We start from the raw sequence: 122,301 nt of genomic DNA, 5'->3' as shown, positions 1-122,301 counted from the left end.
TGAGCTGAAGATTGGTTTCTTTGTCAATCGATGGGACCAAATTCTGGGACTTAAGTTCTCTTTAAACTTAAAATTAGGCACAGACTGTGTGTCTGTTTTTAAAGGATGGAGGAAAATGTTCTCCCTAAGTTGGAAAGCGTCACTGTGCAGTTCCTCGTTTGGCCTCTTGATGGTGCTGCTGTGTGTTTTAGTTTAGCCATGGAGTCTGATGTATGTCAGTAAACTACACCTAGTCTGGTCTGTTAGGGGAAGAATTGTGTAAATTAATCTACAAGCATGTTATTTGGCACACTTTTTGATCTGCCGAATTCAAATCTGCCGGGAGTCATAGAAAATTCTCAATGGGGTCGCCATATTGGACGTCCACCCAAAAACAGGTTTTCCTGTTACTAGCCAACCAAAAGTCACATGATTAAAATTAAAACCACTTTTCTAAGGTTGTGGACCTCAGGAATTCTAAATATGATGCCTGTTTAACAGTGACTGGCATGGCCATATTTAAAAATCCAAAATGGCCACTTGTGAATATTTAACAATGAACATATATAACCAAAAATGTCTATTTTACAACGTCGAACCTGTGTTATTTATTTTTTATTGACTATTTCTACATTTTTTTTCTCATTTTCATCATTTTGGTTTGTATTTTGTGTGTTTTTGGAGTTATGTTGTTTATTTTTGTTGTCATTTTGTGTGTGATGAATCCTTTTTTGCATTTTTGTTGTTTTGTATAATTTTCTGTTAATTTTTTGTTAATATTTGTGTGTCATTTTGTGTATTTTTGATTGCGGCATGTGTGCACTAGTAGCTACAATAGGCCAATTAGTATGCTCTCAGCCCGTAGAAGCCTGACATCACAGATCAAGGTAAAATAGACCTTTTTGGTTGTAAATGTGCATTGTTTAATATTCACAAGAAGCTATTTTGGATTTTCCAATATGGCGCTACCAGTCAAGGTTACTGTCAAATAGGTATCAATTTTAGAATCTCTGAGGTTCAGAACCTTAATTATGTGACTTTTGGTTGGTGAGCAATGGAAAACCCTGTTTGTGGGTGGCCGTCATTTTGAATTGTCTAATATGGTGACCCCATTGAGAATTGGCTTCGGCTTCAAGCAGATTTGAATTCAGCAGAACAAAAACTGTGTGCGCCAAATTCCATGCTTGTCGATACATTTGCACAATTTCTCCTTAAATCAAACAGACCACACTAACCTGAGTTTATTTTTGACCAAATGTCTAATTGGATTAACCTCATTGAAATGACTTAAATTAGCTTGAGTTGCTAAAATGCTAATACAAACTTGTCGCCTGGCCTAATTCATAAGGGTTTATTTTTTATTTTTATTGACAAACATTTGATGCTAAGAATTAGTTTTGAAGCTTTTATTTTCTAATCTATCAGCCCTTTGCCTAGAACACAGATTAAGATATCTCTCATTTCTTTTTTTAAAGGCTAAACAATAAATAAATGTGCTTCCCTTGTAACTTGAAAACACAAATAAATAATAGAAAACTGAATGGATGTCATTGTGATATTTGTAACTAACCAGTTTATTTGTATATATCAATGGTGCGCGCACACACACACACACACACACACGCACACACACAGCATTTCTACAAAAGACCTAAATGAGTTTATCTCATTTAGGTCTTTTTAACATTTGTTGTTTTGTGTTGCACATCTCTACAATGCATTTATCTGTTTTGTTTCTGCAACACGTAAACTTTCATAAAGGATTAGATGATTATCATTTCATGTGTAAATTATTTGAAAAATATTGAAATTTCACCTAAAGCTTTGATTTGTTGAGCTTTCATTCAAAAAACAAATAGGTTTTTACAGACTTCTGTTGGTTTAATGTAAGAAACAGTTCTTTGACATTATTATGAGACAATGGTATTAAATTAATAATGTCCTCAAAAATTGCTAATCATGTTCACTTACAATGTGGAAGATAAAATACCATCATTTAAGAACCAGACGGTGGCAACTTTTTCTGTTCTTCACTTTCATGCTAAAAATCATGGGAAACCCTTCGTTGTTTATAGGAGGATGAATTTCTATCCATTGGTTTCTATACTTACAACAAAAATACGCAAAATGACTTCACAAACACGCAAAACAACAACAGAAATACACAAGACAACAAGAATCCACAAAATAAGAGAAAAATACACAACACAAGACCACAATATAACACCAAAAACAATAAAAGAAACACAATTATCACAAAACTATTTGTTCTTTCCTGTATTAATGCTCAGATTGGTCATTATAGTAATTAATAATGAAGTCTAATTTTGTGCGGCCCCCGAAATAAATGCACAAAATAACTGTAAATACCACACAAAATGACAGAAAAATACATAAGGACAACAAAAATACACAAAATGCACATAAATTACATCAAAAAACAAAACAAAATAGGACATAAAAATACACACAAATACCTCCAAAAAACACAAAATGACAAAAACAGTAAATGAGAGAAAAAATATTTACAAATCAACAAAAAAATGACTCCAAAAACACACACAAACCTTTCTTAGTTCTTTCAGAAACACACAAATCAAAAACACTAAAATTGAGAGACAAATACACTAAGTTAATTTTTTTTAAAACACACAAAAGGACAACACAAATGCAAAAAATGAGAGAAGAAATTACTAAATTATACTAGAAACACACAAAACGACAACTATAATACACAAATTAATATAAAAACACAATATACAAAATAACACACAAAATGGCAACAAAAACACTCAAAGTGAGAGAAGACAATGGATAATTGACACCAAGAACACACATAAAAACAATAAAAACACACATAAATACAAAAAACTATCCAAAAAATTGTAATAATAATGCACAGGTTTTCATTCTAAATGATATGAATGCTGATAATGTGGCCCTGGGAGCAGATAAGTTTTGTGGCCCCTGCTGTTCCAGTATGGAGGTAGATTTGTGTCTTTGATATTCAATCAAACAAACAAACAAAGAAAAACCAAAACCTTTTCAATAAAAAAATAGTTTACTTCAATCAAAAATAAATATTTTCAATCAAAGAAATACGTGTTTGAATGCAAAACATTTTTGAAAATCAAATAATTGCTCTTGAACACTTTTTTCTTCAATTCATTTTTTTTTTATTGAACTAATTTCTTGATAGACACACATGTACCACCCATAATATGGCCCAAATACAAAAAAAGATGACTTCAATTTTTTTATTTTTTTTTTTTTTAAAAAAAAGCCATTTTAATCAAAAAAAAGTTTACTTCAATAAGAAATTTAAAAAAAAAAAAAAAAAAAAAGTGTTCCAATGCAATTATTTGGGTTTAAAATATTTTGCATTTGCATTGAAATAATAAAGACACAAATGTCCATATTCCAGAAGGTCCAAAGTAAGAACTTTGGATGCACCAGGCCAGGCGTCACATCCGGAGCACACACACTGTTTATTCTTATTCTCTGAGAAACGGATGTGACGAAGTGGGAGAAAATTAAATTTATCATCCAAACTTCACAGAATAACTCATACTAAACGTTTTCTTTATGAAACTCTCAGAGTGAGATGTCAGATAAGATCAGCTGTAAATCACCAGCAGGGTGTCTCTCTCCGTCTCCACCGCAGTGCGCCCTGGCCGTGCGTAAAAAGGCGCAGGAGAAGCGTGCCATAGGTCGGCAGAAGGTCTGGGAGGAGGATGGCGTGGATTACTTTCCTGTCACTACGGGTTAAGATGCTTAGCAGCTAATTACGTGATGTGCACCTTGAAAGCCCTCGTGCACAGACTAAACAGGCTGCGTGGGAATAAGGACAACGTGAATCTGTCAGGATGTTTGGATGCGCAGAGGAACTCCTGTATTCATTCACTCTTTCTCCTTTATCTACAGATTGTGTGCAACGATAATTATAATAAGGTAAGATGAGCGCGCTCTGATGCACACGCACAATGAAGAGTCCAAGTCAAGTTTTTATTAACAGAACAACTCAGAATATTGTCGATAAAAAATGATGAGTAAGGATATTTTAGAGCTCAGACTAAAAAAATAAAATAAACGAGAAATATTGTTTTTCTGTTGAATGATAATAATAAACAAAACCATCAGTGATGAAAATGATGAAGTGTTAGCTTTCTTCATTTGCAACATAATGACTGTTGATAGCTGTGACTGATTTATGTCTGCGATATTTCTGAAGCGCACTTGTCAAACTCAAGGCCCGGGGGCCAAATCCGGCCCTTTATTGCGTCTTAATTCGGCAGCAGAAAGCAAAAAAGTCAGAGAAACCACGAATTTTTGCGCAAAGTAAACTAACTCAGTTGTAAATATTTCAGCTATAGATATCTCCAAATTAATACACAAATTTTAAGAAACTCCACAATATGACTCACATTCTCCCCATTCTTACTATATCACATGATGGCAGCCATGTTTTCCATCTGAAATTGTTAAAAGAATTTTCAATTTTTCCAAAATCCTGCATCTTTCTTCAAATTATTGAACACAATTTCTCCAAATTGCGTAGAAATTGGCCGAAATATCAAAAAATAAATCAAATGTTTAGATCCTGCAGGGACTGATACCTTCACTTATTGCTTTGATATTATCGGTGCCATACATATTTTATCATTTATTTGTACGTTAAAGTGCAAACTAGAGCACAATAATCTTTAAATTACTCGGTTTCCCACCTAATACGTTCAAGTTGTGAAAGGACAAACGCTAGACCACACGTGTCAAACTCAAGGTCTGGGGGCCAAATCCGGTCAAATTTTTTCCAAAATCTGGCAAATTGTCCTCAAATTATTCCACAAAATTTCCCTTAATTTCCATGGAAGTGTAAACCAGGGCACGTTAATGTTGAATTTGCTCTTTTTTTCTACCTAAAATATGTGGCCCACTTATGATCGAACTGTATTTGGCCCCTGAACTAAAATGACAGAGTAGGGTGTGTGTGTGTGTGTGTGTGTGAGAGTGTGTGTGTGTGTGTGTGTGTGTGTGTGTGTGTGTGTGTGTGTGTGTGTGTGTGTGTGCGTGCGTGTGCGTGTGCGTGTGCGCGTGTGCGTGTGTGTGTGTGTGTGAGTGCCTCCATGCTTTTTACTGTATCGATCCCTCCCGGAAACAGGAAGACGAGCCCTGCCTGTGTCCTATTTGAAGCATCTCAAAAATCACTGCATCATTCCCTTCAGCCTGAATCAATGTGAGAAGCAAGACCTGCATCTTCCTTGTGTTCATCAGCCTGAAAACACTTGAATGCACTGACAGTGTGGCCTTAATGTGCTGATGATGATTTATAGACATATAGTACATACAGTCATGGACAGATTCCCGGAAAGCATATGATAACTGGATTTATTTTAGTCAGCGTTCATTTGGGTTGGGGGCAATCATAAATGTATGTGCATGCTTGGTAATTAATTACCATTATGACATCATTATAATTGTAGTCGTAATTGAAAAATCTGTTGCTGTTATAATTGAATTGTAATTGAGTTCAGATAATTGACTTTGTAATTGTAATTGACACAGACATTATATAAAAACCATACACGTGTTTGCGGAGGGCAGGGGGAGCATTGCCTTCCTAGTGGTTAAAAGTTTTCATTACAATTTTCACAAATGAATTCTAAAAAATCAAATAATTAATATAATGTACATAATATCCAAATATTTTAAGTGCCATAAAACACAGTGAGATACTTTAGGTTGGTTCTTCTTCTGTTGCGCAATTCTTCTTCACTGCGCCCAGCAGTCCATGTATGGTATTGCAGCAAAAATTAAGCCGAAAGCAGCCGCTGGCCTGATTTTATCATGAATTTACAACATTAAACAATGCTTCAACCAATTTTTGTAGTCAACGTTATCAATTATGTAACTAATCATTCTTGCATTATTGTATTTGTTGTCTCGAGATGGTCTTTATATTTAATTCTATTTTTTCTTTTGCTCTCCCTGGCAAGAATCTCAAACTACGCCCATGATAAAAACATTTTATTTACAATGTAATTAAATGCAAAACTGCAGAACTGAGTTCTATGGCTTACACATACGTAGATAACAATCAATAAAATATGTTTCATATCAAGTTTACCTTTTAGTTCTCATGGGGATCATTTTACTATTTAAATATTTAAATCGAGGGGTATACTGACACAAAAAAGGCTCAGACGTCAACACCAAAAATAAAAAAAACCAATAATTTCATACATAAGAAAGCCTAACAAGGTGACCAAGAGATAAGAAACCAATTGGAGGATAGATATTTTTTTTGTGTATTTTACAGATGATTTAAGACATGGGTCAAAACTGATCTGTTATCATAAGTGATGCTAACAGAAAACTAATACAAGAGGAACGTTAACTTTAATGGGCTTAGTTACTATTGGCTAACTAATTTGGATTAATTGTAATTGAACTGTATTAAAGGGGCCGTGTTGAAAAACTTTATAATGGTTTTGCTACAGTGATATACAACCCTTTAGCCTCATTGAGATGGTCAAAGTTGAAAATGTTCTGTTTATTCCCTCCCTTGTTATTCCACATTTTGTAAAATGGGCAAGTTGGATTTTTCTCACGTTGTGACGTCACAACGCAGAAACTCCTCCTCCTGACAATCCTGGCTCCTCCTACCCTATAAGAATGTGAGCTCCTTCCTCTCAAACTAGTTTACTGCTAAAACAAACACTGCAGTTTAATATAGATTATACATTATACTTTTTTGTCATATATGTAAAGCTACATACACAAAATGTGTTCTCTACATTTAACCCCTCCCCGAGGAGCAGTGGAGCAGTTAGGGTTAAGGGACTGATCAACATCCAACAGTGATGGACGAGGGAGATTCGAACCAGTGACCCTACGATTACAAGCCCGCTCCCTTAACCACAAGTCCCTTTATTCACAGATAATATATTTACGCTCAGTATATAGATAATCTGGAGTGCAGTGTGATCGTACACAATTCGTTCCATTTTTAGTAGCCATTATACCGCCTCGTTTCACCTTTGACATGATTTGACGTGTTTGTGACCCAATGCGACGCAGCGGTTGGACAAAACAGTGGACTATCACCTTAAATGGACGTAGCAGCTCTGGTGAGTGTTTGAAACAGAAAATAAACCTCAAATACTATGTTGTTGGGGTTCTTAGAACAAATGGAGATCAGCAAAAAATAGCATAATACTAGACCTTTAATTGAGAACTTAATTGTAATGGATTTCCGGGGGAAAATAATAATTGTAATGTTTAATTAAATGCTGGTCATTGTAATTGAAATTGTGTTTTCATCGAGCATGGATAATTAAAGATGTAATTGTAATTTCAAAATGTAATTTGACCCCAACGCTAGCATTCAGCTTGGTAGAAAAAAATAAAACATTGGTGCATATACATCATAGCGACATCATAAAAGGATAATTAAAAATCCAGTTAAATTAAAGCTTTTCTGAAAAGCCATGTCTTCAACAGTTTCTTAAAAGTGTCCAGAGACTGGACTGGAGAGACTGGTGCAGGTTACTCCAGAGTCTGGGAGCCACAGCCTGGAACGCCAGGTCTCCACGGGTTTTAAATTTATTTTTTGGGATTTTTAGGAGACCCTGAAATGAAGACCGAAGACCGCGCCCTGAAGTTAAGGGTTACAACAAGTCCGAGATATGGTGAGGGGCCTGACCATGTAATGCTCGGAAAGTAAGAACTAAGATATTATACTCGATGCAAAATTTGACAAGAAGCCAGTGCAGTGTAGAAAGAATGGGGGTAATGTGGGATGTTCTGGGAGCACCTGTTAAAAGTCTGGCCGCAGCGTTTTGTTCTTCAGACAGATTAATCTCTGTCCTCCATCTCCTGTTCTGCGTATGGCACTGGTAGAATTCACTGTCTCAGCTCACACTCAGTGAATTACCGAAGGGCCATAAACAGAGTTGAGACACATCCACATTCCACACGTGCAGCTATAATAAAAGTGAAGCTCTTCTGGTTCTCTTTGCCCGTTTTGGCACTAGCACATTTTTGCTTTTTTTCTTAATATTTGAGCAATCATGTGTGGTGCCAATGTGGGACAGGAGAGACTCCTAGTGAAGCAAACTCAGCTTAAAAGGTCAGTCGGCCTATTGGGTTTAATCATCTGCTCAGGGTCACAGGCGGGTCACGGGAGCCTGTCCCAGTCCACTCCTCCTTTGGAACCAAACACAGAGAGAAGAGAGGCTCATCAACTCATGGTTAGGTTTAATTACATTTTTCAATTACAATTACCATGTTCAATTATCCATGTTCAATTACAACTCAATTATATTATATTATTATACTCAATATTATTATGGTGACTGACATTTTTTCCATTTAAAATAAAAATTAAATAAATTTTCCTTAAAGTAAATTACAATTACATTCTCAATTACTGAAGTTCAATTACAGTTAATCACAATTACCGAGCCTGAAATAATCAACCTAATAAATCTTAATCTTCCAATCTTCCAGCTTTCTGTTAGCATCTCTTATGATAAGAGGTCGGTTTTGACCCATGTTTTCAAATCAGCTGTATAATACACCAAAAAATATTATCTATCATAAAATTTGTTTTTCATCTTTTAATGACCTTTACCCCTTTAATCCCACCTCTAGACCAAGTACTGATTATCTAAGGGATTGTACTATCTAGTCCTATAAGCTAAACTGATTAGGTGGATAACTCCAGTGACTGTTCCGGGCTCCGTTGCTTGATAAGTGCACATAGGCTACCCCTTATTGCTACAAAAAATCCAAGTGCCTTGTCAAAGAGAGAAGGGAGCTGAGGAAGCAATGGCAGAGAGCCTCAGCGCAGGAAAGAGTGGGCATCAACCTCCTGCAAACAGACCTGAAGGGATGCCTAGGAAGACTGCGGAGAGCTGAAAATCTCAGGACTCGACGCAAAAGAAAGGAAAGGGCGACAACATCATTTTACAAGGATCCCTTCAGATTTGTGAAAGGACTCTTCACAAAGGAGAAGAGTGGGTCACTGAAGGTGCCAAAGAGGGAGTTAGAGGACCACCTGAAAACAACCCACACAGATAGCCAAAGATATGAACAGAGGGAGATACCACCAGACATGCCACCCATTCCTCAACCAGGTTACCAACTGGACGACAGTCCCCCAAAGTGGAGTGAGGTCACGGAAGTATTAAGGTGTGGCAAAGAGCAGGAGGAGTGGTAATCCCCAAGGAGAAGGATGCCTCAAACATTGATCAGTTCCGTTAGATCAACCTGTTGAATGTGGAAGGAAAGGTCTTCTTTAGCATTGTGGCTAAAAGGATGACAACATACTTGAAGCAAAACAACTTGATTGACACATCTGTGCAGAAAGCCGGCATACCTGGTTTCTCAGGATGCTTGGAGCATATCAGCATGATATGACACCAAATCCAATCTGCCAAAAGGGAAGGAAGAGACCTGCACGTCTTATTCTTGGACCTCGCCAATGCTTTGGAATCGGTCCCTCATTTTCTCATCTGGACAGCCTTCAACTTCTTCCATATCGCAGATACAATCACAAACCTGGTAAGAAACTACTTCCAAGATCTGCAATTCTGTATCCAAACAACAGAATACACAACATCATGGCAATCTTTGGAGGTGGGAATAATGGCTGGATGTACCATCTCACCTCTGGCCTTCACCATGACAATGGAATTGATTATTCAAGCTTCCAAATGGGTTGTGAGAGGAGAACGTCTGCAATCTGGACATCGTCTGCCTCCAATTTGTGCCTACATGGATGACATGACCACCTTGACCTCAACCGTTGCATGCACCAAACAGCTACTGGGAAAGCTTCAGGCCAACATTGCATGGGCAAGGATGAAGTTTAAACCGAGTAAATCCAGGAGTTTATCCATCGTGAAAGGAAGTCTGGTGGACCAGAGGTTCCACATCAAGAATACAACTGCCAGTTAAGTCCCTAGGGCACTGGCACAATGCAAGCCTCAAAGACGCAGACCAGTGTGATCAGCTGAGGGAAGAAACCATCAAAGGTCATATCAGCATAGACAAGACCTTTAACCCCACCTCTAGACCAAGTACTGATGATCTAAGGGATTGTCCTATCTATTCCTATAAGCTAAACTAAACTTAGGCTTCCTTATCCATGAAAATATAGGTTTTAATATTTTTGATGTGGGCGTCTGAGCCTTTTTTCTGTCAGTATATCCCTAGATTAATTATTTTTTTAAATGGTAAAATGATCCTTAAGAGAACTGACAGAAAAGTTGATCCAAAACATATTTTAATAATTGTTAACCACATACAGTATATGTATGCCATAGAACTGTAACATGGTTCCCCAGTTTTGCATTTAATTAAATTGTAAATGACAGGTCTTCTATAATTTTATTTTATTTTTATGGCAATTACAATTACAAAGTAAATTATTTGACTCAATAACAATTAAATTATGATTTCAACAGCAACAGATTTTTAAAATTACAATTACAATTCTAATGTCATAACTGTAATTCACTATCAATGAAGCTATTACAATTTTTTGACCCTGACCCTGTTCTCCATTCTGCTTCTCTACTTGATGCTTGAGGTTTAATTCTTTCTTTGCAGGTTTTAAACACAGACGGGCTGTTCTCCTGCAGTGTTTGGCAATGGTAGAACTCACTCTGGTGGTTCTAAAGGATCCGGTGGTTCTAGACTTGCCAACAACTGCCTGAGAGCTTTGACTCATTCTTCTTCTGCTGAACCAAACATCTAGTCTAGGAGTTCTCAACCTTGGGGTTTGCGAGACACTGGGAGGAGTTCGCCAGATGCCTTCAACAAACTAAGAAAGGTTTTTCCAACAATTTCAGCCCATTTTCGCTCATTTTTACTATTTTTCTGCAACTACAACAAACTTGCCATATTTTAACCTATTCACATAACTTTTTCTTCCCATATTTTTGCTCCTTTTAATGCATTTTTACTACATTACTCCCATATCTGATAAGGCTGAATGATTAATTGCATTTGCGATATTATCGCGATATTATAAAACGCAATTTTCTAACCACAGAGGCTGCAATTTTATTTTATTTTTAGTAATAATTCATTTTAAGTTCATTTGGAGTTTGATTTACCTAAAAAAACATCCAATTGGTTAAAGCAGATAAGAGTTCTCCTTTCTTTTCTTGCACGTTAGTATGTGTGATGTTACTGATTTTTTTAAAATATCTGTTTATTTTATTTATTCATAGACTGTCCTGTTCAGTTCAGAGAGTGTTTAAGTGCACTCCACATGTTTACATGTTTCTTGAAACATGAAGTTAGTTAGATATGTTGAAGAGGTAAAGTCACAGATTTGTTTGCTTTATTGTTGTAATCTGTGCTTTAAAATGTACAATTTATATCTATTTACAGTTTAAATAAATCTGAAATAGTTTCTTGTGGAGCAGATTGATTTATTGCTTTTCTTCATTGAAAAACACATGACAGGAGGCCCTTGAAAAAAATTGCAATCGTTCAGCCCTAATTCCTGCCACTTCTCCATCAAACTCCAATGCCTTTACTGCACATTTTATCCACTTTCAAGATATTTTCAGTACTTGTAAACCCTTTCCACCACTTTTCCCACATATTGTCACATATGTTGACCCATTATTGTCACTTTTAACCTCTTTTCACCACATTTCATGCTTATTTTTTCTCCATTTAACCACATTCACAATTTGTCAGGCTGGATATTATTCAGATGAATAAATAAATGTGCTTATCACAGATTCCTAGACCATCATTTTACTGACTTTATGGGTGAGCCCCAAAAATCTCTCCCCTTTATTCCCCTTATAGATGGTCCTGTCTCCACATGACTGTTCTTCAATGTTCATGTCTGTGTTCAACCACCTTCAGGTACAGTGGGGGTCCCCAGTCTCTGGCTCCTTTGTTTTGGAGAAAAGGCTGAGAACCACTGGTCTAGAGGAGTATGAAGATGTGTTTAAATCTCATACAGCTGTGGTTTGTACCCTGAGTGCCCTGTAGAACACATTGGAAATGTCCAAACAAACACAGCAGACAGGAAATACACCTTAGAGGCCACATGTCTGAGTTTCAGGTTGTAACTCCTCAGAGTCTTCCTCCTCATCCTCCTCTTCATCCTCAGATTTACAACTCAGTGTTTTCTTGACCACAGTTTGAACGTCAGAACATCAAACTGGTGTGTAATCTTATACTCCGTAAAAACAAAACATTCCAGTAGTAATTAAAGTTCATGCTTTGATTATTACACCAAGAAGCCATAACTCTACACATGCACCATTAAGCAGTGATAAATCAATGTTCCATGAACTCAGTGTTCATGTGTTCACAGCAGCCGCAGCAAATGCATTGTAGCTGGAAAACAACTTTCTATAACAACAGGGTCGATAAAAATGTCTAATCTGAGGGTGACATTATTAATAATAACATTATTAATAATAATGTCAGCATTTAGAATAATGATCAATCTGAGCATTCACACAGGCACATTGTATATTTGTTTTTCTCATTTTGTTTGTTTTTCTTGTAACTATGTATATTGTTTTTCTCATTTTCTGTATTTTTGGAGTTTTTCTCTGTATTTCTGTTCTTATTTTGTGTATTTTTGTAATCGTCTTCTGTGTTTTGAAAGTAATTTTGTTAATTCTGTCATTCAATAATTTTGTGTCATTTTGTATATTTTTCACTTATTTGTTTGTCGTCATCTTGCATTATTGTTTAGTAATTTTGTGTAAATAAGATGTCATTTTGTTAACTTGTAGTTATTCTTTTGTTTATTATTATTTACTGTTTTCCTCTAATTTTGTAAATTTCTATACTTTTTTTGTCAGTTTGTGTATTTTTACAGGGTGTTTTATTATTTTTTTTTCATTTATTTCATGTGTTTTTGGCATCATTTTGTACATTTACTTTAGGGGCCACACAAATTTAGACTAAGGGGTCTAATCGTTTCAAGGGGTTTCTAAACCAGGACATTTCATGAAGCTTGCAAAGAAAAACCCTGTCATTGTCATACTGATGCAAAAAGAGCAAGATTTCTTTAACAACTCTCCAGCAAGTTTGTGTGTTTTCAGTGTTTTTGGGGCCAAAATCTTTAATCAAAATTCTCTATGTTGTTAAACAGAAAATCATATTTTAATCAGCACATTTCTAGTGATTGACGTACTGGGACTTTGACATTTCATTCAAAGCTTTGTTCTTGCATGCCGCTTCTCTTCATGCATCATTCAGTTTAGGACAAAAAAAAAAAAAAATACACTAAATGATAGAAAAATACACTAAACGACAACAAAAATATACAAAAATGACTCTTAAAATACAATATAAAAAGTAAAATACACAAAATTACCCCAAAAACACTCATTGCGACAACAAAAATGCACAAAATGACAGAACAATTAACAAAACAACAACCAAAATGACTCCAAAAATATAATATAGATACTAAAATGCACAAAATCACCCCAAAAACACACATTTCAACAACAAAAATAGACAAAATGACTGAAAAATATACAAAATAAAACAAAAAAATGACTCCAAAAATACGATATGAAAACTAAAATGCACAAAATTAGTTGCAAGACACACACAAGACAAGCACAGAAATACAACATTACTGAATTAAAAAAAGAAAATTCAAAACTGACTCTAAAAACACACAAAATGACCACAAAAATCCACTGCATTACTCAAAAAATATACACAAACTACAAAAAAATAAATTAAGAAAATAGACATAACGCATTTGTTCTTTTCCATGTTAATGCTCAGATAGGTCAGTATTCTAAATGCTGACATAGATGTTGATAATGTGGCTCTCAGATCAGATCACTTTTTTGTGGCCCCGCTGTGATAAAACCTGCTCATCTCTGTTTTGTAGTTAATTTTGCATTGAAAAATATTGAGAAACACCAGAAGGAAGTCCTTCTTTTTTGTTGCTGTTACTCTTAAATGTGTAAAAATTGAGGTTGAATGTGTAGTTTTCTCTGTGTCTGAGACACAGGAAGTGAAAACAAATATAAATTGGTGCTGCTCTGACCACATCTGTTTGCAGAGCAGACAGAAACATCATTGATGCAGTAACGCTGCGAGAGTCCATCACGAGCGACGATGGAGGATGGACGTGAGGTTAAGAGATGCATCAGAGAGAGGAAGAGGAGGGAGGAGGAAGAGACGCTGACAGCTGGTTACAGTGATTAGACCATGTGGAGGGATGCAGGAGAAGCATCAAAGCTCTTTATGGAGAATCCCTGACGGACAAGAAACACACACACACACACACAAATCCTGGTATGCAACTTTTCTGGCACTAAAACGGCAGATGAACTAAAGGCAGCATGTGCCATCTGTCTGGTTTCAATGCATCACTCACCACAGATTATCAGCAGCTCTGACACACACACACACACACACACACACACACACACACACACACACACACACACACACACACACACACACACACACACTCACTCCAACATGAGAGACATTAAGTATTTATTTATTTTAGACCAGCTGCCCGTGACCCACTTTTAGGTCCCGACCCACCAGTTGAGAATCGCTGCTTTAGAGCATTCATTTTGGCCCAAAGGAGAGAGTAAAATTGACATAGAAAACATGAGATATTGTGTAAATGACCAAATTCACTTCAAATTCCCCCATTTAGGCAAGGCAAGGCAAATTTATTTGTATAGTGCATTTCATACATAAGGCAACTCAGTGTGCTTCACATGATCAAAAAGTGCAACAGATTAACAGCTTAAAAATCAATAAGAACATTAAAATCAGCAGCAAAGGAAATTAAATCAGCAGTAAAAACATTTAAAATCATCAACAAACACATTACATCAACAACATGACCAAAAATCTCTCTCTCAATCATAGAGAAAAAAAAGTGCCTTTAACTTTGATTTAAAAATGTTCACATTGGATGCTGACTTCAGCTCTGCTGCAGTTTGTTCCACTTCTTTGCAGCATAACAACTAAAAGCAGCATCACCATGTTTACTGTGAGCTCTGGGCTCCACTATCTGTTCAACCTTATGTCATTGATCACTTTGATAAGAGCTGTTTCTGTGCTGTGATGAGAACAAAATCCTGACTCAGGTTAAGAATCGACTCAGTTGCTTGAAGACCACCTTCTCAATGTTCTTGGCCATGAATGAAAGGTTGCTGATTGGTCAATAGTTAGCCAGCCAATTTAATGAAACTCTATACAATATTTTTGGGGGGCTTGAAGTTTTCTTTTGCTTATACCACATTAATACAGTCGTTTTTTCTAAATGCAAATTGTGAAAAGAGCTTTAAATGTTTTTGCAAATGTTGCAATTTCTCACAAACAATTCCACATAATTCCTAAAATGTGTCACAAAATAAAAAGAAATTGAAGTCAACATTCAACAGGGACTGATATTAAAAACTATTGCACAATTAATGACAAAATTGTTCTCACTTGAGATCAAACTGATCCATATTTGGCCCCTGAACTAAAATGAGTTTGACATCCTTGCTCTATAAATTCACATACACACTCAGCAGGTGAAACTTGGTGTGATTAGTGGGTTTATTATAGGCCTAACTTGTTGTTTGTTGTTTTTTTTTTAGCTTTACACTTTACATGTATGAAAGAAGGTGAAGGACATAAATAAACTGAGAGACTAAAGGAGGAAGAGACGAGGGCGTGCACCTTCGTCTGCTGTCCTAAAGAGACACTGTGTATAGTTTAATAAGGATTCTTAGCTTCTGTACCACGAACACACACACACACACACACACACACACACAGGAAGACTCTGGATTACAGTAATCCAAGGGACTGGGTGATATTTTTAGGACTTCATCACTAGACACAAACAATCGAGGAAAACAGACTGTGACCGTTCTGTGACGAGCAGCTTTAAATATCTACCATCAAGCAACAAGAGCTAAACACACATCATGTGGGTTATCTTCACTGGTTTTCACACATGTAATTCTTTGTAAAAATGTCTTAAAGTTAAAGGGTGACCGTGGCTCAGGTGGTAGTGGGTCGTCTTCTTATCGAGAGGTTGGGGGTTCAATCCCAGTACCTGACTATGTGTCAAAGTGTCCTTGGGCGAGACACTGAACCCAAAATTGCTCCCAGTGGTCGACTAGCACCTTGCATGGCAGTCCTGTCCCATTGGTGTGTGAATGTGAGAGTGATTGGGTGAATGAGCTGATATGTAAAGCGCTTTGAGACTGCTTCAGTGTGGGGATAAAGCGCTATATAAAATCAAGTCCATTTACCAAAGTTATAAATGAGTATTTTTTTCTCTTTCAGAAAATGACATTATGCGTCCACTAGAAAGCATTAGTTATTTGCACAAGACATGGCCCCTTGGTCTAAGGTTGTGTGGCCCCCAAAGTAAATGCACAAAATAACTCTAAAAGCACACAAAATGACAAAAATGTACACAAAATGACAACAAAAATACACAAGACGACTACAAATATACACAAAAATAACAATAACAATAAAACACATTACAGAGAGAAAAATACACAAAATGACTCCAAACACACACAAAAAATACACAAATCCTTTTTTCTTTCCTGCAATATTGATCAGAGCAATCATTATTCTAAATGCTGACATAAATGTTGATAATGTGTCACTCAGATCAAATACAATCACATGTTTGTGGCCCCGCTGTGTTCAAAGTTGCCCATCTCTGATTTTTTACACCATAATCTTACGGGTGGAGGTAAGTTACATCAGAGGGGTATTCCATAAAGCGGGTTATGTTCAAACTCTGAGTATGTTTGGGCTCAAATGAGGGAAACTCTGAGTATCACATTCCTAAACGCGAAGTATGTTCTTCTCTGAGTATGTTACCATGGCAACATTGTCCGTGAACTAAACCTGGTCTCTGGCAGGTTTTATCAAAGAAACCCTGGGTTTCTACCTGACTCCGCCCACCTAAACACCGTTTCTGAACACTTTAATGAACCTTAACACTGTTCTCTGAAACACATTAGTAACATCACACACCACAGACGTGTTCACATCATTACTAATGTGTTGCTTTATGTTTTTTTTGTTTGTTTTTGTGAAAACGGTAATTTTCTTTATAACATTGTGGATACAGATCATTAAGTTAAAGACACTGAGAGGTTGATCTGCATTAAAACATCTACTGACGTCTGTAGCAAAGTTCTCTGAATACAAACCTGTAGATAATATAAAGGAGGAGATGATCATTTATATAAATCCACTTTTAAGGCTTGATTGTTGTTTTATATTGTTATACAGTTAAATCTGTCGTTCATGTTTCTTTGAAGATATGATGGCGCAGTAAATTGTGACGCTGCGCTTGGATGTGATGGGGCGCGGGTTCGGGTCCTGCTTCAGTGGTTTTTTAGGACGTTGTGATGACTCTGGCAACAATATTACATTAAAAATCAATATAAATGATGCAATATCAAGCGGCACTCACTGTCTTTATATCCAGTGTAACAGGAGGGCTCTCTATGCTGCTGACACGTCTCCTCAGACACATTTTATTCATATTATTCACCGCTCGTCACGTCACTGAAGCAATAAAGTGATGAAGTGACCAAAAAGTGTGACTAATTACGGGTGATTTAAGCCACTATAATCACGTAAGACTGAACGCACCTTTAGAACAGGCTCATATTCCTCAAACACCGGCTTATTTCACCCATTAGGGTGAATATATCACTATTTTCCGTTTGGTTGTCATGGCAGTGTGAGTAATCTCTGATCCATTGATGATGGCTTTTTATCGCGCATGTGCACGTCAGTAACCCAAGGTTTACATACTCAGGGTTGATTAACCCACTTCATATCAGCTGTAATGGAATCAGATACCCAGAGTTTCCCATCGCGGGGTGTGTTGACCCAGAGTTTATGGATAGACTCAGAGTTTGTTAACACTCCTTTATGGAACACCCCTCTGTAGCCTTAGCTGCACTGCTTGAGTATAACAGAAGCTGGTTTGCTCAACATGGCTACATGGACAATGTGTGAAATGTACAGGTTGTTACTTTATAAGTATAGTATTTGTTGGTCCTTCCCACAATTGCTCACTTCAAATATTTGTTGGTATTAAAAGTGTATTTCCATCATTGTGTGCGTGCGATTGTGTGTTTCTGTGTGTCAGTCCTGTGATAAACCTGAGTTTGAAATTGTGGCCGTGACCAATAACAAACACTTAGATTAGACTGTTTAATAAGTCGGTAGCTACATAAAATATCTTTATTTATTTATTTATTCAGTTCATTTCCGACATGGTTGCAATCACAGAAATTCACTTTGACATTCAGAGCAAAATCACATCATTGTTTTTTTTTTTTTTTTTGGTCCTTATGCATGCCGGAAAGGGCGACGGAAAAAAGCATTTTGCTTATCCAGATCCGTCCCCTGATTTGAACACAGATAATTTTACATCAAACCTCATTTCTTCCCTAGTCAAACATTCTTATCCTCTTCATACCATAATTTCATCTTTTCATTAACGTCTCTCTTTTTTTTTCTTTTTTTTCCCTTTTTTATGTGATGCATTCTCGTCTGCAGTCATTGTTCCTGTTGTTACTCCTCCTCACTGTCTTTTTTCTCCGTATCTCCTCAAGCGTTCTTTTCCAGTCGTTGTTTACGTTCCTCCAACTCTCCAAACAAAAAAGTTCTTCTTCTTTCGGAGAACCTTCATATCCTCTGAAAGTCGCCTCGGCATACGATGCATCAGAAAGGCACATGCACATACACATACCCCCATCATTAGCAGGCCAAAGATCATGACCCCTAGCAGATAGATGTCATCCACATCTTCCACTGTCAGCAGGGAGCGACAGAGCATCTGGCTTCTCCCTCGTGCATCCATGACATATCCACCTGGGTATGTGTCCTTTGGACACGCTGGTTCGTGCTGAAGCAATTGCCTCGTCGTGAAGATTTTATCGATGGCGCTCAATGACCAGTTGATGAGTTCCATGTTGTCGCTGTAGAGTTCGATGAAGAGTTGACTTGAGACCTGTATGCGTGTAGAAATATCCTCCGTGTTTTCTCAGTAAAACATTTCAGGTTTACGGATTGTTGTGTCTCTGCGTCAAGGCTGTTCCAGAGGTTCATGGCTCTATACACAGTACTATGTTTGCCAACGTTCGATTTGACCCTGTCTGGTCTAAACACATTATTATATCTGAAGTCATAGGAATTTTGATTGTATGTGAAAATTTTTTGTATTTGATGTGGTAGTTTTTTAGATGAAGCCTTAAATGCGTGTATTTGTGTATTGTAGTGTATTATTTCTTGCAGTTTTAGGTATTTTGCCTTCTGAAATAATTCGTTTGTGTGTGCGTTGTGTGGTGCTTTATGTAAAATTCTTATAGCTTTTTTTTGTAGTTTAAATAGTGGTTCAAGATACGTTTTGTAGTTATTACCCCATATTTCGGAGCATATCTTGGTTTTAATTATTGTTAAATGGGACAGAATTAATGAAATTTTTATTGAAAAATCTCTTTTTTAAACACCTATGGATGAGAAGATTCAGTAACACACATCTAGAACTCAACATTTACATTTAAATCATACAAAATGACAAAAACAAAATACACAAAAGAACAACAAGAACATACAAAAAGAGCAGTACAATATACAAAATCAACACAAAAATGATTTATAACACAAAACAACAACGAAATTTCACAAAATGACGCCAAAAACACACAAAAACGATTCATAAGACACACAACATAACACACACACAAAAAACAGTAAATAAAATATGCAAAACGAACGCAAAATTACAATTATGACTCCAAAACCACACAAAATGATTCATATAACACACTAAATAACAACAAAAATGCACAACGTGTTTCATAACAGACAAAATAACAGTAAAATATACAAAAACAGATAAAAATGATTTGCAACACACAAAAACAACAAAATGAAACATGACTCCAACACATAAATAATACACAAAATAACAAAAATACAGCAGAATAACAATAAAATATACAAAACAAACGCAAAAACGATTTGTAACACACACAACAACAACAAATTTAAACATTATGACTCAAAAAACACACAAAATGATTCATGGATGGAGCAACGTTCTCGCGCTATAATTATTGTAATATTGCGCCCTCCAGTGGTTGAATATTGTCACTAACTGTTCTATACTGGTTGAAATGGTCCTCCATCCACCCTTTTTAAGAATACAAGTATTTATGCCTTATTCACCACTCCCAGCTGCCTGTGTGACACACAGCCATAACAAAGAAGCAAAGAAGAATTTAATAATAATAATAATTAATGAGCTATTAAATAGATTTGGTTCGTTAATGAATGACACAATCCTCCATAACTGTCTTATATCAAATTTGATGCTCTTAACATTTAGCAATACAGAACAAATATTAATTATATAAATGTATTTATTATATATTTATTATTATTGTTATTATTATTATTGTATGATAATAATATGTTTTATATATAAACAAAAGATAAAGATTGTTAATTGCACTTTTTATTCGAAAGAAGAAATATGAAAGATCACAAAACGTTTTTTCTTTGTGTTTCTTTGATTCTTATTTAATAAACTTTGATAAGAATTAAATGACAAATGACTGTATATTGTTAATAAAGGTAACAGAGTTTATTTATTTTTTATTTTATTTTTATTAAACATTTTAGGTTGTGCCATGGCATTTTATTCAATGAAAAGACGTACTTTGGCTCAAAACAGGTTGAAAAACACTGATCTAATACAATCAAGTATGCAAATTAGATGATGACGTCATTTGGTGACTTTAGGACAGCCAATAGGAGCTGGTGGAGAGGCCGTTAATTAGGAAAAAAAGTGTGTTCTAGAATTTGTAACAGTTTATAACAGTTATGAATGTGTTAGAACGAAGTTATTAACTGAAGATGGCTTCCAGTGGTCCTCGGAGACGTCCTGGTTTTCTCAGCGGTGAGTTAGCATAATAATAATAATAATAATAATAATAATAATAATAATAATAATAATAATAATCACTGTTTCTGTTTCCCAGCCGTGAAGAGGTTTGTACGGAGCTGCCTTCCCCCGGCCCTTCACCGGTTCCTCTGCGGTCATTCCTCAGACTTTGCGGTGGCTCATCATGTCATGTGTGCGTTGTTTGGAGCTGTTAGTGGTGCAGGTCTGTAGCACGTCTAATAATATATTCACCTGAACCACAAGTATTAAACTCAAGTCCCGGGGGCCAAATCCAGCCCTTCAGAGCATCCAATTTGGTCCACAGCAAAAAGCAAAAAAGTCAATTTTTTTGTGCAAATTAAAACTAACTCAGTTGTAAATATATCTCCAAAATAATACACAAATTTAATGAAACTCCTTAATATGAGCAGGGCTCACATTTCCCCCCATGCTTATGTTATCACGTGATAGCAGCCATGTTTTCCATCTGAAATTGTTAAAAGAACTCTCAATTCTTTCCAGAATCCTGGATCTTTCTTCAAATGATTCAGCAAAAATGCCCATAGGAGTGAATACACATTAGGTTTACCATTTGAGAGTGGGAGTTGTGTCTCAGCTATAGAATGATGTACATTTGGGACGCGTCAGTAGTAGTGTTCCTTTGAATCGGGTGTTTCAGCCTTTTAAACACTAGACATTATTTATAAAAATTGATTTTCTTCCACAGTGTTATTAATGTTTTCTTAAAATGTAATAACTTATTTAAAAACATTGAAAAAAGGATTTCGTTTTTTTTTATAAACCTATAACAAAGTTTGAAATATTTGACCATTATAATTTAATTATTACATGTCAACTGGGCAGTAAAAGCATCTCTTATTGTTTAGTACCAAAATATTTTATCAATTATCCCTTAGATCTATTTGCTGTAATGACGATGATGTTCTTTTTTTTTTTTTGACCAGTTAAGAGTGTGAGTTTATTGACAAAGTGATTAAACTGAAATAATGACAAAAAGTCATTAAGTTGAAATCACTTTAATCTGATTTCTGTCTCTATCTTCCTTGTTTTTCTCAGTCGTGTTCTGGGGCATCGCCCACAACCTCCCACTGACCTTTGACCTGAAAGTGAAAGTAGGCGTTGTGTTTGTAGGTGAGGAAGAGGCAGCCCTATTGTTTACATCTGATGTTGAAAAACTAAACATGCCTTCACTATAAATGTGTGTGTGTGTGTGTGTGTGTTTCAGTCTTGTGCGCAGTGGGTGGAGCTCTGTCCTCCTTCATCAGGTGCTCCATCTTGCTCATGTTACCCAGCATGCTTGGCTCTCGGGGGCGGGACTACCTGATGCTGCTGGTCCTGACTGTGCTGTACACAGGTTGTTGTTTTTTTCATTTCATGTGAAAAGACGGTTTAATTTGTGATGTTGGGTAACACGAACCCACGCAACATCACAGAAAGCATTAAATGTAATAATATTAGCTCCATTTAATTGTTTATTTATCTTGTAAGATATTTTAAATATCATATTCAGTCATGTGACGGATGTGTAACCTGCTTCTAAACCATTTCCATCATTCCTGGTTTTTGATAACAGTTTTCATGCACAGATTTATCACATTTAAATTTACATGATTTATTGCAAAGTAAGTCCAATATCCAGCAAAGATTGAAACTTTAAAACCTTTTTTTTTTAGTAACCATAAAACAAATCTAAACTCTCTTTAAACATTGACAAGACAATTTCCAGCTCAGTAATGGAGATTTAAATGTATTTCTTTTACAAAAAGGAAATCACATCCATTAAAGTAAAATAACAACAGATTTTCAAACTGTTCCGTGTTCAGCCTCAGCTGTGATTAAACATTACACATTTTCTGAAGGTGCTTTTATTTATTTGGATTCAAACAAAGGGAGAATGTGTGAATGGTCATTATTTATTTATTTATTATTTGATGATTTTGCTGATCAAACCGAGGTGTATTGAGGTTCCTGAACTAAAATTTATTTGACTTTACAATATAATAGAAAAAGGTAATTCTTCCTATAGTTTCCTTTGACGAACACAATCGCTGTGCCGCCTCTGATTTGTGTGACTGTCCTGAGCTGATTTGTGTTTTCAGGTCCGCTGTCCAACATCCAGCGTAACGCTGAAGGAGCCGCTCTGTCTCTGAGCTGCAACCTGGACCTGCAGGTGCATAACAGCAAGCTACTGTGGAGGGACGCCATCAGACCCTTCATACGCATCACACAGCAGCTCATGGTGAGGACGAGGAAAATTCTAACCCTGCTCCTGCTCAGGGTCTTCAATCATACAAACTTTCCCCTAAAGTTAGCAGCATTCAGGTGCAACCATTAACTGGATGGATGGATAGGTGGGGCTACACCCTAACAGGGCACCAGTCCAAGTTACATTCATATTCACTAGATCTATCACTTTAAAACTGACAATTCACTCCGACAATCATGAAGCCACATCTCATACAATTATATAGACCAATACCTAGATTAGACATGGGCAACTAGTCCTCCAATATAAACACACTATACAGTATATATATATATATATATATATATATATATATATGGTGTGTATTTCATCTCCCCTTAGGTCAGTGGTTCCAAACCTCTTTTGAAATGTGACCCCATTTTTTTTTATATCACAAAGATATTTTTTTGTTCTTGAATTAATTTTTCATCCAGTTTGTTATACACTGTTACAAATACAATTTATACAGAGTAGCCAGATTATATTTCCTTTTATTTTAACTAGGTTTATATTTGAGAACGTGAAAGTATAGAATACAGTTGATTAGGATTGTGTGTTGTGATTTAGTTTCAAACAATACATTTTTTGTAATTTGTAATTGTAATTGCCATAAAAATTCTATAAAAATTGTCAATGGTAATTTAATGCACTGTTACAGTTCTACACATATGTAGTTAACGGTTGTTAAAATATTTTTTTTGTTTAAGCTTTCCCACATTTTACCATTTAAAAAAATTAAACAATACACAAAAAAGGCTCATATACCCACACCAAAAATCTATAATAGGAGATGCTAACAGAAGCTAACACAAGAGGAAGGTCTGTTGACATGTATGAGTTAACTACTGGTGTTATTTTGGTTGTCCCCTCTCAGAACGACCAGACTGAGTTTCAGTCCAAGGCTCAGGACGTGAACAGGAACTTTCAGAGAATCAGAGACGAGATGGTTCGTCGGTTCGGATACGATGGATTCCACACCAGCAAGAACGAAGGAAACAACACTCAGGAACAGTTTGTCACCAAAACACTGACCCAGTGCAGCGGTGAGTCGACACACAGCGACTGACAGTGAGCGGACATTTCTTCATCTCTCATTGTCTCATCTCTCCTTAAAGGCGTGGTGGAACACGGCATGCAGCGCTGTGCTGATTGGTTCGATCGGAAGTGGGCGGAGTGTCTGAAGGCCATTCCTGTTCCCATCATCAGCCACATCTTCTGTGTGCCCATGAAGTTCATCTTTCTGTGTGAAGTCCTGAGAGGTCAGGCTTGCACGCGCACGCACACACACACACACACACACACACACGAATGCACTTCTGGTCCTTCCTCCTCATACTTCTTTTCCTGTTCTGATCTTCACTTGGTCCTTCACCTGTCCGGCTCCTGGTTCTTCTCCTGTTCTGACCTTCACCTGGACATTGTCCTGGTCCATCTCCTGCTCTTACCTTCTCTTCTGGTACTTGTCTTCAGTAATGACTCCATGGTGTAAGGAGAACGTTCCCGTGGAGGGAAACTTTGGTCTGCTCTTCGATCAGCTCAACTCTTCAGTAGACCAGCTGACCAAAGAGTTCACCACCGAAGTCCACGTAGAGGTCAGAGCTCATGGAACTCCGGCTATCCTGTACTTAAACCTGTACCTAAACTTAAACCTGTACCTAAACTTAAACTTAAACCTGTACCTCAACTTAAACTTAAACCTGTACCTAAACTTAAACTTAAACCTGTACCTAAACTTAAACTTAAACTTAAACCTGTACCTAAACTTAAACTTAAACTTAAACCTAAACCTAAACTTAAACTTAAACCTAAACCTAAACCTAAACCTAAACTAAACTTAAACCTAAACTTAAACTTAAACTTAAACCTGAACCTGTACTTGTACCTAAACCTAAACCTAAACTAACCCTCCTAAACGTTTGTGAACCTCTTTGGTGTCCTTCAGGAGGAGCAAAAACTTAAACCAAAACTTAAACTTAAACCTGTACCTAAACTTAAACTTAAACCTGTATCTAAACTTAAACTTAAACCTGTACCTAAATTTAAATGTAAACCTGTACCTAAACTTAAACTTAAACTTAAACCTAGACCTAAAATTAAACTTAAACTTAAACTTAAACTTAAACTTAAACTTAAACCTAAACATAAACATAAACTTAAACCTAAACTTAAACCTAACCCTAAACCTAAACTTTAACTTAAACTTAAACCTGTACCTAAACTTAAACTTAAACCTGTACCTAAATTTAAACTTAAACCTGTACCTAAACTTAAACTTAAACTTAAACTTAAACCTAAACCTAAACTTAAACTTAAACTTAAACTTAAACTTAAACCTAAACTTAAACTTAAACTTAAACCTAAACCTAAACTTAAACCTAAACTTAAACCTAAACCTAAACCTAAACTTTAACTTAAACTTAAACCTGTACCTAAACTTAAACTTAAACCTGTACCTAAACTTAAACTTAAACCTGTACCTAAATTTAAACTTAAACCTGTACCTAAACTTAAACTTAAACTTAAACCTAAACTTAAACCTAAACTTCAACTTCAACTTAAACTTAAACTTAAACTTAAACTTAAACTTAAACGTAAACTTAAACTTAAACTTAAAACTTAAACCTAAACCTAAACCTAAACTTAAACTTAAACTTAAACCTAAACTTCAACTTAAACTTAAACTTAAACGTAAACTTAAACCTAAACCTAAACTTAAACTTAAACCTAAACTTAAACCTAACCCTAAACCTAAACTTTAACTTAAACTTAAACCTAAGCCTAAACCTAAACTTAAACTTAAACCTAAACCTAAACTTAAACTTAAACCTAAACCTAAACCTAAACTTAAACTTAAACCTAAACTTTTAAACCTAAACTTAAACTTAAACCTAAACTTAAACTTAAACTTACACTTAAACCTAAACTTAAACTTAAACTTAAACTTACACTTAAACCTAAACTTAAACCTAAACTTAAACTTAAAACCTAAACCTAAACTTAAACTTAAACTTAAACTTAAACCTAAACTTTTAAACTTAAACTTAAACCTGTACCTAAGCTTAAAGTTAAACCTGTACCTAAACTTAAAGCTGTACCTAAACTTAAACTTAAACCTGTACCTAAACTTAAACCTGTACCTAAACTTAAACTTAAACTTAAACCTAAACCTAAACCTAAACCTAAACTTAAGCTTAAACTTAAACCTAAACTTAAACTTAAACTTAAACTTAAACTTAAACCTAAACCTAAACTTAAACTTAAACCTAAACTTAAACCTAACCCTAAACCTAAACTTAAACCTAAGCCTAAACCTAAACTTAAACTTAAACCTAAACCTAAACCTAAACTTAAACTTAAACTTAAACTTAAACTTAAACCTAAACTTTTAAACCTAAACTTAAACCTGTACCTAAACTTAAACTTAAACCTCTACCTAAACTTAAACTTAAACTTAAACCTGTACCTAAACTTATACTTAAACCTGTACCTAAACTTAAACTTAAACCTGTACCTAAACTTAAACTTAAACCTGTACCTAAATTTAAACTCAAACCTGTACCTAAACTTAAACTTAAACTTAAACCTGTACCTAAATTTAAACTCAAACCTGTACCTAAACCTAAACTTAAACTTAAACCTAAACCTAAACTTAAACTTAAACTTAAACCTAAACCTAAACCTAAACCTAAACTTAAACTTAAACCTAAACTTTTAAACCTAAACTTAAACTTAAACCTAAACTTAAACTTAAACTTAAACTTACACTTAAACCTAAACTTAAACTTAAACTTAAACCTAAACTTAAACCTAAACTTAAACCTAAACTTAAACTTAAACCTAAACCTAAACTTAAACTTAAACTTAAACTTAAACTTAAACCTAAACTTTTAAACTTAAACTTAAACCTGTACCTAAGCTTAAAGTTAAACCTGTACCTAAACTTAAACTTAAAGCTGTACCTAAACTTAAACTTAAACCTGTACCTAAACTTAAACCTGTACCTAAACTTAAACTTAAAATTAAACCTAAACCTAAACCTAAACCTAAACTTAAGCTTAAACTTAAACCTAAACTTAAACTTAAACTTAAACTTAAACTTAAACTTAAACTTAAACCTAAACCTAAACTTAAACTTAAACCTAAACTTAAACCTAACCCTAAACCTAAACTTAAACCTAAGCCTAAACCTAAACTTAAACTTAAACCTAAACCTTACTAACTTAAACCTTAAACTTAAACTTAAACTTAAACCTAAACTTTTAAACCTAAACTTAAACCTGTACCTAAACTTAAACTTAAACCTCTACCTAAACTTAAACTTAAACCTGTACCTAAACTTATACTTAAACCTGTACCTAAACTTAAACTTAAACCTGTACCTAAACTTAAACTTAAACCTGTACCTAAATTTAAACTCAAACCTGTACCTAAACTTAAACTTAAACTTAAACCTGTACCTAAATTTAAACTCAAACCTGTACCTAAACTTAAACTTAAACTTAAACCTGTACCTAAATTTAAACTTAAACCTGTACCTAAACTTAAACTTAAACTTAAACCTGAACCTAAACTTAAACTTAAACTTAAACCTAAACTTAAACTTAAACCTAAACCTAAACTTAAACCTAAACTTAAACCTAACCCTAAACCTAAACTTAAACTTAAACTTAAACCTGTACCTAAACTTATACTTAAACCTGTACCTAAACTTAAACTTAAACCTGTACCTAAACTTAAACTTAAACCTGTACCTAAACTTAAACTTAAACCTGTACCTAAATTTAAACTTAAACCTGTACCTAAACTTAAACTTAAACTTAAACATAAACCTAAACTTAAACCTAAACTTAAACTTAAACTTAAACTTAAACTTAAACCTAAACCTACACTTAAACTTAAACCTAAACTTAAACCTAACCCTAAACCTAAACCTAAACCTAAACTTTAACTTAAACTTAAACCTAAGCCTAAACCTAAACTTAAACTTAAACCTAAACCTAAACCTAAACTTAAACTTAAACCTAAACTTTTAAACCTAAACTTAAACTTAAACCTAAACTTAAACTTAAACTTAAACTTACACTTAAACCTAAACTTAAACTTAAACCTAAACTTAAACTTAAACCTAAACTTAAACTTAAAACCTAAACCTAAACCTAAACCTAAACTTAAACTTAAACTTAAACTTAAACTTAAACCTAAACTTTTAAACTTAAACTTAAACCTGTATCTAAGCTTAAAGTTAAACCTGTACCTAAACTTAAACTTAAAGCTGTACCTAAACTTAAACTTACACTTAAACCTAAACTTAAACTTAAACCTAAACTTAAACTTAAACCTAAACCTAAACTTAAACTTAAACCTAAACTTTTAAACCTAAACTTAAACTTAAACCTAAACTTAAACTTAAACTTAAACTTACACTTAAACCTAAACTTAAACTTAAACCTAAACTTAAACTTAAACCTAAACTTTTAAAATTAAACTTAAACCTATATCTAAGCTTAAAGTTAAACCTGTACCTAAACTTAAACTTAAAGCTGTACCTAAACTTAAACTTAAACCTGTACCTAAACTTAAACTTAAACTTAAACCTAAACCTACACTTAAACTTAAACCTAAACTTAAACCTAACCCTAAACCTAAACCTAAACTTTAACTTAAACTTAAACCTAAGCCTAAACCTAAACTTAAACTTAAACCTAAACCTAAACCTAAACTTAAACTTAAACCTAAACCTAAACCTAAACCTAAACTTAAACTTAAACCTAAACTTTTAAACCTAAACTTAAACTTAAACCTAAACTTAAACTTAAACTTAAACTTACACTTAAACCTAAACTTAAACTTAAACCTAAACTTAAACTTAAACCTAAACTTAAACTTAAAACCTAAACCTAAACCTAAACTTAAACTTAAACTTAAACCTAAACTTTTAAACTTAAACTTAAACCTGTATCTAAGCTTAAAGTTAAACCTGTACCTAAACTTAAACTTAAACTTAAACCTAAACTTAAACTTAAACCTAAACTTAAACTTAAAATTAAACTTAAACCTAAACTTAAACTTAAATCTAAACTTTTAAACCTAAACTTAAACCTGTACCTAAACTTAAACTTAAACCTCTACCTAAATTTAAACTTAAACTTAAACCTAAACTTAAACTTAAACCTAAACTTAAACTTAAACCTAAACGTAAACTTAAAACTTAAACCTAAACCTAAACTTAAAACTAAACTTAAACTTAAACTTAAACTAAAACCTAAACCTAAACTTAAACCTAAACCTAAACTTAAACCTAACCCTAAACCTAAACTTTAACTTAAACTTAAACCTAAACCTCAACCTAAACTTAAACTTAAACCTAAACCTAAACCTTAACTTAAACTTAAACTTAAACTTAAACCTAAACCTAAACCTAAACTTAAACCTAAACTTAAACCTAACCCTAAACCTAAACTTAAACTTAAACTAAACCTAAACCTAAACCTAAACTTAAACCTAAACCTAAACCTAAACTTAAACCTAAACTTAAACTTAGACTTAAACTTAAACTTAAACTTAAACTTAAACTGAAACCTGAACCTGTACTTGTACCTAAACCTATACTTAAACTAACCCTCCTAAACGTTTGTGAACCTCTGTGGTGTCCTTCAGGAGGAGCAAAAACTTAACCCTAAACTTAAACTTGAACCTACACTTAAACTTAAACCTAAACTTAAACCTAAACTTTTAAACCTAAACTTAAACCTGTACCTAAACTTAAACTTAAACCTAAACTTAAACTTAAACTTAAACTTAAACTTAAACTTAAACCTAAACCTAAACCTAAACTTAAACTTAAACCTAAACTTAAACCTAACCCTAAACCTAAACTTTAACTTTAACTTAAACTTAAACCTAAACCTAAACTTAAACTTAAACTTAAACTTAAACCTAAACCTAAACCTAAACTTAAGCCTAAACCTAAACCTAAACTTAAACTTAAACTTAAACCTAAACTTAAACTTAAACCTAAACTTAAACTTAAACCTAAACTTAAACTTAAACTTAAACTTAAACCTAAACCTAAACTTAAACTTAAACTTAAACTTAAACTTAAACTTAAACCTGAACCTGTTCTTGAACCTAAACCTAAACCTAAACTAACCCTCCTAAACGTTTGTGAACCTCTTTGGTGTCCTTCAGGAGGAGCAAAAACTTAAACCTAAACTTAAACTTAAACTTAAACCTAAACCTAAACTTAAACTTAAACTTAAACTTAAACTTAAACTTAAACTTAAACCTGAACCTGTTCTTGAACCTAAACCTAAACCTAAACTAACCCTCCTAAACGTTTGTGAACCTCTTTGGTGTCCTTCAGGAGGAGCAAAAACTTAAACCTAAACTTAAACTTAAACCTAAACCTAAACTTAAACTTAAACTTAAACTTAAACTTAAACCTAAACTTTTAAACCTAAACTTAAACCTGTACCTAAACTTAAACTTAAACTTAAACCTGTACCTAAACTTAAACTTAAACCTGTACCTAAACTTAAACTTAAAGCTGTACCTAAACTTAAACTTAAACCTGTACCTAAACATAAACTTAAACCTGTACCTAAACTTAAACTTAAACCTAAACCTAAACTTAAACTTAAACTTAAACTTAAACTTAAACCTAAACCTAAACCGAAACTTAAACTTAAACTTACACCTAAACTTAAACCTAACCCTAAACCTAAACTTAAACTTAAACTTAAACCTGTACCTAAACTTAAACTTAAACCTTTACCTAAACTTAAACTTAAACCTGTACCTAAACTTAAACTTAAACCTGTACCTAAACTTAAACTTAAACCTAAACCTAAACTTAAACTTAAACTTAAACTTAAACCTAAACCTAAACCGAAACTTAAACTTAAACTTAAACCTTGACCTAAACTTAAACTTAAACCTGTACCTAAACTTAAACTTAAACCTGTACCTAAACTTAAACTTAAACCTAAACTTAAACTTTAACTTTAACTTTAACTTTAACTTTAACTTAAACCTAAACCTAAACTTAAACATAAACTTTAACTTAAACCTAACCCTAAACTTAAACTTAAACCTAAACTTAAACCTAAACCTAAACTTAAACATAAACTTAAACCTAAACTTAAACTTAAACCTAACCCTAAACCTAAATTTTAACTTAAACTTAAACCTAAACCTAAACCTAAACCTAAACCTAAACCTAAACCTAAACCTAAACTTGAACCTAAAACTAAACCTAAACTTAAACTTAAACCTAAACCTAAACTTAAACTTAAACCTAAACCTAAACCTAAACTTAAACTTAAACCCAAACTTAAACTTAAACTTAAACCTAAACCTAAACTTAAATTTAAACCTAAACTTAAACTTAAACCTAAACTTAAACTTAAACTTAAACTTAAACTTAAACTTAAACTTAAACCTAAACTTAAACTAAATCTAAACCTAAATCTAAACCTAAACCTAAACTTAAACTTAAACTTAAACCTAAACTTAAACTAAATCTAAACCTAAATCTAAACCTAAACCTAAACTTAAACCTAAACTTAAACTAAATCTAAACCTAAATCTAAACCTAAACCTAAACTTAAACCTAAACTTAAACTAAATCTAAACCTAAATCTAAACCTAAACCTAAACTTAAACCTAAACTTAAACTTAAACTTAAACTTAAACCTGAACCTGCACTTGTACCTAAACTTAAACCTAAACTAACCCTCCTAAACGTTTGTGAACCTCTTTGGTGTCCTTCAGGAGGAGCAAAAACTTAAACCTAAACTTAAACCTAAACCTAAACCTAAACTTAAACTTAAACTTAAACTTAAACTTAAACCTAAACTTTTAAACCTAAACTTAAACCTGTACCTAAACTTAAACTTAAACCTGTACCTAAACTTAAACTTAAACTTAAACTTAACTTAAACTTAAACTTAAACATAAACTTAAACTTAAACTTAAACTTAAACTTAAACTTAAACTTAAACCTAACCCTAAACCTAAACTTTAACTTTAACTTTAACTTTAACTTTAACTTAAACTTAAACCTAAACCTAAACTTAAACTTACACCTAAACCTAAACCTAAACTTAAACTTAAACTTAAACTTAAACTTAAACTTAAACCTGAACGTGTACTTGTACCTAAACCTAAACCTAAACTAACCCTCCTAAACGTTTGTGAACCTTTTTGGTGTGCTTCAGGAGGAGCAAAAGCAGGAGGTGCTCAGTGATTCTCCTTTTGACAAGGAGTATACTAAAGCTGTGAAGATGTCCTTCATTAATTTGGTGAAGACAATGGGACAAGTGTTGGACATCTTGCAGTTTGTGCTGTCCTTCACCTTCATCTTCACCTTCATTCAGTAAGACTCTTCTTCCTCAGTGCAGAAGAGGTTCTTAAGGAGAAAATAGAATCTGTCACTGAACACAATGTCGAAATTGTTTTGTTTTGGTTGTGTTGGTTTTGTGTGTTTGTTGTTGTTTCACGTCACTTCCTCACGTGTTTTGTAGTTCTTTCTCTCTCCTAGTTTTTTGGGTTATTTTGTGATTGTCATCAGTGGATGACATTACTTGATGTGGGGAAATTGTATATCTAGTGACTGGAGAGCATCTCCTCTTCATCCTCTTCCTCTTCCTCTGCAGAGCCTTTAATTACGTCAGGAACTACAGAGTAGACATCTGCTTTGACAACGTCTACCTCACCTCCTACTTCAGACGGCTGGACGCCGTGAGGAGAAGAGCGGTAAGCCCCACGCCTTCCTCTTCTCCACCGTTCCCCTCATCCTCCTCTTCATCCTCGGCTCTCCTGCTTTGCTTTCAGGGGAAGTTCTTCGTGCTGCCTCTGAGGAAGTCAGAGAAAAATAAATTTATCGACCCTCTGAGTCTGAAGGTCCACTCCAAGGAGCTTAAACAAGTGGTGCGTTCAAGGACTTCAGAAAACAGCAGTCATTCCACTGATGAGGCAGCCAATCACCTACCGCTGTGTGTGTGTGTGTGTGTGTCTGTGTGCGTGCGTGCGTGCGTGTGCAGACATCGGGTCTCTTCCAGGTTTTCACCATCGCTATCCTCTCGGCCGTCATGCTGCTCATCGACTTCTCTTTTTTCCACATCCTCGACATCATCAGCAGACACACTGTCACCCAGTTCAACCTGACCAGTAAGTGCACACACACACACACACACACACACACACACACACACACGCACACACACACACACACACACACACACACACACACACACACACACACACACGCACACACACACACACACACACACACACACACACACAGTGTTCGTAGATGAAAGTGTAATCTGTATCCAGTATCCAGTACATATTAGTATGTAAATGTCATACTAACGTACTACTCATACTACGTCTGTCGTCAAACTTATTATGTAGTGCGTTCACATTAGACAGTATGGAAAGATTGAGTATGCGAGAACAGTGGGCACACTAGTCATACTCAACTGCCCCATGATGCATTGCGAATGGAATGTAAAATCGTCCTGGGACCAGCTTCAAGCTAAAAGTAAAGCATCTCTTCTTGTCTTTCATTAGTTTTTTAAAGGGGACAAATCATGGTTTTAAATCCTTCCTTTTTACATATAAATCATACAGTTGTGGTCTATATAAAGCAGAACTGCACTGCTTGGGTCTGAATTCCTCATTATTATAGCTCCACAGGCCCCTTTTCTACCCCTTTTCTGATGTTCTTCTGAGAGCAACTCGTTTTGGTGCGGTCTCTTTAAATGCAAGTGAGACACTCCATACCCCGCCCCCTCTTCAGGTGACACTCGGTTCAACTCTACCCTGCTCGGCCATTTTTGTAGTTTGATAGAAGAGATACGGCTATGTAGCGGCTCATAAACTTTTTATTCACACGTTATTTACAAAATGTCAACAAAAGAAGACTTATCCATCCAGCCTGACATGTTCGAGCCAGAGTCGGACCCAGCGGAGCGAGATGAAAATGAGGATGAACCTGCAGAACCCTAACAAGTGAGCTAACACAAGCACCGAGCTAACGCGAGCGCCAAGCTAACGTCACAAAATGCATTTTAATACAGTCTTTTCAAAGACAAAAACGGCAAAATAAAATGACTAATGAAAACTTTAGACGTAAATTAAATCACGTAGGCCATATCATCAAGGATCTAAAACGAGCACACAGCGCTAACATATAAAGTCTGAAGATGGTGCAATTGCTAATGCTAACAAAACAATGACAGGGACGTCTTATCATCACACTTTTTAGCGTTATTTACAGCTTACCGAAGTGCTCTGTTCGTTGTCTCCAAAGATAGAAGGAATTGAACCCTCAATCAGACAAAGTCTTTGGCAAATCCTTCTTTATACTGGTGGAGGTTGCTGAAGCAGTCATCCTTGAAGTGCTTCGCGCACACAAAAATGACCTTACCCACAGATGTGGGTACATTTCCATAAAAAATAAAACTCAACCAGGCACTTTGAAAAGGTTCTGATGCTGGGAGACGGTGTAATGAAGCGTGTGGGTTACTACATCCAACAACCAAACATTTTGACTTATCCTCTCGCAACTTCGGCATCCTTGAGCTTGGACTACAAAATAAAAGCGAGAAATAAAAATGGCGGATTGCTCGAAGTGTTGGGCCTGGAGTTGATGTCCTAATTTGGCAGTTCCGCTGCAAATACTGCGATGTAATAGTTCAAAAAACGTAATAGAGAATAGAAAAATCGAAACAGATTGAAAAATATGAGCAAAACAGAATATAAAGATATCTACGGAGCACCTGAAGAGACTAATTTGATTTTTTCTGTACTTCTAAGCACTCTAAATATACAACAAAATGCATTTAAGGGCTAAAAAAGTGGATTTAGCATGATATGTCCCCTTTAGCACTTTTGTAAATAGGGCTCTTGTAAGTAAGTTAACCAGAGGTTTTGTCAGTAGCACAATGGAGGGTCTCCGAAAATTTCCGAAATGTCGGCATGAAATCTGTTTTCCTGAGCTTTATGGATCAAATGAGCACATGTTGATATTCTACTTGGTCACTTTCTCACTTAAAATGTTTTCAGAACTTTCAAAGATGGAGAATCAACAGAGATGTTTAGCCTCAGTGTGATTCAGGTTTTTGTCGTTGTAGGTTCCAAATGCATCTTGGGAAACTTGGAAGTATACTTCAGTGGGAATGCTCATCATATTTATAGTTTATATTAATGTAATGTATACTCATTGAGTTTGTAGTGCATAGTACTCAATGTGACATTTCCACCACAAGCCTCTGAGTTTGTTTCAGTCACAGCGTCTTTAAACACTGTAATTCTGCCTGCTCTGCACAGGCAGCCATCAGGTGGATATCAATGTGGGCGGAGATTCCATGATGGCGCGCCTCCTGCGATCGTCCATTTCGGCCTTCAACAGCTCGTCCAAATTCAGCATCTACACCAACAACCAGGGTGGGTCAAAGGTCATGCTGCAGCCAATGGTTAATTCAGTGTTACTGTGATTAAGTGTGTGGTGAATGAAGCCTGTGTACATCTGTAACCCCCCCTCAATCAGAGTGCATGGTCCATCCCACCCCGCTCTCTGCCACCGTCTACATCAGCTGTGTATGTTGTGTCCTCTTGGCGGCGCTGATGAGCTGGATTCAGGTTTACGTCAATCGACTCCGACGGTTCATCGCCGCCTTCTTCAACCCCGAGGTACACACACTTACAGTCACATATACACAATAGATCAGGGATGTCAGTAATGCCTCAGGGCGTCCAATCCCATCTAATTATTACACATATAAATATTCAATAAAAGAAAGTAACTGCTATTCCTAATATGTCTACTCAGACATCACTGATTTGTAATGTGGTGTGATAAGCCGGTTCAGGACTTGTTTGTAAATGTCAAATCATTTGATATTCATACATTTCATAGTGCTTTGACTCCCTGATGCTGCGTGAAAAAAATACTAAAACGGCCAAAATATCACAAATACATGGAGAAATAATAACTAAAGTGCCTATGTAATTTTTTGGCCATTTTTGGATTTTCTGCCTAATTTGGTTATTTTTAAAATGTTACTTGGTTAAAGATGATTAAGATTTGTATAATCTAAAATAATTGATATCAGATTAAAAATAATTGTGATTAAAGAAAAGCTTGTTACATATAATTCAACTTCAGTTTGGCTATAATACTGTTGGGTCTTACTTTTCTCAGCACTTAACCAAAACCAATAAAGTGACACTGGTTTCTGGAAGCGATGCGTCTTCCAGTCGTTGTAACTGTAACTGTCTGTGTCACTCTTTCACTTCAGAGCTGAGAAAGATGTGTTTTCACTCGTGCACATGTACAACTGCCACAGAATTGAACGTTGCGTTGAATGTCTGTTTTTATTTTGGTGAAAATGTCTTAAACGCTGGTTTAAAGTGTTTGTTGACATGTAGCAGAGCTGAGCCACATGTGGTCTGTGAACAATCGTTTGAACATCCCATCGATCAGCAGTTTCAACTAGAAGTAGTAGTACCTCTGCTCCCCTGCAGGGCAGTGCTGAGGGCACTGGGTTATAGCTGCTGCTGCTCTGTTTGTTTGTCAGATAGAGAAGAAGCGAGTGTTGTACCTGTACAAACTGCAGAAGAGCAGACGGCTTCACTGCAAGGACAAACGGCGCTCACGCAAAACCAGGACGGTGAGAAACTGTGTTCAGTTTTATTATTTTCACTAACATTCCTGTATTATAATAAATCTCTCCATTTGTCTTTTGAATTTGGTGTCAATGATAATTACCATCTCTTGTTAGACGGAAGTGCTCTAAAGCCTCGTTGCATTTATAAAATTATTTCAGTTTAAATAAACACGTTTTAATAAACCTCCAGGCCAGTAGGTGGCAGCACTGCACATCCAGTTAGTTCTGTTGATAAAATCTACTAAAACAGAGTGTAAAAAAAAGAAAGGGTTGCGTCAGAACAGTCTCTTCTATCTCCTTTCCTATCCACTTTTCCTTAACCCTGCGGATGACGTCACAGGGTTAAAGAGTAACTAAACCCCTGCTTTCTGCTGATCTGCCACTAGGAGGGAAATTCAAAAAATGCCTTGATTATGGGCGTTACTATTGTAGCAGTAAGACACGCCCACTCTGTCAGCCCACATGGCTGTGCGCAGAGACAGATGGTAAAACAAACAATCATGTGTCTGTACACACACAGCAGGTTCATAGCTAAAATGTGTCACTGCAACTACAGGCACACACAATCACAACGTGAAGCTAACACACAGCCTTACAGACACCACTCAGGGGCAAACAGCCCTGGTCTTGCACACGCAGTGATAAAACGGACACACGTCCGCACACGCAAGACAGACGGGAATACACTGTCTTGCATGATGTGTCTGTAAATACACACATAGTATTGATGAATCCTCAGATTAGTGCAGAATCTGCTCTTTATAGAAGCACAGAGTCACAAACATTACCGCACACGGAACACAATGGACTTCCTCATTGGCTGTCAATCAATGCTCACTGAGGGCTGTGATTGGAGGAAACCCTCTCCCTCCTCTCAGCTTTTATGGGATGGCCTCATCTCCCGTCTTGCATTTAAATCCAGCTTCAGGTAGTCCAGTTTGTTCTCCAGGGAGCTGACATTAGAACACAGGATGGAGGATTAGCGTTTAGCTTGGTTGTTAATGCAAGATGGGAGATGAGGGCGGTGGTGTTTGCATAAACACCAATAACAACTGGTGCATCAATGGTGAGTTAGTCTCATGTCACTGCTCTCCTGATTTAAAACTACTGACTATAAAATGCAGACATTGTTCTTCCCTGATCTGTTATAACTTTTGCCAGTCTATAAAACTCCACGTTTTTCATGTTCTGATCGATTAGTACAGCCAAAAACACGGCAATAGTTCACCATTTCCTCTCAAAATTCAGGATTTGCTCGTTTGTGTGCTGTTTGTAAACCAGCTGCTTATCTCCAAAATGGCGACTTCCGGGTTGATGACGCGGTTGTTGACGCTCCAGGAACACCCTCTATAAACAGCACTACTTAATACACAAATACATATGTATTCTCCAAAAAAAAAGTTGGTTTAGGGTTTAGTTACTCTTTAAGGAAAGTTTTTAGGAGACTTCCTAAAGGAGTTAGGGAAAGGCCATCACATTTTTTTTTAACAATCAGACGCACTTCCCCTAGGTGACATAATAATCCGACGGCGGCGAAGGTTAGTGACTTTTGCCGTGGTGAAAAAGCTACACATTTCTGAAAATGGACTACTAAAAGGGCCATTATAGCACCTTCCCCTGTACCTCTAATCGCTGATATAATCTCAAATATCAAAAGGTTTGAATGTAAAACAAAGGAAAAGAGGCTACCAGGCTACGAGGAACAAAAGTGAAACTAAAAGAATGTCACATTGAGAATGGTTGCTCACACTCACCTTCCACTCACAAATCAACATTAATCCAAAATAAGTATGATTTTATGAAAATGTTACATTTATGCGAGATATAGGCCTAAAAATGTACTTATAGTTGTTCCAGGCATGTTATTGCATTGGTAACTTACATGATCAGTATCACCTTTTCAGTCTTTGTGAGTTTCTGTGAATGCTCGGATGAGCGGGTCCCTTTAAATGTTGTCGCTGAAAGGAATTGTGGGGCAGCATTATCGGGTCTCCTTTGGGTAAAGAATGCATCAGTGTTTCTAGGCTAAAGGAGGTTATAAAGGAAGCATTGAGCCTCCTTTCCTTAGCTTAAAGAGAATTGGAATGCTCCTTATCTTACCCACCACTTAACTAATTTCGGGGGTTAAGGGACAGTGGATATAGGAAATAATTTTGTGCTAATAACGATACTAGTATCGGGAGGACTCCCGATACGGCACTGGATCCGTATCGGCAAGTATTAACTATCAACATGCCAATACTGCCGATTTACAGCATTAAACTCTTCTTCAAACTACTTTCAATACCCAGTCCGCCAAACAAATGTAGAAGCCGCCGAACAACAATGAAGAAGAATCTTCATAACTTGGCGGTCCCCCCTCCACACTGAGGGGTCTTTGGCCACCCCGCACCCTCCGGAGGAGTACGGGTCTCACCCTCTCCCCCCTACAGACGGCTACGGTTCCTGCTGTGGGGCCGCTCCGCTCCCCTCGGGCAGCCTGCCTCTCACATCTTGCAACGCGGCCGACTCCAAGGGCACGCTTGTTAGGGATGCACCGGCGTCCGTGGGCACCGCCTCCTGTCTGGGTACAGCCCAGTTTGCCGTTCGTCGCACGAAACATAAACCCCACTCTGCGCCATCGGATGCAGTGGTCTCACCCTGGCCGTCGCCCCGGGTACCTCTCTCCTCCACCCCTCATTGCTTCCCGGAGTGCTCGCAATGCTGTGTCAGACTACTGCTACAAATAGTTGAAATGCAGAGGAAATAATGTCACTGTGATGTGATCAATAAATTATATTATTATTATGAATATTATAAATATTAATAACCTAGAACTGTTTCTGATTTAATACTGCCGCTTTCTCTACTGGGTTGTATACGTTGTTTCTTTTTGTTTGTTTGATATTGTGCACCAGGTGAGCACAGTAACATGTTTAAGTAACTGCAGCATCACACACTCAGGTTATGAAACGAAAATGTATAATATTTTTATTCAAATTCATACACTTGCTGAAAACAGCCCTGTGAGAAATTCCTAGTGAAGTTCATGAAAAAAGTAAAAAGATCATTGGATTAAAATTCATGGAGATGTTCATGGTTAGCTCAGCTTAGTTGACCATGTCTCTTAAAAGAATCAGAATGGTTCAAATTTAAACTATGTCCAACCTTCCTCCAACTCTCACTGTTGCCCTGACTCCTGATCACAGAAACACGTATGGTTACAGGTTGGCATTTGAGAGACAAAATTCAGGTTTCAGAAAAGTTTATTAATTTCTCACCTATACCAAGTGGACAATAAAAAAAGTTCTCCTGCATTTACTCTGTGTTGGTATTCTTTTGCTGTTTTACAAAGGTTTAACCAGAGCCAGACCAAGCCATGATATCAATTATTTTTTACATCTAAGTGAGTATGCAGCTCTTAAGAATTGGAAGAAAAACTGGTCATATTTTTTTTTAAACATTGCGGTATCGGCATGTATTGGTATCGGCCGATTCTGCGCAACTGGGTATTGGTATCTTGGCCAAAAAAGGGCATGGGAACAACACTAATAGGAAAGGAGATAGGAGGGACTATTCAGACGCAGCCTAGGACTGATGTCATTGCACTTCCAGATAAACCTGATGGATGATGATGATGTCACTGTCTTCATTAAAAAGACTTTAAAGTTTGTATTTCCTTTGTGTTTGGCATTGTTAACATCTCTAATGTGTTTATCTGAAGGTGTTCCAGAGATTCAACAGATGGTGTTGCCGTCTTTGCCAGAAGGAATCCGACCAAGAGACGTACTACGCTCCCGGTTAGAGGAACAAAGTATAATTTGACGTCATTATTTTAGTTTCATTTTTGGTCTAATTTAAGTTCTAATGTCTTAGTCTTTTTAAAGAGAGTTTAAGTGTAACATAGATTCAGTTGTCTGAACTTTGACTGCTTTTAGCCTCAGCTTATGGTAGTTTTTGACAGCCGAAGAACTATTGCTGACAAAAACGACGGGGAAAAATGATCAGTTAACTAAGTTCAACCAAGGTTGTTGTCAGTTTTTATTTTGACCCCAAATTTTTTTTTTTTTTAGTTTATAGTCTTTTGGTGAAAAAGTTTTTGAACTTAAGAGAGTGCTTTTTAGTTTTAGTCTAATGTCGTAGAACTGAACTGAATGTTGTTGGCTTTTTTTTTTTTAAAATCTAAGATATTTTTAACTTTTTTTAATTAGCTGCTGTTGGATGAGATTAGCTCAGTTTAGTGTCTGTTTTTAAGGCTTTTCTGTCTTGTTTTAATGTAAGGAAAAGCACACATTCATCTGCAGCTGCTTTTCAGAGAAGCAATGTAATTACCACATTTATTGTATTCATTCACTTTGAACCAACATCCACAAAATACAAAGAGTAGCCATGTTTGTATGGATTTATACAGATACTGTACTTTGTTTATTAAATCAGAAATAAAAGGAGGAAATATAGAAGTTGAACAACCATAGAGTGGTTTTTTTTACTCCTTAAACTGACTACATGAGACTACATATTTACTGTTTTGACTGAGACTTTACAGCTGCAGACTGTTATAGAGTAAAAGTTTGACGTCAGCCTTTGTTCGCCACTGCTGGGTTTCAGGCTGTAGGGGGCGCTACAGCTCTATCTGCAGGACACAGTGTGGCAAGAGTTCAGTACCTGTAAAACAAGTGTTTCATGTTAGTGCGTCTCAAATTCAAAGCCTGGGGGCCAAATCCAGTCCTTTAAAGCATCCAAAATGGCCTGCAGGTGAAAGTTAAAATGACAGAGAAAACATTGATTGAATGTGAACTAATACACAAATTTAAATAATATTTGCCAGCTTGCTTATATCACATGACTGCAGTCATTTTTTTAAATCTCAGATTGCTAAAAGCAATATTTTTTAAAATTCCTGCAATTTTCAGGAAATTTACTTTGATATTTATTTTGATCTACTGACATGTTTCGACTGCCAACTGTCAGTCTTCCTCAGAGGCATGTGCAATTTTCCTAAAATTATATAACTATTTACCCCAAAATTCAATAAAAAATTGAGACACATAATTATGTAAATTTAAGTGAAGGTCCTGCAGGGACTGATATGTATCATTTAATGGTTGGATATTGTTGGTGCCTCTATATATGTTTAACATATTATTACGTGGAAGTGCAAACTCGGGTACATTAATGTTGAAATTTTCATTTTCTCGCCTAAAATTTCAAGGCCACTTGAGATCAAACTGCTCCTGAACTAAAAACAGTTTGACAACCCTGCGTTAGTGTGTGTGTGTGTGTGTGTGTGTGTGTGTGTGTGTGTGTTTGCTGACCTGTAATAGCTAGGCTTGAAGGGTCCATTTTTGCTGATGCCCAAATACTTGGCCTGATCATCCGACAGCTCAGAGAGGTGAGCGTCAAACGTTGCCAGATGAAGACTCGCTACGTATTCATCTGTGAAGAGGAACACGTGTGTGAATTTTCTGAAGGTTTATGTGTTTCTAAAGGTTCCGTGAGGACTTGCCCATCTTCTTTGGCAGCAGGTAGACGTCCTGTTTATAGCGGCCCTCAGGTGCGTTGAACAGCTCGATGAGAGCCAGAGCCTGAATGACACGGGGGAGAAACGACAACAGGACAGGACTCTGACATCAATGAGAAAAGACAGGCGTGTGAGCATCTGCAGCGGCCGCTCTCCTACCTGTGTGGTAGCTGTGATGGAGAGGACAAATGAGGGAACAGTGGAACAGCTCAGGTTCAGCAGGCGGCCCTGGAAGGTCAAGTAATATTCATGTTTTCATCACATTTTGGATGTTTTTAGACTTTTAAAGTGTCCTCAGGGAGTGCAGAACAGAGATGGGCAACTTTTATCACAGCGGGGCCTCAAAAATGTGATTGTATCTGATCTAGGGTCACATGATCAACTTTATAACCAATCAGAGAATTAATAGAGTAAAGAACAAAGGGATTATTGTCATTTTGTGTAAGTTTGTGGATTTTTGTTGTCAATGTTGGAGTTTTTATTGTAATTTTATGTATTTTTTTCTTATTTATGTGTTTTTGTTGTTGTTTTATCTGTTTTTGTTCTTGTTTTATCTGTTTTTGTTTTCATTTTATTTATTTTTGTTGTCATTTCCTGTTTTTTATTGTCTCTGCGTGTTTTTGAAGTTATTTTGTGTATTTCTCTATCATTTTATGTATTTTTGTTTTCATTTGATTATTTTTTTTTTTTTTTTTTTTTCATTTGATTATTTTTATTGTTGTCTCATTTTTATTGTTTTGTGTATTTTATTGTCATTTTGCCTGTGTTTGGGGTCATTTTGTGTATTCTTTAATTTCATGAGTTCTTTTTATTGTTTTGTGTGTGTTTGTGTTTCGAGTCATTTTGGGGGTATACTATGAAGCTAGATAATTATATCCTGGATTTATCCCCATTAGCGGGCTTCACCTAACCAAACATTCCCTGTCAGAGAGAAGCTGTCCTACGAAGGTTAATAAAAACACGCAAGGGATTTCCGCCTGCCTATGTGCGCGCTCCTATAAAAGGTGTGGAGATTGCAGCATCTGACCAAACATTACAATGGAGAAACCTGGCAGAGCGACCTTTTTTACAATGGAGGAACAGCTTTTGATCTTGAACAAATATAATGGAGTCAAAACCATGATGACAGCAAAGAGCAACAGTGTTAGTGCAGCACAGGTCCTGACCTGGGGGGTATTTCATCAAAGTGTTCTTAATAGAGCCAGGTCTGCGGTTTAAACCTGGTTTAGCCAAGCCGTCCATGACCATGCTGGCTTTTACCATTCCATCTGGTCCCGACCAGTTTAGTCGTTCAGCCTAAGTTACCATGGTGATTTAGCTCCGTAAGAAGTTAGAGAGCGGCGAAGGACAGCAGACACTGATTAAATCCCTGAAGTTAGCAAGATAAGAGGTAATCTAGCTTTGTAGTATCGGCCCTTAGAGTTATTTTGTGTATTTTTCTCATGTTATCAGTCTATATATTTTTTTTGTTATTTTTGTCACTATTTGTAGTAATCTTGGTCATGTTTTCAGCATTACAATAAGAATATTTTCAGAAATCAAAAGAGGAACATGTCAGTCCTTGATAATGTCTGTATTGGTGTGGACTGGACAAAGCCTGCAAAGGTTTAACAAAAGACTGACGAATGCTTGAAACTGTTGTCACCAGTTTATTTACAGGGTGAATTACTCAAATCCATCTAATTCATATGAATGATGGGAAAGCTTCTCTATCCTCTGCGGAGTGAGCTGTGGTTTACAAGCAGCCGTATAATCAACAGTGAGGAAGGATCTCCTGACGGCTGATTGAAGCTCTCTGAGATGTTCTTCCAGCTCCACCATGTGTGGTTGTAATTTTTGTGTCAGAAACATCCATCATATGGTCATTAGATCAGAAACGCTGAAAGGCTTTCCTGAATACTTTGTCTTATCCTCCATGTGTTCAGAGTCAGTGCAACAAACAGGGCTTTGTTCTCCCTCTAAAGCAGAGATGGACAACTTTGATCTCAGAAAGGGACACAAAAATGTGATTATCTGATCTGAGGGTCACATATTATCAACATCCATAACAACATTTAGAATAATTACCAATCTAAGCATTATTATTGGCAGTTTTGTTTAGTTTTGTTGCATTTGTGTGTTCTTGGTGTCATTTAGTATATTTTTCTCTCACTTTGTGTGGATTTGGTTTCATTTATTATATATTTCTCAAATGTCGTCTTTTGTTCCTGTTTTGTGTGTTTCATGTGTGATTTTGTGTGCTCTTGTTGTCATTTTGTGTGTTTTTTAGGGCCTGTACTACAAAGCTAGATAATTATATCCTGGATTTATCTCCCGTGACAGGGAAGGAGATTGCAGCATCAGACCAGTTACAATCACAGAGAAACTGTGGAGAGCATCACAATTGAGCAATAATTTGAAGAATTGAAATCTATAATTCAGACCAAAAACAACACTGTTGCTGCAGTAAAATGATGAGTGTTAATGCTTAAAATAGTGCGATTATAAACAGACACTGATCAGTTTCACTTTCACTTTGATGCTGCATTCATACAGCTCAGCCTACATTTTATATTATCTAACAAGACTGAGGCTCTCTGCGTCACCACAGAATACATTAATGAATTAATTAATTTATTGGTTTGAAAACGTCCGACACATGCAGGATTTATCAGCTGACTAATGTAGGTCAGTTCTTCACATATAAATTTCTATATTTCCTATGGGATGTAATTGGTAAATGTATGGATAAATATTCTCTCTCCTGTCAGCTGTCAGATCACATCCACACAGAGACGTATTCACAGAATGACCCTCTTTTCATTGGATAGGTCGTTTTCAAAGAGATCTGATTGGTCAGTAGGCTCAAATCCTAGCCAGAACAAAACCTGGTCCCAACCAGGTTAGGTGTTCAGCCTAAGCTTTGTAGGGCGGCACACACTGAATAAATCCCGGAAGTTTGCGCGATAAGAGGAAATCACTTTGTTCTTCTTCTTGTTGTTATTGCTGTGTACACTAATTAATATCGCCACTCCTCTGTTATTCGTGAATGGATCGGTATTTTCCGGTAATCTCTAAATTTATCAGAACATAGTCGTGTGATATATCATTTCAAAGGCAATTCAACGTAGATTATGATTTTACGTTGCACAATTTGATTTGTTTTACTCAGTGGAACCGAGTCATTTGACTGAATTCTTGGGAACGTGGTACGTGCTATTTGGCGCGTAGACTTTCCGCGGGCCCGGCCATAGTTCATCCAAACTTGTCATTTAAGAAAGGACTTCCTCATCTAATGAGGCACAACAAGTTTGTGACACAAAAGATTTGTAGGGTCTTCACCTCGGCCAGTAGGACGATTCTCTTGCCATCAGGCCAGATAATGTGATCCACCTGAGGTCTCACACGCTCCCATTTCAGCTCTGAAGTGTGCAGGCTTACCTGAGGGAGCATGATGAGGGGAAATTAAGAAATAAATTATAGGAACGCATGGTTTCAACAATTTGAAACAGCCTGAGCTTGGCTATTGACAGCAATGGCTCATTTAACAAATCATTTAACACAACAAAATGTTTAATTGTCTTTGAGAACAAATTGAATGTTTCTAGAAAAGGAAACCAAGCCACAACAAATAACATCTACCAATATAGCAGGAGAACATAAATATTGAAGCAAAAGAATTGTCTTCTTGGAAGACTTTATCTAGTGCAACAAGAGAATATGGCCAAAATTCTGTTTGAAGTCAGTTAGTCCCTTCTTTTCTCTGCATTTTACACAGTAAATGCAGAGAAAAGGGCCGATTTGGACACGGGGCCTTGAGTTTCACACATGCTGTAAGGCTTTTGTTAAAAGACAACCAACTCTACTTCCCAAGCCATTACTCCACACATTTTAATATACACTACTGCTGTTTACACTTGCAAAATTTAGCATTTTCTGTAATCTCTAATGATGTTTGTGCTTTTGTAATCCCAGTTTATCAGTGTACATGCCACACACACACACACACACACACACACACACACACACACACACACACACAATCTGGTCTTACCAAGTCAATCTCTGTGTTGGAGTGTCCCATATTGCAGACAATGCAGCCATTTTTCATTCGGTCCAGATGTTCTCTCACCACTACATTCTTATTGCCTGCACGGACACAAAGAATAACTAGGCAACACCTGTTTTCGCAAGGTGAGTACTTTTTTTTGCAATTTGAAAAAATTGGCAAAAATGGCAACCTGTATCTGGATTTGTTGACTAGTTTGTTCTTTTTACTAATTACATCAAAAGTAATAATGCAGGAAAAACAGAAGACTGACCTTTACCTTAAATGTGACCTTGAGCGAAGGTCAAGGTCACACACTGAAAGGAAATGTTGTTCAATGGTACCAGTCTGATCACTGTATCTCAATTTGTGGCCAAGTTATAGAAAAAAAAGTTTTTCTTGTGATGTCATGAACTTTGACCCCTACCAATCTTTTTTACTGGTAGGTCGTACAGCTTCGGTCCAATTAAATAAAATACTGCACTTGAGATGAGCACCAAACTTGTACAATACAAATTCGTAGAGTTATGGAAAATTTTGTTTTTTGACACTTGACGTGACCTTGACCTTGACATTTTGGCTGCAAAAAAGGTCGACTTCTCATCCTTGACATTGCCCCTATGAGATGACATGTGTAATTAGTGCTGCATTAACAGCCTAGGAGCAGTTCCAGGACAAAGGAGTTGCAGAAGAAAAATAATTATTAGAACTTCAACTAGTACAATGTATTTAGCAATTTTCAATTGCGAAATACAATAAACATGAAAAGTTCCGCACATTTGATCATACATCTCTGTGTTACCACAGATACCTGTGCAGGTGATGACCATGTCTGCCTGTCTGATCACTTCACTGAGTTTAAGGACCCTGAAGCCGTCCATGCTGAGAGGAGGAAGTGGCAGGTTACAAGTCAGATGTTACAGGGTTAAGAATAGGAGTGGGACAGTGGAAACACACATCACTGCTGATAAAAGCGTATTATTATTATTATTCATACCAGGCCTGAAGAGCACAAATGGGATCCACTTCTGTTACGTACACAACAGCCCCCAACGCTTTCAGGGCAGAGCAGCAACCTTTACCAACCTGAAGAAGAAAGAAAAAAGAGCCAGTGGAGCTGCTGAAATGTGTGTTTTGTTATTTTTGTGATTCTTTTTGTTGAAACTGACCTCACCGTACCCACACACTAACACCTGTTTTCCTCCAAACATCACGTCAGTCGTCCGCTTCAACCTGGAAGAAGAGTTCAGCAGAGACACAGTTGACGTGCTTTTTTCTTCTTTTTCTGCTCATGTTCATGTTGACTCTTTACCCATCCAGTATGGACTCCCTGCAGCAGTAAAGGTTGTCGAACTTCTGCTTAGTCACGGAGTCGTTGACGTTCATAGCAGGAACGCACAATTTGCCGGCCTTGGAGAGCTGATACAACCTAAAACGCAGACAGGCATTAAGGGTCTTTGCTGCTGAGAGAAAGCCTCAGCATTATTCAATCTTTGTGTGACGGTCACCGGAAAACGCCTGTAACGCTTTCCTCCACAATCCCTCGGATCCTTTTCAACAAGCTTGGATACTTCTTATAGATCCAATGTGTGAGGTCACCACCATCATCGAGAATCTGATCAGAGAGACAGAAAGGATAAGTTTGGAATGGGGACAGGTCAACAGCAATCTCACACACACACACACACGCACACACACACACACACACACACACACACACACACACACACACACACACACACACACACACACACACACACATACTTTCAAAAACAATCAGAGAACACGGTTACTTCAGAGAACATGCAAACTCCTGCTGTGAGAATGTTCTCGTTTTCTATTCCTCTTTCCTGTTTGCTCATGTAGATTTTCGAAACATTATTCCTATTACGAATCACATTCATGAGAGTTTTTGAGAAGAAATATCGATATATGAGTTTGGTTCATATCTCCCAGCCCTATTGAAGTATACATTTGTGACGTCAGACACTGAGGTCAGTTTTGTGTTTATTTTTCATTGCTAGGTGTAATTGATTTGTGGTGCAGTGGTGTAGATTTGGTGATTTTCATTCATCTGTAAGTTCCTGGTTTAATTTAAATCATTTTGACAAATATGTAGACATCAAAGGTGCAGTCTGCAACTCTTATAAAAGTGACTTTTTGTCATATTTGCTAAAGCTGTCACTATGAACAGCTTTACATGAAACTAGTACTTTGTGTGAAACAGACTCATTGACTCCCCCCGTTGCTCCTGCAGCCTTTGGCAGATTGCCAGAATGCACCGCGACCGAGCAAAAAGAACCAATCAGAGCCAGGATTGTGTATGATCGGCTGTCTGACAGCTGTTGCTCACAGGCCTCGCCCCTTTCCCGGGGCTATAGCGCCATCTTTTTTACAGTGTATGATCTGGAGGAGTAGAAGATGGAATTAGCAACATTTTCTGCTTGAAAGGTAATTACTGCTGCTTGATTGACATTATGTTTGATTTGTAATTGTTACACTAGAACTCTGTGGTGTATGTGTTGTTCATGTGAGCGCAGCAGCCTTCGTGTGGGCTGCTGTAAATGACACTGTGTTGTTGCTGCTGCTGCTGAGGTGTGTGCACATTGAGAGAGAGAAGCGCTGCAGTATTATGCTTTTAACAGAGCATGTTGCTCTCGGACTGACGTTCGCTTGTTAGCTCCTCTGAGGGAGGGACTTTGGAAAGTTTGGAGGCAGGGCAAGAGAGCAGCGGGAAGGGAGGGGGAGAGAGGGATCTGAGAATTGCGGATTGCACCTTTAAGTAAAATTAAAAGACAGACTTTGATATAATTAACAAACACAGAGGCATACAGTAGAGCTATGGCTCTTGTTTGTTTTTTTCATACCATGTTGGGCTGCCAGGCATCAGCACAGACACTTCGATCAATGCACCACCAGAAGTCGTCCTCAGACTCGCCTTTCCAAGCAAACACAGGGACGCCTGATGGAGATATACCGAAAGGGTTCTAACATCAAAATGCCAGCTTTAAAAAAGAAAAAAAACCTTGATGTGCAGATGTGTGCAGATGTGCCTCCTTCAACCACAGCAGCAGCCACGGCATTCTGAGTAGAGAAGATGTTACAGGCCACCCAACGACACTGAGCGCCTAAAGCAACGAGAGTCTCGATCAGCACCTGCAGCAGGTCACACACACACACACACACACACACACACACACACACACACACACACACACACACACACACACACACACACACACACACACACACACACACACACGAGTTAGCTTTCTATTAATCCAACACACACAAAGCATATCCACAAAGTAAGAGTGAATGTGTCAGTGCATGTGTGTAACTGACCGCTGTCTGTGCAGTGATGTGTGTGCATCCCACCACTTTAGCTCCACTCAGAGGTTTCTCTTCTTCAGCTCTTTTCCTCAGGTTCATCAGGGCAGGCATTTCTACAAACAAGATAAAAGAGTAGGGCTTTTCATCTATTGCACATTCTTTTTTTCTCTCAGTTTAAGCTCTAAACGACACCTTGCTGCGCAACTTCAATCTCCCTCCTTCCAAAATCAGCCTGGTCGATGTTTTTAATGCAGAAATCCGCCAGGCCTTTAGAGTTCCTCTGCAGCTTGTCTCTGGGAGAAGATTCTTCTTCAGAGCTTTCTCCACATCCTGAAACGCCACACAGTGGTTTTACATTGAGGAGACGTAAACACTGGACTTTTTAAAAGCTATAAAATTATATGGTTGAGGTAGACAGACAGTGGGTCTTCTATCTAATATTGCTCAGCCCTCTAAGTGAATGTACAAAATTAATCCAAAAACACAAAATGACAGCAAAATTAAAAAAGAAATAACAGAAAAATATAAAAAAGCGACAAGAAAAAACCCCACACAAAATCAGAGAAAAACTACCAGCAATTGATACCAAGAACGCACAAACAACAGCAAAAAATACAAAATTACAACAGATTGAGAGAAAAATATGCTAATCAACAAACGAAACACACAAAACGACAACAAAAACATACAAATTGACAACAAAAATGCAAAAAATAGACAGAATTACTTGAAAAATGCACAAAATGGAAACAAAAATGCACAAATGACTCAAACACCATAAAATGACTCCAAAAACAAACAAATTGCTAACAGAAATACACAGAATGAAACCAAAAATGCATTAAACAAGAACAACTGATATGAAAAATGAAAGGATAAAATACAACATGAAAGGAGACACAAAACACACAAATCTTTTGTTCTTCCTGTTTTAATGCCCAGATTGGTCAATATTCTAAATGCTGATATTAATGTTGATAATGTGGCCCTCGAAGTATGTCCGTCTCTGGTTTAGGGAACTAATCATTGTAACAAAGAGTGAGGGTTTAGATTTAACTTTGTGGGTCAGTAAAAACTCTTGGTTAACACTTTTTAGAGAAAGGTTTACAGGGCAAATTAAGACAAAATCAAAGAGGCCCAATTTGTCAGAAGACTTTGGGTTAAGCTTGAGGCAAGCTGACTAAATAATCCTCAGGCATTGTGCATTAGCTGCTACTGCCATTAGAACACACTGCTCTGTTTGTGCATCAAAGTCATGTGATTAGACTTAACAGTGGCTATTGTGTGTGAGTACCTGAACTCAAGCTGTCTGTAGATGATTGTGAGATGGACCGGGTTAGAGAACGATGACCGGTCTTGGTGGGTAGTTTGTTGAATTCTGGTTTCTCTTCGTTGAACTGTATTTGCTGCAAACACAACACATGATTACAAAGATTTGGATACAAGAGTTGCATCTGCCCAGATTTCATGTCAGAACTGTACATAAAGCTGTAAATATATTTAATTTAATTATTTAATTTGTATATAAGGCTGTGTAAACATAAATTTAACATCACTGATATCAACCATAGTTTAGCTCTAGTAATACTCAAATATGGAGTACATGTACTCAGTGTTGCTTTCAGAGCATGAGTATACTTTACTAATGAAGCAAAGAGTCACTTGTACCAATAGTGATCCTTAGATTTTAATAAGGGGGCGTGGTAATGCTAATTCAGGCTTGCCATTGGCTTTGGGAAATATTAAAACCTGTCAGGGAGCTGGATGTGGTTATAATCCCTCCTACTTCATTTGATTTAGGTCTACTAGAACTCCTAGTGAGACATTTGACTTTACTAGTAAACTAAAAACAGTTACTAGTACTATAAGTGGGATTTTGAGTTTACTACTAGTACTAGTAAACAACACTAGTGTGCGAGTAGACCTTACTTGTATAGCAAAATCATCTACTACTTGACAAATTTGTTTCTACTATTTGTAGACTTAAAATATGTCACTAGTAAAAACTCAAAGTGTAGGATATTTAAGGTCTAAGGTGACCCATCACCCTGCAGGCACGTACGGTGTTTACAGAAGTAAATATGGAAGCGTCCAGTGTAGCACTGTGTCGTGCTGAGAAGTTTTCTTTTCAACAGAAGTCGGCACTACATAACATTAAGGAGAGTGAAAAATAAGAGAGCTAGGTTTATCACTCTTCGTTTCAGTGTGATGGCTGCTACATCTTTACAGCGGAGTGTTAGCATGGTGATGACGTAGGAGTTGAATAGAAAGAGCTTTGGCCGTCCAGACTGTAGTCGCATTGCAAAAAATCAGATACGTATCAGATTTAGGACCATATATGAAAGTGACCTGGGTTGGAAATGGAAAAATCGGAATTGTGCTTTTCCGACAGTCGTTAACAGTTAGGATACAGGTCACATATGGGCAACAAGATTGGATTTGGGTTGCATTTGCCTGCGGTGTGAACGTAACCCTAGTGACCAGGTGTTTACATGCTATGCATATGTTAGCGCAATTAAATGCTTTTTTTCCTTAAAAAAGCACGATTGAAAAAATCGATTTGGACATTTTTTTGGATCGATACGATAATCGCGCTGTGAAATATCACGATATATCACCGAATCAATTTTTTCTTACACCCTTGATAAACACTAACACGCTGTACTACACACTGACACATATAAAATCAGCTGTGTCATGTCTCACCATCCACTGAGGCTGGTTGAAGGCTGCGCCGCTTCCACAGGAACCCCACGTGGCCATGACTGACTGACTGACTGTTAACTGACTGACTCCTTTCTGCTGCTTTTCTCCCTCTGAGGTAGCCTCAGGATTACCGAGAGGGAATTATTCCATGCTTTTGTTCTTTCTCTTTGTGTATAAGAGTTCACACCCACATGCTGACCTCAAAACAACTTTGGATCATGTTTAAGGATTGAAAATCTCAGAGCGACATTAAAATTTAACTTCATCTTATTCACAACATTCTTAAACTAATAAATGGAGAATATTGTAAAAGCGTTGGGGGTATCAAAAGTTTACGCTTATTTTTTGTGATGAAGGGTTTTAAAAATGAGTAATTTTACAATTGTGGATTTTTGTATCACAAAGTGTCGATTACATCTGCATTCATGATGAACTTCTTACTGCTTCATCACTCGATCTTTTTCTTCCTGCAGCACAAAGACTCTACTCATTCCCACAAACAGCCCAGTCACACAGATCATTAGTGGAGAATGCAGGTTTAGTTCAGTACACTAAAAGGATCAATAAAAATAGGTATCTCTTAACTGTAATAGATTTTGATTAATTTGATGCCAACAATGTCAAGATTTTTAATGTTTAAAGATTTAGTTATATCTAGAGATGTTCGATATTAGCTTTTTTTGGCTGATATCCAATGTGCCAATTAGGGGTATCCTGATACGATATTGATATCGGATATCAGCCCGATATCAGCCAGAAAACGAATAAGGATTGTATTGGACTGCATCTAAAATCTCTGATGTAGGCGCTTGTCCCCGCCCTCAGTTGTTCCTACCATATACTGACAGTAAAGAATAACTGGTGAACTTGAATTGTTGAATATTTTTCTCTGTTTGAGTAACATCACTTGATCAAGAATTTTCTAACATTTCACACTACAAAATAAGTAATGAAAGCATTTATGATTTGGGCTGATATTGCATCGAATTGATATCGGTATCCACCAATACTCAAGGCAATATTGATATCGTATTGGAAGTGAAAAAGTTGTATAAGGACATCCCTTGTACCAATATTTCCCAACTCTTGACTTTCGATATTAGGCGATAACGATATATACGGATCCCCTTCCCCTCTACCTAATTAGGTCACATTAAATCTTTATATATTAGGGATGTAACGATTAATCGTAAGGCAGTTAAAAATCGATTCATAGGTATCACGGTTGATATCGATTTTCTGAAAATTGAATCGCAGTACATTTTTTAACCAGCAGAGGGCGCTATCCACAAGTGTAGGCGGCGGGCGGAGTCTGCTAATACTTTCTTTCTGGCTACCTTCTACTCTTAAATATGTTAATAAATGATTATTTATCCCTTTAGCACCGAAACAATATCTGTAATATTACTTGAATATCTGTAAAAGTCACGCTTTTCTATTAGCTCTGTCTGCTAGCATAGCTTCTCTTCTTCACTGCAAGATATCTGCATGCCAACCGACCACTGTGTTACCAGCGCCCTCTGCTGGTTCAAACAAATATGACGTAAATCAGTGCAATCGATTTTTTTTTTTAAAGTCCAATTGTTAAGGCACAAAATACATTTTCAGTTGCACTTTTAAAAGAAAAATAACTATTATGCAGTTTTGCATTGTTTATTATAGAACCAGAATTTAAATTAATAGGCTTCATTTTCATTTGTATTATTCCTTTATTTATTTCATTCAAGATTTATTTTTAGTTAAATTGCATTGTTTTGAATAGTTTATCAAGGAATTCTTTTGACAATGAAAAATAAAAGGAAAATAGTACAGCATTTTGTAGTTTTTTTTTCCCAAAAAAAAAAAAATTGTCTACAGTCCCATTTTGTAAAATAAATCGTGAGAGAATCGTATCGTGAGCCCAGTATCGTGAATCGGATCATATCGGGAGTTGAGTGAATCGTTACATCCCTATTATATATGTATATATACTGTATATACAGTATACATATCCATGGAAATAGGTTTCATTAATAACACTTTTAATGTAATGCATTACTGGATGCATTTCACAAGTATTCTGTGTAAAATAAGAATAATTATTCAACTTCAGTAATGGAAAAAGTCTTACATTCATTATTATGTTATCTAAAAATAAAATAAAAAGAGTATCTATGCAGACCAATATTAGATTTTATGCCTAAAATCATTCGATATTGCCAGTCTTTAGTTTTATCAAAGTCTTCTTTAAAACTGGCTGTTGTAAATACACATTTTGATTTCAAACCTTTCTTCTCAAATGTAATTAACATAAGGGATGCATTAGTTTTTACACTATGAAAAATTAACAGTTTGGATTTCTCAGTGCTGATTTTCTCTATACATAAAGTTAAATATCTACTGAAGCTTCAGCGGTTTAAAATGCTAAATGCGTAATTTCCATACACTCAGACCAGATGAGGAATGATAAATGGCAATATTCTGTCTTTGTATTCTTCATTTTTAATGAATAATACATTAAAAGAAATGAATAGTATGCTTTTGCAGAAAAAGGGGAAATTTAATAATTCTTTTAACAGATTATTACAGGAAACACACCCACCTACCTGCAGCTTTAATAAGGCTGTGGGAAGTAGTGCTGTAGGTTAATGATCACTTGATATGCTGACTCAAGCAGCTGCTTAATTTTTAACACGAGAAGACATTAAGCTTTGACTTAAAGTACTGTGAAAGTTAACTAAATGATCTCTAACTGTGCGAAGAAGAGGTTTATACTCAAGCCAGCGGCAATGAATGCAGCACAAAGAGAGATCGTAATTATTTTAATTAGAGTTAGATGTGTTTTAATGGGTAGAAAATTATCACAGCGTTTTAGAAGGTTTTTTTTTTTTTTTATTTAAGTAGAGAATAACATTGAATAAAGTCCATGTGGTTTCTCCTCCATTACAGACACATTTACTGATAGTGAACAAGTGCTCCATAGATGTAATTTTTAATACAGGGCACTGCTCTGTGCATCTGCATCTGTACATTTAGAAATGCAGATACTCTGCAGTTTATTTCACTTAAAATATGACTTAATTCATAGAAAATTATTACCAATTTCTGAACCGTTTGCTTCTTTTTTCAGGGTCGGGGGGCATTATGTCTTTATTCTTGTAATTATTACAAGTTCTTGTAAAATTATGACTTTTTTCATTGTAATTTTATGACCGGTACTTTTTTCTTGTGACAGCAGGACGACTTTATTCTTATAAAATTGATACTTTATTGTCGCAAAATTCTAATAAAAATGTCATTACTTTATTGATAAAGTATGTGAATTAAATGAGGATTAAATACAAGTGCACACATTTCAGGGAAATATAATATCAATATTTACAGTACATAATGAGCTTTTTCTCCTAATATTATGATTGTATACTCGTAATATTACAAGTTCTTATAAAATTCTGACGTTTTCATTGTAGTATTGTGACTTTTTTTCTTGTTTAGGACTTTATTCTTATAAAATGTAGACTTTATTCTCAGAGTGAGCTCAGTGTGGCCCTAAAGCACCATCATAGAGAACAGTTTGTCTAGGGGTGTCATTTTAACGTGTTAATTGCGATGAATTAATTACAGGAAAAATGAATGCACTAAAAATCGTGGAATCTTTCTCATTGCACGCGTTCCCAGTATACCCATAGATACTGATCAACAGTAGAAGCTGAGGAGTCCAAAGAATTTTTGAGCGAGTTAATTTTACTTAAAAAAACACACAGAATGGAAAACTAAAGCCCAGGTATGTGCAAAATGTTCAAGATAAAGTTTGTCGACCATCGGAGGTCTTCTAGCTTCCAGCGGAGCTCTCCCACCTCAATGCTAACTATGTAGCAGCTAGCACCTCACTGTTAACTATGTAGCAGCTAGCATCTCAGTGCTAACTTTGTAGCAGCTAGCATCTCAATGCTAACTATGTTGCAGCTAGCGCCTCAATGCTAACTATGTAGCAGCTAGCACCTCAATGTTAACTATGTAGCAGCTAGCACCTCAATGCTAACTTTGTAGCAGCGAGCACCTCAATGTTAACTAGGTAGCAGCTAGCACCTCAGTGCTAACTATGTAGCAGCTAGCACCTCAATGTTAATTATGTAGCAGCTAGCATCTCAGTGCTAACTTTCCCCTGATGGTCTAAACTAAAGGCGTCAGCAGCCCTTGGGTCTAGTCTCACATACAAAGGAATGGAAATGTTTCAAGTCTGTTAAAAACAATAAATGACTTTATAAAGCCACTTTGTTATACATCATTCTTTCGATCTGCCATAATAATGTTATTTCAATGAAAATACCTGAAGTTGGGGGCATTTCTCAGCAATTTTTGGGTGAGATCAAAAAAGAGATTAATTAGATTAATTAATCACAGAGCTTAATTAATTCATCGAACAATATTTTTAATCTTTTGACAGCACTAAGTTTGTCTAGAAAATTGTAAAGCACCTTAATAACAAACAAGCAACTGAATCACTGAAAATCTTTCTTTTTACATTTAAAAGACACAATTCAACTTGTTAAAACATGATGTCCTTAAGCTCAGGGATCCTTAAAGCAAAGAAAAACACTGATACCTTAATACAGATGGACTGAACTGCTTCCTGCTCCTTGGCTTTAGTCACGTTCACCAGGCTGTACACTTTCTTCATGATGGGGTTTGATTCCACAGTAACACTCAGCTACCTGCACAGCTGCTTGACTGAGCTACACTTTACACCACGCCCTCATTCAGCTCCACAGACAGACAGACAGTGGGAATAAATAAGAGAGCCTTTGTCATGCACACAGCAGAGAATGCTGGGAAAGCAACAAAAGGTGACACCTTGAGGAGCATTTTCTTGGAAAAGGGAAGGTGGTGAACACACATTATGTAGGTGAGCTTTAAACAGAGGGGCGAGAGAGAGAGAGAGAGAGAGAGATCTTTTATGAGCAGATACTAGTCAGACGGGCATGTTTTCAGGAAACAGAAGACAATGTTTGTTCCTTCAGGTACCACAAACAACACACATCATTGTTCTGTGCTGAGTGACTATTAAATACACCCTGCAGCCTAATTATATCTCACTTCAGTCAACAATAGCACATAACACCAGACTATTAATTATTTACACCAGACACATAGGTAACTGGTGGCCTGGGGGCCACATGCAGCCCCATGCTCTAATTTGGTGCCGCCCCCAAAGTACATGAACAAAATAAATCCAAAAGTACACAAAATGGTAATAAAAATAAAAACTTTTTTTTTTTTTTTTTACTAGGACAGTGCATATTAACATAACAGCTCAGTTATATAATATGCTAGAGTTAGCCAAAAGGCTAGTTTTTATCTGTAGTCCTCGGCCAGTTGTACAATAGGCTCCCTGAAAATATGTAAAGCTAGTTTATCATTACGTGGCATACAATAAACATTACATTACATTTGCTGCAGCAGCAGGAATAAGACACTAAAACAAACAAGCAAAAAATAGTTCACGTGCGACAGATCTAAAGTGTGAATGCAGCTGGAGGCTACAGGACATAAGCCACAAGCAGCAGTTCATGAAACAACTAGAATCAGTATTAAAGGACATAGTCAATAACATTAGTTAGTTTATATACAAGGCTTAAAAAGGAGAGTGAACATTCAAATGTAGCAAAATCAAAATGAGATGAGAAGAACATACAAGACGAGGAGCCAAAGTTTTAATTATGTAGATTTCTCTGATTGGTGTTGGAATGTTGTTCCATTCTTTTGAAGTTTTAACAGAGAAGGCTGAATGACTAAACTCAGTTTTCCCGAGTGGGATGACACAGAAAGATATAAAAGAACAAAAAAACACACAAAATGGCAACGAAAACACACAAAAAGACAGGACAATTGAACAAAAAGATTCAAAATGACACACAAAATAACTTCAGTTGAACACCAAACTATGAGGAAAATAAAGAAATTTACTCCAATTACACACAAAACTAAGATAAAATACATGAAACAACTCCAAAATCACACAAAATGACAGGAAAACATGGGGGAAAAAATCCAAGTGACTCCCAAAGAGGTAAAAATGTGCAACTAAAACACACAAAATGATTCCAGTTACACACCAAACTATGATGAAAATACAGAAAATGACTCAACATAAAATTCACAAAATGACTCCAAAAACATGCATTACAGAAAAATCCACAAAAGTCAACAAAAGTACACAAAACGACTCAGAACAAAATAAGAACAATAATAAAATGAAAGATAAAAAAATACACAAACCCTTCTTTGTTCTTTCCTGTATTAATGCTCACATTGCTCATTATTCTAAATGCTGATATGAATGTTAATAATGTGATCATCGAATGAATCAGACAATCTAACTTTTTTGTGCCCCTTGAGCTTCATTCTGTCCATTAATTGTTGGGACGGGGATGTGTTCAAGTATCAAAAGAAAATAAAGAATCAAGCTATTTAGTTAGTTACTTTTCTCCCTAAACCGATGTCTTTAAACTGCTGTATTACCAGTGGTGTCTGCTTTTTCAAAATTAATTATTTGTTTTAAAGATATTATGTTGGTTTAACAGAATTTAAATTTGTTTTCTTTTACATTATTGATTCAGACCCTGAAGGATAAATTGTACGTTTTCAGACACCAATGGAGGGCAGTGCATGTTAAAGCCCTGGTTAAACATTTCTTTCCATCAGACCATTGCAGACCCAATCATTGACAGGCTGAACGGATGCATGTTCACGTCTCCTGTGGAAAGTGTGCACGACTGCACGGCTTCCATATGATGCATTACTAACACCTGAACAGGCCTGTGTGCTAGCCTCACCATGGCTGTCTTTGGGGCTTCAGACTCCAGCTCTCCTCCAGTATCGGTGGCCTCGGCCACTTCGTTCCTGACTGGATTGGTAGTCGCACATCTGCTCTCTGCTGCCTTCAACATCTGCAGCACATCTGGGCAGCTTTTGACCATCTGATGGACTCCTTCATCCTCTTCTTGAGTCTCGGGACTTTCATCCGACAGTGTCAGGTCTTCCCACGAGGCTCCGGTCTTGTCCTTTTCCTCTGCCATGACTCCTGTGGCACCCTGTGATGAAGTGGATCAGAGTCTTGCTCAGTGCTTACATACAGTACATCTGATTGTTCCTCCTCCAAAGTGTGTGTTCACTCCAAACAGCAGCATCTCCTGTGTTACTTTGACTAATGAGTCCTGGAAGATGTGTGTAAATAGTGAGGTGGGCCCTGCGTTTCAACTGAAGATAAATAATGTAGAGATGTGAGGATGCATTTTACCGATACCAGCACCTTCACCTTATATCCGTGCCCCAGAGTTAGGGGCAATTACAATTGTAATTGTAAATGAAAAAAATCTAATGCTGTTGCAATCATAATTAAATTGTAATTGAGTTCAGATAATTAATTTTTCCATTGTAATTGGCATGAAAATTCTATAAAAACTGTCATTTACAATTTAATTAAATGCAAAACTGGGGAACCGTATTACAGTTCTATGGTTTACACACATGTACCGATAGTTAACAATTATTAAAATATGTTTCATATTAATTTTACCTGCCAGTTCTCTTGAGGATTTTTAAAATAATTTCATTGGAGGGATATAATGACGGTAACAGAAGGTTTTATGAGATTATTTATTTCAGGATCCGTAATTGTGATTCATTGTAATTGAACTTTTGAGACTTTAAGTGTAAAATAATAATTGTAATTTTAATTGTAATTGGGAAAAACTATGGTCATTGTAGTCATAATTGAGTTGTAACTGAACATGAATAATTGACGACGTAATTAAAAAATGTAATTGACCCCAAACCTGCTCTGCATTCATACTGAAGTTTTCCTGTTTATTCTTCAAAGAAACACATGGATGGAGGATCCTGCTGAGCCACTTCTCCTACTTGTTGTCTTTGAAAACACTATAGCTCCAATCACATAGATGCAATACAAACACTGGATTACATTGAAAACATTCAGACGTACTCCCATATTTACATTTGACCCCGAGTATATTGATGGTGGCTCCTTTATGTCTGACCACAAACCTTGTGTGATGGGACACTGATGGGCTGGGGGAAGAAAATGGCTTTCCTGCTTGCCTCACCGATCCCTTTGTCCGTCGCAGTAAGGAAGGACTGCCCCGTGGTGTTTTCTACAAGGCTTCAGATTACATCATTCTAAAGGTTTATGTGGCACAATCTGCTGTTTAGAAGAGGATGTTTGTTTGAATATTTCTAATATGTGTCTCATCTTGCACAGCAGATTGGGCCAATTTTGATGGAGAAAATAATTTTGGGCAAAACAAGAATAAAGTCAAAATGTCGAGATTAAGGTCGAAATTTTGAAAATGAACTCAAACTAGAATATTGTGATAAAAGTCAAAGGTTTGCTAATAAATTCCAATCTACAGAAGCTGATGAGGGCCAGTTCACCATATGACAGCAAACAGCAGATCGTGGCCATCTACAAAATGCCGTGTATCGATGAATGAGTTAAACTATACTTCAAAGTTGGGTTTAAGAACAAAGAGATTATTTCTCTTTTAGCTCATAAATATGCTGTTGTAATCTCTTTAAATGGTCCATGTTAAGCTAAATCGACTTTTCTGTGTTTTAAACATCATAAAAGTGTTATATGGGCTTCACACACATGCTCAAAGTGTTTTTCTCATTGATTCCTTCAATCATTAGTTAGAGGGTGATTTGCTCCTTTCTTACTGCAGGGTGAGCCTCGCTCCAATTTGATGATGCGTTCCCTCTTTGATGACAAATTTGACACAGCACTGAGCTGGAGAAGCCGCGCCTCCAGGAAGCTCTCTGCTGTGATTGACATGTAAACAGACACGCCCACGAAGGAAAGCATTTCAGCATCCTTCGCGTAGTGCTATGTATGTATTTTCTACAGTCTATGTACGTACTGGTGAATGCCCTGCCCCCACGCTCTGTCTCATGTTTATAAAGCAGCATGAGCTCGATACGGAGTGGGTGGGAGGAGGGCGGGTCGTCCTCTGCCCCTACGTCACCGTGTGGGGAGGAGGAAGTCAGTGTCCTGTCTATAGACACGCCAACTTATGAATATGCATAAGTAGGACGTAAATCAGCCTGTTTGTGTAGAGTTGCTCAGAAAGTGACTTTTCAGAGGCTAAAACTCTGGAAAACAGGAAAGTTTGGGGAAAATAAACTTCAAATACTATGTTTTTGCGGTTCTGAGAACAAATGGAGATGGGTGAAAAATAGCATGACATGGGAACTTTAAGGACTTTGAAGAGATATTGCCAAAAACTGAATCTGTTCAGAAGGAATAAACAGTCAACTTTGGAAGGAGTCTGGAAGTCTGTGGCTATTGAGATTTAGGGCCAGTTTTGATGGAGACTGTTGTCGTATATGGTGAATTGGCCCTAGTCAGCTTCCATAGATTTAACTTTATTTGCAAACCTTGGACTTTTATCACAATATTTATTTTTAGTTTATTCTTGAAATTTTAACTTTGATCTCAAAATTTTTACTTTATTCTTGATTTGCCCAAAATAATTTTCTCCATCAAAATTGGCCCTAATCTGCTTCCGAACCTTGCCTACATCACATGACTGTAGTCATTTTTATTCGCAAGATGTCAAAAGAATAACATTTTTCTAAAATTCTGCAATTTCTGCCAAAGAAAGGTCAGAGATGTGTTTGTCAGGGGCGGTGTGTAGCTCAGTGGGTTGAGCGCCCGCCCCATGTACGGAGGCTGTAGTTCCTCACCTGCAGCGGGTCCAGGTTCGATTCCCGGCCTGGGACCCTTTCCTGCGTGTCATTCCCTGCTCTCTCTAACCCCCTTCCTGTCAAGCAACTGTCATATAAAGGCCACTAGAGCCAAAAAAAATCCTTTAAAAAAAAAAAAAAAAAAAAAAGAGATGTGTTTGTCTAAAAGCTGATCACAATCCACTAGAGGGCATAACAACTCTACTGTCTCTGCTGAGACAAAACGAAACCTCTCCCTAGTGTGAAGTCTGGGAGAGAGATACTATGACACCAGATCCAAATAACTGTCAGAAATTAAATCAGGTTTGCTGCAGAAGAAAAACCCAAAATGATGTAAAAATGCTTGTTTTTCAGAACAGCAGCAGCTTGTAGGATAATACTGTTAAGATGGATGTAATAGATTAAATACTCCAGAGGACCAACACTTTACTCAACCCCACTGTGGGCATGATCCCTGTTTATTCAGTATGAGGCAGGAGAGCATGCAAACTCCACTGCAGAGATGGGCAACTGTAATTAATATGCACATTAATGTCAGCATTTTGGGTGGTAATGCTCCTTGTCTTGGATGCCAATTGCCATAAAATTACACAGAAGAAGAAGAAGAATGTCAGCATTTAGAATTAACAACAATATTTCTGTGATATTGTATGTTTTTGGTGTCATTTTGTCTATTTTTGAACCCATTATGTGTATGTTTTTGTTATTGCTTTCAGTCATTTTGTGTGTTTTTAAAGTCATCAAAAGCCATTATTTTCTGTTTTTGTTGTCATTATGCGTGTTTGTGGAGTGCTTGTGTGTATTTGTTGATTGAACTCATTTTCTATATTTTAGTGCCATTATGCGTATTTTGCTGTTGTTTTGTCTATTTTCTATCATTTGTGTGTTTTTGAAACCATTAGTCGTGTATTTAATATTTTTTGGTGTTTTCTGTGTTTTCTGTCATTTTGTGTATGTTTGTTGTCATTTAGTAAAGTCTTTAAACCATTATGTATATATTTTTTTGTGTCTGTGTTTTCTGTCATTTTCATTTTGGTTTTTGAAGTCATTTTGTGTCATTTAGTATGTTTTTTTTTGTTGTTGTTGTCCTTTTGTTGGTTTTTCAGTCATTTTGTGTAATTTCTGAGTTATTTGGTGTGTTTATTTTGAGGCCGCAAAACGTTACACTGAGTGGCCCCCAGGCCGCCAGTTGCCTCATGTCCGCTGCTCTACTGGCTGTAAAATAATCTTCTGCTGGGAATTTGAGTAAAAAACAAGACAAATAGAATGTTGATGACAAATTGTATGTTCAGCCTTTATCTTTTTTATTTACAGAAAACATGAAGAAACAGGAAGACACCGATAAAGATCACATTTTTTCATTACAGCACAGATTACAGAGGCCATTACTGTCAGATGTCGATTAATAGGATTCAGTTGATCTTACAAGAGGGAAAACACGCAAGCACACACACACACACACACACACACACACACACACACACAGACGCACACACACTAAACACATATCATTTTACAGCTGCTAACTCTCTTTTCTCCTCTAAATTGAATTTCAAGAAGCTTCCTTCAGACATATTTTTCAACTTGTCTGATTTCAGCTGATTTACAGCTCAGCGTCAGCCTGAGGCTTTGATCATGCACTGTTCTTCCTACAAGGGGAATCAACCCCTTTGTAGGAAGCTTCTTCATCGCTTGCCTTACTATCATGAAAACAAAGCTGCTGACAACGGTAACACTAAGGTGTCATAAAGGCTGTCATTAAGTGTCATTTGTTACCCTAACCCTAAACCCTGACACTAACCCTAATACCACTGGATCCCTCCACCTAATCTATAAAATGCCAACATAGCTTCAAAGGTGTGATAATTTAGCAAAAAGTGTCATAAATTAATGAACGACATTTAATGACAGCTTTCATGACACCTTATTCATGCTAATGACAGATAATGACAGTGTAATATCACTATCTGCTTTATGTATAAAACTTCAAGTAAAGTCTTACCCAGACAACTTGCACATGTTTGTTTAAATAGTTCTCCAAAAGTAAAACCCCAAAATGCATCCCAGTGAAAGTTCTCCGAAATTTCGTTTTTTACACTGACATAATAAGATCATGAATAAATATCAAAATAATTACGACGCATTCCAAACAAACAGCTCTAATTTACAAAGAAGATGAAGAACATGTGTTCTCTGAGAGTGCAACAAAGACAAATCTAATCTACCTTAATCAATGCAATTTTCTGTGTTTTTTTATACTGTTATTTACAAAATGTTTTGATTTTAGTCTTATCTTAAACATCAGGGCGCGTCCTTCTCACCGAGCTGCTCGTATGTTCTTATACTGGCACAGCAGCAGGTGTTTGAAGGTGTTCTTGAAGGTGGTGTTGCAGAGGGCGTAACATGCCGGGTTGATGGTGCTGTTGATGTAGCAGAGCCAGTAACCGACGGTCCACAGAGTATTGGGGATGCAGACGGTGCAGAAGGTATTGATCAGAACCATCACGTTGTATGGTGTCCAAGTGATGACAAAAGCTACCAGGATGGCCATGATGGTGCGTGTCACCTTCTTCTCTCTGGAGGAGATGCCCTTCTTCTTCCACCTGGCCATTGCACTCTCACTGACGGCACGTTTTGTTACCTGAGACAGGATATCACAGGTTACATGCAGATTCTTTATGCCAATGGAATAATACATATATGTTGTTTTTCACAACAACAAAAATAAATCATGCTTTCATTCATTTTCACATCCATTAGACAATATACAAGCACTCAAAGAGCGTAAACGTCTGGCAAGTTTAGAGGTACTGTTCGGATCATCTCCAAAATTAGGGTTAGGGTTAGCGTTAGGCTAATTCTTCATTTTGACATTGTGTATTAGCTCACCAGATTTCATTTAAATCCATTCAGAACTTTTTGAGATAACCTGCTAACAAACATCAGACAGATGGACGGACAGACAAACACAGGTAAAAACAATATGACAAAGCACTGATTTTTTAGATTTTTTTTATAGAAACCTAAATTCCTTCATGTAGTGCCTAATAAAAGCTGCAGTATGTACGTTTTTATTTGGTTTAATTTGGTCAAAAATCCATAATCATCTTTGAGCACAAAGTGTTCTGAGTGCACAGTGAGTCTCTTCTCCTTCTCCTGGCCCTGTGAATGAAGTTTAGAAATCCAGGAGAGTGACGCTAGATGTCAGCCAATTAGAGATCTTTCAACAAACACGGGTGCTTTGTGAGTGAAGTCGGGTGCGTTGACGTACTAACAGCAGTATAAGTGTAATGACGGACGTTCCAGCAGAAGATCTCCATTGTGGCGTTAGACACAACAGTTGCGCACAGCAAATCAAGAGGAAAAAGGCAGACCGAGGTGGAGAAGCTTAAGAGAAGTTTAAATGCACAGACATGTTCCGTAGGAACGAACCGCTTTGCGTCCTTGCGGATCCCTGTGACTCGTAACGGTGTACGAGGGAGGGTGATGGGATACATCGTGTGTAAACCTCGGAGAAGCTTATTCAAGGTGAATTAATTTTACAGTCAGGATGCGGAATGATGGATGTCAGTCTGCCCTGAGCTGCCGCCAGTGAGAGCTCTCTGGTGGGAACGAGTCGACGGCAGCAGCCGCTGCTCAGGACAGTAACTACAGAGTGATACGCGCATTCATGTTAGAGTCTCTAAAACACCAGAAAACTCTCCACTAATACAGTATAGTCCATACATTTGTCACTAGTCTCGATTGAGAAAAAAGTTGCTAAGAGCGCTCACAAAAGATGGGGTTTCAAAACAGAGTGCAGAGAGGATTCTACATACTGCAGCTTTAACCCTATTGCTTGAAGTTTAAAAAGGCTGAGAAAGGCCTAAAAAGATTGGCGCCTAAATTCTAACTGTTAGTTGACTTCAATATCGGTTACCTCCTAGTTTTCACTTTAACATGTAACTGATAGGTAAAGTATTTAAGTAATGGGCAATATCCAAGCAATAAATGACACCTATCAGTGACTGCAGGATGTTTTCATCAAAAGTCCTTGATTTTGTGACCAATCTTTGTCTAATTTAGGGTAATTGTGTGAGAAATTGCATAATTTTAGAAAAATTTCAGGTTCGTTTCACAATTTGCATTTGAAAAAAGTGTGTGTCCCTGAAAATATGGTGGAGTTTCATTTTAATTTGTGGATTTACAGTAATGGAGATATCTATAACTGAATTGTTGAATTCACACAATTAATCATATTTTCTTTGTACATTTTACTTTTTGTTCCCACATGGGCCTTCAGTTTGACACATTTTCTTACAGCAGGGTCACCTGGTGGAACATGCTGACAACTATAATGCAACTATTTTGCTATTAAATGCTGTCATAAATAATGTTAATTGGGATTTAAGTGTAAGTGGGTCAAAAGGGGTGCAATGTTGCGTAAAAACTGGGAAAACCCAAGTTCATGAATTTAGTGATTCTGATTTTCTTTGAATCTAGGACTCAGGTAGTAGAGAGGTTTTGGGTTTGATCTTAGGGCTATACCTGTGTCGAAGAGTCCCTGGGTAAGACACTGAACCCTAGTTTGCTGCAAATGGTTGAGAAGCGTCTTTGCATGGCAGCTGTGGCCCATTGATGTGTGAATGTGAATATGAGGGAGCTGATATTGTAAGGTGCTTTGGGGACTACTTCAGTGGTCATAAAAACATATAAAGCCAATATTTTAAGTCAAACTTTATAAGTCTATTTACCAATGCAAAACTTTTTGTAACCTTTGTCCTTTAACTTAAGTTTATCAAAGAAAGCATGAATACAAAAGAGCATGCAGCAAACAGCAGCTCTCATTCTAGACCTGTTTCTGTAATTAATGGTAGTCTATGACAGTTGAAATATTTCCCTCAATAAGCAGATTTCTAATTCTTAGATTTTGTTTTAAAGTTATCAAAGTCAAAAAAGAGTCACTCTCAAGAGGACATGAAAAAAAAAACCTGCATTGGTAGAAGGGAAAACACTAGACCAGGAAAGAAGTTTAGCCAACTACTTGGCCTAGAATCTAGATGATGGTAAGTCTAAAATTGTTTAAAGTCACCTATTCCTCGTCTTACCTTCAACAGTGTCTTGGTGACCATTGCTTGTCGATCAACGGCTGAGTTTTCAGGGGAGGGGCATTGAGTGACTGTTTTCTCTGAGGTCGCACTCTTCTGTGGCGCTGTGGAAACATCGGGTTCATCAGACGTAGTAGCATCAGCTGCTTTTTCATCCTTGCACGGCCCACTTCCGTTTTGCTGGTGCTTTTGCAGCAACTCCTTCAGCTTTCCTCTCATGTCCACCGCTTCCTGTGGAGGTTTTCTTGCTGTGCTGCCGTTGTTCTCACAGCCATCATCCTGGCTGTGGGACGGAACCTCTCCCACACTGGTACCCGAGGCCTTTCGGCTGTCCTTCCTCATGCGACTGCGGCTGGCCCTCGAGATGCGCCAGTAAAGGTAAATCATGATGGCGACTGGAAGGTAAAAAGCAGCTATGGCTGTTCCAAAGGTTACAGCTGGGTTGGAGAAGAACTGGATGTAGCACTCCCTTGGTGGCACAGTTCTGCCGCCAACAATGAACTGCCAGAACAAAATGGCTGGAGCCCACAGAATGAAGGACAGAACCCAGGCAGCGGCGATCATCAGGCCTGCCATCTTGGTGCTGCGACGCACCGGGTACGTGAGTGGTTTGGTGACACAGAAGTATCGATCAAAGCTAATGATGAGCAGGTTCATAACCGAGGCGTTACTGACGACATAATCAACAGCTAACCACAGGTCACACACCACGGCTCCCAAGGGCCAGTAGCCAATCACGATGTAGACGGTGTAGAGGTTCATGGAGCAGATGCCGATAATGAGGTCGGCACAGGCCAGGCTGAAGAGGAAGTAGTTATTGACTGTCTGGAGGTTCCTGTTTACCTTTAGAGAAACAAAAATTTGACGTAATCAGAACTTTAAGCTAAGCTAGTTCCCTTAAAGCTCCAGAGACAACCATTTTCTATCAAATAGAGACATTGTTTAGAACGCATAGATCAATAATTTTAAAATTTTTTGCTCTGAAAAAAGATGCTGAGAGGTCTGTTTTAATGTCCACTGTAAACACTCAGTTTATTGACAGTTGCTGTGTATCCATTACAGTTTTTCACAAAAAAATAGCAATGTTTCTAAAATTTTAACAAAGTGTAACTGCGCTTTGAATGTGTTTCTATTAAAGGTTGTTGTGGAGCCCCGTAAATCTCGTGAAAAGACTTGGCTGCATATTTGGATGCTCAAAAACTCCTTATAACACTCTGGATTCCTTTGTTGTTTGCTTTCTAATGTGGCAGTCATATTTTTCTCAAGTATAATGCTAAGAACTGTCTCGGTCATCTCTTCTGTCCACATCTACCACACCATGTTTTCGCGGAGGGAAGTGATCTCGACCGGCTACGTCACGTGTAATTACAGAAAAAATGTTTCTATTGCGCTTTTGTGACACATTTCAATATCAGAAAGTCAGAAAAACCTCCTCATGAAAGCGTAAAAACCTTTTAGCAATATTTAAGTTTTTTTTTTTTCTGAAATTTAAGGTGTTTCCATTACCAGTTTTTATTACGCCATTTAGATTTTACGCATTTCCAAGGGTAATGGAAATGCAGCAATTTTTGGTAAAGTCCTGTAGACGAATGCATTGAAATGTTTTTACTTCATTGTTATTGTGTTTCTTTGTTAGACAAGGAGGACGAGACATTCACTTTCAGCCTTATTTGGATCAATCAATCAATCAATCTTTATTTGTATAGCGCCAAATCATAACCAATGGTATCTCAAGGCACTTTACAGTAGAGCAGTCTTAAGGACGGACTCTTCATTTTATGGATACACACATATGCATATATACGTATATACACATACATATGTATCCCACACCCAACATGAATTCATCATGGCGGCAAGGAAAACCTTCTGTTAAGCAGCAGGAACCTTGTGTGGATCCCATTCCTATGATGAACAGCCATCCACGTTATGCTGTGTTGGGTGTGTGCAGAGAAAAGGGTGGAGACAGAGCCGCTGAGTCTCTGTAACTCCACACTGAGGATCCCACGGACCTGCAAGACAAAAGCCAGAAGGAGTACAGGAGCAAACACACAAGGGAGTAAGCAGACATAGAGGGAGTGTTTGAAAGAGGAATGGGACCCTCTCCGGTCCCTCTCTAACCTAAATGACCTCTCTCTTAACGCCCTCTCCAACCTCTCTCCAACCGAGCATGCCAGACCCCCCCCCCCCGGCAGTCTATGCCTATTGCATCTTAATTATGAGCTATGAGCTGGTTCCTAACTAAAAGCTTTATCAAAGAGGAATGTTTTGAGCCTAACCTTAAAGGTAGAGAGGGTGTCTGCCCCCCGAACCGTGGTTGGTAGATGGTTCCAGAGAAGTGGGGCCTGATAACTGAAAGCTCTTCCTCCTATACTACTTTTAGAGATGAATGGAACAACGAGTAGTCCAGCATTTTGAGAGCGTAGTGTTCTGGGGGGATTGTATGGCACTACAAGCTCCTTGAGATAGACTGGTGCCTGTCCATTTAGGGCTTTATAAGTGAGAAGAAGAATCTTGAATTCTATTCTATATTTTATGGGAAGCCAATGCAGAGAGGCTAATACAGGAGTAATGTGATCTCTTCTCCTAGTTTTAGTCAGTACACGTGCTGCAGCATTTTGAACCAGCTGAAGTGTCTTAAGCGACTTGCTCGGGCAGCCTGCTAAAAGAGAATTACAATAATCCAGTCTAGAGGTAACAAAAGCATGGACTAGTTTTTCGGCGTCGCCCTGAGACAGGATAGATCTGATTTTAGCAATGTTACGGAGATGAAAGAAGGCAGTTCTTGAAGTTTGTTTTATGTGAGAGTTGAAGGATAAATCCTGATCAAATAGAACCCCAAGGTTTCTAACAGTTGTGCTTTGTGCCAGAGTAATGCCATCTAGGGCAGTTAGGCTAGCATAGGTTTCTCTAAGGTGTCGCGGGCCCAGTACAATGACCTCAGTCTTGTCTGAGTTGAGAAGAAGAAAATTTTGGTCCATCCAGGCCCTAATGTCCTTTAGACAGGCCTCAAGTTTAGATAGCTGATTTGTCTCACCTGACTTCATTGATACATACAGTTGGGTATCATCAGCATAGCAGTGAAAGTTAACAGAGTATTTTCTCATAACATTACCAAGGGGGATCATATAGATACAGAAGAGGATTGGACCTAGCACAGAGCCCTGAGGAACCCCGTAGCTTACTTTAGTGTACACAGAAGACTTATTATTCACGTGTACAAACTGGTACCTATCAGATAGGTAGGACTTAAACCAGTTTAGGGCAGTCCCTGTGATTCCAAGTAATTTCTCTAATCTCTCTAGTAGAATATAGTGATCTATAGTGTCAAAAGCTGCACTAAGATCTAATAAAACCAGCACTGAGAGTCGTCCTTCATCTGAAGCCCAGAGTAGATCATTAGTTACTTTAACTAAAGCAGTCTCTGTGCTGTGTTGAGCTCTAAAGCCTGACTGGAAGTCCTCGAACAGGCTGTTGTTTTGAAGAAATTCACAGAGCTGAGCTGCCACAACTTTCTCAAGAATCTTTGAAATAAAAGGAAGATTAGATATAGGCCTGTAGTTTGCTAAAGTGCTGGAATCAAGAGTAGGTTTTTTGAGAAGGGGTTTGATTACAGCTACTTTAAAGGACTGTGGCACGTAGCCTATTGATAGGGATATATTTATTGTCTCCAACAAAGATGGGCAGACTAGGGGAACAACTTCTTTAAACAGCTTAGTTGGGATCGGATCTGAAAGGCAGGTCGATGGTTTGGAGGATGAAATAATAGAGTTAAGTTCCTGAAGTCCTATATGTGTGAAACAGTTTAGGTTAGGCCTATTTACATTTAATGGTACAGCAGGCCCAGGTGAAGGCAGGGAGTGGCTAATTTTATCTCTAATCTTGTGAATTTTATCGTTAAAAAATGTCATAAAGTCCTCACAGCTGAGGGCTAGAGGAATCATGGGCTCAATAGAGCTCTGACTTTGTGTTAGCCTGGCTACAGTGCTGAAAAGGTACCTCGGATTATTTTTATTTTCTTCAATTAGTGAGGAGCTTTCTGTGTAAGCCCTAAAACAAACACCCTCTATTATTTTGCCACATTTTTCAGTGAAAACACCAGAAATGTGTTGGGAAGTCACTTTGGCAGAGTTTTTGGAGACAAACACAAGAAATGACAGGACTCCACATCCCAAAATGCTATGGGCAAAAATTTCTGACAATATCAAAGAAGATAAAAGAGTGTTTACAGAGGAGATCAAAACAAACCTTTGCGCAGCAAATTCAACCTTTTGCATCTTTTTTTGTCAAGCAAATGGTCTTTAATTTATTGATCTATAAGGTATATTTTCAGCTCCACGAGCTTTAATGTGTCTACAGGAGAAAGCTTAAATGTCTTCACAATAAAAATGACAGAAGGGAGAAAAGCCCAACCTTGATAGAGAGCATGACCAGGATGTTTCCAATGATGGTGATCAGGCTCAATGATCCGGCCACCAGGACGATGAGAGTGATCTCCACAGCGGTGTACGGGCTCTGTGAGAACAGGCTGCTGTTGTCACTGCTGACGTTGGTGACGAATAAGGAATTCGAAGGCTCCATGATGCCAGAGATTCTTTAAGTATGCGCGTCACCCACGAGACATATCGACACGATACCTGATGATGACAAAGACCATCAACGTTGTGCAGTTTGTGCAGTAAAGTAAACTCTAGTCCCAATGGGAAAAGTAGAAAAAGTGGATGAATGGAAGCACATTTATCGGCTTGTGTATTGGAAGAAAAAGAAGAAGAAAAAAAAACGTTTCCAATTTTCAGCCTGTAAACACTGACAGGTGTTTGGGTTTATGTGTTGGTTGCTTGGCTCAGGTGTGAGGAGTGAACAGGTGAGCACATAAAGGCTGCAGCAGCTGTGTTTACCAACAAACAACATCTTCCTGCTTTTGACGCACACAGGAAGCACTGCCAATTTGGTTTTACGTCATTCATACATCCATCCATCCATCCATCCATCAATCCATCTATCCATCCTTCCATCCATTCAGCCAGCCTTCCATCCATCCATCCATCCATCCATCCATCCATCCATCCATCCATCCATCCATCATCAATCCATCAATCCATCAATCCATCACTCCACCAATCCATCAATCCATCAATCCATCTATGCATTCATCCTTCCAGCCATCCATCCATCCATCATTCATTCATCCATCCATCCATCCACCCATCCACCCATCAATTCATTTATCATCCATCCATCCATCCATCCATCCATCCATCAATCCATCCATCCATCCATCTATCCATCCATTATCCATTCATCCATTCATCCATCCATCCATCCATCCATCCATTCATCCATCCATCAATCATCTATCCATCCATCCACCCATCAATCATCCATCCATTCGTCCATCCATGAACTTTTATACTTATATTTGAATAACATTGACCTTTTTTAATGACTTTTACATCATTTTTACCTTTTTTTGGGCTATGTATGACTATTCGTTATCTATTTGAGACTTCTGACTTTTTTGTGACTTTTTTATGACTATTTATTACCTTTTTTTCAAACGAATTTTTCTGACAGCCATTTTTCCTTTTGTTGTAAGCCGAGACCTCCAACCACAATTTCGCTCTGTGTATGGAAGCATATGCATAATGATTCTGACCCATCTATCATCCATACATACATACATCCTAAAGAAAATAAATAATGCAAACCAACCTAACTTTTCTAGCATGACCTTTTCCTCCTTCCTCTTTTTTTTTTTTTTTTAATTTAAGAGCCCCCGAAGTCTTAACTGAACAAACTCTAGTTGACACTTTGTATCCAGGCCGCCTGCAATTTTAGACTTAATTTGAATTTTCCCTTTCAGACCTAAAAGTCACCAAACCTTTCACAGCATCTATTCTGTGCACAAGAGCCAAATCATAAATGTCAAGATCTTTTTTTCCTGAAGGCAGTATTTTCAGCTTTATTTCTTGATCTTTATTATGGAGAAAAGTTTCCGTAACAGTTTTTTATTTTGAAAATTGAACAAGTGTTAATGTGTCCGTAATGTTTGTTTAAACAAAGAAAAGTAAATACCACTATATTTGAAGGTTTTTTTTTAATCTAATCTTATGTTACAAGCAGAAAAACTGAGGTTGCTTGATATGAACAATTAGAAACGGAAGCTGACGTTTTTGTTTTTGAAAATTCTGATGGATTTTATGTACAACATGAACCCACACCCTCATAGTGACTTATCAGTGCAGTGAATTATCATTACAAATGCTATTTCGCTCAAACCTCCAAACATCAGGACCAGAGGCACTACATAACAATGTGATTACCTGACGTAGTCTGATCAGAAAATCAATGTAGGGACACTCTATTGAGTAGTGGCAGCCTTTGCATGATGGTAAAACCTCCATTAAGCTACATGATAAGATCATACTGTGCATGAGAGATGTTTCCTTCCTACCTTTAAAGCCACATGAAACCTTATTACACGTCCTTTAACTCCATCAAAGACCCATTCTGCATCTTTTCTATAACAGAGGGAGAGGGACTGTTGTGTGTTTATGTATTCTAGAGTTTATCATGACATGTTGTGACATGTTGTAAGAAAACAGTGAATCTTTAAAGTCAGAATTAATGTGCAGTTGTAAGTTAACGTAGTGTCAGTAGGTTTGTTGTGCTGTCAACAAAATTCTTATCATCAAGAAGCTGAATCTCTTTGTTTGGTTTGGGTCATTGTAAGACAGAGATGGGCCATTTTTATCACAGCGAGGGCCTCTAAAATATTATCGTCTGAACCGAGGGCCACATTATCATCGTTCATGTCAGCATTTAAAATGATGACCAAACTGAGCATTAATACAGGAAAGAACAAAGTTTTCTTCCTGATTTGTATTTTGTGTGTTATGAGTAATTTTGTGTATTTTTGGTGTTGTTTTGTGTATTTTCTTTTTTGTTTAGTTATTTTTGTGTATATTTGTTGTTGTCCTTTTGTGCATTTTTAAAAAAAATATTTTTGTATGTTTTTTTGAGTCATTTTGTGTAATTTTTGTGTTGTTTTGCGTTTTTTCTGCATTATTTTGTATGTTTTTCAGTATTTTGTTTTCCTTTTGTGCATCTTTTCATCTTTGCATATTTTCCTGAAGTCATTTTTTATGTTTTTGCTGTTGTTTTGTGTATTTGATGTATTATTTTGTATATTTGTCAGTGTTTTGTGCACGTTTGTGTTTTCCTTTTGTGCATCTTTTTGTTTTTGCGTGTTTTCTGAAGTCATTTTGGGCGACATGTGGCCCCCCAGGCTGTCAGTTGCTCATGTCTGCTGTAAAGACATCCACTTTTCATGTGCTAAAAACAGTTTTTAAAGGCAAAATATCATCATGTTGTCTTACATCATCAGAACTCACTAATGTTGACGGATTATCTCGTCTATTTAGCAGAGTCTGTTCCTCGGTTAGAATAGGCTTGAGAATAATCCGTCGATGAGACGTTTTTTTGAACATGATAATTTGAATGGTGTATGCAGACCATACCCTGTCCTCAATTCTTCTCTCTGTTCATACTAATAAGACCTAGATTACTGGACTTCTCTAATTGCTCTTCAGGGCGACTGGAGAGAGTCACGAAGGCAGGCCGTATTTCTTTGACAGGCACAGAAAGCGGGTAATTAGATCCAGCAGACGCTGACTACAACAGCTGTACCGGTAATTCGCCTCTAGGATTTTGTACAGTGCTCATGGAGCTACTGCGTGACTTCTATAGAGTGGATGTTGGCTTTTGCTGTTGGAACGATGCAACAGTCAGTGGTTGGTGGAGATGTGAGGATGAAACAGGAGGAGGAAACATCAGTGGCTGGAACAGCAGGAGGATGAAAGACTGCAGGGATCAAAGCCTCGTGTTTATTATCACATTTAAGATCGTAAAGGGTTTATTGGTTTTTTCAATGTTTGCCTCGTGACTTATAAACCAGGATAATGAGTTTTAAATGTTGAGCAGGGTTTTCAAAATGTACTTTAACATCATGTGTTTGCGTACTATTTGTAGGTGAGAATCTCAAAGCAGTTGTTGTGGATGGGTTCAGTAACATTTCAGAGAACTGTGAGAAGTGGGAAATTCAACATCTGCCTGAAGCTTTGGCCTCACACAGCAGTGTAACGGAGGGAGATCCACAGAGTGTGCAGAGCAGTGATGGAGTCAAAGTGAAGAATGTGCAAAAAAGTAAATAAGAGCGAGAGCAAGTCACCAGACAATCAAGAAGGAATAAGGAAATATACGTTAAATTACAGGGTTTTTTTTTTTTTTTTTTTTTTTTTAAAAACAGGCTTTTTTAATGTGCGCAACTATTATTTAGGTCCTAAATAAAGCAGTAATTTAAGTCATTAAAATGCTGATGTTGGAAATATTTTGTTTTGTGAGACTCTCAGCACTATTAATAATAATAATAATAATAACAATAATAGCACTAATAATAATGGTGGGAACAAAATCTGTGCATGTAACAATACTTACAAATCAAATGGGAAAATTTTGCCCTTGACTTGGTAACCATTGATGCAGCCCCAGGGAAAAAGTAATTGGGGAACCCTGGTTTAGGAGAAAACTAAAATCTCTTTTAGCTCAGACACTGCTTTGTGGGACTGATGGGAAATTCCTTGGGAGCATGGAGACCAGGGAATCCAGAGGCTGGATCTGACACTGGTTAATAAGTGTTTTTTTATCTCCTGAACAAAAACAATAGGAAATTACGAAGATACAGCTCATTAAATCTGTTAAAGCATCACATCCAGGAGATTTTCATTGACACTTTTCTGTTCTTTGTTCTAGTTTAAATTTGCTTAGATTGAGCTCAACTCAAAGTTTTAAGTATCTTTTTTAATAAAATGTCTTCTTACCTGCCACAGTTTAGTGTTAATCCCAGAGAGAAGTGATGTTACCCCATCATTAGGGAGCGCCACAGCTTCACTGTTTCACTGGTGTCCATGTTGTTCTGTCACCTCTGACCAGGAACTGGAGCAGAGTGAAGCTGAAAGTAGCCCGATGTTGATGCTGCTCCGCCTCTGAGAAGAAACGGTGTGTGTAAGTGTGGTGTACGTGTGTGTGTGTGTGTGCGTGTGTGTGTGTGTGTGTGTGTGTGGGTGTGTGTGTGTGTGTGTGTGTTTGAACACAGAGACTGACAGACAGGGCTGGGAGGGGCTATGGAGGCTATTAGTGTGAAGATCCCTTAAGCTAGGCCATCAAGTCTGAATAAAGTGGAGATGAGAGACGCACAGAGAGCGAGAAGCGGAGAAAGAGAGCAATGTTTGTTTCAGGACCATGGAGAGCTCAAGGCAATGGAGTGGAGAGAGACCCTGAATGGCTGTCAGAAATAAAACCTGATGCTACTCTATCAGAGCGAGGACAAAGGGACTCTTTCTCTCTTTCTGCAGGACGTTAACCTTTACCACTCTTTTGTTTTGACCTTTTCACCAAACCAGTGACGCAGTCAAGCCCAGTTGGTGAATGACCTTACTTTGATGGAATCACCATTCCCGATGATCTTCTCTTTCCACACAAAATAATACACAAGTCACAAGATTAAATCGATATGATAAAACAGGCACAAATAACCACATTGACACCAGCAGAAGAAACTTGTCTACGTTACAGCCATCTTGCCATCTTGAATAATTTCTTAAACAAAGCAGCTCCTGAAATATCCCCAACATGCAGCTTTTATTTACATAGTTTCACTCCAATTGGTCTATTGGAACTGACCTCAGTAGTTAGTGCTTCTAAACCAAAAACCTGTCTTTTAGATTAAATCCAAACTCCACTGTTTAAGGATGTTCTTCCACTAATCAGCACTAATATGATGAACTGGATTAACACATCTCTAGTAACAGGTTATGTACCACAGGCCTTTAAAACTGCTGTAATCCCACCTCTACTGAAAAAACCTACCCTTGATCTAAGTGACTTGTCCAATTATAGACCAATATCCAATCTCCCTTTTGTTTCCAAATTTCTTGAAAAATTCATTGCAGATCACCTACAAAGAAACAATTTATACAAAAGCTTACAGTCTGGCTTTAGAACCCATCACAGCACAGAGACTGCCTTAGTAAAAGTAACCAGTGATCTCCTCTTAGCCTCAGACAGAGGGTTGGTCTCAGTTCTCGTGCTCTTAGATCTCAGTACAGCTTTCAATACAGTGGATCATCATTTATTGCTGGAAAGCATTTTAGGCATTAAAGAAATGGTGTTAGGTTGGTTTTAATCCTATCTATCAGACAGAATCCACTTTGTTCATGTTAATAATCTCTCCTCAGTGCATGCCAGAGTTATTCATGGAGTTCCACAAGGTTCAGGTCTGGGACCAATACTCTTTACATTGTATATGCTTCCACTTGGTAACATTATCAGAGAACATAATATAAATTTCCATTGCTATGCGGATAACACACAGCTTCATCTGTCAATGAAATCAGACGAAACTTTTCAGTTATTAAAACTCCAGGCTTGTCTTAAATATATCACATCCTGGATGAGCTGTAACTTTCTCCTTCTTAACCAGAATAAAACTGAAGTGATTTTATTTGGTCCAAAACCCCTCAGAGAGAAATTATCAGAGCAATTTGTGTCTCTTAATGGCATTACTCTGTCACCCAGCACCACAGTAAAAAACGTACTACTACGGGGCGACCGTGGCTCAGGTGGTAGTGGGTCATCTTCTGATCGAGAGGTTGGGGGCTCGATCCCAGTACCTGACTATGTGTCGAAGTGTCCTTGGGCAAGACACTGAACCCTAAGTTGCTCCCAATGGTTGACTAGCGCCTTGCATGGCAGTCCTGTCCCACTGGTGTGTGAATGTGAGAGTGATTGGGTGAATGAGCTGATATGTAAAGCGCTTTGAGACTGCTTCAGTGGTGATAAAGCGCTATATAAAATCAAGTCCATTTACGGACTAATCTTTTACCTCTCATATTAAACAAATGACAAGGACAGCCTTTTTCCACCTCCATAATATTTCTAAAATCAGGAATATCTTGGCCCAGAGTGATGCTGAAAAACGAATCCATGCATTTGTTACATGTAAATTAGATGATTGTAACTTCCTACTGTCAGGATGTCCTAGTAACTCACTAAAAAATCTCCAGTTAATTCAGAATGCTGCAGCTAGAATACTAACAGGTATTAACAGGAGAGAGCATATTTCTCCAGTGTTGGCTGGATCTTAGTACGGGAGGCTGCTACTCTCTCCACCTTTAAAAATAAACTCAAAACCTACGTATTTGCTGAAGCATATCATACTATACAAATAGCAATAACCTAAAACGGACATGGTCTCGTTCTCACTATCACAGACCATTACACATAAATGGTCGACATCTCAAACCATTGCAAGAGACCGTTACAATCATAACCTATTCTTTTACTAAAGCGTACATCGTATAGTTGCGATAATTTAAATGCGGGCAAGTGTCCCTACTCTAGTGATCGCTGAAATAACAACTTTCGCCCATTACAAAACAAAATCTCATTTATCGTGAGCATTTCAGAGCATGGTGGATAGCCGCCAGACGTTTAATATTAATGTTAAGCCAAACCACTACGAACAAGTGTATCATAGTGTATTATGTTTTACATGCAGTCTGTGCCTTCTCCTCTCCCTCTGCTGTCTTTTCTGTTTCAGGTGTCATGATGATGGAGCTGGCGGTTCCTGATCGATGGTTCACAGCTCAACTAGTCTGTGACACTCGGATGGTCCATCCTTCTAATCTATTCTGTTTGCCCTTCTGTTCACTAACCCCAACCAGTCAAAGCAGATGGCTGCCACCTCTGAACTTGGTTCCGCTGGAGATTTCTTCCCATAAAAAGAGGGAGTTGTTTCTTGTTCATGCTTGTTCATGTGGAACTTGTTGGGTTCCTTCTTTTATTCTTACAAGGGACTATATATTTTGTTTGGCGCGCTGAGATGACTTGTTGTATTTTGCGCTATATAAATAAAGTTGAGTTGAGTTGAATCCCCTGAGGTCATCACTTGTGATTAACTTTGGAGTCATTTTGTTCATTTTTGGTGTTGTTTTGTGTGTTTTTGATGTTGCTTTGCATTTTTTCTGCAATATTTTGTATATTTTTTGTTTTCCTTTTATGCATGTTTGTGATTTTGCAATATTTTCTGAAGTCATTTTGGGTGTTCTTGCTGTCACTTTGTATTTTTTGTGTCGTTTTGTGTATTTTCTGTATTATTCTGTACATTTTTCAGTTTTTTGTGTATATTTGTGCTGGGGGGCAGTGGCTTGTGTCTTGGGGGAGTCTGGAGGGCTGCTCGGCCAGGGCAGCGCTTGGGTTTGCAGTGGTTGTTTCTTGCACATACATCTGTCTATGATGCACTGGCATGCCTTGGACTGTGGAATAAAACTCGTAGTGGGCTTAACACGTTGATCGCAAATACCTGTTTTAGGTATTACCACTCACTCCTTCCCTCTGTCCACAGCCACCACCATTATACCTATGCATCAACTCTTCCCCACCGTTCCATTTTTCTACCTTGAATCGCTCGTCCTTGCTCCCTTCCCCCCCACCCCCTCACCCAAGTGTAACACTGCCCTCTCTTTTTATATTCTCCCTTTAATAAAGTGTTTCTTACCCTTCCTTAGGGAGGGCTGGTGATGGTCACAATAATGCAATAAAATAAATTCATTTATTTAATTGCAATAACAAAAAAAAAAAAAACATGCATTGCTGTCTAAAAAAGATTGCACTTCTTGTAGTGTTGACCTTTGGCGGCATGTGCAGACAGAGGGAAAAAAAATTGTTAATGTATGGAAGAATGTCATGAAGCCATGATTTGGTTTTAACTTTAGACTGCCATTAATTGTCAGCCTAAGTTTTTCAGTTTTATTTGCACTTTTTTAACTTTAAAGCTGCTGGAGAGACAATACAATATTTTATCTGATAAAGATAGGCCTCGTGAATCAATAAACCGAAGATCCTTTGCTTGTATGTAAAATGTTATCGTAATTGCCGCCCGAAAGTTTGTTTTCATCTCCGCTGTAAACACTTGGTTTATTGACAAAGTCAGAAAAGTTTGGTGCATTGCATTGTGGGATGTGGAGTCCTGTAGATGGATGAATAGAAGTGTTTTTACTTTATTTTTACTGTGATTTTTTATGTTTCTTTGCCTGACAAGGAGGACGAGACATTTGCCATATTAGAATATTTCTGTGTAAACCCAACAATAAATATCCACCATTGTTTTGCCACAACTTTCAATGAAACTACCATAAATTTGTTGGGAAGTAACAAATTTTACACCACAAACTTTGTCAGAGTTTGTCGGGAAACACAATAAATTACAGTAAGAATGAAGTAAAAACACTTATATGCATCCATCTATGGGACTACACATCCCACAATGCAATGCACCAAACTTTTCTGTCAATATCAATGAGTGTTTACAGTGGAGATCAAAACAAACTTATAAGCAGCATTTTACATCAAATGATCTTTGATTTGTTGATCTATGACAGCGGTTGCCAATCACCTTGCCCTAGGGGTACTTGAACACATCTCAGGGTGTACCCAGAAACATTGTCATTTACATTTTAAATGTTACGTGACAATTTTTTACTGTACACAGCCATATTCTTCATCCATCAATAAAGCATTGTGGCATAACTCTTTAAAATACATCAAAAGGTGAAGTTCAAAATCTAAAACCAGCAGCTTTAAATAAGAAAACGTTTATTTTATTTATATTCCTATTGAGTTGAACTGGTGATACCCACAGTTAGTATGAGTAAGTATGTCCAGAGTTAAAGATAAAAGCATTGTCTATATTTTTGCGTTACTAAAATATTGTATGGTGAACTCCGTCTATTGTACCATCCCTACTAATGACCTACTCTAATATTTGGGCCATTAATATATATTTGTGTATTGAAACATTGACAGTAGTTTCTGGAATAATTAGGTTGAAAGTCTCTTAATTTAATTTAAAAAACATTAGAAAAGGATGTGTATATCCTATAAAACTCTTGTACTTCTCAAACAATGAGTGGAAACAGGAGGATCTGTGTCAGTTTAAAAAAAAAACATTTCTGTAAACCTGAATCTGATTGGATTTTTGTAGTGTGTGTTGAGCTCACAGCAGTCTCTAACTTTATTTATCTACTTCACAGAAGATTATGCTACTGATCTTCTCATTTGGCTTGACAGGAAAGATTGTCTTTATAAGATTTCACACATTTTTTTGTTGGTTTATTTTGCTCAGACTTGTTTGTAGTCTTCTAAAGAATCTGGATCACGAGTCAATTGCATGATTGTGGAATATTTTAGAGTTCTCATGGGTGATACGTCAAAACAAAACTAGTCGGCTGTCATCTTGATGCGTCCCCAGGGTGACGGCGTGGGCTGTTTATTCAAGAGAGACAATGAATGTATAATTCATTAGAATTGGTCAAGCATGTCTGGTTTTTTTGCACGGTAAATTCATGAAAAAATATTTCTTTGTTCATGCAAAAGATTGCAAGAGACTTCATTTTTTATATTGTTTTTCATGTAGATCATTTTCCCGTCTTTAAAAAGCATGGAACTGGAAAATGTAAAAGTGCACACCTAAAACTAACAGGCATCATGAAAGGGACAGAAAGGAGATGGAGTGAATGCATTGCTGCGGGACATATTTTCTACTTTATTACACAACACAGTCAATGATAAAAGCCATGCCAGGGCCCTCATGTGTGAGCACTTTCTCCTTCACACAAACCTCTTCCTCTGATGTTCTTACCCTTCCTATAATAAACCACACACTAAATACACACAGCTAGTGTGAGCTTGAACTACTGCACTGACAAAAAATAGATAAATAAATAAAAGAAATTTAAAGAATGTTCAAGACAAAAAATGGCAGAAAAATCTGCAAAACTTGTCATAGCATGTCTTAGCAGTCCCACATATTGCATTGTCACCTAAATGTTACATTTGGGATATTGATCCAGATCATCCCCAAAACATAATCACTTGTTGCTTATCATATTTTGAATATTTCCAAAAACGTAATGCAGGTAATTATTACAAAAATCCCACAACAACAAAAAAGGCAACAGAAAATTAAACAAAACATAAACAAAAACCACAAAGTCACAATGACAAAATTATATTAGATACACAAAACATTTTTTTTAACCCAAACTGATGACTAAGATATACCAAACAACATCAGAAATGCACAAAATAACTCTAAAAACATGCAAAACAATAGCAAAAACCACAAAATGATTCCAAAAACACACACAACAGAAATACAGAGAATAGATCCAGAACCATACATAACACAACAAAATTACACAATGTGTCAGTAAAAATGCACAAAATTACTTAAAAAACACACCAAACGACGAAAAAAAACCAAAACCTTTCCTGTATTAATGTTCATATTGCTCTTTATTCTAAATGCTGACGTGAATGTTAATAAATGTGACCCTCGGATCCAATAATAACATTTTGGCCCTCTCGGTGAAAAAAGTTGCCCATGTCTGGTTTAGATAATCCATCCTCATGTCTTTTAGCAGCCTCGTCGCTTACACTACAGAGTAAAATCATGAATGTGTGAAACAGCCTCATTCTAAAGTTTCCTCCTATGGAAGGAAACAGCAAACAATGAAGCTCGCTCTTTGCTATATAAGGAAAAAGCCTGAAGGCTGCATTAAAATGAGGTCATTTAGTTGGAGCCTAACAGCTGTTTGAATGGTAAGGGGCCTCACACACAATCCCAACGCTTCCTACTAGAGGGTCGTACGTGCATCCTCTGAAAAGTACTAGTGCATCCATTATTGGAAGAACCTGCTGAATAAATATGAATGCAATAAATATTAAGGCCAAACTTTAAACTCATACTGCTAGTTTGTTTTTCTGAGCTCATCTTATCATTGCATTGAGTGTCATATCATGATATCATAGCAGAGATTCTCTGTAGACAATTAACGTGAGTCCTCTTTACGCCTGGAGCAAATTGTGACTTTCTAATCTCCAGTGATGAATCATTAAAGACTGACTGTGGTTCAACATTCAGGCACCGATGGCATTTTTAAGCACTGGCTGCTGATTACCTGCAGATAGAATTGCAACAGTTCATAGGGATAGTATATGATCAGATTAAAAAAATATATGATTTGTGATTTTATTCGAAGATTGAATCTTATGAGGCCTTTTTGGACATCATTCTAACTTTAAAAGGGAAAATCTACAATAGAAATACACATATAGGTAAGAAAGTACCTATAGTCCTTCACAAAAGGATAGCACTTTATAGTTTAGTACAGACATGGGCAACTGGCGGCCCTTGGTCTAATTTTGTGTGGCCCCCCAACAAATGCCCCCAAAATTTTAATTCAAAAAGTTGGAAGGAATATGAAGCCCAACATAATACACAAACTAACTCCAAAAACACACATAATGAGAGTTAAATGCACAAAATATCAACAGAAGTACACTAAGTAACAACACACAAAAAGCTTAAAAAAATACACAATAAGACACCTTAAACACACAAAACAATTACAAAATTACATCAAATGACAGAGAACTATGCAAAATAACAACAACAATGCATAAAATAACTCCAAAAACAAACATTACTGGGAAAAAGAACACATAGTGACAAAAACACACAAAACCACTCTACAAAACACAAGAAATTACCGAACGTATAATAATAATAATAATGATAATGGTGACCTCACGCTATGTGGTTTTATACATATTTACTTGATAAAATTGCATTTCCCCCAAAAATTTGTGAGATTAAATTTGACTTTTGGATGAATTAAATATGTAACGATTAAGTGTTTACATTTTTTCAAATATAAGCAGCAGGGTTGGGATCAATTACATTTTTCAGCTACAATTACGTTTTCAATTACAATTAATTAACGATTACAGTGACCAGCATTTTTTCCCAATTACAATTAAATTACAATATTTTCTTTATTTTCAGAAAGTCAATTGCAATTACGTCCTAAATTACTAAAGTTCAATTACAATTAATCACAATTGCTGAGCCTGAATTAAATAACCTCTTATGTTATCTTTCTGTGAGCATCTCTCATGATAACGGGTCCTAAATCAACTGTAAAATACACTAAAAATCTATAATCTAATTGCGAATTTCTATCAATCTATGAAAATATAGGTTTTAATTATTTTGGTGTAGATATCTGAGCCTTTTTTGTGTCAGTATACCCCTTTATTTAAAAAATAAAATAAAATGTTATGGTAGAATGTGGGAAAGATTGATATGAAACATAATTTAATAATTGTTAACTACATATATGTAGAACTGTACAAAGAATTGTAACATGGTTCCTCAGTTTTGCGTTAAATTATAATTGATGATTTTTATAAAATTTTCATGGCAATTTTAATTACAAAGTAAATGATCTGAACTCAATTACAATTATGACAGCAACAGTTTTTTCATATACGAGTACAATATAATTATGCCATAATTAAAATGAATTATCAATTACGCAATTACAATTATAATTGACCCCAACCCTAATAAGCAGTGTTAACTTTTGGTTAAAAAAAAAAACAAAAAAAAAAACACAAAGTTTAGATGTTTGTACACCCTCTGACAGCTTCATGACTCTGCTGCCCCCTGGAGCACGGATGTCTATCTATCCAACACACCTCAATGTACATATTTTATATTTCATAGAAATATGAAATATTCTATGAAATATGAACATTTCATACAAGCTTGTTAAACATGTATTTCATACATGCATCATCTCTTTTCCATCATTCCACAGTTGCCCATTAAAGGTCAATCTAATGTCCTCTCTCAGGCTTTTACAGCAGTTATACCATTGCTTGTTTTGCAAGGTGTGTTTGTTTTAAGGTTTTTGTGTTGATATAATATTGTCACGAGTCACTGTTATCAGTAGATCTGCCATGATGAAATAATAACTAACCATGTACACAAGAGGCCCAGTCACTTATTATGAAAACCATTTAAACTTCTCTTGAACAACACAGAGCAATAATAAAAGTCATGAACTTACTTGCATGTAATTTCAACAATGTACATGTATTTACTGTAGACAGAGTGTGCTTTAAAAAAAAAACCCAGCATTGTTTTGTCTGCTTTTAAAAGAACAAGAGTTTATTTCATTTTTTGAAGACATTTCTTCTTTATTCAGGTGTGAAAGTTTAGCCCAACTCTGAACTTCTTCAATATTCAGTTCTTTGACGTGAACCATGTAGTTTCTCTACAAATGCAAACAGACCATCGAGCAAAGAAAAAAGAGAAAGAACCTCAATGATAGGAGATGGAACAGATGGTGAATGATCCCTATCTTACTGTATGTATCAGTGGTTCTCAAACTGTGGGGCCTTATGACATCATGACAGGTGGGCCCTAGAGCCAGATACTGTATAAAACAACAACCCGAAATGTAACAAGATCTGAATTGTTATATATATAAAAAAATGTCTTTATAAAACCCAAAATATAATAACTGGTCAATAATGTAACAAGTTAATGAGCTCAAAATGTAAAAACTTTTTGCCTTTCTTTAAAGTATATGTATAAATATATATGTGTTTACATTTTGGGCTTAGCACTTTTGTTACATTATTGACCAGTTATTACATTTCTGGTTTTATTTTTATTTTATTTTTTAATTCATATAATAATTAGGATCTTGTTACATTTCATATGGGCCCTAACAGGCCCATTTTTTTGTTTATTATTATTACTTTATTAAAATATGATTGCACCATTTTATGTTAATTTAATTTTTAAGAATTTTTAGTTTGATCGAATTAATACTTTTTGAGATCTGGTCAATTTAGTGAGGGGGATACGTGTTGATTTTTGTGCTTCCTTATTTTTCTTCCATTTTCAGCTTCAAATATCTCAGGAACTACATCACATAGGAAAATGATACAGCTCCACATACTCTGTCAGCAGCTATACATTCTATGTGGTGGACATGCCAGCCCCTCAAAATTGGAAAAAAGTTGGGGTATGTTTGGATCTGGAACATGTTTGGGCCTTCAGTAAACATTTTAACATATGCCTCAGCTCCCTGTAATTTATCAGCTTTGAGCTATGAACATAGACTGTTCACATCATTCATGATTAGTCACATATATGCATTGGTTCTTGGGTGACAGTCTCTTGAAATCTGAAAAAATACTTTTATTTTTAAATTATTTTAATTGGCCCAAAACTGCATGTGCGAATGTAAGAAGAAATCTGATCTCTGTTTTAATTCATAGTATAAAGGTTACTCTTTCTTGGGATATAAAACTAATTTTCTTTATGCGACTTCTTAATTTTTATTTTGGACCCCAACTTTGGGTTATTTCGCCACTCATGAACAACTCTTATACCCACAGACTTCTGTCCGGTGTGGAGATGACGTAACCGAGTCAACTTTTAGGCATTTCCTGCCTGTTCAAACACAAACTGCTCAAACTCTAACGATGGACTTCCTCAAACACACTCTAGTAACTACAACCTCCCACACCATGACTGAAATGTTTTTTTTCCCCATTTGTATCCCAAATGTAAAACTAGTTCTTATTGGGAGTTACTTTGTGTTATTACACACACACACACACACACACACACACACACACACACACACACACACACACACGCACACACACACACACACACACACACACACACACACACACACACACACACATGATTTCAGATATTTTCATTTGGCTTTTTATTTGAGCTATATTTGAGGAGAAAGTGAAAGTACAGAAATACAGTGGTTTGAGAATGTATGTGGAGTTTTCTGCCCTTTCTTACACTGCATATCTATTTCTGTAATATTATTGTCGCTATTGTTTTGTATATAATTGTATATTTGTATCATTTTGTATATATTCTACTTATATTACTGGTGTCTTTCTTATTTTTTATTTGTTGTTCTATTTTTGATATTTCACACCATCATATTTTTACTCTATTTGTTCTTTAAGGGCTTACTGCAATGGGGAACTTGGGGACATTATTTCGTTATGTACATGTTCATCCACAATATGACGAATAAAAATCCTTCAATTCTTGAAGTATTTATTGTTGTTTTCTTTTAAATGTGCAAAATAAAGATATATATTTCAATTTAATTAATGATTCTTTTACATTTTATTATTACTAGACATTTCAGCCGACCCCAAGGTTGAAAACCACTCCACTCACAGGACCTAAGGAGCCTGCTGTGATCTCTGTGGAGTAAAGTGAATATCAAACTGCTGAGGTGCTTTTCTGCCCTCGCCACCATCACATGGACAGATTTCCTGTTGCTGAGGTGTTACACAAACAATCCAACAATCACTTAAAAAATAAATTAACAAAGATGTCTGATTTTTTAAAAAAAGCTTCTGTTGACCTCTTTGTGCGTCTCATGCAAAGGCCAGTTTTTCCATGTTCTCTCGGGCGGACGGTAAAAATGATGGCCCTGGTTTGCATGATGAAGGATGAATCTGCAAAAGAAATTTTATGTAAAGTGAGGAGATGAATTCGGACCGCAATGTAATCCTTTCCCATCCTGCTCGCTCACAAAGAAATAAGAAGATGTGATGGTTCACTGAATGTCAAACTGTTTGGGATCATTCAATGACCTCAGGAGGTGTTATTTGTTTCCTAACACATCCAATATATTTATGCATAAAGTTCAATCAACACATAGTCAAACAACCTTAGTCATTTTCATGCTCAGTTGTTCATATTTCTGGGAGTTCACCTGCAGAGCCAATTTGAATTCCTGGATGTGGTTATGAGTTAAATTCAACCACAGGGTGTAGTTCTTCCCTCTGAGTGTTAGTGCACACAACACAACACAACAGACCTACACAACTACTGTGTTTGCCATTTAAACCTCAACACACTTTGTCATAAAATAATACTATTCACTTTTGTCTTCTTGTTTAAATGTCAGACATTGAGTTTGCAAACCAGTTTTGTAATTCATCCGTTAGTTATGGTTTTAACATAAAAAAATAGATAAATAAATTTAAAAAAACAATTCTTATCACGTGCATTAATATAGAATAGAATAGAATACTCCTTTATTGGTTGAAGTTCAGCAGCAACATAATAATACACGAGCAAACAGTAGAAACTAAAATAAATATTAATGCAGATAATAGAGCAAAAAGGTAGAGCTGTAGGTCAGACATTACAAAACAGAAACAACAACTAAACCAGTTATTGTAATATATCATTATGTGCAGGATTATTTATGTATTGATTTTTTTCCTGTTAAATATTACTTGAACTGTTAAAATCTTTTTATTTATTTATTTTTTACATAATTTGTTACCCACCGCACTCTTTATATATCCTGTAACTCACTCATGGGTTTATTGTTAAAAACGTTTATATGTTTCTTTCTGCAAAGGGAATTTTATTTTTATATTTAGCAACCCATAGTAGATCTCTGTATGTTTTAATTTATTAAGGATTATATTTTATTCTATTTTTAAGTGTGGTAACAGCATTTCAAGCTATTACATATATATATATATATATATATATATATATAGTCATATGTTGTGTATTTGCATTTTTGTTTTATCTCTTAGTTACAAGGGAATTTCCCCATTATGGGACTAATAGAATACAAACTAATCTAATCTGACTGTTTTTTGTTTGTATTTTTACTCAAGAAACTTTGATCCTCAAGGGCTGAAGTCCTGCACAGGTCATACATTTTTCCCTGTTTCAGAACACCTGATTGTAAAGAGAGGCTTGTACTCAGTGCTAAACTACACAAAGACACTATTTTTTTATTTATTTATTCAGTTTATTTCCGACATTCAGATTAAAAAGTGACTGTCACACTCCAGAGACTGAGATGAGATTGACCTCTTATTTACGCAAACAATCCTTTTAAACACCAACATTATGGAAACAATGTCATGTTTCCACCTCTTACTAATTTACTTCAGTTAAATTGATTGAAATAAACCCTTGAACCCCTGTTTTCTATCTGGAATGTCTCAATCAAAGTGGTTCCTCATGTGACAGAAGTAACCATGTGACCACAACTAATAAAGACTGAAGGATTTCAACATGGATTTCTGTCACAATTACTTATTCGGAAGTGGCTGAACTTGTTTGTTAAAAAGCTGATCTTTAGAAGGTGTTCATGCAATCAAATTACTCAGCACAGGCATTACGTAGCATATGCAAATCAGCACAGAGAAAGGGATAAAGTGTGCATTGACCTTTCTCTTTCTGTCCAACAAGTATTACATTTTCCCATTCATCGACTCATCTAGTTTCTATTCTTCCTTAATCCACACTAAGGTCAGGAAGGCAGGTGGCACGCTAGACCAGACATGGACCAGGGGCCACATACAGTAAGGCCCGAGATCTATTGTGTGCGCCTCCCAAAGTAAATGTATTAAATAAGTCCAAAAACACACAAAAAGACAGAAAAAAAGCACATAATGATTCAAATAAAATATAAAACAACAACAAAAATACACAAAATTACTTAAATTAAACAAAATACACAAAATTACTCAAAAAAACAAAAAACAACAATACACAAAATTACTCCAAAACACACAAAATGACAGGGAAAAACCCATTAAAATGACTCCAAAATACACACTATTGCTCTGAAAACATAAAAACACAAGAGCATAAAAAGACAACAAAAATACACAAAAACATTTCATCTTTCCTGTATTGATGGTTTGATATATCATTATTGTATTATATAACATTTTATTCTGTGGCCCTCGGATCAGACAATCCCATTATTGTGACCCCTACTGTAATAAAAGTTCCCCCTCTTGGACATTACACTAAGATCATTAGTATGTAATGGACCCAGAGGCGTATAATCAATGGTTCTGTTGGATCCACATTGGGAGAGATTGATCATGATTTTATGGCTGATCGACGTTTTTGGGGAAGGTTGTTTTTTTAATGTTGAATTTTTTTTTTAATTTATTTAATTTGCTCTTGTGAATACAGTTTCCCCAGCAAAATTAATTCCATGATTCCATCATGAATAAAAATACCAAATGTAATATCTTTCACTGACAAAGGTGAAATATCAAACTCCTTAGTCTGCATCCAGCTCTGCATTGCAGTAATGCACGTGCCATATCAATGATCCAAATATTCAATATCCGTTTCACAAAATGTGCAGTTAATTCAATCTTGTCCTGACAGAGCTGTTTATATTTAGATTTAACATTTATAATTAGATTTAACATCGACATTATATTTTTGCGAACAAAATATATCACAAATTTTACAAATATTGCCGTAAATCTGGTCAAAAGTAAAGGTGGTTTAATGCTAAATGTTGCAAAAAGTTGCTGTTTATTTTAGCATGCGCAACTTTACAATCAGCGCCCCATAGGCAGGAAATGACCGGAAATGGAAAAAAAAAAATCTATTCAGGAGCCACTAAACACGGTTTTATTTCACTTATTTAGACAATTGGACACTTTAAAATGTGTGTGAATGCTCGTGCATTCCATCATTATGCTCTATAGTTGTTTTTTCATCAAAAACAAACAAACAAAAAAAACCTTATTATGTAAATACTCGCTGCTGTTTTTTAATTCTATGTTTTTATCCTGCAATACGAGCCAAATCAACGAAATTTCGTTCTTATCTTATTCTGTACTGTAAAGTTCAAGTTTGAATGACAATAAAGAAAGTCTAAAAGCTTGAGAACCACTGGAGTGGATAAAATCTTCCCTAAACATTGAATTCAAGGAGGTTTGGAAAGCTTTTATTTTCGGGGAAGTTGTTGATGTTTTTTTAATTAGATTGTCCCTTTGTCGCGCATGCGCACTGGTCTGATTCACAAGGCAGCAGGAAGTCAATGTTTTTTTGTCGGTCCGCCTCTGACTGACTGAGCTCTAACAGACTGTAACTGACTCTACTGCCGAGCCTGGGCCACCGCTGGGTAGTGGTCAGTGATCTGTTCAGTGTCTGTGAGCTTCAGGGCGTGTTGGACAGACTGCACCCTCCTCCTCCACGGTGTGCGCTAGCTCTCCGCTCGGTAGTCCCGGGTGCATGTGTCGGTGGTAAAGTGGTGTTTTTATCCAGACTTTTGGCTTCATTTGTCGGCGGTAGAAGACGATGGGGTGCACGCTGAGCACGGACGATAAGGTGGCGCAGGAGCGCAGCAAGATGATCGACAGGAACCTGCGGGACGACGGAGAGAAGGCAGCCCGGGAGGTCAAGCTGCTGCTCCTCGGTAAGACTGGCACTAGGACGGGCTAGTAGTGGGCTCTGGTACCCGACAGGGCCCTGGTTTATGGACTTTAAACTATTCATGAGGCGTTCAAGTGTCTGCGCTGAAAGAACAAGCCGCGGTTAGCACAAAAGTTTGATCAGGCTCAGTTCCTCCCTTGCTTCCTTATTAACAACTACACACTACACTAACAAAGTCTGTCAAATAACGGCGTTTAAAGCCGCACAGATTACTACTCATCCCGTGTAAACACAGCGGTGATTCAGTGAGTTAATTTACCTCTGTAATTAGCCGCTGGGCTACATTAGCTCCACTGTGCTAACCTGAGTTAGCATCTGGAGAGGCGAAACAATGTCTGAGGTTTTCAACAAGTTCACCCTCACAAATGGAATATAGACTCGCCTACCAAAAAAACAGAAGTATTAAATTAACATTATAATCGATTAATTATGAAACATAAATAATCACATGGACAGTTTTTAGGGCATCTGATAAAGCGTTTCTTTAATAAGCTGTCAGGTTAGGATGAGCTTTATCTGTGGGTCAGTCTCTCTCTTTGCTTTATTGCTGTGTATTTATGCAAATCTGCCTCCGTGAAGTTGGGAAAACAAAAAAAAAAGTCAAAATCAAACGCCAAATCTCCTCCTTGCCAGATATTGTCACTCAGTTATCTGGATCAATGATCCTGATCCTTGTAGCATAATAAGGATCACTTCAAAGGCTTGGATTTCTATTGCCATTAGCAATAATACAGTAGGTTCTAATATTATATTATTATTTTTTTTCTAATCACATGAAGTGAGTAATTTCAGTCCAATCCTGATTAAACTTGCTGGCGTAACTGAGAGATCAACCTGATACAATTCAGTCAAATTTCATAAGTATCAGTCAAATATAATCAATGATGAGAGAAGGGGATTTTGAAAACTGATCCAGAATCGATTTATTGATCTTGATCCCCTGCAAAATTCCATATAATTGATCTTTCATGTCTTTGCTTAAAATCCTGTCAAAATCCGTTAAGCACTTTTGGTGTAATCCTGCTAACAGACAAATAGAAGCTGTCCAGTGCACCATTCTTGAGGTTTCCACAGCATGGCTGACGCTAACACATGGCTTTGGTGGTGATTGAATGAAATGAGGTGTTGTGTGATTTCAGGCTTAGAGTGAATAATATTTCAGTTGTTTGAAATGTAATGTCTGACGTCACTGTTTACGTAAGTTTTTAAACATTGTTTCCCTTCAGCTTTGGTAAATATGTAGCCCATAACACTTTTTTTTTTCTTGAAATCAACATGAAGATGTAATCTTTGATTGAATATTTGAGTTCCTAATAGGAGCCCTTTGAGTTATTTGAGCGTAATTTAAATGCAACGTGGTGGCCGCCTTATACTGCCAGTGGCTCTGTGACACAAATAATCCTTCTCTACATCACCATAATGTCCTCGTGGAGTTATGTCGCCTCTCGTATGTAAACAGTGCAGGTGACTGCCGGCTGTGGCTGCTCTCATGCACAACAAAAGCTCACAATAACAGCTTCATACACATCAGAATTCTTGTTCATTCTTGTGTTGTTGTCCGTAATAATAAACAAAACAGTTTTTTTAAAAAAATGTAGAGAAATCATGTGGGATCAAATGTAAACTATCGGAATCAACAAATTCACCTTACATCAGGCCAAACATGGCTGTCCCTCGTGGATTGTATTTTAACACATCATTTTTTAAAATAGATTTTATACAGATTTTGTTTATTGGTAATACATTTAACACATTTTATGTTGCATAGAGGTAAGCTTCAACTTTTTATGCTGATTGTTAAATGAAGATCTGACAGGATGTTGAACAAATGCACATTAGGCTGTTAGTGAGGAAGTAGAGTCACCAGACGTCTGTAGCACTAACAGGCTGTACACAACTATACAATATATTCATCTGGTGTAAACAGGTGTCCAATGTTGTTTTTAAAGTAATTAATTTTTACCAAGTGTCTTATTTGAGAGGAAATAAATTCAAAACGAATAGTAGAGGTGTTGGCCCGCCCATCGGAGAGAACATAAGTGTGGTTATTTGAATGTGGTTACCACAAATGTAAATATAATAAAATCACTTGTTTTACTGAAAGATAATGAACCCTCAAGTTAGGTCATTTTAAAACCAACAACAACATTTTTTGTCTCTTTGTTAATATGTATTTTGTAGGGGTTTTTTTGGTGGGGGGGTTATAATTTAAAGGTAAATGGCCACTCCCGTCCTCTGTCCGTTCTAATCCTCGTCGCTCACGACTGCTGTTGGTCGGCTCAGTGAGGGTAGACGGGTTACAGGTTGCATAGCAACCCTCGGATGTGCTGTCAGCAGCAGCGCACATCTGAGGGAACTAAACACACAACAGTAATGGCTGGTGCATGTGAACTGCATGTGAGCCTGACGCAGGCCGTCGGCGTCTGAAAGCTGTTTTCATGCTCAGATAAGCTAATCTGATCACTTCATTCCACGTAAATAGAAAGTAGTGATTCACATCTCTGTTTATCATGTTGGATTTCTGATATGTTGTTTGATGAGAGCTGAGGCCTCCTGCCCCGCCCCACCCCTGGGGTTGTTTGTAATAATGTAGTGATCAAAAATAAATTATAAAAACTAACAAAAAATCCAAACTCATGAGTGCGAGTAATGTAGGCTAAATGTTGTTCTTATCAATCAAACTTTATTTATATAGCACCTTTCTTACAAATTAAATTGTAGATCAATATTTATTTTAGTTATTTATTTCAAGCAATTTAATACAAACAGAAAAAACTTTAGTAGTATGTTTACATACATTTCTCCATTTTTTTAGCCTACATGGCTAATATACATGACATGTATTAACATAAATACTGTCGATAGCTAATAATTATCCTGCTCTAAAGGGAGTGGGATGAAGTCACACTTATTATCTCTCACCCCTATTTTTCATTCAGTTTTCAAAACGTATGTTCCTGACCTCTCAGGAACAATCTCAGAAGTCGGTCGCAAAATCCTAAAGGTACTGAGATAGGAAAAGGACACGTTACCAATTTATTTATCAAAAACCTTTTTTATATATAATGAATAGCAATTTTCCATTAATTCCATGTAATTTTAAAGAAGACATACTATATTAGGATTTATATCATTATCAGGATATAAATCTACTAGTGATGCAACTATACAGTCAGCCCACGGTTCAATACGTACCTCAGTTTTTTGGTCACGGTTTTGAAAAAGAGAGCTTCTTTTTTCATTTTTAAATCTTTTTATTTTACTTTGAAGCAAAACTCAATTCATACACATTCCTGTCTTATTGTTTCTTTGAGCAAGTGGGGTACGTCTGAATGAAGCCACTGGGAGGGACTGTTGCTTTTTGGTTGATGGTGTTAATGATATCACTGGGTAATGAGCTGTTTCTATTTAAATATCCGATACAAGTAAAACCATGGTTCCACATTTTCTCTTCCTTGTCATCAGACTGTTTTTGGAAAATCAGAGAATGAAAGCTAAATGTTTCCTCTCGAGACCAGCCATAGCTGCTCCTCACTGCTAACCACGCTAAAAGTAAATATCGTTGTCAGCGTCGCTTAACTTCAGGGCGTTGTGAAACCATAAAATACGTGGTTTACAAGTCGGTATTGAATCGTGAATGCCGTACCCAACAGTTTAAAATATTGAGAATTGTTGCATGCCTAAAATCTACCTATATCATAATATAATATAAAAATTTCTACATCCTATGCAGCAGTCTCTTTGTCTGATATATCTGCTATTTATAAGACTTCAGGGGGCCACCAACCTGCCCCCTCTTAAAAATAAATCATCCAATACCTTAATCATTTCGATATGTGTGCAAATTAATTCAAGCAATGTCAGGGCCATGACTGTTTATCATGTGGGACGATGAATTGGTGTACAGTTCTATTCACAGGGGAGCAACAAGTCCCTGCAGGGAAGAGATAATTAAAATGTTGTGTGCTCAGCTCAAAACACGCTTTAATCCCTGAGGGGGAAACAGATTTGTACGCGAGCCCCAGTAATGTCAGGATCGTAATGGGATTTAATATTTTGGACCTTTTTATGGTTTGTTGTCTTTCCCTAATAGCATGTGATATGTTATCGTCTTTCATGTTTCTTAGTCGGGATGGAACTGAACCTGAAGTTCCTAACGGAAAAATAAAGTTCTTTGAATTGGATGTGCCATACTTGCAAATCTGAGCGCTTTGTGTCCCATCAGCCTGACGGTGTCTGAGCTTCTACGACGGTATAGTAAAGCTTTGTGTAATCTTATTGACGGGAGGATGCAGTTGATTAATCCAATTGGAGTCTGGCCAGACTAAAGCACGTCTCTGACACCTGCTCATTACATTCACCGACAATCACATTATCAACATATCAAAATACTGTTTAAAATAAAGTCCATTAGGTTTGTTGAAGGGGTATCTCAAATAATTGGTCTCAAAGCTGCTGGAGATTATTTTTTTATATTGGATAAAAATATAGGTCAATAAATCAAAGATTTGCTAAAAGAAAAGTTTTAAATCTTGCTCGAAGGTTTGTTTTCATTCCCACTGTAAACACTCCCGTATTGACATTGTTGGAAAAGTTTTGTGCATTGCATTGCATTGTGGGATGTGGAGTCCTGTAGACCAGTGGTTCTCAACCTTTTCAGCATGCGAAATAAAGGTTCCATAGACCGGGGACCCCATTGTGCCTGAAGGTGGTTGAACACAGACATGAACAGTCAGGTCAAAAAAAATAATAGTTGTGTTTCCAGTTACGTAGATGTTAGAAATAGGGTAGGTAGAAAAAAAAATTTGGATTTTTTTTTTTTTTCATTGATAATTGTGCAAATTTGGCCTTTTAAAAGTACTGAATACATGTGTATATATAGTCAAAATGTGGTATTAAACTGCAAAAACAATATTACACTCCAATACTATTATGGATGACAAGTAGATCTATGCGCAACACTAAAGACCTATTATAAAGATTAGAGCAGACTTGAAAATAAGATACAGGGAAAATGTATCTGGTATCGCATAGCAATTTGCAATGCAATTTCATTTGACTGCTACACAAAAATTCACATGTTTAGCAATACTTTCATATATAAAATAACAGAGATGCGCAATGTTGAAAATTGCTGCAATAATAGCTACGCAAATTGTTTTCCTTAAATTTTTCCCAGAGATATCAACCAATTTTAGCATTTTAAAGAAATATTCCGTGAAGAAATCAACACATTTCTGTTTCACACGAGGCATTTATTGATTGAACGCCAACGCTTGCAATGTCATATCATGACATGTGTCATGGGCCATAGCAACGCTAGATCTGTCATTACATTATGTAAACACTGCGAATGTTCAGCTTCTTTCCATCACAGAAATTGTTCATAGCCATAGCAGGGGATATCATAGCACTAAAATATAATGCTGTCATGGAGTTTCTCAAACCAAAAACGTGAATCTTACCTTTTTCAAGCATTGATTGTGGCCATGCAGGAAACACAACAAGTTGATGCGTCAAACTTCCTGCATTATCACGTGGTGGTGCTGCAAGGCTTGCTGGTGGTGAAGTCACTTGAGCGCTACTGCATGTAGTTTGCTGTTGTATTTGATTTGGCTTTTTAGAAACTGCACTTGATTTGACCACGAAAAAAAAATTTAGGGTTGGCGTTTTTAAATATGGTCAATCGTGTACCCGGAAGCATAACTATTATTTTTTCTGGCTTCATGTGGAGACAGGGTCATCTATAAGGGGGAATAAAGGGGAGAGATTTTTGGGGTCCATCCATAAAGTCAGCAAAATGATGGTCCATTGTTCTATGAATCTGTGATAACCACATTTATTTATTGATCTATAATAATAATCTATAATAATATCCACTGTTATCCAGGAAGTTTAGTATTTGCACCATAGTATTTAGTCATCTTAAAAATGTAAATCCTTGTTTTAATCAGAAATAAAATGGGTTAAAAGTGACTACAAATGGTGGGAATAATTTTGAAATGGGATTTTAAAAACCACAAAAATTAGTTAAAAGTTGAAAATTAGAGTGGCCAAAACTGAACAAAACAAGTGGTAATATGGGTTCAAAGTGTCAATATTGACCTAAAAGTGGCAGAAAAAAGTAAAAAACACTTGCTGGGCATGATGAACCATGAATTTGGTTAAATTGGCAAAAATAAGCATGAAATATGGTGAAGAGATTAAAAATGACAATAATGGGTCAACATATGTGACATTAGGTGGGAAAAGGGACAAAAATGTTTTGAAGGTGGAAAAAATGTGCAGAAAAGGCATTGAAATTTGATGAAGAAGTGACAGAAATGGGAGTAATGTAGCAAAAATGCATTAAAAGAAGCCAAAATATGGCAAGAAAAAGTGAAGAAAATAGGTTACATAGTATGGCAAGTTTGGTGTAGTTGCAGAAAAAGCGTAAAAATAAGCAAAAATGGGCTCCAATTGTTGAAAAAATATACTTTGTTTCTTAAAGGCATCTGGCAACACCTTCTTAGTGTCTTGCGAACCCAAGGTTGAGAACCCCTGCCATAGACAGAAGTGTATTAAAGTGTTTTTACTTTATTCTTGACACATTTCTGGTGTTTTCACTGAAAATTGTAGCAAAACAATGGTGGATGTTTATTTTGAGACTTGCACAGAAAGATCCAAATCTGGCTGAAGTTGAATAATGGAGTGAAGTGATATCACGGAGAATACTGGGAACAAACCAGAACCAAAATGGAGTCAAGCCAATCATTTTAGTTTTTTGAAAAAACACAATAAATCTTAGTAACAGCTTCTTCATATACATTCAAAGTAGCTCCAACACATATTCTTGTGTTGTCCTCAGTAATAAATAAAAATCATAGTAAAGAAAATGTGGGTGAAATCACAATAAAGAGAAAAATCAGGTAGGAACTGAACATAGTCATGAAAAGAAAAATCTGCACAAATGTTGCTTATTGCTAATACATTAAACAAAATCCATGCATAATGTGATCTGAGTTTTCTGATGGAGGCTCCACCCAGGGCTGCTCAATTAATCGAAATTCAATTACAATTTTGATTATTACACCCAACGATTACAAAATAATATAATCGAGAAAAAAACGATTAAAAAAAAAAGTTTTATTTGCTAAATAAAACAAACCCACTGTTTTGGACATCTATAAATAATAAAGCTTGGCACACACATGCTATTAATACTAACTTTGAGTTGTTTAATCCACACACATGCAAGCTCCTCCCCTCCACCCCGCCCCTCTCAAAGCTAAAGCTGGCCTGCAGGCTAACACCAGCCTCAGAAACCTTGGGGTTGTTTTTGATCAGTCCATGTCTTTGGAGGGTCACTGTCGTCAATTGACTAAAAACAGTTTTTACCACCTGAGAAATATCTCTAAAGTGAGGCATCTTTTATCAAAATCAGATCTGGAACTGGTCATACACACATTTATATAATCTCGTATTGACTACTGTAATTCTATTTTTACTTGTTTTAATAAGTCGACCCTAAACAGACTCCAGATCGTTCAGAACGCTGCTGCCGGACTTTTAACTGGTGCTTCTAGAACATCCCACATCACCCCCATTCTTGCTACTCTGCACTGGCTTCCAGTTAAGTTTCGCATAGAATATAAAATATTAGTTCTCACATTTCGAGCATTACATGGTCAGGCCCCTAAATATATCTCGGACTTGTTGTGCCCCTACTCATCAGGGCGATGCCTTCGGTCTTCAGGTCAGGGTCTCCTAAAGACCCCAAAAACTAAATTTAAAACCAGAGGAGACCTGGCGTTCCAGGCTGTAGCTGCCAGACTCTGGAATAACCTGCACCAGTCTCTCAGGGAGCTCAACTGTGTGGACACTTTTAAAAAACTGCTGAAGACTACACTTTACAGTAAAGCTTTTAGTTAACTGGATTTTAATTTTTATTTATCCTTTAATGTTGCTGTTCTTATGATATTTATGCACTCTTGTTTTATTATTCTATTGTGTTGCACTTGTACGCTTACCACAACTCTGTACAGCACTTTGTGATTTTATCTGCAAAAAGCGCTTTATAAATAAACTACTTACTTACTTACTTACTTACAAGGAAAGTTGTCGCTAGTGATCTTGAAACATGGCAGGAGAAACAGCAAAAACACTTGGTAAACAAGCAAAGCAAGTCAAATTCTCTTATATGGGAACACTTTGGGTTTGATTATGTTTTGTGCAAAACGTGAACATAATGGATTTTATTTATGTTTAAAGAATATATTTTGTTTTTTTTGTACAAAAAAGGAATAACTTTTTGCTTGACAAATAATGGTAATCGTGATTTCAATTATGACAAATAATCGTGATTATAATTTTTTTCTATAATCGAGTAGCCCTAGCTCCAGCACAGACTTCTTAAAGTTGGGTGACTGATCATGGGGTTGTTATATAACACTGGTTAGTTTGGTCTCTCTATATCCCTTTTTCTATACACACTTCTTCTCTCCAGAGTCACAGTAACCTGTCAGGCTTCTAAACGAATAATTCATGATCACTTGACTGTGATTGTTTTCACTATTTCCACATAAACCTTGTTTTGTACAGCGTTTTTCTGTATTAATACATATCTTCTGTTTAGTTGCTTATTTTTTTGTATTTATTTTAATTTATTTTTTGCAGGGAAATTTGCTTGTGGGATCAATTTAGAGAATGAGTTGATTAATTCCAACATTCAAACCCATATGCAAATTAAATTCCGAAAAAACGGATGAATAAACTCACAACTTTAAAGTGCTCAACTTATTAAGATGTTTTCCAGGGTGATAGATTTTAAGAGCAGCTGGAAGAAGTTGATGATCTGAACCAAAAAATCTGTCTTGATTTTTACTTATTAATGAAAATGTATCAGTATTTTGATGTTTTTTGGCCTCATGCTTTTGTTTGCTTTGTCTAATCCTGTGAGAATCCTGCACGTCGAACGAGTTCAAACCCTAAAGCAAACACAAAATATTAGTCCAATCCAAATAAACCAATGGCGTAGTGGAAATGTCTACATTTGAATGTAGATGCTAATGAAACCATGCCGCAAAGCTGTGATTAAATGTTTATTCTGTGATCTGCACTTGTTTTTGTTTTCAGTTTATTTACACTGTTGTTTCACTTTGTTTTAGGTGCTGGGGAATCTGGGAAAAGTACCATAGTGAAACAGATGAAGTAAGTCATAGTGATTAATATAAACCAGACATGGACATGTTTTATCACAACAAATGAACAGATCTGAGGGCCACAATGTCAACATTTGTGTCAGCATTTAGAATAATGACCAATCTAAGCATTAACACAGGAAACAACAGTTTTTTATTGCTTTGTGCGTTTTTAAGACTTGTTTTGTGTAATGTTTCTTGTCATTTTGTGTATTCTGTAATTTTGTGTGGTTTTTGGATTCATTTAGTTTATTTTGTGTTTTATTGTCATTTTTTGTGTTTTTGGAGTCTTTTTTTGTACATTTTGTGTATTCTGATATCAAGTTATCATGGAGTCATTTAGGGGTTTTTTTGCTGTCCTGTTTATTCACTGACGGTCCTCTCTCTCTCTCTGTGTCTGTCTGTCTGTCTGTCTGTCTGTCTGTCTGTCTGTCTGTCTGTCTGTCTGTCTGTCTGTCTGTCTGTCTGTCTGTCTGTCTGTCTGTCTGTCTGTCTGTCTGTCTGTCTGTCTGTCTGTCTGTCTGTGTATGCCAGGATCATTCATGAAGCCGGCTACTCGGAGGAAGAGTGTAAGCAGTACAAGGCCGTTGTCTACAGCAACACCATCCAGTCCATCATCGCCATCATCAGAGCAATGGGTCGCCTCAAGATTGACTTTGAAGATCCAGCTCGAGCAGTGAGTTTAGTAACAGAACTGTGTTTTACTGATCTATTTATTATTGCCATGGATGCAGATTTGTGACTTGGTTACAGGAGAGTCAAGCATCACAACGACAGTATGTTTTGTTGTCATTTGTGGTTGTGGCACCACTTTGTAAAGCATTGATGAAATAAAGTGACCAGAAACCCTTTATGCATTTATAGTGGCCTGTGTTTAAGATTTAAATTTACTTTTAATTTAAATGTGGAATTCCAACCTTTGCTATAGGTGCAGGATCAGTATTTCAATGCTCAACATTCAGTTTAACCTTTTTCTTTTTTTCTAATTTCATCTGCTTTCCCTGATCAGAAATCATTCCTGGCTTTTAAACTTTCTGAAATCACGCAAAACATGCTTTGACATCTGCCAGTTAGCTACATTTGCTACACATTAGCCCACTCATTTTGTGGTGGAAAATTGTATGTAAATGTGAGCTTTAAGTCCGTGTCATATAGGTATTTCCATATCAGTAGTTACATTATATCATATTGCATTATATTTTGCCCAAGAATTGACATTTGTTGACCTTTCCTTTGTGGTGAAGAAGTGCGTGGAGTTGCAGGATATTGTCCCAAAACATGCATGTGAGGCTGTATTATCTGTTATATTGCAGTGTCCGCTCAATTTTGTTTCTAATATATATATATATATATATATATATTATGTATATAAAATATATATTTTTTTTTGTCAGTTTTCCCAGATGAATGAATATCTGAGCCTTTAAGAATTCCTTCAATTGATTTGGGCGACCATGGCTCAGGTGGTAGTGGGTCGTCTTCTGATCGAGAGGTTGGGGGTTCGATCCCAGTACCTGACTATGTGTCGAAGTGTCCTTGAGCAAGACATTGAACCCTAAGTTGCTCCCAGTGGTCGACTAGCGCCTTGCATGGCAGTCCTGTCCCACTGGTGTGTGAATGTGAGAGTGATTGGGTGAATGAGCTGATATGTAAAGCGCTTTGAGACTGCTTCAGTGTGGTGATAAAGCGCTATATAAAATCAAGTCCATTTACCATTTATTGGTCCTTATTGTAAGAAAGATGCTATTTATTTTGCAGCTGTTTGCAGATGTTGTTGACTTTCTGCTGTTAGTCACAGTTCTAGTTGTGTTTTTGTTTGTAAATCTTGAACAGAATGCTAAGCTACTAGCTTCACTGTTTAACATTTTAACTTTACATTTAGTTTTTTAGGGGACCAAATAATGATAATGTCCACACACGTGTTTGGAGTGTTTCTGTGTTGTTGTGCTCTTGTGCATGTTGTCTTCCCTGGACATTCTTAACAGTGTGTTTTGTGTGGTTAGGGCGATGCTCGTGAGCTCTTTGTTCTGGCTGGTTCAGCAGAGGAAGGCTTTATGACTGGTGAACTTGCCGGGGTCATCCAGAGGCTGTGGACGGATGCAGGAGTTCAGGCGTGTTTCAGCCGCTCCAGAGAGTACCAGCTCAACGACTCCGCTGCATAGTGAGTGAAACACACGGACACAAAGAGGAGTACACGTAGTAATTAAAACTTATGTTAAAAAAGGTTCACTTTACAGTTGTGTGTGAAAGTCAGGGCACCCCTTTAAAAACAGCATATTTTATATATTTAAAAAGTTATTTTCATATTTACTGTCTCTCTGGTATATGGGAAAAAAAGACAATATTGTCAGGAAACATTAATGCATAGTATTTTATTTTATAAATTGAACAAAATTACAAAAATGAAAAACATAATTTTGGCATGTGCAAAAGTCGGGGCACCCTACAGCATCAGCACCTTCAGTACTTAGTAACACCCCCTCTGACAGATATCACAGCTTGTAAACGCTTCTTATAGCCAACAACAAGTCTCTGGATTCTATTATTTGGGATTTTTTCCCCATTCTTCCTTGCAAAAGGCTTCCAGTTCTGCAATATTCCTAGGACGTCTTGCATGCACAGCTCTTTTAAGATCTACCCACAGATTCGATATGTTAAGTCAGGGAGACTGTGAAGGCCATTCCAAAACCTTCAGCTTGCGTTTCTTGAAGTAGTCCATGGTGGATTTGGAGGTATGTTTAGGATCATTATCCTGTTGTAGAAGCCATCCTCTTTTCAGCTTTAGCTTTTTTACAGATGCTGTGATATTTGCCTCCAGAATTTGCTGGTATTTAATTGAATCCATTCTTCCCTCCACCCGAGCAATGTTTCCTGTCCCACTGGCTGCAACACAACCCCAAAGCATGATGGATCCACCCCCATATTTAACAGTTGGCAAGGTGTTCTTTTCATGAAATGCTGCTCCTTTTTTTCTCCAAACATACCTATTGTGGCCAAAGAGTTCTATTTTAACTTCATCAGTCCACAGCACTTGTTTCCAAAAGTCATCAGGCTTCTGTAGATGTTCTGTTGCATATTTTTGACGTTGTATTTTATGATGAGGTCGTAGATAAAGTTTTTTTCTACAGACTCTTCCATGAAGGTCTTGTTTGTGCAAGTATCGGCGCACAGTGGAAGGGTGCACCACCACTCCTGAGTCTGCTAAATCTTCCTGGAGGTCTTTTGAAGTCAAATGTGGGTTTTGGTTTACCTTTCTGACCAGACTACGAGCTGTTCTCTCCGAGAGTTTCCTTGGTCTTCCAGATCTCTTCTTGACCTCCACAGTTCCCCTCACCTGCCATCTCTTAAATATGCCTCGCACTGTGGAAACTGCAAGCTGAAAACGCTTTGCTATCTTCTTGTAGCCCTCCCCGGCATTGTGGGCATCAATTACTTTCATTTTTTCTGTCTTACACAGCTTCTTAGAGGAACCCATGGTTGCTGAGTGTTTGTACAAGGTTTGTGGAGTCGCCGTATTTAAGAAACCCTCAAATTGGCACCAGCTGGCACTCCCTAATGACAATTGTTGACACATGCTTCAGGACCAATGAGCTGGTAGAGGTCTGAGCTTGTAAAAATAATCTGACACTTTGAAACTCTCAGGGTGCCCCGACTTTTGCACATGCCAAAATTATGTTTTTCATTTTTGTAATTTTGTTCAATTTATAAAATAAAATACTATGCATTAATGTTTCCTGACAATATTGTCTTTTTTTCCCATATACCAGAGAGACAGTAAATATGAATATAACTTTTTAAATATATAAAATATGCTGTTTTTAAAGGGGTGCCCTGACTTTCGCACACAACTGTATATATACTAGTACAGTGCCCGTCGGAAGTATGCATTCATGTGGGAGATTAAGTACAGTTGACAGTTATGGCCAAATGAGAATATGTTTGAAGGTTGGATGTACAAAGAGGTGTATATACTCTGTACTCTGTAGTGTTATGAAGAGGTATAAAGAGTAAAATAGCGTGTGCGATTTCCCTGGTTTAATTTTATGGGACATGCGCGTGATAAATGTTTGTTTTTCTACTCATTTTTATATTTTTTTTGTTTGTGTTTTTCTGTGATGTATGTTTTTTGGAGTCATTGTGTATTTTTGTATTTTTCTATTGTCTTTTTGTATAATTCTTGTTTTTTGTTGCCATTGTAGTGGGATTCTGGAGTCATTTTGTGTGTGTGTGTGCGCCTGCCTCCCTCCATCTCCTCCGTGCGTTATCTCTCACACACGCGTGTGCGTTTTGCACATAATCCATCGCAGGTTGTTAAGAGAGACATGGAAGTACCACGAAAAAATAAACGTTTTGCAACACCAAAGTCGCAACTCTCCCTAAACGGCTCTGTGTGAGTTCAGCATTTTCATCCCGGCGTAGTGCACGCACGCGCATCAGCCTTGTTTGTGTGTGTGTTTACATTGTAGCTGCTAGCAACTTAAAAAGAATAATATAAGAAGAAACACTCACCCTTGCGCAAAACAAACAATAATCATAGTGGAGCCGTGTTGTGGACCCATCCGCTCACAAAAACGTTACATTCCTCTGTCTGAAGAAGCAGAATGTTAGTGATATTGTCGGCTAATGACCGTCAGCATGGCCGCCGCCCACAGTCATGAGACGAAGGAGGAAGTCCGTGACCCGTGATTTAAAGGAAGTTTGGAATCACGGGAATAATATTAAATAACCATGAAATATTAACTTAAATGACTTTTAGCGGTACAAAAATGTTTTAATATTGACCTTTTTTTTTTTTTTTTGTAACCCAAACAAACGTCATGAACCCAGAACCGGAAGTAGCGCGCTCTTACCAAGGGAACCGTTATCTTTAAATTAACCTTTTGACCGTTTTGCTACAACAAATTACTCCAAAATAACAGATACACACACTCGGGGTATTTGGAAGCCGTTGACTAAGTTTCAGGTTGAACTCACACCGCGTCGGGGAGATATTTGCTCCACACACATACACACACAGTAGTATAGATTTGCTGTTACTCAATTAGTTGACTTTCTTTTCCCCGTTTTCAAAGCTACCTGAATGACCTGGACAGGATATCCCACGCTGCTTATGTACCCACTCAGCAGGACGTGTTGAGGACCCGGGTCAAAACCACCGGAATCGTGGAAACACATTTTACCTTCAAGGACCTTCACTTCAAGTGAGTGCTATTGTCACTGGATGGAAGTCCAGTTCCTTGTTCCAAGATTAAAGGGGACATGTTATGAATTTTTTTTTTACCTTTGGTATACCAGATATAGATTTATACCACAGGTATAAATTACATATCTGTGCTGCTGTTTGGTCAAAACATAACATGAATTAACAGAAGAGGTTTAATACCCTGTAAAAACGAGTTCTGTGAGAGTGCTCTGTTTTGGGGGGTGTGTCCCATGATTTGCATAGACCCCCCCTTCCCTGCCCTGTCCTTCACTGTGTGTAGAGCCAAGGCAGCAGCCTCTCCCTCCCGCTCCACTACAGTGACGCAGCTGCAACTTACCGGTACAAAATTTAAACGGTTAACTTCTTGAATGAGCCTACATTCTGAGTGAACTCATCCTTTAGTAACTTTAGTAAGTTGATCATTTACACCATAAAAGCGGCGCTGTTAATAAGTGCTGGAGAAGTGATCAGCTCTCTCTCTCTCCCATGTCACCCAGCTTCGCACACACTCACCTTCTCCTCCTCTGCTCTTCTAACTACAGGAATAGTTCATTTAAGGTGATAATAATTTGTTTTGTTCAACCGCCTCGTCGATTGTGTCACAAACACGACAGATCAGCGATACGAGGTGATGGGACAGGTACTGGGGGTGGAGTTACCAGTGGAGGGGAGTGTATTTTTTATGCTTGTGATGTCACACACTCAAACTTGATATGGAGCAATTTTCCTTATATAAGTTATGACTCACACAAACCACAAACAAACAACTGGATGGTTTCATTTCACATTTTGTGTACCGGTAAACACTCAAGTTACTTCATGTGAGATCAAAAAAACTGCAAAAGTCGATTTTTCATAATATGTCCCCTTTAAATCAAAATGTCATTTCAAAATCCTTTTTTTAAAGTAACATTAATTAGATAATTAGTATCATTTTAAAATGGTAAAAGCATCGATGGTCACACCTCCAGGCTTCCACAAACTTCATCAAAAATCAAAGGAAAACAAAACATCATCTGTTTTTTGGTCCATTACCAGAACTGCAAGAACAAAACAACGTTATTGGAGGACACACACACACGCTCTCTCGCACACAGCCTTTACAGCTTTTTCAGCATGTCATTGTTTTACATTCCTGCATGTGATTTGTTTTTTTGATTTGGACTTGATTTGAAAGAGAAATTCTTGACCTACATGTCAGTGAGCATCAGATTGCAGTGTTTAAAACACAGACAATTTTTATTCTAAAGCTGTTTTTAAACATACAGTAAAATTCAGAAGGGACCAAACAGGAGCTATATTCATATTCATAAATTAGAGCAGGTGTCAAACTCAAGGCCCGGGGGCCAAATCGGCCCACAGGAGAAAGAAAAATGACAAAATTCAAGTTCTATTAAGCTCCACAATATTTGCAGGGCTCACAGTTGTTCCATGCTTATATCACTGGGTCGCAGCCTTTTTTAATCTCAGATTGTTAAAAGTTTGTTTTTCTCAAACTATTGCAAATTTTTTTTTTAGAAATAAAGATTAGTCCCAAAATTCAAGTAAAGATCCTGCCGGGACTAATATCTGTCACGTATTGTGTGGATATTGTTGATGCATACTTTACATAATGTATATGTGGCAGTGCAAACCAATGCACCATGTTTGGCCCCTGAACCAAAATGGGTGTGAAAAGCCGGGGTTAGAGTATTTAATCTCTGTTGTTAATTAGAATAACTCGGATCATTCAGCTCTGCAGGAGGCGTTAGAAAACAAATTCCTCTCTGGAATTCAATGTGTTGAAGCAGGAAAATGCAATTTTGTGTTAGCATTTCAATAGACCTCACAACCAAGCAGGGTTTACATTATTTACTTCACAGATGGGTAAAAATATAGATTAATCAAAGCATTGCAATATCCCCCCCCCAATTCAATATAGATCCAGCAAATCCTAAGGTGAATGGATTCACCTCCTGGCCAATGTGTCATAGTGCCTGTTTCCCTGTTTTTACATTTCGTTCTCCATATGCACAAATATTTTTTTCTTATACAAAATTTCATTTTCAGATGTTTTATTGCTTAAAATATAAGGTTGTAAGATGTTGGTTACATTAGCATGAAAATAAATATTTAAAAAATTGTTAACAGGTAATATATTTGTGTATTTCTGTTTCTTACTGAATCAACATAGAAGCATTTGATATTGAATTGCAACCTAAATAATCTAAATTGAATCGTAGAATATATTTTATGAGGAGCTGAACATAATGTGAACAACACAGTCCTGAGGAGGGTGAAAGTGGGTGTGTGCCTGTGCGGTGCTTTGCTAACAGTGTCTCTCTTTAATCTCAGAATGTTTGATGTGGGCGGTCAGAGATCAGAGAGGAAGAAATGGATCCATTGTTTTGAGGGAGTCACTGCGATCATCTTCTGTGTGGCTCTGAGTGACTACGACCTGGTGCTGGCCGAAGACGAGGAGATGGTGAGACCCCCGTCTGTGCCGCGGCCCCACCCCTCCACTCATCTACATCTTTTCTCCCCAGAACCGAATGCATGAGAGCATGAAGCTGTTTGACTCCATCTGCAACAACAAGTGGTTCACAGACACCTCCATCATCCTCTTCCTCAACAAGAAGGATCTGTTTGAGGAGAAGATCAAGAAAAGTCCTCTGACCATCTGCTACCCGGAGTACGCAGGTGAGCAGGTGTTCTGCACATGCAAATCCTGCACTTAGTTTGCTTCCAGAGAGAGAGAGAGAGCACAAAACCTCAGATTTCTCACTTGGTTCAGATTCATTTCTAAAACAAAGAAATGTTGACACATTGTCTCAGGTGTAGACAGCTTTCTGCAACATTACTGTAATACAGTAGTTCTTTTTTGGGGGGTATTTCCCACCTGCACCCCTTGGCCCCCAAATAGTCCTGACAAATAACACATTTTCAACTAACAGGGAATCGTGTTTCATAATAAATCAAAAACTAACAAAAACTTATCACCTGCATTAAAAAAAATAAAATTGTAGTTGTCAAAAATACTGGAAATAAGAAACATTGTTAACAATCTGTGCCAAAAAGCTTAAGAAAACAAAAGGAAATTCAGTGCACGTATGAGGTGAATTAACGGAATGTATCTTAAACTGTGTAACAGTGAGAGCTGTGATCCATGGGGCAAAGAGAACGGAGCAAAGGACAATTTTAAAGGAACACACCGTTGAAACATTCCTTTTTTCTGCACAATAACATGGATTATCCTGATCTTTGATATGGATTATGTAAATAAATCTAATGGGTCTCTTGTGTGCACTGCGCCCCTGTTTGTGTTTGATGTTCTCTTGTTACCCTGTGCTGATCTGATTTTGACATTAACAGTTGGTTAATAAAATCAGTGCTTACCACTTAAACAAACATAAATATGTCATTTCTTAGAGAAAAAAAGGAGGTTTTCACTATTGGGTCGGACTCTGACAAAAAAATGCGGGCCGATCCGCACTCCAAGTGTGACACGGTTACTTATTTACTCGCCGTTCATGTGTCTGTTTACTGTAAGACCTATGCACATGCCCCTGCATGCATCTGTGGAACCAAACAGTAGTTTAGTCCACTGTGCTTGTCTTCTTTCAGTCTCCAAGTCGTCGTCTTCTCATTCTTTTTTAATTCCGGTTTATTTCCAAGCCATTGAGAACGCGCATTCACCATCAGCGTCATTTGACTTCACGTCCGCAGAACTTTGTGGGGAAATCCGACCCAGAACAGCATTACAAAATGTATCACACAATCCTTTCAAGGCAATAGGTAGAAATGTGTGTTTGCTCGTTGGTTTGGAACGCTTCATCGCCCATTAGTATTAAATTTTTCTTTTTTAAATGAATGTTTTTGTTTTTTTCTCAAATCCTACCCTATGCTCCATTAATTAAAAAAAAAAAAAAACAATTGTAAAAGTGCAGTAGTCAAAAATACAGGAAATGAAGAAACATTGTTTGCAATCTGTGCCAAAAATCCTAAGAAAGCAAAACAGTAAATTAATTTTTAAAATCAACTATTGAAAGTTTTATTGTTTCGCTCCACTTCACATGCTGACGTAAATCATTACTTTTGCACTTTAGTTCCACATTACATTTTGTTCCCCATCCATATCTTATGCGGTCAAATAATTGAATGCTCTTTTTTTTTTGTGTAGGTGTTTTCTTTAGACTTTATTGCCAATGACGATTGGCATGAAATAAAATGTCCTCCTATTGGCCACGCCTCACATGTCATACCTCCATTCCCCACCAGGTGGGGGGCATCACACACTTTGAGAAGCACTGCTGTAATATGTTACAAACAATTCAATAAGTGAAGTTAGAGCAGGAGAAAAGAAACCCAACAGCAACAAAACTTCAGCCTAGAGCCATTGTTTGAGTTCAGCAGGAGTCATGATTCTCACTTAGTTTCTCTCATAATATGCTAACATAAATTCAGCCACCAGAGGGCAGCACAGACAATGTTTTAAAGATGCGCGCACATCATGAGCCAGAAGACAAACTAGAAAACGGTTAGAAATGTTACACAATTCTGGCAAAAGAGAAGTCACTCAAACTCTAACATTATTGCTTCAACTCATTGTTGGAACCTTAACTCTGAACCTTTTAAAGGTTCTGCAACTGACACTTATAAACTTGTAAAATACACGTTTTTATTATGAGGTCATCAATGTTTTTATTATTTACCCATTGTTTTATTTACAAATGATTTGTTTGTTGTTTGTTTGAAGAACAAAGTAAATCCAAAAGATTTAAATTGTTTATAATTTAATTTAATCAATAACAATATTTCCTTATTGTACCGTTCAATTATTGTTCAACTATTTATTTACTTCATGTACTAATATCTACACGGCATCCATTACAGTGTTGGAACTTTAACTGGTAACCATACTACAGAAGGTTTCCCACTGATTTTTAACCAGTATTATAGATTGGGGTTTGTGTTCCCCTAAAGGGGGTACCTGAGAGAGGAAAATGAACCAATGAAAGCATAAAAAATATGGGTTTATGATGTTTGTTTTTAGTTAAAAATAATAATCATACTAAATATTACCAGCACCTCACAAAATACCAAAAACACAACTAATAAAATGATATGTAATAATAAATAGTAAAAAGAACAAACACCAACAAAATACACAACACTAAGAGTGAAAAATACTTTACCAGCAACAAAGACACACTAAATGAAAGAAAAACATTATTACAAAATACACAAAAATTAAAGATAAACAAAACGACAGCCAAAGGACACCAAAAACACACACTGAGAGAGAATAAGTTATATACACAAATACACACAAATAAGAGAAAAATATACTGAATAATAAAAAGAACAGACAAACAAAATACACAAAATGATAAAAACAACACACAAAATGATGATAGACATGATCTTGATTAGAAAATAAACTTAATATACAATAGTCAGTCTTGGTCCCACATCAGGAGGGAGAAGACTATAGAAAACTATAGAAATAAATCTATTCAGGAGGCGCTAAATACTGTTTCATTCCAATTATTTACAAAGTTAAATTCTTTAAAATGTGTGTTATCACTTCATTCTATTATTATGCTCTTTAGTTGTTTTTTCATGGTATTCTGAGCAGAATGTTGTAGTCGCAAAAATAGAGTACTTGGAAGAGAAAGGGGTACTTGAACCAAAAATGTTTGAGAACCACTGTAATATAGATTGAAGTGTAACTAAACCCCCTGGTTTTGTCCGACCTGCCACTAGGGGGGAAATTCAAAAAATACCTTGATTATGGGCGGGGTTCCTGGATTACAGCCGACTTAAGACATGGGTCATAACTGACCCGTTATCATTAGAGATGCTAACAGAACGCTAACACAAGAGGAAGGTTATGTTTTATGGGCTTATTTATTTCAGGCTCAGTAATTGTGATTAATTGTAATTTAACTTTTGTAATTTAGAACATAATAATTGACTTTCAAGGGAAAAATAATAATTGTAATGAAGTTATATTTGAAGATGTAATTGTAATTGAAAAATGTATTTGACCATACCTTGATGTGTTTTTGTCTTGAGGCTCCAACACCTACGAGGAAGCCGCCGCTTACATCCAGTGCCAGTTTGAGGACCTGAACAAGAGGAAGGACACAAAGGAGATCTACACCCACTTCACCTGTGCCACTGACACCAAGAACGTTCAGTTTGTGTTCGACGCCGTCACCGACGTCATCATCAAAAACAACCTGAAGGACTGCGGCCTTTTCTGAAGGTAAAACCTCGCCACTTAAGTGTGCATGGCAGGGTTAAGGTCAATTACAATTACATCGTCAATTATCCATGTTCAATTATAACTTCATTACGATTATGGTGACAAACATTTTTTCCAATTACAAATAAAATTACAGTAATTATTTTTCCCCTGAAAGACAATTACGTTCTCAGTTACTGAAGTTCAAATTCAAATAAGCACAATTACCGAGCCTTTAATAAATAACATAAAACGTAACCTTCCTCTTGTGTTAGCTCTCTGTTAGCATCTCTTATTATAACGCGTCAGTTTGACCCATGTCTTAACTCAGCTGTAAAATACACAGTAAATATTATTTATCATGTAATTTGTTTCTCATCTCTTGGTTTCCATGTTAGGCTTCCTTATCCATGGAAATATATGTTTTGCTAGTTTTGGTGTGTGTGTCTGAGCATTTTTCTGTCACTGTACCACTAGATTTATATGTTTTTAAATGGTAAAATGATCCCGAATAGAAGTGACAGGTAGTGAGAAAAGTTGATATAAAACATATTTTAATATTGTTAACTACGTATTTATTAAAAGACAGTTTTAAATAGAATTTCCATGACAATTATTAATCGACCCCAACTCTGCACAGCAGCGCTGCTCTTTGCTAAACTCACCTTTTTTAACAAGCTTTTAACTTGTGGTTTTTCTGTATTTACCTTTGTTGTTGTTAGTTTCTTTTTTGACTCATGTGTGTATGTATTTTAACTTTAAAATGTCTGAGTTTTTTTTAAAAGCGCTTCTAAGTAAAATGAATTATAAATATTATTTAATAATCACTGCTAATCATTTCTGTTTCAGGCTGTTTGTGGTGAACGGGCCTTACAAAGCGACTTCATCTGACCTGATTGTGGGATGGAGGCAACTTTGGATGAATGTCACTTTTAACCTTTTATTAACTTATGTTCATCTCTAAAAGTTTTAAAGAAGGTGTGTAGAGAAAACATTTTTTGTGTAAAATATTTGTACAAGTGTCTATGGCCAGGGATTTATTTTTTTCCACGGTTTTTAAAAATATGCTTTTGTTGATCTCGTCCTTATTGTTCATTTTTATAGCGGAAACAAATGAGCCTTTGCTTTTTTTCATTTGTTACTGAAGGGTTTTTGTCTTTTTTTGTAGTTGTTTGTGCCTTGCATGCTTTTAGTTGCAGTTTTATTTCCTTAGGTGTGCATAGATGTTACCATCGAAATTTCTCCAGTCCTCGGGTTGACTCGCATCACATGATTTTTTTCATTTAAATTTTTTTTGCTGATGTTTTTGTCATACAATTTTTTTCTCCTCTTTGTACAAACTAAGAAAGACCAAGACACTCTGTAGACCAATTCACTTTGACGCTGACATACTGTGGGTGTGTGTGGCCTGAATGTGTGTGATTTCAATTAGATCCTGTGTGTGTGTGTGTGTGTGTGTGTGTGTGTGTGTGTGTGTGTGTGTGTGTGTGTGTGTGTGTGTGTGTGTGTGTGTGTGTGTGTGTGTGTGTGTGTGTGTGTGTGTGTGTGTGTGTGTGTGTGTGTGTGTGTGTGTGTGTGTGTGTGTGTGTGTGTGTGTGTGTGTGTGTGTGGTACAAAACAAAGAGACTTTATTCCTCTATTTGTCACCTTCTTTCCTCTTTCAAAGTTCCATTTTTTTTTTTTTTAAGTGACCAAATCTCTCCAATCAATGAGTCCACGTTGTCGGAGCGGCGCTATAAACATTCCCCGAGTGTCATGAAGGAATTAAGCTTTGAGCCGAGGATGCTAACGGTGGCCTTGTAGCAAACAATTGGACCGTGACGTAGGTTAGCGTTAGCGGTTAGCTTAGGAGGCAGGCCAAGTCAGTAGGGATATTAGGATGTTTGGCCCCTCCCTTTTCACCACAGGCCCCAGTTTTATTGGTCGGGGAAAGGGTTTGACTAATATATCATCAATATCATTTTGTTAATAAAAGAGTTGCTGTGGTGTGACTATGGCAACTTATGCACCAAACTTGTTTCTCTTGTCTTAATTATTCATGTTTTACAGCCAAAGCAGTTCAAAGGCAAACACTGTTAATTAAGGGTGTCCTGATGTGATCTTGATATCACATCTGATATCGGCAAGAAATGCTTATCGGATTACACCGACCTGAATCTAAAATCTGAGATAATTTTTTTTGTCGGCTTATATGAGAAAAAGTTTTCACGATATTTAAATGTATTTATTATTTCGTTTGTTCACAGTTAAAATGTAATAAATGAGTCAGTTTTTCTTATACCTACTGTTACTGATTAAATTATCACTGATCAAGCGTTTTCTAGCATTTGACACTGCAAAATAAAGAATAACGTGTGTATGATTTGTGCACATATCGTATTGGCCAATACTCATGGTGGCAATATTGGTATTGAAGTGAAAAAATTGTATCAGGATGCCCCTAATAATAATGGTTACTCTGAAAAGTTGTTACTCAAATATGTGTAATTGTAAATAAATTGTAATTGAGTTCAGATAATTGACTTTGTAATTGGCAAGAAATGTTTATTAAAATTGTCAATTATAATTTAAAACAAAACTGGGGAGCCATATTACATTTCTATGTACAGTTCTACAGACTGTATATGTATCGTATTTTTCAGACTATAAGGCGCACCGGATTATTAGTGAGTGGGTCTGACTGGGTCTATTTTCATACATAAGGCGCACCGGTTTGTTGTTATTATTGAGATGCATTAAGCGAAACAAAATAGTCAGATAAGTCAAACTTTATTCAACTCATTAACAATAATTCTCAACATTGTTCAGGTTTAACACATAAAATACAGAACATTACACTCACTTTTTCAGTTCAGTATGTTGAAGTACAGTACTGGTACATATCACTCCACGAGACAGCTGACTACGGTAGCCCTAAAGCGCCAAAAATCCATCAAGCAGTGCAGCTTCATAGTTTACCAAAGTTGTACTAAAACATTTTGACATTCATTTCATATACAAGGCGCACTGTCGATTTTTGAGAAAATTAAAGGATTTTAAGTGGGCCTTATAGTCCGAAAAATACAGTAGTGAAGATATATAAAAATGATTCATATCAAGCTTTCCCACATTTCATGACATTTTTTTTTTTTTTCAAATCAAGGGGTATACTGACACAAAAAAGGCTCAGATGCCCAAACCAATTTTTTTTTTAAAACTTTATGTTCATAAATTAGGAATAGATGGAAAATAAATTAGACAATAGATATTTGTTCAAAGTGTATTTTACAGCTGATTTCCTGGGACCCATTATAAGAGATGCATACTGAAAGCTATCCTCAAAGCTGTGAGTTTGACCTCATACTGTATAACATCTCTCTATCCTCCTGTCAGCTGAAAAAGACACGTTAGAATGAATGACACTACTTCTCTAACACAAACACAGAAATACGCACAAAAGTGATTTGCACTGCGTAGTGTTGAAATGGAATATTGTTCATGTTTTGTACTTGTTTACCCATAATAAAATATATTCAGGTCAACTTTCTTGAAGCCTTTTTATTTTTATTTTTTTTGGAACAGTTTTAAAACATCTGCTTTCAACTTGATCTAATCTAACAATAACACAAGCATGTACGTAAGTGATGAAACAAATCAGATATAAATAACTGGGACACTACACTAAAAAAGACAGTTTGACCAAAATGTAAATCATTAAAAAATATGAATAATTCTATTTTAAATATTAACCTTAATACACTTTAAACAACTCGTATACATATACCTAATAAATCAAATAAACAGACACAACAGACAAGATAAATCATGAAAAAATCAATAATCTTGAACATAGTTATTGCTTTATATCAGCAGTAAATGTCATCTTTAACTAACTACAATAAATTGATCGTTTGATTTCTAAATGTAAAACATCTTCTAATTAAAATAATACCATTAGGTTTAAACTCTGACCTGTATCATTTGTGTATGTCTTTATCATTGATGAGCTCATGTGTCCCTGACAATCACAGATGTTTTACGTATCATAACAAAAGAAGACACATGTGCAGCCAGGGGAGGAGAAACAATAGATAACAACATAGAATAAAAATGCTGAGACAACTATGTTTGATGCCCACAGCTGTGTTTTAGATTAGTGCCTGTTATTTCCTATTGACTTGATATTGTTGTTGATTCATTTCTGTTCATCTGTAATACATTGATTAAACCTCTGACTATGTGTCTCTGTATGTAATCTCAGACACTGAAGACGAGAGTAAACTGTATGCAGCATAACAGTAGGAAACGTGACTAGTTATGACTGTTGTCGTGTTTATAACAGTGAAATCCGAGGATCTTCTTCGTTTGCTTTTTTTTCCCGCTCCTTGTGCGTCTGCTAATGCCTTCAGGCTAGAACACGGCGCATGCGCAGATTGAGGAAGGCGGGACTCCGGTTGCCATGGTTTCTGTTATAAACAGAACTGAGGAGAAGATGAAAGAGCCTCTGAAATAGTTCCAAGGCGAAGTCTGCTGAGAATCTACATGAATGATCCTCTCCATCAGAGTGAGTTAACTACACTACAGACGGACACAAACAACTAAGGTAATATTTTAAATTATCATTTTACATTGCGACCACCAGAGGCTCCCCGTGAGCAATGTGTGAGCTTTTGTGTAAGTCAGTTTTAATGTTAGCATAATTTTACATTCATACGTTAGCTATTTAAATTTGTAGCCATGTTTTTTTTTTCACAATTTCTGATTATTATTTTTTTAATGGATAAAAATAATTTCAATAGGCAAGCATTAAATTAGATTTTGGTTTTCTTCTTTAGAAAATTAATTATGTTCTTAAATGTATCTGAAAGATATGAAAGAATATGTTTGTGTTTACCTTCTATCCATGTAATGATTTCTTACATCAAACTTTTGATATTGACTTGATTAATTGTTCAGTTTCTGATATTCATAGTAAGTCCATGGAAAAATCCTTCTTTTTATTTACATGTAAGCAAACAGAATTGTTTTGAATTTTATTATAGGGTTGGGATTTTGGATCATGATTCTGGTTTTCCATCTCTTGAGTTTATTTGGATTAAGTTTGGTTTTATATGTTTTGTTGTGTATATCATGATTTTATTATTTTACTTATTGTAGGAAATAAGGGTTATTATTATTGGGTTATATGAATAAGAATATTAATTCTGATTATTAATATTAGATCAATGGATGCCGGGATGCCACTTCCTAAAAAGAGGAAATATGTCTAAGTTTTTCTTTAGACTAAACCCAATATTGAACCAGAGAAGTAGATTAGTACAGCAACATTTTCACCTAAAATACACAGTTTTATTAAATCAGAGGAATCAAAGATTTCGTTTAACCTTTTATTCAAAAAGACTATTAATATAGTCCAATAAGAACGAGGATTATGCGTAATAAGTGAAAACGCTATTCTAAAGAAAAGCTAGTCTACTAAATATAATACAAAGAGGTAACTATGCATATTCAAATAAGAGATCATAAAATCAAAGCATAAAAATACAAAATTAGCTCAATAAACATGTAGGAAGACGTAGATGGGGGGTACAAACAGACAAACGTATATGGCGTAAAATGTGATTAAATTGTGTTGCAGCTTGGAAGAGTAAGCTTGTAGGAATGAGTGTTTGAATGGGGATGTATTGTAGTTTAAGCGAGTCAGTTCTGCTGGTCCATGCCTTGAGATGCGGTCCGGGTTGGACCTGGAGACGTTCTGGGTTTGCAGGAACAAAGTTTGCGTGGCTGTTTCATTAAACAGTAGGGTTCCTATCGACCGATCCACAAACCCTTCTGGGTTGATCGCAGCCGGTTTCAGACTAGGAGCAAGGGGACCACGGTTCAATCCACAGTTCAGATGTTGGAAGGTCGCAACTTTTTAAAAAAAAAAATTGGAGACACCTCTCTCTGGGAGGAATTTTGTGATTGTCCAAACATCACGTCGGTGGTTGGCTGGTCAGACCCAGTGTGTTGGCTTACAGCTGTAATAGGTGTGTCTTTGGGTGTGTGTGTATGTGATGACAGACAAACAGAAGGCTGTAAACATAACACTTGACACAATGACAATTAATTCAGCATATTTCAAATCATTCTTTCAATGTCACATCTTGAAACATCATGTATTATGTAAGTATCGGATCGGGACTTAGTATCGTCCAATTCTCAAAATCAAAAGACTCGGACTCAGGGGCAAAAAAACCTGAGCGGAACATCCCTAGTGGTAATATTGTTGGTGTGATTCGTTTTTCCCCTTTTTAATGGTGTGAGCATAGTCAAAACCTGTTTGGCGCAGTGCGTCAGAAAATTTGTCCACTAAGAGGCGACACAGAGTGGATAATCGTCTCTGACATGGGGGAGTTGGCTTTTGATAAAATCGTTACCCAATCTACTCGAAGTAGCCCTAATTAAGTAGATTTTATCTTCAACATCAACCATGGGGTAACTTTTTAGATAGAAATCAATATCTCTTAAAAATGCTCGGGCATTTTAAGGTTGGTCAAATTTCGCCTCGAATTTTGGAATGTTCCTGGCAATTTTATCCAGGTCGCGATTTGTGGGTTGATTAAAGTCAGAAGGTCTAGCGAGTGCATCTCTGGTTCGGAGGATCCTTGTTGGGCTGACCGGGCGGCACGGATGGTCCGATGCGTCGGGGATGTGTGGCCTGGGTCAAGATGTGTCTTCACTATCAGACTCGGGGGGGTCGCCAACTTCCAATATTGCCGACAAGAGGGCTTGGTGGCGGTCGCGTCGTGCGTTTTGGAGATTGTGTCTTGTTTGGCTCAGCTGCTGCTTGGCCTGTGTTGTGGCTGCAATCAGCCACTTTCCACCAGGACATACGATCTCCCCAACTCAATCGGTGCATCCTTTCTTTCCACACGGACCTCACACCAGGTAAAGGGGTTGATGTTCTTCATCGATCTCTACACTGTCACACTGCAGGGAGATTTGGTTCTCCTAGATATCCCATCAGCATCATCGATTGGCCCATCGTATGATAGAATAACACTCCTGTTCTTCCACTCATCGAGGACCCGAGGCGAGAGATCCTCACAAAACCGATCAGGACATCCAGAACGAACCAGGATGAACTTCTCCCATACAGTTGATCCACAGTGGAGAAGGGTTTTGTCTACCTTCCATGGTCATCTTCTTCCATTCCTTCCCATCCTAATAGAAAAGAACTGGACTATACAGTAATTATCAAAATCTTCGGGATCTGAAATCGGCATCCGCTTCTCAGGTATCTCAATCTGCATAAGCCCCTTAATTTCTTTGGGCTGCTCAGCTGGTACAATCTTATTCCCAGTTACCATGGTATTGACTGCCGTCGGCAATTCAGTTACTATATCCTGAACATCTTCCTCTGGCGCTTCCTCACTAAGGGGACTCATGTCAGCGCAATAGATAATTAGTTCATCTCCAATGCATGGGGCTTCATTGATTATCTCAAATGTGTCTAGGCTGTCAAGACAGTTTTATTTGTTTATTGTTAACTCATTGGTTCGTTTATTCTACGATGTTTCTATCTCTTCATCATCTTCTCCCTCATGGGAAAACAGAGCCTCCTCAAGCGGATCAACACACCATCTCAGGTACTCTGTCTTGGTTCTTTTTAGTTCTTCCAATTTTGGGAAATCTTCTCTACTCTTTACATGAAAACCGTCTCCCTCGTCGATTGACAGGGTCTCTTTATCCATTATTTGTTGTTTATCCCGGTTCTTTGGGGTCGTAAGTTGAATTCCCCGATTACCCTTTTTTGGTGAACGTGCTTTTGTTTTTGGCTCATCTTTGGCTGTCTTCTTTTTATTCCCTTTGGATTTTGCAGAGGCTGGACGAATTCTTCCTTCGCTTGATATCTCACCCCTTGATAGTTTATCCATTCCCATTCTTCCTTGGGTGGTAGTTCCCTTTTGCATTTTTCTTTTATCCTGCATGACAGACAGCCAGTTTGAGAATTTTCACACTCACACATCACAATCACAAATTTAGTTCCTCTGGTTAATTGAAAGTAACCCTCAGGTAGTTTATATTGATGTTCGTTCTGCAAAAATTGGTCCAATGGTATTTATTCTCTATTGTGAAAAGTTACTGTTGCTGTTTCTCCTCTGAGACAAACTCCTCGACAAATATACCCCACACAGGGAGTTAGTGAACTTTCCGTCTCCATTTCAAACACTGTGGAAATACATTTCAAAATTAACAATTCGACAATCATTCTATTTAATTTTGTCTTCAACTTTGTATGTTTTGTCGACAAGTATTTCCCATATATAACACAAATCATAATAGAGTATTGCTCCTATAATTATCTCATACAACCACACCCATTTGAGACCTATACTGGACATTAAGCCTAAACATCCCACTATGGTGTTATAGTGTCTTAGTTTAGTCCCACGTCCTATCAAGAAAATAAACACTAAATCACTACTAGGTATTTTTCTAAATAACACAAATCTATCACAAAGTATCTATCATAAAATAAAATGTTGTTTTTATAAAGATAACATATCCCCTTTGCCTGTCTACTAGAAGGCAGGGTAATATCAACAAAAAGTCACAAATGAACAATCCTACCATTTCTGGTATATCTCCCCTGATTACGGCAGTAGTTGCTGTTGTTGAGTTGATCGCCATGTTAGGTGTCTTCATCAGCTGAGAGACGACTGGTTGTTGTTACTCGACAGCTTTGCAGCCCTCTAATAGTCATGCCTCAGCTTTTCTCTCTTGACCTTTGACTATTAATTTCTTCTTCTTCTTCTGATAGAAGTTGACACACTGCGTTCATTGTCCACAGTGACAATTTATTCTCGTTCAACACATTACCTTCTATTCTTCTTTTTTTTTCTTCTAACATGTCCTTTTGGCACCAATATCCCTGATATTGGTAATAAGGATCTGGCTAGTAATAACCCCAATCTCGAGCACAATTGGGAGAGTAGCAACCTCATTCAATTCTCCTCCTGATTATATTGTTGATATTGCTAGATTTACCTGTTTCAATTCTGGTTCCGTTAAATATTGTAAAAACGTTCTTCCCAGTCGGTATAATTAGTTTCCAACCATTCGATTACCTTTTTATTACCAAAGTTTGGGATTTTCATTTACCATTCCCATTTTTCTCCCTCCTTGGTATATGAAAAGAAGGGGGCCATTCATTGAAATAGTATTAAAATATAATATATAATATCCCGGAAGGGTTTTCACGAGGTATCCCAGAAGGGTCTTCCTATGTATCCCGGAAGGGTTTTCACTAGGTATCCCAGAAGAGTATTCCTATGTATCCCAGAAGGGTTTTCACTAGGTATCCCAAAAGGGTCTTCCTATGTATCCCGGAAGGGTTTTCACTAGGTATCCCAGAAGGGTATTCCTATGTATCCCGGAAGGGAATTCACTAGGTATCCCAGAAGGGTATTCCTATGTATCCCAGAAGGGTTTTCACTAGGTATCCCAAAAGGGTATTCCTATGTATCACAGAAGGGTAGGTCCAATGTATTCCAAAAGTGAAGGTCCTATGTATCCCAAAAGGGTTTTCACTAGGTATCCCAGAAGGGTATTCCTATGTATCCCAGAAGGATTTTCACTAGGTATCCCAGAAGGGTAATCCTAAGTATCCCGGAAGGGTTTTCACTAGGTATCCCAGAAGGGTTTTCACTAGGTATCCCAAAAGGGTCTTCCTATGTATCCTGGAAGGGTTTTCACTAGGTATCCCAGAACGGTATACTTATGTATCCCAGAAGGGTTTTCACTAAGTATCCCAGAAGGATATTCCAATGTATCCCAGAAGGGTTTTCACTAGGTATCCCAAAAGGGTCTTCCTATGTATCCCGGAAGGGTTTTCACTAGGTATCCCAGAACGGTGTTCTTATGAATCCCAGAAGGGTTTTCACTAGGTATCCCAGAAAGGGTATTCCTAAGTATCCCAGAAGAGTTTTCACTAGGAATCCCAGAAGGGTATTCCTAATGTTCCCAGAAGGGTTTTCACTAGGTATCCCAAAAGGGAATTCCTAAGTATCCCAGAAGGGTTTTCACTAGGTATCCCAGAAGGGTATTCCTATGTATCCCAGAAGGATTTTCACTAGCTATCCCAGAAGGGTAATCCTAAGTATCCCGGAAGGGTTTTCACTAGGTATCCCAGA

At 36.9% G+C, this 122,301-nt stretch overlaps 4 protein-coding genes across 7 annotated transcripts; 2 read left to right on the top strand and 2 right to left on the bottom strand.

Annotated features, from left to right (window-relative positions):
* Positions 1–20,873: 20,873 nt before the first annotated feature.
* dcst1 (DC-STAMP domain containing 1) lies at positions 20,874–40,761 on the top strand. Its single transcript, XM_028450927.1, has 16 exons — positions 20,874–20,962; positions 21,045–21,170; positions 22,025–22,099; positions 22,194–22,322; positions 23,068–23,207; positions 24,088–24,256; positions 24,329–24,472; positions 24,684–24,805; positions 32,432–32,589; positions 32,870–32,969; positions 33,048–33,143; positions 33,257–33,383; positions 35,550–35,666; positions 35,770–35,912; positions 36,800–36,892; positions 40,593–40,761. The coding sequence occupies exons 1-16, from the start codon at positions 20,920–20,922 to the stop codon at positions 40,671–40,673; spliced, it is 1,863 nt and encodes a 620-aa protein (XP_028306728.1). The 5' UTR covers positions 20,874–20,919; the 3' UTR covers positions 40,674–40,761.
* Positions 40,762–41,260: 499 nt separating this feature from the next.
* On the bottom strand, positions 41,261–59,609 carry LOC114465261 (S-adenosylhomocysteine hydrolase-like protein 1). Of its 2 annotated transcripts, none has more exons than XM_028450158.1 (17): positions 59,271–59,609; positions 51,044–51,155; positions 49,942–50,079; positions 49,762–49,862; positions 49,470–49,572; positions 49,284–49,378; positions 47,925–48,031; positions 47,729–47,845; positions 47,586–47,649; positions 47,414–47,502; positions 47,228–47,298; positions 46,423–46,517; positions 45,711–45,809; positions 42,549–42,617; positions 42,375–42,453; positions 42,184–42,304; positions 41,261–41,533 (listed from the first exon to the last, which is right to left on the bottom strand). In XM_028450158.1, exons 1-17 carry the CDS (start codon positions 59,511–59,513, stop codon positions 41,527–41,529), a joined length of 1,710 nt encoding a protein of 569 aa, XP_028305959.1. In that variant the 5' UTR covers positions 59,514–59,609; the 3' UTR covers positions 41,261–41,526. The 2 variants fall into 2 exon arrangements, with proteins under 2 accessions (XP_028305959.1, XP_028305960.1); XM_028450159.1 differs by lacking the exon at positions 59,271–59,609 and adding an exon at positions 57,041–57,174.
* Positions 59,610–63,649: 4,040 nt separating this feature from the next.
* LOC114464501 (muscarinic acetylcholine receptor M2-like) lies at positions 63,650–97,073 on the bottom strand. 3 transcript variants are annotated; one of them, XM_028448725.1, is made up of 5 exons: positions 76,166–76,316; positions 72,833–72,908; positions 71,700–71,923; positions 67,287–68,129; positions 63,650–64,840 (listed from the first exon to the last, which is right to left on the bottom strand). In XM_028448725.1, exons 3-5 carry the CDS (start codon positions 71,865–71,867, stop codon positions 64,517–64,519), a joined length of 1,335 nt encoding a protein of 444 aa, XP_028304526.1. In that variant the 5' UTR covers positions 71,868–71,923; positions 72,833–72,908; positions 76,166–76,316; the 3' UTR covers positions 63,650–64,516. The 3 variants fall into 3 exon arrangements, with proteins under 3 accessions (XP_028304526.1, XP_028304527.1, XP_028304525.1); XM_028448726.1 differs by lacking the exons at positions 72,833–72,908; positions 76,166–76,316 and adding an exon at positions 96,999–97,073; XM_028448724.1 differs by lacking the exon at positions 72,833–72,908.
* LOC114464503 (guanine nucleotide-binding protein G(i) subunit alpha-1) lies at positions 91,121–114,157 on the top strand. The gene is made up of 9 exons (XM_028448727.1): positions 91,121–91,516; positions 100,680–100,722; positions 101,247–101,388; positions 102,716–102,873; positions 105,785–105,913; positions 108,250–108,379; positions 108,441–108,594; positions 111,973–112,165; positions 112,994–114,157. Exons 1-8 carry the CDS (start codon positions 91,399–91,401, stop codon positions 112,161–112,163), a joined length of 1,065 nt encoding a protein of 354 aa, XP_028304528.1. The 5' UTR covers positions 91,121–91,398; the 3' UTR covers positions 112,164–112,165; positions 112,994–114,157.
* The last annotated feature ends 8,144 nt before the right edge of the window (positions 114,158–122,301 follow it).

This window comes from Gouania willdenowi, chromosome 6 (assembly GCF_900634775.1).
Source record: "Gouania willdenowi chromosome 6, fGouWil2.1, whole genome shotgun sequence".
NCBI classification, from domain to species: Eukaryota; Metazoa; Chordata; class Actinopteri; order Blenniiformes; family Gobiesocidae; genus Gouania; species Gouania willdenowi.
The sequence above is the reverse complement of the archived record's forward strand: the minus strand, read 5'-3'. Positions and strand labels throughout refer to the sequence as shown.

Excerpts from the sequence above, each read along its gene's own strand:
- dcst1 (XM_028450927.1), top strand. The coding sequence starts at position 20,920 with ATGGCTTCCAGTGGTCCTCGGAGACGTCCTGGTTTTCTCAGCG. Across the intron at positions 33,384-35,549 it reads CACCCAGTTCAACCTGACCA|GCAGCCATCAGGTGGATATC; the intron begins GTAAGTGCACAC and ends TGCTCTGCACAG. Across the intron at positions 36,893-40,592 it reads GCTCACGCAAAACCAGGACG|GTGTTCCAGAGATTCAACAG; the intron begins GTGAGAAACTGT and ends GTTTATCTGAAG.
- LOC114465261 (XM_028450158.1), bottom strand. The coding sequence starts at position 59,513 with ATGGCAGAGGAAAAGGACAAGACCGGAGCCTCGTGGGAAGACCTGACA. Across the intron at positions 45,810-46,422 it reads CCAACACAGAGATTGACTTG|GTAAGCCTGCACACTTCAGA; the intron begins GTAAGACCAGAT and ends ATGCTCCCTCAG. Across the intron at positions 42,454-42,548 it reads CCATCACAGCTACCACACAG|GCTCTGGCTCTCATCGAGCT; the intron begins GTAGGAGAGCGG and ends CGTGTCATTCAG.
- LOC114464503 (XM_028448727.1), top strand. The coding sequence starts at position 91,399 with ATGGGGTGCACGCTGAGCACGGACGATAAGGTGGCGCAGGAGCGCAGC. Across the intron at positions 101,389-102,715 it reads TTGAAGATCCAGCTCGAGCA|GGCGATGCTCGTGAGCTCTT; the intron begins GTGAGTTTAGTA and ends TTGTGTGGTTAG. Across the intron at positions 108,595-111,972 it reads CTGCTACCCGGAGTACGCAG|GCTCCAACACCTACGAGGAA; the intron begins GTGAGCAGGTGT and ends TTTTGTCTTGAG.
- LOC114464501 (XM_028448726.1), bottom strand. The coding sequence starts at position 71,867 with ATGGAGCCTTCGAATTCCTTATTCGTCACCAACGTCAGCAGTGACAAC. Across the intron at positions 68,130-71,699 it reads TGGTCATGCTCTCTATCAAG|GTAAACAGGAACCTCCAGAC; the intron begins GTTGGGCTTTTC and ends GTTTCTCTAAAG. Across the intron at positions 64,841-67,286 it reads TCACCAAGACACTGTTGAAG|GTAACAAAACGTGCCGTCAG; the intron begins GTAAGACGAGGA and ends ATCCTGTCTCAG.